Below are 109,750 nucleotides of genomic sequence, written 5' to 3' on the forward strand. Positions count from 1 at the left end.
GGTCTCAGCTTAATGACTCTAAAGCGAGAGGAGAGCTAACAACGCCCTCGCTCAGGATGTCTTGTAAGGAGGCTCACAGAGAACCTACAACTCACAAATTGTTATCCTAGCAGAGCTCTGGGGAACGGAGTGCTCGATAAGATAACACTAGTGAGAGGAGGCCCAATAATGCTCCTTAGTACAGGCAGTAACCAAGGAGGCTCAGAGGGAGCCTACCAACTCAGCGCTGCTGCCTGGTCGAGACCCAAAGATGGAGTCCTCAGCATAACAACTCTCCAAAGTGAGAGGAGGCCTACTACATCCTGCACCCATGACAGCTTACAGGGCGGTTCACAGCAAGCCCAACTACCTGATATTGAGAGGAGGCCTTCTATGTTCCACACTCAGGACAGCTTCCAAGGATGCTCACCTAGAGCCTAACAACTTAGAACTGCCGCCCAGGCGGAGCTCTGGGAGAGGAGGTCTCAGCAGAAAGACTCTCTATAGCTAGAGGAGGCCTAACGCACAAGTTTAGATGCATTGGCGAAGGAGCCAAGCAACTTGGCCCCCTGGCTGAGCTCATGGGACGGAGGCCTGAGTACTAAGTATAAGAATAAGAATAGAATAGCCATGAAGGAGGCACACAGATCATTTAGCAACTTTATACCGCTGCCGATGCGGAGCTCTTAGGAGTTGAGGCCTCAGTCTCACTCCTCTGTAAAGGCAGTAATCAAGGAGGCTCACAGAGAGTCTAATAACTTGACACTACTGCCTGGCCGAGCTCTATGGACGGCAACCTCAATATGGCAACTCTGGAAAGTGAGAGGAGGCCTATCGGTATCCAACGCTCAGAACAATGAGGCCTCGCAAAGCCTAACAACTCAGAACTACTTTTCAGGCGGAGCTCTAGGAAGTGGAGGCCTGAGAAAAGTGACTGGAGGACGAAAGGAGGCCTAAAACGCTCCACTACTGTACAGTCAGTAGTAAAGGAGGCTCACAGACAGCCTAACAACCTAGCATTCTGCCTAGCTGAGCTCTGAGGAAAGAGACCTCAGCATGACGACTCAAACGAGAGGCGGCCTAGCGATGTCCTACGCTCAGAACAGATTACCAAGGAGGCTTCTCAAAGCCTAACAACTCAGACTCACTGTCTGGAGGCACCAGAGGAATGTCCTTCAATAACGAGAAGGGGCCAAACAACACTCCAGTACTGTAAAAGCAGTAGCCAAGGAGGATCACAGAGAGCCTAGCAACCTAGAATGCTGCCTAGCTGAGCTCTGAGGATGGAGAACTCAGCACAACTCTCTAAAGCGAGAGGCGGCCTAACAACGTCCTACGCTCAAGACAGCTTACAGAAAGCCCTTACAGAAGAAGTGGGGCAGTTATGTCCAGATAGAAATGTTTTCCATAAAGTCTGTCTCATGCTGCCAAACCAGATCTAATCTGTCATTTGCGCAGACATAACTTTCAATAGCTCCTAAATGTTATAACAACAACATCATTATTTGAGCCAACAGGAGGAGCCAAAAAAGGAAACTTCCTGTTCAACTCTTCCCTGCTTAGCCTACAACCCTCCGTACTTAAACCCGCCTACCGTAATGGTGGCTGTTGAACTCGCACTGCAGAGTGCAGGTGCTCAACTAACACCCTTCAGGAGAGTCAAGCCTAGGTGGAACCCATACTGCGACCACGTCGCAAAAAGCATGCATTTAACCCCCTTGAGAGTCAAGTGCACAAATTCAAACATCAGATTCTATCATTCTGAAAAGTATCATGAGAACAGACACTGATTCATCGCAATGAGTGCCTAAAATCCCTCGAGAGCTGAACGCGCTCGTGCAAACAGTAAATACTATTCCTCAGGAGAGAGCAGAAAGGAAAAAAGCTCCTAGCCTGTCTCTTGTAGTCAGTGTCGTGAAAGCATATACCAAGCGCATCCAGATTCCTTGAATAGTTGACAGCATTCCACCCGAAAACATGAGAAAACCACACAATGCGTGCATTTAGTTCCCTCAAATGCTAAACGCAAGCTCCTCACTCGTGTACAAACTAACTGTCACTTTGAAGACAAGAAAGAGGATGGTGTTTTGCACAGGTGCCCTTTTATACTCTCGGTCGCTCCAGTGGTGACGTCATAGGCTGCCGCCTGCCAATGTCAAATTCATTGTTGTGTATAGACTCATGCTTCATACACCTGTCATGTCAAGTCATTCCCCATAGCGACCACTAGGGGAGGCAGCGCGAGTTCACTTTTGAACTAAAAATCTAGATATTTGTTATTTTAATTCACCACCTCAAAACTGTTTTTATAAATTCTAAATTCTATGGTACAAGAGCTCACCTGCCCTCAATGATGGTAATGACATCATTCATCTGGATTTGAAGCTTGTCAGGTTCATCAAAGTCCTGCAGGGCCCTCATGTCCGTAGGCATGGTTTCCACTAGAAATTCCCTTAGAGCCACAAAGGTTGGCCTGTCAACTGGTTTTTGAGCCCAACACTGCATCATGACATTATAGATGTCCTGAGGACAGTCCTCTGGTTTAGGCAGCCTTTCACCCTCCTTATCTATTTTGTGGAGGATCTGTCAAAAACACACATTTTAAAAAAGAATTGTGATTGACCCAGTAAATTAATGCAATAATGGCAGAATTACTATTAAGCAGCAAATCCAATATTAGGCTCTAAATATCAGATTTTTGGGGTTAGGGCTATGCGATTAATCGAAATTGATTTTCTGAAAATTCAGAAATGATTATGAAAATACGATAATCGAGATAAAACAATTATTGTGCATAAAACATAAAATTGTTACGTGACTAGGGCTGTAACGATTTCTCGATTAAAATCGAGTAGTCGATTTAAAAAAATCCTTGATTGCAATTTACCCGTGTCGAGTAACTGGCAAAATACCGGAAGTGGCCATTCCACGGACGAGAATCCCTGAACCAGCTGCACAATGTATTAAAACTAGGGCTACCCACGAATAGTCTCAGGGGGAAAAAAAACTCCACAGGAAGTGGCAAAGTCGCACAGTCCGTGAGGACTTTAAAAGGCAGGTCCTTGTGGGCAGGAAATCCAAAACTTTACATGGCCGCTAGCTCAAACGTTTACCTAGATAAATGTGCGCTACTATTAGGCGATCCAAGTGTACGTGTGGAGTATGGAAGGCAACTAAAGTATAGCGCGCTTTACTGCACGACATGGGAAGCTCCGGTGCAATCACTTGCATTTTTTCAACTTAAAACACACCGTCATTTTGGTCATACAGATAAGAGTGATAATTAATTTGAAAAGGGTCTACTTTTATTTGTGAACACATTTAATATGCGCTTTATTACATGCGTGTAGGTTACTTGTGTTTGTCTCAGAGCGGCTCCATTCACAGTAAATGCTGCTCCACACAAACTGTTATCATTTACATGCGTGGAGCTCAAACTCAATCTCTGCATATGCTGTGAGTTTGGTTTGCCTATAACATTAAAGGGTAACTCCCGCCAAAATGCAACCTAGGGTCTTTTTGTTAATCTACCCGAGGCAAACTTTTGTTTAAAAGCATAATTAGAATGGAAACGCCACTTTTAAGTTTGACCGTATTTTCATTTTCGGTCAAATTGCCTTTTGAATGGGAGTGCTTGGGGCACTTCTATGATAGCATCAAAAATCGCTATTTTTAAAACACTAAGAAGGCTCGACACAACATGAAACTTTGCTCGAAGTATCACCAGGGGCTCTACACATGAACTCGAGCATTGAGAACATTGTTTGTGTACACGGAGTTTACTAAAAAGAAAGATTTTAAACAACTCACTGTAGCTGTTTCCACCGGCATTTTGACAGTCAAAAACAGTCGATCTCTGAATGCAACGTAACAGGGAGGAGAGTAAAGATGGAAAGCTCCTAAAGCTTAGTTCCATATAAATTCACAGATCATTTTTTGTCATTAGTGAAAATCGATATAGACCTTGTATTTCAAAAAGGATGCTCATATGAGAAGCAATACCAAAATTCAGAGTCAGTTCATTCACATTCGGAGATCGACTATTTTTGACTGTCGAAATGCCGGCGGACACAGCTACAGTGAGTTGTTCAAAATCGTTCTTTTTAGTAAACTCTGTGTACACAAACAATGTTGTCAATGCTCGAGTCATGTGTAGAGCCCCTGGTGATACTTCGAGCAAAGTTTCATGTTGTGTCGAGCCTTCTTGGTGTTTTAAAAATAGCGATTTTTGATGCTATCATAGAAGTGCCCCAAGCACTCCCATTCAAAAGGCAATTTGACCGAAAACGAAAATACGGTCAAACTTAAGTGGCGTTTCCATTCTAATTATGCTTTTAGACGAAAGTTCGCCTCGGGTAGATTAACAAAAAGACCCTAGGTTGCAATGTGGCGAAAGTTACCCTTTAATCTGGGAACGCATTGTGCACCATTTCATCAGATTTGTATTTTGTACGACTGTACGAATTCTGAAGCCATTCGATGGCTTAATGTGAGTGTACAAATGAATATTTAAGTCGTCAAGTTAAAGTTAATGCAAACTCATCTCTCCCTCAGTCATTCTCCATTCAGAATTCAAACAGCAATTTGGTTACTACAGTAAGACAATGAAACTCACTCCAAGATCAATGTTCCCATTATTATTCTTTAATTGTAGATAAAGGTCAATGGTTTTGCATAAAAGGACTATCTTGCTAGAGTTTATTCCGGTTTCTAAACCATGTCATCTTTCTACCGCGTGTCTGTTAGATCCCAACACTGGAGTAGTGAGCACTATGAATTGTTCTTCACACGCACAGTAACTAAAATTTAAAACTGTTAAAAGAAAAGGCTCAATAAAATATTGCATAGATATAATACACTAAGCATCACCATCTCTTCCCTTTGTGCTTTGAACTTTTCTATGCAAAGCGCTGCAAGCTGTTACTCCATGTTGCTTCAAGCGCATCATTCTGTGCACGAAATGTACATAAGCACTTTGTGCTGCTCTGTATTAGAGCCTTTCATGTTATAATACTTTTGTGCAATGAAATATTATTCTGTCCTATCTATCATATGTTGTTGCCTTATTAAAAAGTTGTGCTATAACTTTCAAATAAATGCCTTTTCATTTTATGGTATATACTGTATAAATGTATTTACTTGTTTTTCATCAATGTCTTTTATAACAATACAAAGAGCAATGTGGAACATTTTACCTTTTATTCCCCACTAAAAAAAAAAAAAAAAAAAAAATCACTAAATGTTCAGATTTAATAAAATGATTGTGCCCTCATGATTTTTCAAGAATAACTTTTGCTGCGGAATTATCCTCTAACCTAATTTATAATAGTATTTTTGCTATATATTATGAATTTAGCCTTTTCTTACTGCAGCAGTTTAAATCTTTGCAAATAAATATAAAATTTGTTTTGACAATGGTTGTTTTCATTTTTCAATTCCTCAGAAAGTGGCCTGTGTGTGAGTGCACATGATTCTTGGGTGTGGAGGTTTAACCACCAGGGGGAAATAGGCCTGCCACCACAGCTGGAAAAAAATCCTAGAGGAAACACTGATCATGATCGCAATATTGGCCAAAATAATTGTGATTATGATTTTTTTGCCATAATCGAGCAGCCCAATTTAGGTCATTGGAACATATCAGTATGAAAGCTGGTCATTTATTAGGTAGATGTTTATGACTAACTGAAAGTACAGATTGTATGTGGTGGGGTTACCTGACTACCATTTAGTCCGAGCCAGGGCTCCTGACCGTAGGTAAACATTTCCCATAGTGTCACACCAAACATCCATGTGTCTGTGGCATGAGAAAATGTGCGTGTCTTCAGGCTCTCTGGGGCACACCTATGTGAAACAAAAACACCATGCATAGACATTACGTCAGTAAAATAAAATGCCCGTAAATGAACAATCCACCAGGGGAAAAATGAAATGAGGATCATGCACAGTTCATTTAATCAAAACAAGGGCCACAAACAATGGCCTCATTCAAATTCAATCTTAATCCTGAGCTCTGGCCTGTCACTGCATATAAACAAAATCAACCAAATCATTTTAAGCTCTCCATATCCCTTCTCTATAGATTCAAACCACATGCAAACACAAACTCTTCCTTTGTGAATATATCCAGCCCTCCAAACCTCCCTCACCAGGCGAAAGGGACTTTGCGATGCTCTTGCATGACGTAATGGTCATCGTTCTTAGGCAGTGCCCTCATCAGTCCAAAGTCTCCGATTTTGATCTGCTCACTGGAAGCCAGCAGGATGTTTCTGGCAGCCAGGTCTCTGTGGATGAAGCGTTTGGACTCTAGGTAACCCATGCCATTGGAAATCTGAATGGTGTACTGACACAAGGTGGAAATGAGGAAATGGCCCAGGGTCTTTCTCAAACGATCCAGCATGGAGCCGAGAGGCGCAAGCTCAGTCACCTTAGAGAAAGAAAGGTGATAAAGTGGGGCCATTCAGGGAAGACAGGCATGGGGAGAAAAGGGGACAATATTAAGTTTCATTTCATAACGACTGAAAAAGTGATATATCGCCACCGGAGACAATGAACACTGCCAATCAGGAATAACTCCAGAAGTCAGTGTCAGCAAATAATGAGTCAGAGAGCATGCAAATGTCAGGCCTTATTTTAGCCCACCCCTCCCTTCTCAAGGCCTTGATACTTTAGCACCCTGTCTTTGCCACCAATTTGTTTTAGATGAGAACACGCACACTCACTCACCATCTTCATGGGGTGTGTGAGGACGACTCCGTAGAGACGGATGAGGTTCTGGTGGTCAAGAGAGTGCATGGCATTGACCTCACAGATGAAGTCGTCCAGAGCATCTGGCTGGTTGAGCACGTCTGTCTTCAGACACTTCACTGCCACATTGAGCTGAGGGGGACATGTTGAAAGAGAACTTTAAGAGCCAACACATCTGTTTTTGCTGGGTAGAGCTCAAAGCAGCTGGACTGTTGCTAGCCTGTACACATAATCCCACAAAAATATGACTAATGACTGCGTCTACACTGTTACTGGTCATCACAGAGCAACATTATTCCCTGTGCACCTGCTTAAACTCTGGTGGAAAGAAATCATGTAACATCTGACATTATTCAGACTGCCTAGGCCCATCTGCATTGCTTCATGAATTCATGATAAATAGATCTTTGCATTATTAGAAGGAATTGTAGGTGGTGCACATAAATTGAGTCTTTGTACACCTGAAGTTCAAAGTAGGTGTCAGTCCAAAACAGTGTCTAATCACTGAAAATGTATATCTCTCTCATTTCAGTTTGTGCAATTTCTCTATAGGCTACAGGTTTTCCTTAACCAAAACCAACTGTCAAACAAAAAAAGACAACTAAACTTACCTAAACTGTCTATAGACCAGTGGTTCTTAAGACCCGAAGGCCTTGTCCTACTAGTTCACCTGCACCCGAAAGGTATATTTTTTTAACCTAGTTTTTTTTTATCCTTAAGGTGTCTAGTAAAGGAATTTTGATGTTCCCCACGCAAATTATTGTCCCATATGTGATTTTTTGTGTCATCTTTTGTGTCCGTGCTTGATTTTCGGCTGTGAAAAATGAAAACTTTAAATCTACATAGAATCTGAACAAGACATCCTACAGACACAATCCACCCATTTTCTCTTCGTCTTTGCATGAGGAATTGATAGATATGAGGATTGTCATGATTAGATGATGTATGGTGCATTAAAACTCAAATAAACGCAAAAAAATGTAACAAATCTGTGACATTGGATCACTGGAACTCCTCCCCTATAGACCCTATTGATATATGTTTTCTAACTTTTGTATTTTTATAGTCTTTATGATGTCTAATAAGCAAATGTTGATGATCCCTACTTGAAATATTGTCACATGTTGGTCCAAATGAACATCTCCCATAATAAGGAGTTACTATTCAAACCGTTATATTGGTATTATATTTATTGAAACAAAACAGAAAACCACTCATATAGTCAAATATGTGTATATATAGGGTGTATAACAAATCCCCATTAGAATAAACTGAAATAGAAAAAAGTGATTCTAATCAAAGGTCAAAAGGTCAAGGGCAATGATGTCTATTCATCATACAGCAGGTCTTCATTATCGATCTCTTGCTCCTCGTCTACTTCACCATCTCCATCCATCTCCTCGACTGTTTCCTCTAGCAAGTCAGTGAGTAAAGTGGGGAGGATAGGTCCACAAGACCACACTGGTTCCAGGGTACCCTCTTCAGTCTTTTCCCAGCCTTGGCCAGGATCATGGGGCTTGGGACACCAAAATATCGGTGTGGCTGCTCTCTTTGGTGTGGCTGCTAGTTGGCCAGACGATGGTTGACACGGTTGATGTGTGGGACCAGGTTGTCTCTGCAGGGCGGGAGCCGGGACAAATCCACCTTGAATCTGGTGGTAAGCATCTCTGTTATGTCTGCTCAGGACGAATTAATCTGTGTTCGTTTGGTAACGCCTCGCTGCATGTTTATGTTGCAGCTGTTTTGGTCTGAAATGTTTGGTTCCGGTTTGTCCGAAAAGTAAAGAGAGTTGCATGCATAAATCTCTCGTCCAGCGTCCTTTTTTATACACAACAATTGGCGACGAGGATGGCTGAATTTTCTCTTCCTCCTCCACCTCCTTTCCTCGCACTTCCCGGTGAGCCTACAATACCGTGGAATCGCTGGCATCAGTCTTTTGAAACATACCTACAAGCTACGGGACTAGCCGACGTGAGTGCAGTTCAGAAAACAGCATTGCTGAGGCACTGTTTAGGAGTCACAAAAGACACTTCTGGACACAAAAGATGATACAAAAAATCACATATGGGACAATAATTTGCGTGGGGAACATCAAAATTCCTTTTCTAGACACCTTAAGGATTACAAAAAACTAGGTTAAAAAAATATACCTTTCGGGTGCAGGTGAACCCCCCCTTCCTACCCTACTATACGCAATATTATATATTAAGGATGTGAGGAAATTTTCCCATCAGTTAATTGACTTGTGACAACACCGGTTTTACCGGTATCACCAGGGGTGGGAGGAATGGGAGGACATTGGAGTTTTTTTCCTCTTTTCCACCTTGCTTTTAAATCGCTTATGAATGCCTGTGCGGCTGTGCACATTTTAATTTCTATTAGCGGCAATTTGGGGACAGCAATAGCTTGAAAGGTGAGTTCATTATTAATGAAAAACATAACAAAATAGTACAATGACAAATAAAAAATAGAACTTTTATTATCAAAATGATAAAGACAGCTTTAACAAAACGAATAAGCATGGCAGCCTCATTCTTGTGGTGCGCTTGAAGGTGTGTGATTGTGTGTGTGTTACCTCCAGATGCTGCCACCTTCATCAGGCAAAGTTTACAGATTGCCTCAATGTTTGCAGGTTCCCTATTAACATTGGGTTTAAATCCAAAATATTGCCAAAAGCGGCTTTTACATTTCGCTTTGAAACCAAATGGGCACTGACTAACACTGACTATCGCAGCTAGCCGAAGATATTTTTTGGCATACTTTTGATAGTTTCTTCTGTAATTATGACTGTTCAGCTGTTCATTTTCAAACCTTTTTATTAACATAACTGGGAATATTGATAAATGAATCATGATGCATTTTGTGATTCCAGAAGTTTCAAGAACTGTATGTATTATCATGAATGTGTGGAAACAATGTGAATGTACTAAAATGTGTCTGTGCATAAATACAATGTACGATCAGTGCATCGAGAGCGCACACACATCGTTTGTGTGCGCATCAATATAATGGACTCGCGCATGCTTGCTGTACGACTCCTGTACGTCAGCGCAATCGTCTTTAATTTGATTGCAGTCCTCATCCATCAAAAGTTTACTAGCGAGATGCTGGTTTGCTTTTTCACTTACTGGATCATTAGACTGAAAACATTCCAGGATTTTGAAGGCTTAAAATGATCTGATCACAAACAGAGAAGCAAAATCGGGTTAAAGGGTTAGAATAGAAATGTCCGCCTACCAGGATTACAGGTGCTTGTGCCAATGTAGATTCTCAGTGTGATAAACTCCCGACTTATAAGATCATCTAACTGCGTGACAATTTACGTTAATGATGCAATTTCACGCGCTTCAGTAATTTATTTGCGTTAAATTATTTTAACGCGTTAAGGATTTTGATTTAACCACATGCGTTAATGTGTTAATATTAAAATATTTAAAGTAGGGGTGTACTTTAATATAAAAGTGTTTTAATATAGCAGTTGATATAAATCTCAGCTCTGCCCTGTCATTTCTCTGTATAGTGTAAAGGAGCAGTATTTGATCAGCACAGATGGCTACAGGAAAGATGTTCCCACTCGAGTCCCATGTGGAAAGAACCCTTTGGTGTGCAACACACACTATCACTACAGCCTCCGGCTCAGTTCACACGACATCTGACCCCTCATCAGCTCATTAGAGGCCCATCTCTCCCACAAGCCTCCTCTAGAGAACACAGCTGCAACAATGACACACAGAGATCAGCCATGAAACAGGATGTTCACATGGAGTCTTGAAGGGAAAGGTGGGACCACAAGTGTCTGAAAGCTAATCTTGTGTTGATCTCCGTTTCTGATTGCGACAAACAACGTTCCTGCCAAAAACTGTACTAGTCATTAGTTTGTGATGTGTCACTTGTGATGGAGATTTAAAAAAAAAAAAAAGATACTCAAGTATCAACCGCATAACCTGAATCCTTGAGTCGTGTTAATTTCGTTAACGAAAACTATGATGAAAAATGTTTGTCAACGAGCTTTTTTCCCATGACTAAGACAAGACAATGACAAGACGACACAAAGGCCATTAAACGATAACTGTGACTATCAATATATAATATCATTGACAAAAAAATATGAGACTAAAATGAAATTAAAAAACAAAAACGTTACAAAAATCTCTATTTTTTTTCGAGAAAAAAAGAGGAGACAAAATATTACATGCTGCTTAACATGAGCGTTCATTTGTGATTGTCAAATGTCAAGAGTTTAAATCCCCCAAACAGAGCTTTTCTGTTACATTTTCTCCCAGCATTTTACTTAATCTTTGCAATCTGGCAACCATGTGCATGTGCTCTCTCTGCACTGCGGAATAAGAGCAGATGAAATTTCAAACAAATTAAATTGTCATTCAATCAGTCTGTACTTCTTCACGAGCAGTTTGTGCTGTTTGCTGCGACTAAATATGCGATCAAACCTTTTCCGTGATAAACTGTAATAAATCCAAACATAGATCTCGACTATATTGTTTACGATTGTGATGGAATTTGCCGTTGTTTTAATAGTGAAATTCCTAATAGTAATTACAAACTACATTAATGTCTTTCTGTTTTCATTTTTAAGAGAAGTTTCTTGTTTTACCAGTTTTCATAATGTAGACAGAGAGTGTTAATTTATATGATAAATAGCCTATCCGTACAGTAGATGAGGTAAACAATCATGTGTATGAATTTACATTCTCCTGATTTGTAATTCTAGATGAAAGTGCAAAAATTCTGATGAAATGTAAAAAATAAATTTCTCAAAATGACAACAATCATTGTGATTATAATTTTGAGTTGTTAATATTATTGATACTGATAAAGTTATCAGTTTAACCATTATGCAGCATTATTGAAAACATGACAAAGTTTTCATTGACTAGACTAAAATGCCCAGACATTTACTCCTGGTTTCACAGAAAATGCTTAAACCTAGTCTCAGACTAAAATGCATGTTTGTGCTGTTTTAACTAAAAAAAAAAAAAAAAAAAAAAACCTTAAAACTAAATATCTTAAAATATGTCAGTGCCATTGTTTTGTCTCAAGAAGCAAATCAGATTTATTTATTTTTTTTCCTAAGGCATGTTTGTAGAATCTACTTAAATGTCCTAATTGAACTAAGGTCTAATCCTGGCTTAATCTAAGCCCTGTCTTTGAAACCAGGCTTTTGTCAGCTAAAGTTGACTAAATAAAAACAGGACAAGGTTGCCTGAATAAAACAAAAAAAAACTATGTACATTTGACACAGGACTAATACTAAGACTAAACTCAAAAATAGCTGACAAAATTAACCCTAATCTTGAGTACACCCCAGTGCATGACTGAGCTGGTGCCTGAATTCTGCATCTGGTGTTTTCAACAAAGCCCCCTCTGTTTTTTTCAAACACTTTCATCCTTTCTCCCCTCTTCCACTCACCACTTTTCCATTTGGCGTGAACCACTCTCCACGTTTTACCACGCCGAAGGAGCCGTCACCCAGTTTCTCAAAGAGGGCAAGGTCTTTTTCGCTGATGAGACAGGTGAGGGTCTGCTGCTGGCCGTCCAGCGGTGGAGATGTGGGGGAGGGTTTTCGGAAAGTACTGGCTGGCTGGGGATTAAAGTCTCCTTCTGGTCTCTTCCCACTGAAAACCTGAGGGATAACAACAACAAAGTCAAGATCTAGAGGTGACAAATAAAAGCCCTTATCAACACACATAACAAATCTTCTTTTAATTGTGCACAGCTGGAACTGCATCGAATGTGTACCAGAAACTTGAGGACTCCCTGGCTAGTCTCTATATGGAACATCCCAAAACCAAAATGAAGGACAGCAGTAGAAATCACAACAAGAGAGAGAGATGGCGATTCTAGACAGAGCTACTCTTTCCAACTGCTTATCAGCTCGAGGCACTTTGTATGAGGAGCCTGTGGGTCGGCCGAGGAGAGCTGAGCTATCAAGAACCAGGGTGTGGGCTGAGGTAAGCCAGGGGCTGTAACTTAAGGGACAAGGAGGATTGGCAGCAACGGAAGGTGAAGGAGTGAGAGATAACCCTAACCTTAACCCAGTGTTACTCACTGCGCGGCTCGCGAGCCAGCTGCGGCTTGACAAGCTTTAATTTGTGGCTTGCATGGTGGTAAATAATACGGTGATGTGATAATGCAGTCAATACATATATTTCATAAAAACATTAAAAACAAGTAGGGCTATAACATAACCCATTAAAACACTCTAAGTCTCTGCTATATTACAAATAATTTATATTTTAAAAAAAATACCCAAAACAGCGGCATTACAAGATGGAAATATAGACTATAAAAGATATTTAAACTTGCTCTGCCTTTACGTCCATGACACTTGCTACGTTTACATGCAACCAAATAATTCATTAGTAATCGGACTGACGGCTCAATTGGACTGAAAAGCCTTCATGTAAACACCTTATGCCGAGTTCAGACTGCACGATTTTCAAAGTAGTCGGGTCACTGTTCTTTTCACACTGCATGACTATCCAGGGTAACATTCAGTTGCTGGTGTGTTCACACTGCACGATGCATCAGCGACAGGTGGTTTCACACTGCATGACTTTCAGGAGGAAGAATCGCCGACAACTCCTGTCTGATCCACAAACTACGTTTCGCAACCAAACACACGCGAGAAGTGATAAGGAAATAATGCAAAATCCCGCATGCGTAAGACCGCAGTTCTCGCGCGAGTTTGAAATTGTTATTAAAAATGATAGCCTGCAAGAAGCTTGCGATCCAAATTGTCTGTGCACTGATTTGCAGCGAAAAGGAGAAAAAGAAAAACATTATGCGTGAGGAAATGGCTGGGAAGACAAGGGGAGCAAGGACTGTGTGTTCTGCAAACACACAGAGTTTGGGGTAAATAAATAATGTTGAAATGTGCTGCTGTTGCTGCTGGTCAAGCAAATGTTTGTGCTTTGTTTCTGTTTGATATAATTGTAAATATATCTATTAAAATACTGATATTGTGGTCTATAACTCCTCCCCGAACTCCCCGCTGCTCTGTATCTTGCCCTCTCATTGGCTGTCGGTCATCGCCGATGTAGTTTTCAGTCAGAACACTTTTCACACAGCAGAATTTTGAATCGCCGTCAGGTCCAGATATTTAGCATGCAAAATATCTCACGGGCGTCGGCGATTCTCTCAGATCACGTCTTTGCTCATTCACACTGCGTGATTGTCACTCGCGTGAACAAGCACCGATTTGCCTGTGATTACGGGCATTTGTCAGAGATTTCTCAAAACCTGTCGGCGAGCCAAAATCGGGGATAAAATCATGCAGTCTGAACTAGGCATTAATCGATCCGATTGAGCTCGATCCGAATGAAATTTCGATCGGATTGAAAGGGGTTTATTCCTTTTCTAATCAGATTGAGAGAACATGTAAACACTTAATCGGATTGAAAACCAAAACTTTAAGGACTGCGCATGTGCAATGACGTAGAAATAGTATAATGAAGTGTGACGCACGGAACGACCTGTTCTTCCTGTTGAATAAAGTGTCATATTAAATTACTGTACCGTCATTCTAAAATTCTCCTTTCACTCAGCGTCTGTGAAGTGGAGCAGGACAACGTCCCACCAGTCTTTGTTTTGGATTCTCATCCACAGACGACTGGTTTTGGGCGTGGGGAGGGGCATTTTTACTGCGTGATAAATATAAGCAGCACAGCACAACAGTTCATCTGCTCATTGTCTCCAAATTATGACCAGGATAAATGGATATGACCAATGGATAAATATTAAGTCTGCTGTTTAAAACAAATAAAGAACCAATGTAGAAGAATGGTTATTAAGCGCAAACAGCAGGAACCTTTGTATATTTGTGCAGTGTGTGTATGTAAAATGTAGTCCGATTTGAAGCTTTTGACATATAAACACGCACATCAACTCGGATCACTTGTTTAGCCTTCATTGTAAACACTACATTCAGATTCATCAATCGGAATGAATTCAGTCAGATTGAAACAAATGTTGTGCATGTAAACATAGCCGTGACTCACTGCGGAGTTGGCAGTTTTGGCGGCCTTTCCAGCTCTTAATGCCGAATGTGCTCTTGGATGGTGAGATACATGATGGGCTACTGTAGAAAAAAAAAAAAACCTTAAGGTCATTCAAAATATATTTTGAGATGAATATATTCTGGGATGAGCTTTAAGGAAATCCTGCTTTTTTGTCATTAAGGGAAATCATCTAGTCTCAGTTACAAATTTGACTGGTAAATGATAAAGAATGATTGTATGTTCGGGGATGGTAGATTGATAAGCAGACATGGTATTTATGACTGGATGTAACTTAATACTTCGTGGTAAAAAGTGATTCTCCTATTGACTAATGTCCTATCAGTGTGGCTCTCATGAAAAAAATTGTGAAGACCACTGCCTTAACCCATTAAAAACAGACACAGATCAGACAAAAAGAGATGATGCTGAAAAAAAAAAAAAGAGAAAACAGAAATAGAGAAGGATGGAACGCAATGTCTAGCCTTGAGAGTGAGAGCCTGGATTTGACGGACAGGCTGAAAATAGAAAAATTGAACTGGGACCAGAGTGAATATAGAGGATCCAGACAGAGCCTTGAACCCCAGACTACCGCGTGATAACCGTACACATAGCAAAGATACATTACACACTGACAAAGGCCTCAACGAGTAACAAATCCAAACACATCTTTCTATCATGGTTTGGGACTTTCCAATGACTTCTATTGTTTTAATACTGAACCAATGATATCTTCAGTCCCCTTAACCCAAAAACTACCCCTCACAAAATCTTTCTGTCATTTTTACATTTTCATTAAGCGAATATTACTACGTTTATTAAGCCGTTCCAAAAGTGGGAATTGTTGGCTGCTCTCCACAATATAGATGATTCAGGTTTTACTGTCAATGTAGTAATGCCACCAAAACTCAGTGACAAACACATAAATAAATAATAAAAAACAATATAGAAGTGGTTGGGAACCTGTCGCTCTTCGGCAAAAATCATCTCAGAGCGGCTCTGTTCACAGAACTGTTATCATTTACATGTGTGAAGCGTGTCTCAAACTCCATCTCTGCATATATGCTGAGAGTTTTGGTTGCTTACAAATCAGATTTGTAATGTAAAACATTTATAAACCTACACCAACACAGGATAATGTTTCTAAATATGCACACTGTTCACTGCGATTTCAAAATAGAAGTTTAAACCCTTGCTCTAAGTTTGCATATTTTGAGTTCCAGTGTCCACATATTCTTGTTTAAGAAATTACAGTGGCTGAAGCATTTCTATTGTGAAGAAGTGGCCAAATATTAAAGACTAAGAAAATATTTGGGTAACACTTTACAATAAGGTCTCATTTGTTAAAGGGTTACTTCAGGATTTAGCATTAAGCTTTGTATTAGTAGAAAACCTGTAGTATTTTCGAATTACCGTGCTTTCCACCCTCATATCCCCCTGAGAGAAGAGATTTATGTATTTTTTGTCTGGAAAAAATCCTCCGATGACGCAAAAATCGTCATTTTGCGTCATCGGAGGATTTTCTGGCCAGAGGCTAAAGACTACAGCCAGTAGATGGCGTTGTTCCGCATGTTTTCAGCTCGCCCATAGAGGGTGGGATCTCACTCACAGAATGTACACAGTGTCAGCCGTCTTTCTTTGGAAGCTAAGCTAGCAGGCTCTTGTTCTGTGGAGAAAGCTGAATAGTAGGAGAAAGCTGAGTAAGTAACCATCCTCCTTTTCCCGGACTTGTCCGGCGGGCGAGATCGTTCAAAATGTACGGGATTCAGCTTTTGCTTTCTGCGGTCGCCATTCATTGTTTAACGTTACATGCACACCTTTCAATCTAACTGAATTCATTCCGATTGGTGAATTTGAATGTAGAGTTTACATGAACGCTAAACAAGTGATCGGTTGATGTGCGTTTTACCATTGCTAAGAAAAATTCCCGCTCCTCCGTGAGAGATGCGAGACCCGGCGCGTCTCAGTAATCATGCCACCGGCCTCGCGCTGTTCTCCCGCGGCCGTCAGCCTCGTCCTGCTCGCCACAGTAAACATGATGAATGGCAACTGTAGAACGCAAAAGCCGAATCCCGGACATTTTGGACGATCTCTAATCCCTCGCAAACTCATCACGTAGGCTAGCTTTGTTGTTTTAAACTGCGCTCTCTTACCGGTAGGCGTGGCCTCCTAAGGCAGCGAAGCAAGTGCATTCTGGGAGTTGTTGTCTTTCATTCACATAAGCCAAAAATACATTTTCTGGCTTTTCTCAGTCTAGAAAGCTCCAAATTCAAAAATTTCTTCACATTTCTTCTACTTAAATGACCTATTTTAAATACACATTCATCTTCCCAGAGGTGAAGTATCCCTTTAATATTAGTTTCAGTGTTTTCTAATCCCGACCATTTTGCAAATGCACTGCACAACACCAATCAATGGCAAACCACATGTTTCTAAGCTATGCTCACACTGTTTGGAAATGACAAAACCGTATTTACTTACAGATCTAGTTCTCACAATGTTCTGTTCAGCAGCTTACTTAGCGGCTCAAATCTGAAAACTTCACATGACACACAGCTCATATCTCCGTCTCTGTAAGTTAATGTGACACTCCTATGTGCAGCGCAGAGTTGTTCTTTTGCACAGTATGACGAGAGAGACAACAAGTTGTCCAGTCCGGATCACACAGCAGGGGTTTGAGGAGAATGCAGTTGTGACTCCCAAAACTTTACAGGTGAGTTACAGGTGTGATATAATGCGGTTGTCACTCCTGTAAATAAGTCCTTCAAAATGTGTGTGAAACCAGTCAAATACAGGACTCCATCTAACGAGTCCAGGACATATTCTAATGCTGTGTGAACAGTCATGGCAACCTCTGGTGCTCAGATATAAGGAACTGCCCAGCTAGTTTGTGGAGATAGTGAAAAGAAAGAATGCAGAGGAGAATTGAAAGTTTTAAAGGGACTGGACTGACACACACACACACACACACACACACACACACACACACACACACACACACACACACACACACACATCTGGCTTACAATCTTTGTGGGGACTATCCATAGCTGTTATGGTTTTATACTGTACAAACTGTACATTAAACCCCTTACACTAACCCTACCTTTAAATCTACCCATCACAGAACACATTTAGCATTTTTACATAAAAAAAAAAAAAAAAAAAAAAAAATTCTCATTCTATGTGATTTATAAGCTTGTTTGAAGTCCCCACCAGGATAGAAAAACAAGCACACACACACACATACACGGTTTTATGCTGCTCAGGTGGGAACTTGAAAAGCCCTGCACAATTATTTCCATAATAAACCATGTTATCTATTGTTTGTTGCATTTTTTGTTTTGTTTTTTGTTTATGAAGCTAAATTAAGCTATTGTTATCGAAATATAATTGTAAGAAAAAAAACGAGTTTTTCGTAAATAAATAATAGTAAAATATTAGTTTTTGCATTGGCTCTTTCAAAAATCCATAATAAAAAAATAAAAAAAATAAATATATATAAATATATATATATATATATATATATATATATATATATATATATATATATATATATATATATATATATATATATATATATATTTTTTTTTTTTTTTTTTTTTTTTTTTCACCTCTTTGGTGAAAAGGGTTCCCGACCCCTCCTATATAGATATACATACATATTTAAATGAAAGCAACATTTGAAACAGGAGAACACTTACTGAGGGTACGTGTCAACTGAAAGCATGCCCACACACACTAACAGTAGAGTGAGGAGGCAGATTACTCAGTCTGCTCTTGGTGCCAGGAACGGAAACAAACAGGTGTAATTTTAGAAAGCTCTCATCCAGGCCACTTCCTGTCGACCCAGGCCAATGCTGCAACTAAAGCCTCCACACAAGGGAGGAAATCGGTGTGTGTTTTTGTTTCATTATTTGACATGTATGAAAGAGCTGAGTGGGGGTTAAGTAGGCATAGTAGGTATCGTATTATCGTATATTAATGCTAGCCACCGCGGCAAAAATAAACCAGTCCCATTTCAAAGTCATGCAATTGCTGCGTTTTGAAACGTAAGTGTGGCTAATGTCAATTAACAGCAAGGATGAAATACTACAACTATTCCAATTTTCAAATAAGCCTACAACAAACATGAAAAAAAAAGAGCTATTGACATTTGCTGTACGATAACGCAACAACCTAATCTTTGGTGTAGTTGAAACTGCATGTTATAAAGTAATCATTTTATTATTAAATAAATAAATACAATTTGGTTAATGTTGTTTAAGCAAACGATAAATACATATAGACTTTTTTGAACGAACAGTGAACTTATATATCTCTATTTGTAGGTTATCTGTTTTTTTTTTTAAACAGCACAACTTATTGTACAAATTATTAATTATTTCAACAAGAATGAGAGTTGATTAAATATATATAAAAATAAACAAAACAATAGAACAAACCTTAAAAAAAGTAAACAGCCTATGCCTATTAGGCTACAAAAGAATTGGTTAAATTTAACGAAAGCAAACATTAAATATGTAATATAAATTTTAAACAGAATGGAACAAACTTTCAGAACAGAAAAATATAAACAAAAGTTAAAAATACAGACGACAACGATATAGCCTATATTTCATATTGTAGACATCGGTGGGCAACAGAAGCCTATTCCTCGGGAGAGCAGCGCGATAAACAAACAAACAAAATATACACCAAAAGACCATTATAGGCATATCTCGCAGTCAGTGAAAATAAATTAGGTGCAATGACGCTGATCATTTTTACTATTCTATTAAGGAATGAGACTAATGAAGAACGCTTCTCTCTCGTGTGTGCGAACACACTGACTGCTGGACAACTGAACTTCTGGGCTTTCAAGTAAATTCGTGGTCGAGTGGTAGAACTTAGTTTTCAATGATTTAGATGACACACGTTCAAATCCCGAACAATCGTGGACTACTGCATTCCTGATTTCCTTCTGGCCTAAATCCCTGCTTCTGCTGAACATTATTTATACTCCGCCATTTTTTGGTCGTACAGATAAGAGTACATCATTCAAAACTGTAAACTTTTATTCATGTACACTCACAATAGGCTAACGACAAAACTTTTTTTGTGGTCTCAGTCTCCGGGAACTGCGCGTCACAAAAATGAACTGAAAGCCACTTGCCTCAGCTCAGTCACAATAAGAAATATGTCTAAAGCTTTAAATGTAAAAATATTTAAAGAATGTTTTCTGATTACAGTATGTAATCCATATGAAACTGAGAGGCACAGAGGATCTGCTCAAATATGTTTGTCATGTGTATGAGCCCAATGAGGAAAGGACAAGGCAAGAGTGAAAATCTGGCTCTAATTAAATGTAAATCGCCCTGAATTAAAATGTAAAAACAGATAAAATATTTTTTGTCGAAATGTTGCGATATTGTTATTGTTGTAATTTAAAATCATAAATATTCTATAAATGTTATTTAGTTTAACAGCAGCATGAAATACCCACTGTGGTTCGAGATTTATTTATGAAAGCAATACAATTTAGTTAGGCTGTTATTTTTGCAGAAGTCAACAAAGATTTTTTTCTAATTTGTTCAATGTATGGATCTGTTATGAAAATTTTCTTTCGTTGCTATGGCTGGGTATCACTGTCAGTCATCACAATTTCGTGAATGATTCACAAAACAATAATTTATCAGATTAAAGAAGAGCTTCATCATCTTCATTTTCTGGTGCGATCGGCTGATAATCTGCCTTCAACAGCACCTTCGGGTTTTGTCGTCTGTACGGCTCAACTGGAATGTAGCAAATTTATGTTGCCATTATTAATTAAACAAAACGCCTGACTTTAATAATCTGTTACCTATTTAAGCATCAAGAACGGTAAAAACAAACGTGTAGGCTATGTTATTATCTAAACGCCTATTAATAAAAATTACAGACAATCAATAACAAGCTCCGAAAATTGTTTCAAATCAATAAATTAACATTTCAGAAGTTTTTATTTTTGACAAATAGCCTATTAAACTACAAACAAAATTATGAAGATGGTTGAGCTGAGATTCGAACTCAAACGCTTGAAGCACCGCCACGCACGAGCGTTGACCACACAGCTATCGCCTGAACTCTGTTTTATGTGCATGAGCTTATCGTCTTATGCTTACGCAAAGCCTCATTGATGTGACATTTTTCTCTTGCAACGTTTTATGTTGAAATGTTTTCATTATTTATTAAAGAAAATTATGCTAATCATAACATACTGTACGCCTATCTAATTCTTAAACACATGCATTAAACAAAAATGCTGCTGACTAACATCGGTTAGAAAGTCCTGACAAAGTTTTAGGCTAATTTTACGATCATTTACTTTAATTTATTTCACTGTTATGTTTCAGTTCATAAATCTAGGCCAACTAACAAATTAAAATAACATGAATAAGACGCATAACCTTGACATGCAGTAAAAGTATTATTCTGGTTGAGCTACTTTCTGTCTGACTATATTCAGGTAGTAAAAGTAATGATATACAGTACACTCAGATGTGCAAAAATTTCACCTTTAGGGGTACTACTACACCTTTTCACTGGGGCAGTACCATCAAAGGGACAACTTTTGTATTTTATCAACCCTTAAAATGTTCATAGTAGTAACTTAAGGGGACATAGTACTACCTACTCTAATATGCACTACTTAGGGTCAAATAAGGTACAAAGTTGTCCCTTTAAGGGCACTGCCCCAGTGATATGTTGTTGTACCCCTAAAGGTATATGACTTTCACTTGAAAAAGTAAAGATCTAGAAAATATCTGTGTGTGTGCTTCAGTTAGCACAAGTGTGCAGTTTCTGGTGCCAAAGGTCAAGATGTCCTCTCATCCCACAGACAGAGGAATTTGCCCAGCAAATGATTTAGACAAGCAATCATTCCTCCGACCCTGCATGTATATCCCTCCCACATACACACTTCCTTCAAAAAGACCGTAAACGAGCGCACACAGTCTATCATCCTTAAATGTATTTGGGAATAGGAGATTAATGATGTGGCAAGTCAAACAGAGAAGAAAGAGACAGATTCATTCTGCGGTCTCTCTAATTCTAGTCCTGGCTCTTTGTACACTGTTACAAATGGGATAACACTGAAGCACAAATACACACTTAATACATAATACAAACACAGAAAAAGAAACATTGTAGTTGTATTAAATGAAGCAGAGCAGGGCAGACCAACATAAATAAACAGAAATTAATAAATGTGTGTTATAACTACAAATGCATTAACTGCTGTTACTATTTACTCAGGTTAAAACTGACTCTGGCTCCAGTGAGGTCTTCGGTCAGCACTAACCAGACATCTAGCCCAATGAAAACAAGTCTCACTCACACAGAGGTGGCGCTATAACCGGCCACACGAAAACAGCTCAGAGCAAATAATACATTTATTCTGGTCAGTTTATGGTTTGTTATAAAAATATTTTGGGCATAACAAGCCACTGCTTTTACACAGTCTGATTTAGTTCCTAGCTTATTTTTCACAGCAAACCAGCATTAAAGGGTCTGCCGACCCTATAACAGACCAAAAACCGACGCACCAAATTTGGCGCACCAAATCCTCCTCCTCTGTCCTGTCAGTCATCTCTCCTTACTCTCGTCACGTGATGAGTGAAATCTGACTCTTGCTGCACTGTGCAGCTCATGCTGTATGGAGCAGAGCAAACAATTTCATTTTATTATTGTAGTTGTCCAACTGAACCAAACTTTTTTTCTTTTTTTTTCCTACAAAAAAAGCAAAACGACAGCGGGGCGGTGCCGTGTAACACCAACAACACATACTACCACAGCAAGCCTACTGCCAAGTAGATTCAAAATGGTTAAAGCAAAAAAATAAATAACAGAAATATTTTAAAGCATGTACAAGGACATGCAGGGGTTTTCATGAACATTTAATTGATGAAACAAAGAAGTGATTCCCAGAATCAAACTTTCCTAACATATTGACCAAATAAAAAGGTCTTGAAATAAAAATAAAAAGCTTGAGATGGGCAATAATCGGGCCGGCTTAATGGAAATTTTATCAGTTCAGTATTAATGATATAGGGTTCACTTTATACAATTAAAATATTTTTAAATTATCAATGTATCATCCATAATTTATTTTGGCAGAATGCAGTAAACTATGCTTTATAAATTTTAGTCTGACCTACAGAATCAAGCACTAACTTAATTTCCTCTGAATTCTGAATCTATCGTCAAACACGCGCACATGCTTAAAATGCACACACAAACCCCAGAGAAAGGCCCACATTGTGCCGATTTATTGCTTGTGTCTAAGGTCAATTTGAGGCTCTTCCTGCAGCATTTGATGGACCATTAACCTGGTTAGTGCTTTAGTGAGTGAGCGGCAGGCCTGAGTGGACATTTCCTGCTTCAGCACTTCAGTGACCAACTACATAAGATTAAAAACACACGCACACACACATAACACAGAAATTGTTTAGACAGAGAGGGCTCAATTTCTGAACTGCCCAGCTCCATGAACAGCGAGTTATCTTTTAAGAAGCATTATGACTGACCTCAGCTTGACAAAAGCAATCGCATAAGTTATGTTGTGCAAAAGATGAAAGGCTGCTGAAATAGTCTAGGTCAAGTGCTTTAAATGTTTATTCCTTTCAGGTTCAATAAGACAAGTGAGAGACTGTAAAGCGCTTGAGGGACAATGTGAGCTGAATGACCAATGACTGAAGTGAAGTTCTTGTCCGGATGTGTGTTTGTGTGTGGGACCTGACCTTGGACTGGAAGTCTCATTAATCTGTCAGTACGTGAGAGGAAGGCTGATGACATACCTTGCTCATCCAAGACTTGCGCTTGCACATGGTTTTTCTCCTCTTCACCACCTCCCACAGCCGTCTTTGCCCTATCAAAGAAAGCAAATGAGAGAATGTTATTTTATGAATATTGCGGTTTCAGAACAAGTTCAGCTTTATCAACAGTGACATTGTGACATGCTGACAATTACCACAGATAAAAAAAATGACTTACTGTATTCTTCAATCAAGCAAACATTGTGGTTACAGTAAAAGACTTACAATGTGTATGAAGCAAACCAATGAACTTGAATAAAAATTCAAATGGACAATGTTACTTACAACCTGTGCAAAGTTGTGAAGCTGATAAACCTTGTAATTGTCACATGATATGTGCAAGGACACTAGAAAGGGTTTTCGGTTTATCCACCCTAAGGAATTACTTCTGTAATAAATTAACATAAATGTATCCACATAGAACAGAGGTGTCTCAAGGGTAATTTAGATAAATTACAGCTCAAATAAAATTTTTGTACAGGTTTAAACCCTCCAGAATGCTTTGTCCAATGGAACAACATTACAATAAGTGATTTTGCTTGATTTTACAAACTGAAGAATGAGTCAAATCACCCTCTGTAATCAATCCTGTCAATGCAGCTTAATCCAAAAAATAATTGAATCACTTGACTTCTAATTTCAAATCTATTTCTACAAACAGTTCCTGTTTAGATAAAAAAGTTGAATCAGGGAAAGAGAAACCAAAAGAAACTGAAAAAGAGTGAGAAAAAGATGAAGAGAGGGTAAAATAGGACACGTGCCAAAAGGAGATAAAAGTGAGAGTAGTAGAAGAGCCGTGTAATGAGCTTGAGATGGGCAATAATCGGGCCGGCTTAAGGGAAATTTCAAAATTCACTTCAGGTATCACAAAGGCTTAATGTGCGTGACTGATCTGACAGACTTTTAAAACTACTGCTGGGTTTACCACTGTAAAAAAAAAAAAATCTTTACAGATAGGTTTCATCAGTCTATACTGACTGCGTCCTGTTGTATTAAAAAGCTTGTGTACAAACACCGTTTCAGTTTTCAGAAACTTTTCAGAAACTTAACTCTATGGCCGTGCTCCTGGTTTACTCCTGGTATCACAAGTAGATGAGGGAGACACATTCCTGTTTACACCTGGTGTTTTAATCTGTCTCTTTTGTCCACTTTCAACTACTTCTGTCCTAATTTATCCGAAGGGAGGGTCTTTGGCAGAGGTAAATGTAGGGGCTTTGTCAGATCTTTCAATCTAATGGACGAAATAAGCTCACGCATTTTACATATGAACGCGCCCGGAGACGACAGAAAAACATCCGGAGAGTATCAACATTCGTTTCTGCTCTCATAGACGCAAGACGACGGCAAATGCTTCGAGTGCGTGTTAGAAATCAGAAATGGTGAGTGATCATCGTGCTTGGTACGTTTTTCATCTTCAAATCAAACTTGGGTCTACAGCCAACAAAGTATAAATCCCGTCTGGCTAGCGCACTTCCATAATGTTTACTCATTAGGTCAGTAGCAGAGAACAGACGGTCTCTTGTGGCTGTTCGAATGCATTCGAACACGTGAGTGTTTACACAACGAAAGCAATCCGGTCAAATGTGTTTTCGACTATCTCTGGAATTGGTCGAAAGTGAACAAGCTCAAAACGTTTTAGACCCCATTTACACCCGTTTTTAGCGTCGTCCACTTGTGATCCGATCGACCAAAACGCATCTTAATACCAGGTGTAAACAGGGCCTATGAGAAATTATTCAACCAATTTAGACCTGGTGACCTTCGGATTAAGGTGCTGACATCGGTAGACAAACAGAGGCGCTTTGTCATTCTTAGATCAGGCTTCACAAAGCTCTACCTTTAGTGAAAAAAATAAAAATACATTAAAGTGAATCATTAAAGCCAATAATAATTATAATCTATTAAAATACTAGCATGTAGTTGTCAACAAGTTTTAAGTTTAATTTTAAGTTTAAATAAGTCAAGGAAAAAGTCGGTAATACAAGTAAGAAAAAAGAAACATTAAAAGTATAGAATAAAGCTTATTAAAGCTACTAAACGTATTGAGACAACAATGATTTGTTTTTGTTTTTTTTTTCCACTCTTTTCAGTGTTGCTGTGGCAGATCTATAGTCTCCGTTTACATGACTCATGTACAATGCTCAGACCTAAAAGGAAATAAATTTAAAAAAAATCTGTCCATTGCTATAGTTATCACTGTGTCAATCACACTTAAAATCATAAAAAAATTGGTTTGCATCTCTGCATAAGTGTCGATGCCGGATCTCTGTGTGAAGTGCCTTGTGGAAAGTATTATTTGTGATAAAGCTACAAGCAAAACACCTTGGTTGGACTCACCGGGCCGGCCCATACCAATCTTCTCCAGGTCCTCATTCTTCACATAGTCAAAGTGAGAGAGACGTGTAACGTTGAGCTCATCACGGATGCGCAGGAAGTACTGCTGCAGTTGCACTTCCATCAGCAGCTCCAGCAGCCACTCAGTGCCCTCCTCACACTGCATACTGCTGCCCAGCTTCTGCACAGAAAGACACACACCAATGAAGTCAACAGAGCGATTCCCCATAGGCCATGACTCTCCCAAAACACCAGAAGCAAACATGTTCAAGCCATTCCCAACTAAATAAATTCCCTAACCACTAGGCTGGCCAAAAATAAAAAGGTGGTGTCCATCTAGACAGCAACAAGTGACCAAGTCCAAAAGTGTGATTGAGCATTTAACATGCTATTAATGATTCAGCTCAGAGTGTGCGGCAACAACAGCTCATAAAAAAACTATACAGTTGGCTTTCACTGTTCAACCGTGGTGAACATCTGGTAAGCATACACACACACACACACACACACACACACAAACGAACACGCACACCTGAAGTTCATAAAAGACAGATGGCATTGGCCCTGGCCCAGGCCACATGTGCTGAGTCGCTCTCTAAGCTTTTTAATTCCTCCCAAAAGGAGCATCTCCACACCTCCAAAACTAACCCGCTAACACAGGCCTTACCTTTCCACAGCAGCTGCTGCATCTCCAATTCCACTTCTGACCCAATTAAAAACGTTTCCATAAAAATCATAAGCACTCAATTCCCAAGTCCCAAAGTCCTTATCACCTTTCAAAGAATGAACATCCACGCTCCTTTTAAGCTCCTGTTTTGTAACAAGGGGAACAGATGAATGGAACAGCAAACGGATGGAAGAACACTGGCACCGGTGCTTTGAAGCTCTGGGACAACTAAAAGTGTGCTACTGTTTTCCATGGTCTGCTTTTGTGCTTGTTCATGTTTCTGTTGGAGCGTATTGGACATCAGCTGCTTTCAATTTCCAATCTCTCCCTCCCACTGCACTCCTTCACACTGGTGTTCTTTCACTCTGACACACTTTCCTTCTCTGGAGGCCTTGTGGTCAGTCACGTCTTAACAAAATTAAGGCAATAGGGAGGAAGCAGAACAATCTTGCGATCAGAGAGATGCAGAACCTCCTTGCCCTTTTGAATGACATTGTGCGCTTGTGCGATCATGGAACTTTTACGCTTTTGTTCTTGAGACTTTTACATACAATGAAACTGCATATGGTGTGTGTGCAGCTAACTATAACAGACTGTTAAGATTGCATACTGTAAATGACAGAAAGCTTACAATAGCAAAACATTTGTAAACATGGGTCTGTGCTTTGATTGTAATGCTAATCCATGTTGGAAACTGTTTCAGACAGAATCAGTTCACTCAATATGCAATGCCACAAAGTAACGAACAAGCAGCTGTGAGGGATTGTAGGGTAAAAATTCTCTTGATGTGTTGAAATTGAGGCTGTTAAATCAAAGTTTTTAATCAAATTATTTACATGATATGCCAATGAATTGCAATTAATTACAAATAAACAATTTCTGAAAAACCACCTAAATGAAAATAATTCAAAAGACATTGCACAACTGTGAAAGAAACAAACATCTGATCTAACAGGGGGGAACATTTATTTAATAGTCAATATATTGTGTGTTTATTCGGTCACTGGCTTACAGTTCACAACAACCCAGTCAATTGGTTTCAATCAATTGAGTTGTGTCAATTTGTCAAAGTTAGACTAAGAGGCTGTTCACGTCACACAGGATGTGTCATTGTGTTCTGTCAGTGCTCTTTTTAAATAGTTGGTCTATGTGCAGACAGAAGTCTTCAGATGTTGCTGATTTGTGAAAGAGGCGGAAGCTTGCCAAGATGTGTGTGTAAAACAAGGGGTTACAAAGTCGACAGGTTTCTTGAATGAGTGTCAGGAAGGTTAGAGAGCATAAGTCGTCTTCTGTGGCCAAAGTGCTTCCTCTGTTGATGCATGAAAAGCCATGGGTCATGGGGGTCAGGGCCTTTTTGACATTCATTTAACCATCAATAACTTTCAGAATGTAGTCACACACTGAAATATTTGTGAAATTCTCTCCCTTTCATTCTCTCTTTAACTACAAGTATGAGCATTACTAATAGTAGGGCCCTATGATTTCCATGATGCAGAGATAAAAAAAATCCATACAAATGTAATTTACTGTATATTGCTGAATGTCATAGAATTTGACTTAAGAATTTTCAAATTAAAAATCCAGTAAAAATTGAAAACACAGAATTTAGGAACTCATTTCATAGGGCCCCATAATAGTGATGCTTGCCTTAACAAGTGCCACTAAAAATAGCTAAGTAGGAGTTAATATGGACAAAATAGAGTGTCACAAATCCAAATTACTAAACATCTACAAGCACCCACATCCCTCCCCACACACTGAACTTCCCAGCAACATTTAACACTTCACACTGGGAACAATTCCAACGTCATGTCCAAATATGGCAATAGTTTCTGTCTACTTTGCATGTTTGCAAACTTAAAGGTCTTGATGCAAAAGTTCAAATCTCTGAACTAGGCATGTGCGATATACAAGGGTAAACCGATGTTTTGGACCATCTTGCTGCACAGTCACAAACTATTTTCGACTATCTTGCTGTGTGTCTTATCATTTGAATGTGTTTTTAAGCCTACAAGGTATAAGAGTTAAAAAAAAAAAAAGTTTGAAAAGTTATGTTTCATTGAAAGAGAACTCATTTCAGTATATGTGCAACTGAGAGATGATTTCTGTGCGCACACACACCTTGAAACGCGCACACAAAGCCGCAGCTCATAAAGCATGCGAGTACTGAACGGAGTTGTTTTTGGTGCTTTATTGGGCTTGAACGGTCAAATGCACACACTTGTGTGACAAAATGCCCGTTTGCTAGGGCTGGGCAAAACAAATATATTTTTCGATTAATATTTTTTAAAAACTGTGGGCGATTCGATATCAATTCTCAAAAGCCCCTAATACATATTATTTTTCCATATTTATTTCCACAAAAATTGAACAAAATCTGATTGATGTTAATCCTATTACTAGTCTTCTCCACTAGATGTCATCCTATTATTTACCTTGCGAGATTTTACAGCAGGGACCTTGTCATTCACTCTGTGCCTAACATGGTGGATACAGGTTCGCCTTTCAGCATGAAAGACGTCCAAGAGGGTTGAAGGACCTGTCAGTGTCCCGATCGGGCCAGTGCTGCATGGTCACGAAAATGTATCATTTGCATGTGTTTTCAAGCCTTGCCAATTTAAGCATTCAAACGAAAGAGCTCGCTCGAGCTGTGTGCGAAAGTTTGTGAGCGCACACACCCTAAGCAGAGGGCAGGGGTGGAAGTAACGAATTACAACTACTCGTGTTACTGTAATTAAGTAATTTTTTCAGGTACTTGTACTTTGAGTATATTTTTAAATATGTAATTTTACTTGTACTCATGTACATATTAAGCTAAGTAATCTACTTCGCTACTTGTAAAATCACATTTCGTTACTGAGTACAATTTGAATTAATATTCAAATCTTTGACCGGCATTTAGTCTTTACTACCTTTCTGGGCCTTGAAACTGCTAATTACACTGAAGCTTTATGTGGGGTCAGAAAGCTCTCGGATTTCATCAAAAATATCTTCGTTTGTGTTCCAAAGATGAACGGGTTTTACGAGTTTGGAACGACTTGAGGGTGAGTAATTAATGACAGAATTATAATTTTGGGGTGAACTAAGCCTTAAACACACACTGCATATAAAAATGCAGTGCTGTCATATTTTGAATACCTCAAATTTATATAAAAACTTATTTGTTCTTATTTTATTACTGACTGTTTACTTGTCTTTTTTGCAAATTCAATTCAGTTTGAAATCAAGCTTCCTTGTGCTGTGTGTGAGGTATTGCAACAGAGTTTCCCTAATGTAATGTTTAAGTTAGATTATTGTAATGTTTATTGATCAATGTTTAAATATGTAAACAAAAGCCTAAATTAAAATCCGTTCATCGTATAAAGAGGACATGTCTCTTCAGAAGAATTAAACTTTTCCATTCAAATATATTACTGTTACAATGAGTTTTGTGCTTTTTGAAGCTTGAAAATAATGATTGCCTTGACAAAATGGATGGACAATTTTGATATAAAAATATTTAGTATGTGGTGGTTTTCCTGATGGTATTGAAAATTATACCAAATATTGACATTTTTCAAGGTCTCATATTGAAGTTAGAAATTCCAGTATTTTCAGTACTCTTTCTTTCCACCACTGGCGGAGGGTGTATTCTTAATTTTTGCTCTTAATGTTAATCAAACTACAAAAGACAGAAATTGCTCCCTAATCTTCCCTGAATAACGTTTTTGTAACTTTAATGAGGATTTAACTTTAATTTGTACAGTGAAGATTATTTGCAATTTACATTAGTTAGTAGTTTTAGCTATGGTATTGAAATTGGAATCGAGAACTGTTCAATTTTAATGTTATCTAAAATTTGGGGTGTCATAACCTTATTACAATAGAAGATACATGGGTCAAAAACAACAAAAACAATAACTATTTTATTCATTTATTACTTTTTTTGTGGTGGGGCCAGTGAAAATTTAATCATTGAATTCATTGAATCGAATCGAGAATCTAATCGAATTGAGACCTGTGATCACCTGTATCAATACCCATCCCTACTCTTTGCGAGTATCCTCATAAGTTGTCTATGTCTTAAGTAAACGTAAACAGTTTTGTTGTAAAGCAGCCTAACATGGGCTATCTGCTACCATCTGTGACAATAATGTTAAATCTCACATTGATCTTGACTGAATCACTTTTGTAACTTTCATAAGAATTTAAATTAGAAATACATACATTGTGTCAAGTGATACATTTTCTAGTGCTTGAAGTTTTTCAGTTTTTCTATTGTAGTTTGTCCTATTTCTTGTAAATAGTTTTTTTGTTTTATTTTATCATTGATTTTTTTCATATACTTGTGTTAGTTAGACTAGTATTAGTTTTTTTTGTGATATTGAAATTGGTGACAAGAATTATGAAATTTCAATGGTATCAAAAAAATATATATCAAAAACTCTGAACATACAGGAAACATCTCTCCTGTGAAAAAGATTAGGGGGAATGTGTGAAAGAGGAAACCAGGTCTCTTTAGAGACTTCTAGAAAGTGTTCATTGAGATGAGTAGCTGATGATGGAGAGGGAAAACACTTGCCCTGTGGGCAAAGTGGGTCAATGTGTAGTTGCTGCCAGCAACGTGTCTGTCAAAACTACAGAGTGAAATCTGTTACAACCTTGTCTTTAATATGAATGCTCGTAGTCTGACAAATCCATCTGCTAATTCAAGCAAGCAATGAGTCCTCACAGCCACAGTGGCAATGCATCCATAAAATGTCTGGCTCAATTGTGATTTTTTTTTTTTTTTTTTTTTTTTTTTTGGTGTCTGAACCACCTGATCTTGAGATTGATGTGTGGTCATGAAGGCTGCATCCCATAACTTAACTTTTTTTCAATGCATCCTTACAAGTAACATGCTAAATAGGAACTGTGTTTGGTCTTGGTACAATGACCGTTGTGAGTCTCTGTGAGTATAGTTAGAAGCTGGAGTAAATGTCCTTCATGATTCTGAATGGATTATTAGAGTAGATTTTTTACATTTTCTATTTGCTTAAAATGTGCATCAAGTGGCAGTTTGCATTCTTATATTCCATCTGTTAAATATTTAATCACTGCACATGCATGATATGCATATATATGGTCATTGTCACAATGTGCTTTTTCATTTTAAGATGCTGTTACATTAAAAAGAGTTCTTTAAAAAAAAAAATAATAATAAAAAAATTATATATATATATATATATATATATATATATATATATATATATATATATATATATATATCTTGAGATTTCAGTATCGCGTTCAACTTTGTTTTGCTCCTTTTTGTGTCCAGTTCTTTAGTCTGAGCTACAGGCGCCAATCCAAAACTGAATTCAGCCTATAATTATAATTATTATTCATAATAATATGCATCATGGTATTATCATTTTAAAAATACAGTGGTGCCACTAGGATTCAGAAGCTTGGATATTACCCAAGCACAGGTACACTATAATGCTAGTGGCAACAAGTTAAGCTTGTGCAGTGTGAAGTGTTAGAAAGCTGTAGCCTCTAATCCCAAGGGAACTACATCCATGGCCCTTGGGCTAAGGCCACGAGTTACAACCAAGAGTGGTTACACCCTTCACACAAACTTAAGAAAAAACATTACAAGAGTGAATTAATAGATGCAAACTGAATAGTATATGCATGCCAAACAAACAAAACACAAACACCTGACTGTTGAGACTGCATACATAAATAAAGGGTGGACTGTTAGGACAAGTTATGCAATGTGAAGGTCTGATGTATTGTTGGGGATAAGGCTCTGGTATGATCTGATGATATCCATGCACACAGCTAAGCTCTGGCACATGTGTAAAGGCATGGTGTGGTTTCACACCAACACAGATGCTGAACTAACATGTCAGTCCTGAAATTCCCAGATCCATTATTCATACTGAAACCTAGCATGCTCTGCACAAGAGAATAAAAAACAGACTTACTCTGTACACATGGAAATGAGCAAGAAAAGGGAATGATTTTTTGAGCTTGTCAAAACGACGCATCTTGAGTTCTAAGAGACAATCCACAAAAAAGTCAAGCTAAGCGTCCGAGACTCTTTTGTTGGAGAACAAGGTCCGAGATGAAGAGACACCACTCCAAAACTGTGAAGGTCTCCTCAGTTTGAAGGTCTCCTGAAGTTGAACAGCCCACATACTACATTCCATCACGGGCAATCCACATTAAGCTCCTTTAACCGAAGATCACTGCTAGTCTGTAGAACTTGTATGCAGGGGGGACCGTGTGGGGAAAGGCAAGAAAACACCAGAGAGGTTCGCCAAAGGGAACTGTTCACTTGGCAGCCTAGTTAGAACATCTCAAAACCAAGTTTACACTGAGGCTGTGGAGCGAGTCAGAAGTCCAGAGTCAGAGTGCAAGGTGAAGTCCTTATCGCAAAAGTATTTTGCAGAATGTACTGGAGTCAGTTGCCTCAGTTGCCAATTCCTCTATCCATTTGCTCAGTCCACCAACCAGCTATTAATAGGACGGTTTCTTCTATTCCCAAATCCCTCACTCAGATGACAGCCACAGTGAAAGTGATAAGAGAATCAGAAGAGCTGCAAAGCCCAGACAAAGTCGTCCCTAAGTGCTTCTGTGGTCTGCTTGGAAGAGGTACTGACTTTTTTTTTACTTTTTGCATGTTTGTGTCAGAGGGGACGTGTTGTTCTGGAGCAGGAGGAGCGTCTAGGACTTTCTCTTTTTCTCTCCCCCTAGTGCGTGACTGTGGAATTCCTGCAACTCGCAAACAGACGCTGGGGAAGTGCCCCTTCTCTTTCCCTCTCTCTCACTCTCCCTCTCCTCCCTCCATCAGCCTGTGCCCGGGACAGAGAGACTATGGTATTCGGATGGAGGAGCATTTGATCGTGAGCCAAAAGGTCAGATTTAACTGCAGGACGGAGAGCTCATTTCCTGTGTTCCTCCCATATGTTGGGCTTTTAACAAATCCCCCTCCTGAACACCACCATATCCCCTCCTATCTCTGGCTCTCACCACATCTTTCTTTTATATTCACTCTCTCTCCCACTCTGCTCTCAAGTCCCACATGGCCTGACTTTTCTTCTTTATTTGGTTCGCGGCATTCTCCTTCCTCAATCCCTCTAAAAATGTTATCTCAACCTCTAGTAAACAAACATTCAGAATTTTATCTCCTTTCTCTTCCCCCTCCGAATGTAAAGGGGACATTTTGGCTTAAATCACCCCTAGCAGAATAAACCATGTTTTATTTACGTCCTTTCTCCCTCCCTCATTCCCCATTCGTTCATCAAGCCCACAGACTAAACCAGATGTGCAACATTTTAAGGGATAAACAAACTGTACAATGCCGGTTGAACTGTGGTGGTGTTTTTTTTCCAGGAGCAAAAGGGAAGATGAGGTGAGCAAGGACAGATGCAGTAAAGCGGGGCCCTGTGTGTCATAAACAGTCTGCCTCCAATTACTGCCCTGAAACAAAGAATTTCCAGCGCTGCTTCAGACCGAGCGGCTAATGTAGTAGGAATTTTCTGGAGACTTATTGAAGAACGAGCTTTATTTAAGCAAGTGAATGGGGAAAAAAATTGGTAGTGCTAGCACAGCTGTGAAGGAGGGGAAAGTGTGTGTCCCTGTGACTGAGCTCAAACATTTGTTTGAAAATTTAAACCAGCTGTTCACTGTAGACACTGTAGGTGTCGTCGTGTCTGGTCAATTTATCTTACAGAGGTTTTTTTTGTCCCTTGCCAAAGTGACCTATGTCTTACTCATAGGGGGTATTAAGCAGGGGTGTTGAAATTAGTCGTTGTATCGATGCATTGCGATGCGGACGTGGGCTATTCTGCATCAATGCAGTAATAGACAATCGATTACGGCCTACTGATGTTTCTCTGACGTCATTCGTCACATAGGCGCTTCTTGCGCTAGCGTAAAATGGCGGAGGGAGGTGAAACACGAAAGCGAGCAATAAAAAAATGCACCCATTATTTTTTAATTTACAGCGTGTGCGAGTGTGTGCATGTGAGCGTTATTGTAACTTAAGTGCACTTGACAGTTTCATGCGCTTTTAGTATTTACTAGTGTTTGTTGTTTGTGTAAATGGTCCAATTGTCTGCTGTGTGTTCAGACTTAAGTTCAAACTTAAGACTTAAGTTTGATGTTTGCTACATTAAGAAAGTGAACTTTCTTGGAGCAGATACAATAAAAAGGGAGTTCATATATTTGACTGCTTTTATTCATTGACGAAAATGTAGGCATGTGCAGTAATATTAAAAAGTGAGGATGCAACACATCGTGATATTGAATCGAAGACATGATAATTGATGTGATGATTCACATCCGTAGAATTAAGACAATATTTTCTGTAAAGCTGATGTAAACATCACACACTGTGAAAAGTGCCATACAAATAAAACTGATTTGACCTGAGTATAGTTCACCCAAAATTAAACATGTTGTCATGAAATATGGTAAACAGAAGTTTAAGAACAAATCTCACTGGGTCTCATGCATCAAGCAAGTCTGACATTCTGTTTACCCTATTCGAAACGCTTCATGTATGTGCGGCGTTGACCAATGTTTAAATGCAAAAAAGCCTAAATTATTCAATATGTCATATAATGTGACCATATCTTTTCAGTACACTTAGATTAAAGTGCTTTATTAATACACTCAAAAAAAATATTTTTGCCTCTTGTTCAACTTTATGAATAAAATAAGCTAAAGTAACACGATTGTTTAATATTTTGTCACAACTTAATTTAATTGTGTTCAATCAACCTAATATATTTAAAACTGAAGTTTACTTAATTTGTGTGAAAACTACATGAATAATCTTTGTTGACAACTAACTGGGCAGTGGATCTGTAGTCCCCAGCATGCTTTGCAAGGGACTGCATTAGGAGGGTAAATTTAGGGATTTAAGTGTTATTTTATGTGTTTTTCTGTAAATGGAAAGATGTTAGTTAATGTTAGTGTTTAATATTCAGTTTTGTTAGAAACTTAGAGGACTTTCTGTTATGTTTTTGAATTTTGTGGTTACCATTATGCAGAAGAGTGGCGACTGTGTTTAGCTTAAGGCTGTGGGCACTCAGTATTCACTATACATGCAATAAACCTCTTTCGCAAAGTGGTGTTAATTTAAGTGAACAAAATTAATTATTTAATTAATTTTGAACACTCAAAAGCTATTCTTTGAATGAATGTAATTAAATCATGGAAAGGATTTCCATGTGATTGGCTTTCTTACAGCATTAAGCACTTTTGTTAGGCTAACTTAAATTGCATAGATTGGATCAACTTTATTAACTAGTGTAATTGTACTACTGTAAAATAAGTTGGATTCAACTATATTTAATTAAGTTGAATGCAATTTAAGTAAATTAGTTGGTCCAAAACATTGCAAATTAGTTGGGCTGACACTATTAAATTAAGCTGTGCCCAACCATAGTAAATAAGTTGAATCAACCTTAATAAATTAAGTCCCAACGTAAGTACATTAAATTGGAATAACAGAATTGCATAATGCTGAAATAAAGCAAGTTAATCATGTGGAAATCCTTTCCATGATTTTTTTATGTTCATTCAAAGAGTTATTTTGAGTGTATGGATTACTTATACAACGCTTTTATAAACTTTTTGAAGCTTGAAAATTTCAAATGGATGGGGGGGGGGATTAGTATTAAAAATATCTTCATTTGTGTTCTGAAGATGAACAAAAGTCTTATGAACAACAGACAGAATTTTCATTTTTGATATTTTGCATTATACAAATGTAAACACCAAAGAAACAAGGTGATGGTGTCGTCATCAAGGAACACTTTCTTCTATGTGCATTTGTGTATGTGACCTGTAGTTACCACCACTGCTTTGCACATTTGGACCTCACACTTCACCTCTATATGTAGCACATCACAGAGAAGACAAATCCTCCCTCGCTCTAATGTCTGCCTGCAGGATTCTACGATGGTCCATGTCAAACCAGCATCAAACCTGATAAATGGAATCAGAGCCCTACTCTGTTAAACCCATAAGACTACTTAATTGCTTATTCGAGCCAACTCAACGTTTTTTTACAGAAATAGTTTTTGTAGTGGTCAGATGGATCACTTGTTTACAGGCTGCGGAGCTCTAATGAACCACCAGAAGGCAGCAATACACAGAAGTGCTAGTGACCTGTGGCATTTGAATGACACCCAGTAACGTCAACACTTCAGACCTAGAAGATACTTTACATTTACTCATAAATCAGCTATATCAATATGACAGATAATGCTTTACATTTAGCACGACCATCCCAATAGCACACACAGTGTTGAAGGGATCCCAGATTATTTACTCTCCCCCAGAATGCAGATGAAATATCCATAATCTTCTCTAAAGTCCAGTAAGCTCATCTGGAAATGTCATGCAGACAGAAGACAGAAACAAAAAAACATCGAACACAGCTAAAAAGACAACACATTCTTCTGTTTACATACTGAATATGCAGCTCAATTCTTCAGCACACAGCTTTAAAGATGTGAAAATATATTCAGAAATAAATAAACTTCCATACAGTATTTCAGAGAGAAACAATATTCTGAATATTCTGCAATAAATGTAGAGCATGACTTGATTTAATCCACTGGATTTAATCGGATCAAGCTAGAAAATTAAAGTACTGAATTGTAGTTACTTGTTTAATAGCAAGATTAACACTCTTTCTCAGGAGTTGTCCTCACAGACAAACACATGCAATTCCCCTGTAATGATCCCCATATAGTCTCCTTCACACAGAATCCCTCACATATTTTTCCTTCAGAAAAATCTCCAGAAAAATCACGGTAACTTGTCAAGCATTGCATGATTTTGTTCATTACCAGAGCTTTCCCATGTTCCTCTCATCCTCTCATAAACAACTGCACTAATGTATTTGGGTGCTGCACAGAATAATCTCCACAGATGGTGAGCAGTTCCCTGGTCTAGTTATTTTATAGTTAAAGGGGTTGCACAGTTTACAAAGATGCTGGGATTAATCCCAGTAAAGATATTTGGGTCTGATTCAGCAAAAAATTGTTCTGAATATTGGCCTGCATTCACACAGTGCATTCAAATTATTTATTATTTTATTCTTGAATAAACATTTCAAAGAACAGCATTTATTTGAATAAAAAATCTTGGTGCCACTTTTGATCAATTGAATGCATCCTAGCTGAAAAAAATAAATATTTAAAAAAAATTTAAAGGTCTTACTGGCCTCTAACTTCTGACCAGTAGTGCGTGTATGTATATATTGTGTGTGTGTGTGTGTGTGTGTGTGTGTGTGTGTGTGTGTGTGTGTGTGTGTGTGTGTGTGTATCTATGTATAGGCTATATGTATATATATATATATATATATATATATATATATATATATATATATATATATATATATATATATATATATATATATATATATATATATATATATATATATATATATATATGTATATATATATATATGTATATATATATATATGTATATATATATATATATATATATATATATATATATATGTATATATATATATATATATATATATATACACACACACACACGCATGCATACATACATACAGTACTATATATACACACTACACTATACTAGCGTAGCCGAGCACCACCCAGAGCAAACAATGCCATGTAAACACCAGATGCTGTTGTTCTGACTAAAAAAAATGACAACAACAGCAGAACACAGTCTTTCTCATCTCACACGCTCTTTGGCCAAAAACCTGTGTGTGCGTGAGACCAGAAAAGGAAAATTTAGAGCATCCACCACCATGCTAATCAGAATACCACACATCACATGACGAATCATCCACATGTGGGTTACTGTAACATCTTACAGACACACTGACACACATACCAGAAGTGTGAGCGTCTACTTAGTGGTTAGTCAGTGTTTATCCACCTTTGAGCATGCAATTCTGACTGTACACAGATACAATAAGCTTGGATGTGTAATGGACAATAAAACAAATGAAAACACTACAAATAGACATTCAAAATAGGTAACACCAACAAAACTGTTATCAGTTATCTAGGCAGTCTGTAATACCTCGTCTTCATCGCAATCGCTGGGCAGACGCTGGTATTCTGCCACGTCCCCCATGTTAAGGTCAAACGAAGAGTCCAGCTGTGTTGCTCGTCCAGTTCAAATCGACATGGATGTGGCCTGATCTTTCGCCCACAGGTGACACCACTGATTTTTGCTCCTCATAAGAGGCTGCTGCTCCTGGTTCCTTGAAATCTGGTCAGTGTGTATTTGTATGTGATGCCACACTATCAGTTAGAGGAGTCAGTCCATCACATCCATAAGCATTTCCCAACTCTATTGTGTACAAAGCAGAAAGCACATTCTCTCTCACTCCGCTGTTTTTCAATTGGGCTCCTTCATCTGAAACGCTCCATCCCTCCCTCTCCTCCTTTCACAAACAGCTGTGTGCGGTGGCAGGTTTTTTTAATGGAGTCCTGATGCCTGGGCTGATGCCATGGGCTAATCCCTTGTTATTGTTGTTATGTTTTCCTCTCTAATTTCTCCCTCCTTTTCTTTCCTCTCGATCTTTAAGCCCTGGCTGCCGGTCTCCGCTGCTGCAGTAAGTGGTTGCCCCCGACAACAGTGGCTACCTCGTCAAGTGCACTCACCAGTGAGCAGTGGGCTTGAGGCTCTCAGCCAATCAGAATGCACGCAGGCGCTGCTTGATGAAGAGGCTTTAATCCGGCAAGTGAGTGCGTTAGAGAGAGAGTAATAGATGGAGAGGGAGAGATAAAAATCAGGGCCATCTGGGAACCCACAGTCCATGCATTTAGATGGATGAATCCATCCGGAGGTGACGGGTAGTCCGTTTGCTTCCTCCTGTCTCCTAATCTCTCCACATTCTCTCTGAGCAGGCTTAATGTGTGGCCAATCTGCTGTTTTTCAGTCCACCCAACCAGAAGTCTTTCCTCATCTGACCCAGGGAGGCAAAGACTGAACTAGGATACCAAAACAGCTGCTGTGTCAGCTCACAGCGCTCAGTATTAATGCAGATTTGCCCAGCACATCTGGAGAATAGAGTTAGTCTATGTACGTCCAGGCAAGTTTTTCAGTCTAGGGCATTAATGTGATTTTTTCCTCATAACAGAATTGTCGGTGCCACATGCACACTGCAGTCTCAGTGCTGTAAGCTATGACTGAAACATTTTCCACCCAGGTGTGAACAGTACACTCTGTTCCTCTGACAACCATCACAGACACACTGCCAAGCCACTCTCTATTTCTCTCTCATCCATCCAGAAGGTTTCATATGTAAATATCTGGGTCCTTCCTTTCCCGCGAAAGCTCATTTGAAACCACCCCAACTATCTGTTCAACAATAGGTCAACAGGAAGCCAGTAAGCGCTCTTCAACTGGGAGTCCTTCTCATGATTCTTCGGTGCAGTTCTTTTTCTTTTTTATAAAAAAAAAGGTTCACTAAGGGATGGTTGAGACTGTTTGCTGGCCTGCGACTGCACATTATTGGTCCTATATACATGCTAAACTACATATTACACAAAACAACACTATGTTTTAGTATTTTTAAGTAGGAATGCATGCAAAAATAAAAAATAACATGCTACATGTTTGTTATGTATTTGAGTTATCTATTATAACGGAGCTCTGTAATTCTCTCATGATCAAGTTCAGCTGATCTCATTGTAAAATTCATGTTTGTTTGATAAGCACTGAAGAAATCAATGGGCTGAAATGTCTGCTCACTGGTCTGTTTTTAACTTTCTGCACTGTGCACTTTTTCATTATGCTAGTTAAAAATATGAAACATCCAGACCTAAAAACATGTTTTTAGTGTGTGTTTGTTTATTCATTCATTCAGTATGCTGACAACATCTGCTGAGGATTTTATTACTTTACAATAAAAATTTCACATTTAAAATGAAAATATTTTGTCTAAAGACTCAAATCAATTGAGTATTAATAAAGTAGGGCTGCTCAATTATGGAAATAATCATAGTCAAGATAATTTTGGTCTATTGAAATCATGACTTATTGAAATGATAATTGGTGGTTGATATACTCAAAGTCTTATTTCATAATATGAGTAATTTTAAATGTAATTTTAAATTTCACAATTATCGATACTTCAGCAAAAACTAATATTTGGTTAATTAATGTAAGTAAAAAGTCCCAAAAACCATTACCTAAGTAAACAGTCAGCAATACAATAAGAACAAAGAAACTAAGTACAAACAATACTGACAAAAAAATACAACAGAATAAAAATCTGATCACTTGATCACTTTTACTCAGGACATGCTAGCTGGCAACAAAGGATTCCATTCATTAAGATAAGCTAAGCTAGCGCCGACCCTGTCAAACTAAAACAGTGCATGCACTGAGACAAAAATGCATTTGCCCACCTATCTAAATGTAGGAAAGAAGGTGAATAAGCCAAATAAAAAAAAACGGTGGAGTGTTCCTCTAAAGCTTTTTCCAGCACATTAAACCACCTTAAATTACATACAATACATAGTCAAAAATATTATTTAGTGTTTTTATCATATTAAAAGAGATGATGCGATAAACAGGCAAAATTGTTTCATAATAGCAGAAGGATCAGATATTTAAGCAAATCACAAGTTTTATTTTTCAAAATGTATCACTGTCTATGTAGATAATGCCTATGAATAATACTTTTCATAATATTAATGTCCAAATATTGCTAACCAGATAATGTGATTTTCAGTATGATTTTCATAATGTGATGTGAAGTTATTTCAATGGCTTGCGCCGCGCGAGGACATTTTGTTGCTGCGTCGACCAAAGCGTGGCGCAGCATTGGCAAGCTTGCGCCAGGGCTGGACTGGTAATCTGGCATACCGGGCAAATGCTTGAATGCGTGCTTTTGGGCCGATACATCTCATACTTTGACGGCCCATAAAACTCGTACATCGGCGGCCCATTCGTTTTGTTTTGTTTAATTGACAGCGCTGGGTTAGTGCCGGTGTAATGCATTGGTCAAAAAAAAGGTAAGCGTTAGTTTTTTTTTCCACTGACAGACCGGCCCATGAAACGCGTAGATCAGCGGCCCATTGGTTGTTATCTTGATTGACACTGGGCTGGCCCAATCACATCATTAAACACCTCCCCCTATGGGCTCTGAGCGAGCGTGCAGTGTCAAGTGTGTATCTGTCAAAATAGTCTGAGAGATGGAGAGGAAACGCAAGGAATGTGCAGAGAAATAGCGTGAAAAATAGATACAGGCCCTTCAAGCAGACGCTGTAAAATGTGTCAAGATATATATGTTTTCTGCAGCAGCAGGACCTTCATCAGCTCCAGTGGCTGATGATGAGGATAGTGAGGAGGATCAGGAGAGAGAGATGAGAAAGTGTAACGTAGAGTCCGCGGTAAGCAGAACTACTTTCAAAACACTTTGGCTATGAGTGTAGGAACCCATAACCCAGTTACAGATTATTTCCACATCTGCATAGTTGACAATTACAGCAATTTGCTAGAAGTTTAATGAGACACGTTTGTATCCATGTTTTCCGCCAAAATAAAAGCTCGATGCAGTTTCCGTCAAAATAAAAGATCATGTGCTTATCTCTTTCAAGTTTAGAAATTAGTACAAAACTAATTATGAAAGTTTTCTTTATTTTTCGGTGCATTATTTTTTACAATATATAGGCTACTATCATGAGATTAATATTATAACTATTATTATGTAGTAGTGTAATATAGACAGACACTGTTATTAAAAGAGGTTTGATTTGTTTTCTTTGTTATACTTGCACACTGAATATGGGTTGGAGCTTTTAATTTTGAACCCTCAAACTGCACCAGATTGATGAATTTAACATTAAAATGCAAAAAAAATTCTTAGGGGGACCATGCCCCCAAACCCCCCTAGAGGTCCACCCACCACAGTTTTACCAAAATTCCTTTGAGAAACACTGTCAATGCAGCTTATAGCTTGTTTTTTGGATTCATCACTGTGGAGTATAGTTCGACTGTATTAATAAATTACAATTTTGTACTTATTTCATCTGTTAACTCTCACTCGTTTATACTCACTCATTACATGGCATTAGCGGTTTTAATGAACAGGAGTTAAACAAAAACATATTCAAAGGCGTGCAAAGATGGGTGGTGTTTATGATCATATGTAGTGGGCCAGTCTGGGCCAAAATGCCAGGGCCGATTTTCTGTCCCAGTCCAGCCCTGGCTTGCGCGCACGTCGTGGTCAAAGTTAAAAATAGTTCAACTTTTGCCGCTACGCTCTGTGATGATTACCCACGCAACCAATAAAAATGGGGCATCCAAACAAGCGTGGAAATCAAACTGAAAACTCCACCTATTTTTGCTCTGGCCAGCGTAGCGCATTCTATTCAGTCAGATAGGTATTTGTTGTGAAAGAACTACAGTTACAATTTCAAGCATTTTCAAGCATTTTATCCAAAATTTAAGCACTTTTCAAACCTTGAAAACATAACATCAAAATTCAAGCATTTTCAAGGATTTCAAGCAGCCGTACGAATCAAAATTATTCAATCCCCATTGCAAATCAGTTTTTTTGGCAAAATTTACAGACTTTCAGCTGTTTGCAATGAACAAATAAAAAAAGTAACTGAAATGGCTCAACACAAATGTTTCAAGTGGTTTCCCCAACTGAAAATGCAACTTTTAATGACTTTTAAAACCCCCCTGAATGAAATCCCTCACAATAGCACAAATCTGCAAAACAGGTGTTGTCTCAAGCTAACTTGATGTAACTAATCAAACTAGGCTTCGTTAGTTGCACCAGTTGTGCTTGAGCTAGAACACATGAAATATCTGAACTGGTTAGGTTTGTTGAATGTCACGTTTGACTGCATGTTCTAAATATGAGGATAAAAAGAAATATGAAAGGAAGGATTCCATTCATTAAGCTAAGCTAAGCTAGCGCCGACCCTGTCAAACTAAAACAGTGCATGCACTGAGACAAAAATGCATTTGCCCACCTATCTAAATGTAGGAAAGAAGGTGAATAAGCCAAATTAAAAAAAACGGTGGAGTGTTCCTCTAAAGCTTTTGGCTCAACACAACCACAGAAAGTCAAAAGAATGGTCCAAAAAGTTGAGAAGATATCATTGCATCCTTCAAAAAAAGGAACAGGATACAAAAAGAAAGCAAAGGCACTAAATGGTCCTAGACACCGTCTAGTTGGCATAGTTTGTAAGTTCAAAGTAAAAGGAAGAGTGGTTACACTACCTGGGTGGGGCAGAAAAAGGAAGCTATCAACGGCTGCAACCAGATTTATGAGAAGACAGGGAAAAACCCTTTAGTGACTGCAAAAGACCTGCAGCCAGACTTGGTGGCAACAGGCACTGAGGTTTCAGCTGCACAGTAAGGCATGTACTAAACGCATGCGGTTTCCATGCCAGAACTCCAAGACTTACACCATTACTGAACCAAAAGCACAAGAAAAGTCGGCTCCAATTTGCTCAAAATCATATAAATAAGCCACAGAGGTTTTGGGATTCTGTTCTGTGGAGCGATGAAACAAACTTTTCGGCCCTATGGATCAGCGGTATGTCTGGAGGAAGAAGAATAAAGGATATGGTGAAAAGAACACTCTGCTTACAGTTAAGCATGGAGGTGCTTGTGATGCTCTGGGGCTGCTTTATATCCTCTGGGACTGGAAGCCTGCAGCGTGTGGAAGGCGAGATGGATTCATTGAAGTATCAGGAAATCCTAGGAGAAAACGTCATGTGGAAGCTGAAGCTTGGGTGTCATTGGACCTTACAACTGGACAATGATCCCAAGCATACCTCAAATTCCACCAAGGCTTGGTTGCAGAAGAAGTCCTGGAAGATTTTACAGTGGCCATCACAGTCACCTGACTTGAACCCCATAGAGAATCTCTGGTGGGATTTGAAAAAGGTGGTTGCAGAAGACAAACGCAGGAATATTACAGAACTGGAGGCCATTGTTCATGAGGAATGGGCTACGATTCCTAAGAAATCACACTATAAATAGCACTAATTACTAAATACTGTCTTCTCTGTATTGGCCAGATTATTTTTTTATTTTTTTTATCTCTTTAGTGTTTTACATATTTGAATTAGGACTGTCACATTTTTTCACTACACGGTAAAAAAAAAAAAAAAAAAACTATTATATACTGTGATAAAGGCTATGTCGAATGTGTAGGCTATGCGACCATCTGTGAATGGTGAGATATTGTGCTAAATTGTGTGATAACTTGATCATGTCTTGTTCCGGCTGTATCATCTCAGTAATTTATTATGAGGGTTTACACATGCGCAGTAAGGTGAATTTAGCGTTTTCCGACGTTTCAGTGTGGATGAAAGACTTTTGGAAAACGCTTGAAAACGGTAGTATGGACCTAGAGCGTTTTAAAACAGAAAATCCATTTTCAAATCTATCCGGATGAATGCAGACGAATCCCAAGGAACACTAGCTCCACACTGTGGCTGCTTGTGTTTTATGACAAACGGCAAGTTTGGCAACCAGCATTAAGGTGCAATACCGACAACTACTGGACGTTGGGATGTCAACCAGATACCGGCGCTGGATAATTTACGTGTAGCCTACTATTCATTTGAAATATTACGGTTATCGCCAATACCGGTATATTGTGACACCCCTAATTAACATGATAACAATATTTATTTATTTTTAAATAGCATAGTTATCGTCAATACCAGTGTATCGCAAAACCTCTAATTTGAATTAAAATATTAGTACAACAAAACTCTGTGTATCTTTTATCAATTCAATAAAAACACCAAACAAAATTATAAACTCAACACTTTTGTTTTTGCCCCCATTTTTCATGAGCTGAACTCAAAGATCTAAGACTTTTTGTATGTAAAAGGCCTATTTCTCTCAAATATTGTTCACAAATCTGTCTAAATCTGTATTAGTGAGCACTTCTCCTTTGCCGAGATAATCCATCCACCTCACAGGTGTGGCATATCAAGATGCTGATTAGACAGCATGATTATTGCACAGGTGTGCCTTAGGCTGGCCATAATAAAAGGCCACTCTAAAATGTGCAGTTTTACTGTATTGGGGGATGCGGGGTTCGGGGGGGTCCGAAAACCAGTCAGTATCTGGTGTGACCACCATTTGCCTCACGCAGTGCAACACATCTCCTTCGCATAGAGTTGATCAGGTTGTTGATTGTGGCCTGTGGAATGTTGATCCACTCCTCTTCAATGGCTGTGCGAAGTTGCTGGATATTGGCAGGACCTGGAACACGCTGTCGTATACGCCGATCCAGAGCATCCCAAACATGCTCAATGGGTGACATGTCCGGTGAGTATGCTGGCCATGCAAGAACTGGGATGTTTTCAGCTTCCAGGAATTGTGATCCAGATCCTTGCAACATGGGGCCGTGCATTATCATGCTGCAACATGAGGTGATGGTCGTGGATGAATGGCACAACAATGGGCCTCAGGATCTCGTCACGGTATCTCTGTGCATTCAAAATGCCATCAATAAAATGTACCTGTGTTTGTTGTCCATAACATAGGCCTGCCCATACCATAACCCCACTGCCACCATGGGCCACTCCATCCACAACGTTGACATCAGCAAACTGCTCACCCACATGACGCCATACACGTTGTCCGCCATCTGCCCTGTACAGTGAAAACCGGGATTCATCCATGAAGAGAACACCAAACTCCAAAGTGCCAGACGCTATCGAATGTGAGCATTTGCCCACTCAAGTCGGTTACGACGACGAACTGCAGTCAGGTCGAGACCCCGATGAGGACGATTAACATGCAGATGAGCTTCCCTGAGACGGTTTCTGATAGTTTGTGCAGAAATTATTTGGTTATGCAAACCGATTGTTGCAGCAGCTGTCCGGGAGGCTGGTCTCAGACGATCTTGGAGGTGAAGATGCTGGATGTGGAGGTCCTGGGCTGGTGTGGTTACACGTGGTCTGCGGTTGTAAGGCCGGTTGGATGTATTGCCAAGTAGAGAAATGAACATTCAATTCACAGGCAACAGCTCTGGTGGACATTCCTGCAGTCAGCATGCCAATTGCACGCTCCCTCAAAACTTGCGACATCTGTGGCATTGTGCTGTGTGATAAAACTGCACATTTTAGAGTGGCCTTTTATTGTGGTCAGCCTAAGGCACACCTGTACAATAATCATGCTGTCTAATCAGCATCTTGATATGCCACACCTCTGAGGTGGATGGATTATCTCGGCAAAGGAGAAGTGCTCAATAACACAGATTTGTGAACAATATTTGAGAGAAATAGGCCTTTTGTGTATGTAGAAAAAGTCTTAGATCTTTCAGATCTAGAGTTCAGCTCATGAAAAATGGGGGCAAAAACATAAGTGTTGCGTTTATAATTTTGTTCAGTGCATATGGCTCTAGAAAGATGTGTTGTTTTTACCTCATGACGATTCATAAAATTTTGTTAACAAAAATTTCGGAGCAGTTGCTAAAAAAAGGGGAAAATCAGGCAACCAAGTACAATAAATAGACTGAAAAGGAAGTACAGATATTAACATTAAATCAAATCTTCTCTGTTCTTTAATTTGAGTGTAGAGGGGGTAGGCCTGTCGCGATAGTCGATAATTCGATTAATCGCACGATAAAAAAAATGAGCTCGATAATTTTTCCGGCCGCGATAATTCCATTTGCATGCTTGTTTGTTTTCCTCGTCTCTCTCTCTCTCTCTACCAAAGAGACTGGATGACCACTCTCGCTCGGTTCTTTAGCGTATAGGAGGAGTGAACCCTCTTTGTTGTCAGTTGCATGGTCTTTGTGTGGGGAGGCGGCGCCGCGGCGCTTGTCAGTCACATGGTCTTTGTATGGGAAAGCGCCGGCGGGACTGTTTGCGGCTACTGCCGGGAGAGAGAGAAGACGCTAGTTGTGAGTTGCGACAGCGAGCCCGATCACATGAAAATGCGTATCTATACCACGAATGTTATTTCTCGTGCCATTTATACGCCAAAAATAGTTTTTGCATGCATATGATACGCTCTTTATGGCGTGTAATACGCACGCACTCCTCACCCCTAATCCTCCTAACCAAGTATTTTCAGTGCGTAGCATACACGCAATAAAGCGCGTCTCCGTCTTCCCGACAGTACACAATCACTGACAAAGTAACAGGAGGACAAAGTAACTGGAGTAACAGTGCAAAATTGTGTGATATGGCTTGTTGAGGCTTTTTTTTATTTGTTTACAAAGGTCCTAACTGTCAGTTTTGCCTGTTATGGAATGTATCACTATTTAAGCCTAATGTCTAAAGCCTAATGTTTAATATTTTTGAAGTGCAATTTTGTTTACATCCATTTTATTTATTAACAGACATTTATTTTGTTAACAGAGACACTAAAGCGGGTCGCACATCGGACGTGCAGCGCCACGTCTTTTAAATTCGAACACATTATTCTCTATGAGAGTACACACACCGGCGGCGCCTTTCGGCATCTGTCCGCGGCGCCCAGCAACGGCTCAGGACCGTGTTCAAAATCCTGCCGCGCCACAGAGCGCCATTTACATAGTTTTACATAAAATTTACATTTATGTGTCTGAAATCGTAGTTAATGTATATACGGACTTAATCCTGTGCTGCAATATACATTTAGTTTTATATTTATTTACAGAAATCAGAAAATTGCTGATGTTATCGGATTTTCAGGTGACAGTTGTCCTAGACGTGGCGTGGCGCGGCGCTGAGCTGCGCGTCCGGTGTGCGACCCGCTTAAGAGTCCATTACTTTCATTGTTTTTGGTTGTTTTGTTCATTTTTTTGGATATTTAAAATGTTTTCCGTTTTCAATGTTTAAGGCGAGACACGGCAGGCAAAAACATCGATTTTCATGCAGTGGTCAATTTTGAGATTTTGGGCTAGTTTACTCCTTCAATATGTGTTCTTTCAAGCTGCTATAAAGAAAACGTTGAAAATATACATTAAGATGTTATTTTATTACATTTTGTTTACTTGCGGCTGTAAGTTTCTCCCGAATTTACCAGGAAGTTAGCATTACAACGCGACACGCCGAGCTCCGTCTGTTTACTGAAGTCTGTCATGACCGGTATCACTGTGAAGCTCTGAGTCTCCTGCACAACGCTATGTAACCCAAATATGGGCATTTCCTTTCTATCAGTAACCAATCGTGAATGTCCAAAGGGGGATTTAAAGCTACGACGATTTCTCATTTAGAGCTTTTTAAATCTTTAACTGCCGTTTTCTCAAAATGAGTTTTTGTCATTCTCCAGTAGAAATATCTCAGCCTATGTAGCACCTGTGTACACCAAACTTTCCAGTTATATACTTAGCAGTATTCTGAAGATATTTTCAGAGGGATTTGTTAATAAATCATTCCTGGCCTGATTTATGTGACATTTTAATCAAAAAATATGGTGAAAATCTATTTTTTATGGCTATGGACAGTATATTTTTATTCCCTAGGTAATGAAAGCATATATCCTGAAATCCCTCTGAGTTTTTATTTTCATCTTGTGTGTAAACAAAATGAAAAAATAATTTTTCACCTGGCTTTATCATATGTTCAGATCTATCTACCGAAAATATATGCAAAATCGTGCATATTTAATGATAATAATGCCTAATTTGCATAATTAAACATACAAATTTCTAAAACTTGTAATACATTTTTTTTATATACTTGTGAAAGTAATCAACTGAGGAAGTTTCATGGTGATATCTATTATTTAAAAATTGTACCCTATTCACCTGTAGTGTCTCGCCTTAATATTCTTTAGAAATAAAAGTTTATAGATCGTTGAAAAGGTGTACCTGCATTATTATGCCATTATAATTATATTAAATGAAAATAGTCTCAGAACGACAATATTATCGTTTATCGCGATAATTTCTTGGACAATTTATCGTCCAGCAAAATTTGTTATCGTGACAGGCCTAAGAGGGGGGTGACAAGGATGAACAGAGGCTGTATTAGTGCCAGGTCACTATTCTCATCTGTCTCTTTCGGCATGTTTCAAAGCTTTTTTTGCATCAGAACTCTCTCTCTCTCTCTCTCTCTCTCTCTCTCTCTCTCTCTCTCTCAGCAGATGGCTGAAGCATCAACAGCAATGTCATTAAATCCCACTTCACCCACATTCCCTCCTCCCCCACCCACTGTTAGGGGATATTCTCCTGCTGCCAGGCCATAACCGCACACTTCAACGTGACACACAGACCAGCGTTCACCCCTACACGGTCTTCATTCTAAACAAAATCAACACCACACAAGCCCAGTACATTGTTTCACACAGAATCAACAGGTAGTTTAACTGGAATGATTTAGAGTAGGACATGGCCTTACAGAAGAAACAAGTCAATGACACGATTGAAGTCACAATTAGTTAACAAAAAGCCTAGTTACGCAGCTCTTTGTTTAACACCACATGAACTCCTCACCAAACACCAAGATGGTAGCTGCTGAAACAAAGGGAAAAGATGAAAGAAAGTTGAGAGCGATGGGAAAGAGAGAAAGTAGGTGTATGTTACAGTCCATCACCATGGTGCTTCTAAGCATTCTCTCAGATCAAGCTTTAAAACAGGGCTATATGATATCCCACATGACCACTCACACAGGTATGGAAAAGGGATTTAGAGCCTATAGCCTGACCTGCATACTAAACAGGGACTGTTATAGCTATGTGAAGACTAATACATCCACACTCACATGAAATCTGATTTCCAGAGGTTGCATGTTACAGTGGAGATTAATTTTCTAAATGCACGCATGTGTATTATCGGGGCCAAGCCCCGTCCAGTGGAGACTGGAGAGGATGGCTTTTTATTGATCACTCCTCTGCATATGCCACAGAAGAAGCCAGTGGCCAGATTATTTGCTGATGATGCTCAGACGTCTACAGCAGTGGTTCCCAAACCTGTCCTGCCGGCACCCCAACACTGCACATTTTCTTTGTCTCCCTAATCAAACACACCTGATTCAACTCATCAGCTCATTAACCCATGTGATAATGAGCTGATGAGTTGAATCAGGTGTGTTTGATTAGGGAGACAAAGAAAACGTGCAGTGTTGGGGTGCCGGCAGGACAGGTTTGGGAACCACTGGTCTACAGTACAGTATAGTATGTTGGCTGACACAAAGACATGTAAAATTGTGCTGCTATTTCATGCCACTTTGCATCTCTCATGCAGACATGCTTTTCTCAATTCTTCCCACTGACTGTATGCATATGTAACCCTGGTATTATTTTTCCTAGCAAATAAAACAAAAATTGGCCATCAACAATTACTGTACTTAAACAGTTGTTTAGGTCAACAGTCACTAGTGGTGATGAATGGAAGTGAAAATTATTGGCCAAAACAAAAATAATTTTGGACTCAAACATATTTCATAAACATAACCAACAATACTAATACATAATAAAAGACTAAAATTATATTAATATAATATTTTACACACTTTTTCCTTCAGGAATTACTACGGTAACATCTAAGCTACCATATGTTATATTCATATACATATATACACACACACACACACACACACACATTATATATATATACCCATCTAAACAACCCATCATCATTAGAATATCAGAACATCTCTATCAGACCTTCTAAAACTGCTTTTTTTAATAAAAGATGGCTACTGTAGAAACATGACTGAATAATAAGCTTTCACCTAAATTATTCACTGACAGAAATCCAGTCAGAAAGATGGATTATTATATTTGTATTAAATAGGTTAAAGAATATGACAGTGTACAAGCAGTAAATTTATTCTTAACACTTAATGTCATAAGAAACAGAAGAAAAAAAAAAAAGAAAAAAAAAAAAATCACAGAATGTCTTTTAATATTTGGTCTTTGTATGAATTTGTCAGACATATGTTTTTAAATGTGTTTTTTCAGCATCTTGCATCAGGCACTTCATGTTCATTTTTGCAAGCTATGCATCATGGTACTACCGTTTGGAAAATACTGTGGCACCGCCACTATTTGAGGGCCCGTCAAGAAAAGTCCAGACTTCAGAAAAATCATGGATGGATCTGAACAAAGGATGTCCAACCAATGTTATTCTAAGGTTAAGATTAGTGGTTAGTATTTTTTTCAGTTGCTGACCAATTAAATGACCAATTAAATCGGCTGCAGTGCAGGGTTTGCACTTTTTAGTTTTGGGTTATACAGTGAAGCTTTGTATTGATAATTCATGGAATGTTGTAATTAGGGTGGTCACTAGATCATATTTTTCTCACAAGAGTTGTGGGCAAAAGAATTTACGATTATCACCAATACGGGTATATATTGTTGTCAAACCATTAAAGGGGAACTTGGCAACTATTTCAACTTAATAAAACCGTTTAGAAATCATTTGGATGGTTAAATAACCTGTTCTGGTGAAAATGGTGACTTTCCCCGCTCCCCCTAACGTTCCCAGACGTTTGCTCGTTGAGAAAACGTGACAACAAAAGTGAAAATCAGCGAAGAAATGGCTAGAGTTGTCAAGTTCCCCTTTAACTAACACATTATCGATATTTCATGTTTTGAATATCACGGTTATCGTCAATACTGGTCTCTCTCGACACCCCTAGTTGTAATTAAATGTTATAAATTCATTTGACTGAAGATATGGTTAAAATCAATTAATTAATTCATTTGATTAGCCACAATTGTTACAATTTTATTAAAAATAAACAATTTAAAATTTAAACAGAAATTCAGAAACAAAAAACAGGAACAGGAAAAAATAGGTACCTAAAGTAGATGTATAAAAATGCACTATACTATAAATACAGTATATTAATAAACTCACAGCAAGTGATAAAAGTATGCAAAAAAAGATAATCAACCAGGACATAAAACAGGTCACCAAGGTATCAAATCCATTCTTAAAATAAAGAATGACTTTTGAAAAGGGTACCCAGGAGAAGGAAAAAAAAAAACTCAACCAATCATAGCCCTAACATGGCCCATTATCCCTACTTCCCAGAAAGCTTTACAGTTACCTTTATCCACAGACAGGGGTGCATGGGATAGGAATCCAGGATAAACACACATTGTGAGTGTGTGTGCAGGCTGACTAATCTCTGCTTTTGTGGCATCTTTCTAGAAAGCCTTGTGCAGCCATGTGAGCCAAGCTGGCATCAAGGCAGCGTGTCTGTGTGTATTTAACAGGTGTGGTTTAAGAGGGTATGCGAGGCGAGAGGATTACTGATCTCTAGTGAAGAGTGGAGGGGACAGGGTGACCCAGGTGTATCCTGGGGTCATCAAACTAATCCACTGAGCCTGGAGTGATGGCATCCAGCTGCATCACGCTTGAGCGCAGTGAGACCGTTAGAGAGACTGACAGACTATAAGCAATGTGCTATAAATGACAGACAAACAAGTGATCTGTGCAGGGTTACTAATAGATGTTCCTACTGCAAATGAGATTTATGAGCTTAAATAATATTAAACAGCAGCAGGAAAAAAGGGCCTTTAAAAATTATAGTTCATTCTATTGCAAATGTTTAGTTGCACTCCAGTCCAACACCCATTTTCTCTGACCTGAGAAAGGTTGACAGCCCTAATATTAGTGACTGACAGGAATGAAAAACCTGCAAAGCATGCCATGTGTCAACAGAGCTACACACTAACTAGGTATTGACTGTGGTTCTGTGCATACAGTACATAAGCAGACTCACTTTCACTCAAATTCAGTTGTGAGATTGAAAATTTAAGGGAGTCACTTCTTTAAAAACCATGTTTGAACATAAGTATTTTTAGCACTACAAATAGTGGATAATAATGGCTGCTGTACTTCAGACAATTGCCACAGGAGGCAGCAAAACAAAGTGAAACAAGCCTGAAACAAGTCAAGTCACCTTTATATACTACAGATTATTTCAAAGCAGCTTTACAGCGATTACAGGAAAATGAAGCATTTCTACTGTTGTTCAACTGAAGTAAATTCAGTGTTGATTCAGCAAAAAGGTAGCCCCAAAGAGCAGTCAAGTTTTATACAAACAGATTGGAAACGTTCAAGACTTTTTTTTTTTTCATAAAACTTCACAAATGTTAAGATGTAAAAGATCTTTAACAAAATCTATATAGGCTATCTTACACATGATTTGGTGCTTTGTTACTATATGAAAAAAGTTATACATTTATAAGAAGTTACAAAAATGTAACTGTGCTGTGTTTCACACAGGAAATAAATACACATACCTGTATACTTGCACACAGCAATCACACCTGTGAAATGCATTGTGTATCACAGCTAAGCCTGTCCTAAAGTTGGGTGTCAACCAGGCACCGCTGATCACTGGAGACTGTCATTCTAAAAATAGATCATCAGTAAGACATTAGACGTTGTTACACTAAAATCTCAATTCAGGGTTTGTAAACCTCTGGGGGTTTGTGAGTTGATGAAAACCAAATAATTATTTAAATTGAATGAAACATTAAAATTAACAAATGGCTGCACAATAAACCAAAATAAAACATTGATTTTTATTTTAATCAAATTGTAAAATGAAAGTGAATAATTTAAGCAGGGCTTGATGCTTCGTTTTTTCCTCAAGGAGCACATGTGGATGCTTGAACACTGGTGGTGGTTGAGGAGAGATCCCCTGATATGATTGTAAAGCGCTTTGGGTTTACAGTAGTACGATGAATGTACTATAATATGAAAGCACTATATATATATATATATATATATATATATATATATCATTCATTCATTATAAAGGGGATAAGGGTTATATCCGTGATACGTACGGACCAGGCTCCACGGTTCGGCATGCATGTGATTTGCGAATTAACTGCTAAGTTTAACCATCATAGAATGAAAGATCATCATTTGGATGTTTTGTCTTGCCAATTTACACATTCAAACAATTTTAAACGCCTGTTTGTTGTTATCTGTCTTCATGTGCTTCCAAATCCCTACTATTACTAACACTCATGTCCTCTAGTACATTACTTTCTTTTCCTTTTTGTCTTGTTTACTCTGCTGTAAACAAAGCAGACTTTATTACATCTAGTCATTCAGGTCTTAACTTCTTTGTATCACTCCCTCCTCCCTTTCTTCTCTGCAAATATCTCTACTGCTAAGAGTACATACTACCACAACTAAATTAACATTTTCCTAACAATTAAACCTTTTCCTCTCTTCTTAGTTCCTCTCTTCATAAACCCTAACAGCTAACAACTTTGCAACATTCTTCATAAATAAAACAACAACCATTAGCGGCCAATTTTCCACACCACAAACCGACACACATCTTAACAGCAAACACACACATTCTCCCCTATCTCTGTCCGCTTTCGAATGCAGAAGTCTCCAAACTCATCTTTTCCTACTTTCTTTCTGATTTATCCTTTCCCCACTCATCTCCTTCAAGCCACTTCTTTAGTTGTACCTGCACTCACTCACACCATCAACACCTCTCTTCACACTGGTACCTTTCCAACAGCATTTAAGCAGACTCGGATAACTCCAATGCTTATGAAACCTACTCTAAATCCAACACTTTTAGAAAACTACACCCGGTGTCCCTTCTTCCATTCATTGCTAAGACACTTAAACGAATCATGTTCAAACAAGTCTCTACCCTTCTTGCGCAGAACAACCTCCTGGACAACAACAAGTCTTTTTCAAAAGCAGACACTCAGCTGAGACTGCCCTACTCTCGGTTATTGAAGCTCTGAGGCTGGAAAGAGCAGCTTCCAAATCCTCAGTACTCTTTCTGCTGCTTTTGACACAGTTAACCACCAGATCCTAATGACGAAGAGGATCTCAGGAACCGCACTCCAATGGTACAAGTCTTACCTCTCAGGTAGGTTCTTCAGGTGTCTAAAGCCCCTTTCACACAGAGATTCCAGAAAATACGCAGATAACGTGTCCCGGGATTTGTCCCGGGATCGTTTGATTTTGGTTCATTCACACTGCCAGTGATGTTCCAGAATCTGTGAGTGCGTTCACACACATCCTGTAAAGATCCCGTAAAGACACGTGACGTCAGGACATCGAAAACATGTTGTGGTACAACAGCGGAAGTGTTTGCATTGCTTTGAACAACATGGGTACATGGGCTGTAGCATAGGTTGTAGAAAGGCCAGTCTAATCTTCCGCTACCGCTCTTTCCATTGTAGTCATGCACTTGGCCGAATTTTTTACGCAGCGTTTTACTAATGATCTGCGCTTTCGATCTCGAGAAACCACACTTGAGCATTTTTTTACGGATTCGGACGTACACTAATGCATCGCGTACCGTTCCACAAAGCTGGCGAACAATCTCAGCTTCAGGGCTCAGTTCTTGGACAACTTCTCTTCTTCATCTACAGTGAGGAAAATAAGTATTTGAACACCCTGCTATTTTGCAAGTTCTCCCACTTGGAAATCATGGAGGGGTCTGAAATTGTCATCGTAGGTGCATGTCCACTGTGAGAGACATAATCTATAAAAAAAATCCAGAAATCACAATGTATGATTTTTTAACTATTTATTTGTATGATACAGCTGCAAATAAGTATTTGAACACCTGTCTATCAGCTAGAATTCTGACCCTCAAAGACCTGTTAGTCTGCCTTTAAAATGTCCACCTCCACTCCATTTATAATCCTAAATTAGATGCACCTGTTTGAGGTCGTTAGCTGCATAAAGACACCTGTCCACCCCATACAATCAGTAAGAATCCAACTACTAACATGGCCAAGACCAAAGAGCTGTCCAAAGACACTAGAGACAAAATTGTACACCTCCACAAGGCTGGAAAGGGCTACAGGGAAATTGCCAAGCAGCTTGGTGAAAAAAGGTCCACTGTAGGAGCAATCATTAGAAAATGGAAGAAGCTAAACATGACTGTCAATCTCCCTCGGACTGGGGCTCCATGCAAGATCTCACCTCGTGGGGTCTCAATGATCCTAAGAAAGGTGAGAAATCAGCCCAGAACTACACGGGAGGAGCTGGTCAATGACCTGAAAAGAGTTGGGACCACCGTTTCCAAGGTTACTGTTGGTAATACACTAAGACGTCATGGTTTGAAATCATGCATGGCACGGAAGGTTCCCCTGCTTAAACCAGCACGTCAAGGCCCGTCTTAAGTTTGCCAATGACCATTTGGATGATCCAGAGGAGTCATGGGAGAAAGTCATGTGGTCAGATGAGACCAAAATAGAACTTTTTGGTCATAATTCCACTAAACGTGTTTGGAGGAAGAAGAATGATGAGTACCATCCCAAGAACACCATCCCTACTGTGAAGCATGGGGGTGGTAGCATCATGCTTTGGGGGTGTTTTTCTGCACATGGGACAGGGCGACTGCACTGTATTAAGGAGAGGATGACCGGGGCCATGTATTGCGAGATTTTGGGCAACAACCTCCTTCCCTCAGTTAGAGCATTGAAGATGGGTCGAGGCTGGGTCTTCCAACATGACAATGACCCGAAGCACACAGCCAGGATAACCAAGGAGTGGCTCTGTAAGAAGCATATCAAGGTTCTGGCGTGGCCTAGCCAGTCTCCAGACCTAAAACCAATAGAGAATCTTTGGAGGGAGCTCAAACTCCGTGTTTCTCAGCGACAGCCCAGAAACCTGACTGATCTAGAGAAGATCTGTGTGGAGGAGTGGGCCAAAATCCCTCCTGCAGTGTGTGCAAACCTGGTGAAAAACTACAGGAAACGTTTGACCTCTGTAATTGCAAACAAAGGCTACTGTACCAAATATTAACATTGATTTTCTCAGGTGTTCAAATACTTATTTGCAGCTGTATCATACAAATAAATAGTTAAAAAATCATACATTGTGATTTCTGGATTATTATTTTTTTTGATTATGTCTCTCACAGTGGACATGCACCTACGATGACAATTTCAGACCCATCCATGATTTCTAAGTGGGAGAACTTGCAAAATAGCAGGGTGTTCAAATACTTATTTTCCTCACTGTACATGCCATCACTACGATCTGTCATTCAGAAACATGGCTACCTCTCATTCCAGCCAGACGATCCGACGGTAGCTGCTTGCATCTCAGCCTGTCTGACAGACATTTCTTGCTGGATGAAGGACCACCACCTTCAGCTTAACCTTGCGAAGACAGAACTGCTTGTGGTCTCACTTCATTGCAACTTCTCCATTCAGATTGGTTCGTCATCCATAACTCTGTCCAGGACAGCTAGAAACCTTGGAGTTATGATCAATGATCATTTGATCACAGACCACATTGCTAGAACTTCCTGGTCCTGCAGATCTGCCTTATACAACATTAGGAAAATCAGGCCCTTCCAATAAAAGCATGTTACACAACTTACCTGCCCAACTCAACCCCAGTCTTTAGCCATTTTGAAGAAACAGCTATATACATCTGCCAAATTTTCAATCATGATAACATTAAAAATGTACATATATCAGCCGATACGGATATGGTGGCCGATATATTGTGCATCCCTAGTTCACACATACATCTATTTTTTGTCACAAATGCGAGTAAAATGCTTGCACTGTCTAGCCTTGTTAATCCATAAATATTTGTGATATAACTTAAAAAGTGTTTAAGTTCTTGTAAAGAGTGAACACCCTTAAAAAATAACTATATCCACCAGCAGCACGGTAAAAAAAAAAAAACATCAGAAATTTGTACATTTTGAGATTTACATATTGGCTAAATAAATACTTCCAAATAATTATCCTGATGCAAAAATATGTATTGTAGTATTAATGTCATGTGTCTTCAATGTTAACTTCAACACGTTAAAGCTCCAAAATGTAAAAAAATTTGACCACAAGAGGGCGCAGTTTCCAACAATAACAAAGGCGAAGCTTGATGAAGATATGAAGGAGGTGACGATGGGAGATGTCGTTTTTAATGCGTTTTCACCATCTAGCGATGTATCTAAATGGAATTAATGAATCATGATCACGGATGAGGTAATTTATTCGTTTTTGTATTACCTGTATGTCTGATCGTATTATTTTATGTCATCATAATTAATGAACTGCAAGGAACGTGAAATGTTATGCTATATTATCCCGTTACAACTCACAGCTATTTGTCATTAATTCATATCTATTAAAATCATCTTTACTTTAACTATTACGTTACTTGTACAATAAAAAAAAATTGATTTGCTTACCTGTCTATCAATACACTCGCGAGAGCAGAGTCTCTGTCAATTCCAAGATTGTCGCGCAGCTCTCTCCATCTCGAAAACGCCTGGCCGATATTTATCCAGGTTTTATTCCTCCGTTTGTCACACAGTCTGCGTGTATCCGAATATGGACGCTTTCGTTTTGTTGGCACTTCAATACTCGCCAAAGAGTAATCGTGACCCATACAGCTATAACCATCTGCATCAGATCCAGCTATAACCATACAGTCTATGGCAATAACGCTATAACCACCACTTCCGCATTTGACCATGTGATGTTCCGGTGTGGTGGAATATCACATGGTCCACACCGGAAAAAAAGGATAGTGCGGACATTGCGTCACTGAGAGGCGACATTTCTTTTCCGGGACGGACAGTTATTTAAAATCGGAATTTCTCTGAAATAAAAAATCTTTGGAGACTTTTGAGATATTGTAAGTACACAACTGGAGGAAATATATCACACTGTGCAAGTTATTTTCAGAAATTTTATTACAAAATTGTTACATATTGGAGCTTTAAGCTTGTGATTTTCTTATTCATCCATTCATTTTATTTTTTACTTGTGTTAGTAACTTTAAGCAGTCCTGACAGCTGGATATATTTATATACCACAAACTAAACGATAAAGCAAAATCTACGTCAAATCTACTACCTCATTATACATTTACATTTAGTCATTTAGCAGACGCCTTTGTCCAAAGCGACTTACAAATGAGGACTGAATTAAGCGAGTCATCGTCAAGAGGCAAAAGCAACGCAAGAAGTGCTCATAATACAAAGTTTAGGCAATGCTCAGACAAGGGAGGATACAAGGAAAAGGGAAGAATTCTTTTTTAATTTTTATTTTGTTAATTTTTTTTATGAGGCTACGTGCTCACGGAAGAGATGAGTTTTCAGTTGTCTTTTGAATGTTGTCAGGGATTCTGCATTCCGGATGAGGGTGGGGAGATCATTCCACCAGCATGGAACCGTGAATGAGAATATTCTGGAGAGTGATTTTGTGGCTCTCTGTGATGGTACCATGAGCCGTCGCTCATTGACCGATCGTAGGCTTCTGGTAGGGATGTAGACTCGTAGGAGCGACTGAAACAAGGAGGGAGCTGAGCCTGTGGTAGATCTGTAAGAAAGCATCAATGCCTTGAACTTGAGGCGAGCAGCGAGTGGTAGCCAGTGCAGAGAGATGAACAGAGGAGTGACATGGGCCCTCTTGGGCTCATTGAAGACAAGACGGGTTGCAGCATTTTGAATCATTTGTAGAGGTTTAGTTGCACATGATGGAAGTCCAGCCAGAAGAGCATTGCAGTAATCAAGCCTAGAAATTACCAGGGCCTGGACAAGAAGTTGTGTTGCATGCTCAGTTAGGAAAGGCCTGATCTTCCTGATGTTGTGCAGTGCAAACCTGCATGATCGAGCTGTCTTTGTAATTTGGCCTGTGAAGGTCAGGTGGTCATCAAATATTACTCCGTGATTTCTGACCGACCTTGATGGGGTGATTGATGATGAATCTAGCTGATAGTGAAGTCGTGCTGTGGAGACAGATAGGCAGGGAGGCAGAGAAGCTCAGTCTTTGCCAGGTTGAGCTGCAGGTGATGTTCCTTCATCCATGTCGAGATGTCCGCCAGACAGCTTGAGATCAGTGCAACTTCTGTGGGATCATCTGGTTGTAATGAGAGGAAGAGCTGTGTGTCATCAGCATAGCAACGGTAAGATAAACCATGTGCCTGTATGATGTGTGCCAGTGATGTGGTGTAAATGGAGAAGAGGAATGGGGTCCAAGAACCGAACCCTGAGGAACCCCTGTGGTCAGTTGATGTGCTTTGGATACCTTGCCTCTCCATGCGACCCTGAAAAATCTACCTATGAGATAGGATTCAAACCAGTGGAGGGAAGTTCCTGTGATGCCCATTGATGAGAGGGTGGACAGAAGGATCTGATGATTCACAGCGTTGAAGGCAGCAGACAGATCCAGGGGAATAAGAACTGATGATTTTGAAGCAGCTTTTGCGATCTGTAGGGCTTCTGTGACCGACAGTAATGCAGTCTCAGTTGAATGCCCTTTTTTGAAGCCAGATTGGTTGACATCCAGCTGGTTGTTCAGAGGCAGGAAAGATGATACTTGGTTGAAAGCAACTCGTTCAAGTGTATACAATATAATTAAGTCAATTAAGTACAGTATAATAGTCAATTATGTCACTTGCCAGATGGGATGCAGGGGAACTTTGTCATTAATGTTATGGTATTTTTATTTGCAGGTTTTTAACCATGCAGTGCGGCTTTTGAAAGTTTTCTTGACCCCATATCAAGACATCCTGTTATGCAGAGGACTTCAGTATTTCTGTGTTTGTCCTTATTTAAAATTAGTTATTTTTACCAAATATCCTGTGTTGAAATTGATTTGGTAAGTGATGTGATAAAATGTCAACCCTGTTGTCTGTGTTCTGTATTTTGCTTAAATGTACAGTATCTCTGTTTTTCAGAGAGAGAGAGAGAGAGAGAGAGAGATAATGTGTTATTGAAATATTGACAATCTCAGGGGGTACTTCAAGTAAATATTTGACATCTTAAGGGTTTGGTTGACAAAAGTCTAATTTCAAACAAAATACGGTTGTTGACATGCATGTAAGCTCGCATTTGTGACTGTTAAAGTTAACAGGCAAAAGCAGCACTGTAACTATGCATGAGTGTTAAACACACAAGGATGAGCTCATGGGCTTAGTGTTTACTCGACTGAGTTAACCAGGTCCTTAGAGACACACCAAGCCAGGTGAGCAGACAGTCAGCTGACAGGAAGTGAGGGTTAGAGACATAAAAGGAGACACAATGAAAAGGAAAAAACTTTGCATATTATGTTGAAAAGGTGAGTTTTTTTTTATCTGTTACTGTTGCTTTTAGTACTTTAACATATTTAACAGTGATTTTGTCTGTGGTGCATAGGCAGGCATGAGCGCCGTTTTTATGAATGGATTTTTTGACTGTGTGGGTGGCTATCATTGGCATGCCATACTATATACAAAGTGACTGTGCATGTGTGGGTGTGCTAGTTTGAAAACAGAGGTGTTCTCTGTAAGAGACCTGGGCCTATTGCATCATATCCTGCTCTGTTATATGACACACAGCGAATTATCTTATCATTCTGTAACCTGCTCACTCCTTCTGTCTGGTGTCATCGGTCTTCATCCCAAATCCCATCGGTCTTCATCCCAAATCACTGCCAAAGACCACATTAGTAGCACTCCAGGAAGCCTTGTCACCACTGACATATGTCCTTGAGGTGGGGGCACTGTAAGGCAATGCTGGTCCATTTGAATAAGTGGACAGAGAAATGGGGTGGGGGTGGGCATGGGCGAAACACAGGAAGTGACAGATAGAAGGGTTAAAATAACATCATGCTCTGAGCTCCTTCCTCGTACCTCCACGCAGAGCCCCAGAGTTGTCAGTCTTGGCTCTTCAGTCTCTCCAGGCATTCGCAACACCACTCCACAAGAAGCACGCTCGTGGCTATTTCGGCACACACAGACATACACTTCCTATGAGGTAAAAATAAACACACTTCCCCTGATGGGAGCTAAACCCCCCAACCTCTGCGAGCCTCCCTTCTGTTCTAAAAAAAAAAACGCTCAGGGGCATATTCTTATCGAGAAGCAGAGCTGATGTGAATGTCACAGATTGAGTTTATCACCTTGCTACAAAAGAAACCCTAAGATCAACACTGTATATCAGAATCAAAAAAGATTTTCTGGATCCAGAATTCGACAAGCCAGGAGACATGAACTGTGCGACATGCATATGGTCACAAACGCTCACCCATGCACAAAGGCATTTCAGCAGGTGTATGTCAGAACTGCTCCACCTCCAGACAAAAATCTAAAAGTGTCGGTAATGAACTCTTTAAAACCCTGTTCTAATTATAGTGCCGTTTGACTGAGAAGGGAGCCATGCAGAGTAGATAAGCGTACAGTAATTACACTCAGCCAGAGATCATTTCCTCTCAGCAAACAGTGCTGAGAGCACAGACTGATGTTTTTCACTGACTGCAAAACTTTTGCACCATGACGCTATGCCAGGCACTCAGACAGTCGCACACACATGCGCTTTGGGCTTATCTCAGCCCAAAACAGCACAGTGCAGTCTTTGTGGTGTGATCTGAGAGAAAATCTCTCTAAATAGTCAGATATATGGGGCAGACATGTTTGCCTTCTGTTTATAAAGGAAACAAATAACATGACAAGCACACCATTGGGTGTGTTTGCACAGTGGAGGAGTGTAGTACATCCAAATCAGGTAAAAGAGACAGATCTCGAAGCAACTACAGGGGGGCTACATGAGGAGGCAGGTCAAGGCTACGGACCACACGGAGGGTGTTTGATTCTGGATAACATCGGCGAGCAGAGAGTCAAATGACGGAGTTCCAGGCACTTCAGTGCACGGAGTAATAAGATACAGAGACCTCACCTTCGTTGTCCATTTGACCCTCCGCACAGCTAATGATGGATGGGACATGGGTAGAGAGCTGTGTGGCATGTGCGCAGTGCAGTGATATACATATGCAAGAACACACATGCATAGACGCACAATAGTGCCTGCTCCAAATGCCACGTCTCTCATAACTGAAGTCAACACCAGCTTACATTCAAAAACGAAACTGCTACAACAGAAAATACCCCCTGGACAAAAAACACACACTTCAACTTATTTTCAGGTAACACACCTTTATGATGACATGAGCACAATGCATAGTACACTTACCCAGCTGTCCGCTATGTAGGAGAACTGTTGGTTGCTTTAGCTTTATGAGCAGTGTGTGTGTGTGTGTTGCACAGCAATAGGTTCACACACAGCGTGCAGGCAGGCTGTCTGTGCAGTGGCTGACTTCACAGGCTGCTAAGTCCATCACACCATCGTGCACATCTCCGTCCATGTGGATCCACTGCAACTGTAATACAAAAAAAAAATTTGGATTATTACAGGACTCCAGACTAACATTTGAGAGCAGTGGCACCAGTGCCACAAAGTTCTACAGCACTTGACTGAGTTAGGACTCTTAATAAAATTAACCATTGGTTCTTCATAGTATCATACATTTGAAGATCATAAAAAACAGGTAAAACCACGCATGGCACCTCATTACCATGGCTAGCCTCGTAAATTCTATGGTATTGGTTATAAAAAACAATGCACAAAAACTGCTATAGGGCAATTCCACGCAAAACTGTCACATCCATAACGCCAACACAATGCCATGGTATTTAGTTGGCATTATGGATGTGACAGTTTTGCGCGGAATTGCCCTATAGCTTAACAACAGAAAATACCAATATTATATTTCATTGCTCCTTTAATACATGTCTATATGGCTCGACATTAACACCCGCCAACCCGCCACATGTGCATGTGGGTGGATTTCAGCAGTGCCGTGTAATGCCGTGTAAAGTCACTCCTACTAGCCACTTTGGCAGGTTGAATTTGATATAATATCTTTTTTTTTCAATTGTAGTCTTTTAAAAAGACATCTGAAATAATAAACTAAGTGCAATCTAGTGTTGTCAAAAACATATATTTTGATATACATATCAATATTGAAATATCTAAAACTCTTCCGCATGATAAAAATACCAGCTGCGTGTTCTCGCTCTCTAGTTTCTACAACAGCGAGTTGACACACAAACCCGCGTCCCTTTACTCACTTGTTTTATTTGCTCTGGATGATTGTTGGTGTTACAGGGCTTGAATTTTGGTGAGGGATTGCATGTATTGAGCATAACTCGTTGGCGACTCGCCCCCCTCCCATCTTCTCCCGCTCGTCATGTGCATTTGTTTTCAAAGAACCTAGCGAACGCACGAAGCCATGTCCACTGAGGTATGTATGATACACAGAAGGCTAGCATATAAATGTTTAGATAGTGTATGTGTGCAGTGCTGTAAAGCAATTTGTTACATCGTGAGACCTGATATCACGCGATACTTTCTGACGCTGGGGCCGGCGGCACGCCGGCCCAAAGTTGCAAGTGTGGTTTTTTGTCTCACAGGCGCTCGAGGGGTGCGAGAAGACAACCACTCAACCCGAAAACAGTCATATAGCCATTCCAATTACTCTGAAGCTGTTCGGTTAAGATAAAAAAGTTACTTACTTCACCTTTAAGAATCGATAATGGTTCATCAAAATGAGAATCAATTTAAATCGAAAAAACAATGTTTTATTTTATTTTTCCCCAGCCCTAGTAAACTATACAGGGAACCCTGTCAGTTGGTGCATTACTATAATATTGAAGGTTCAACTTAATTTTGTAATTATCTTGACAATTTGAAAGCTTAACTTTGTTTCATATCAAAAGCAAAACACAAAACTTATTGTGATTCACTGAATGGGAGGAGCGCTTTTGTTCACGCATCAGTTGAAAACAATACAGACTAAAATATCAATTCTTAGGATTTGAACTGAAAATCAAGTAAAATTGAGAAATCAATGTTTTCAACCCAGCCCTAGTCACCACCCATGTTTTCTTCATTGCTGCATTTATTTCAAATATTTATAATGTACTCCCTGTCAACTCTTATGAAAAAGCCTGAGCTGATAGTATCACTCCTGCACACTGCTGATTGTACTCTTGACGCCAATCTGTATGAATACACTTACACACCCACAGCTCAGGCCTGCTGGGAATGAGCACAGCATTAAATGGCTCACAGCATTTAAAGTTCATTTGAATGTACTGTAATTATCCCACAGAGACACCCTACAGCTGTGTTTACCATAGCCTGGAAATATGTTCTTCGGGACAACAAGCAAAAGCACCTTTGAAAAAAATAAATAAATGAATAGAGCTGATAACTTTTACAATTTTGTTGTATATTGCTTGATTAAAAATGGTATGAGACAAAAACAGAGAAAATAATCCACACGTGATTTTTAAACAAAGTCAAACCAGGAACATTTGCTAATATTATTTTAACTCTTTCAAAGACAGACTCTTGGACTGTTTTCAGAAGGCATCTGGTCTCTGATTAGGACCAGACAGAAGCCATACATGCAGGTTTAGGTAGGTAATTTACAGATAAATTAACTACTTTGGATGAAAAGTAAGGAGGGAATTTGCTGGCGAGACTATTATCACTGAAAATGTATGAGTGAGAACTAGACTGGGTTACACAGAAACTGCAGAAACTGAAAGAGAGATCTCTCCTTGGGCATTGTACGCCATTCTCAATATCACTCGTTATCTAGCACTGACACAAAGACCCCAAGCAGTGTCTTTCAACAAATAATTCACACCATTACCCTACACCACTCAGCACCCATTATTTTACTTTTTGTGATGCACCAAACACACATGGCTGAAAACTTCATATACTTTTAAAAATGATGTGTGAGACTAGCTGACTAAATACTGCTGCTGTTAGTCGACAATGGAAATACTAGTAGTTTACTTTTTTTCACATTTATGTTTTGCTTTGTTTTTACAAAATGCTACATTCAAATTACTGTTCTGTTAATGTTATGATTTAAAATAGATAAATTATTATTAAGTGTATATCTAGAGCAGAAAACCATTTCATTTCACCGACCTCAGACCTTGCATGCATTCGTTTTCTCTGTCACTCGCAGCGGGATCAGAGAAATATCCACTGTGAGGACAAGCAAGATAAAATATCCATTTTGAAGACGAGAAATGTTTCTATGCACAGCTAAAATTACTTCACTACATTCACAGGTCTGGTAGTTCTACTGGGTGTCAGAAAAATAAATTAATTTGCAACATCATTGTGGAGATATTGCAAAGACAGCAACTCTTCAGCAATGACAGCAAATAACTAGGTCTGTGGCATTTCTCTCCTTCACAGCGGTGCGCTTTTGTTCCTCCCTAAAAGCCAAAACTTAATGTCCAAATCAACTAAATCAGTGACAGTCGTAAAATGCTGTCTACAGTTGCTAAACTGCAGAACTGGCTCAGTAAGAAGAGTTATTAATACTGCATTAAGACGCGAAAGACTCTGTGGAACAGGGACAAGTAAAATATACTTTTCTTGCATTTAAACGGTCAAACACAGAAATGTCAAAATGCCCAGCTTGGTGAGTATTCGATTAAACAGTCGGTTATGACTTCAGTGAACATAAACGGTTGGGAAATAAGTTGCATGCGTTTCAGCGTTTCATATTGGATCCGTGCATTTGGTCTTAAAGTGACACCAGCCTAATATTCCTGCTGCTGTCTGTGTCCTTAATGTTAGCCAAACAACAAAAGACAGAGAAAATCACTCACTGCTCTTTAGTATATTTAGTAGGATTATTAAGATTTAATTTATACAGTGTAGAATATGCAATGTTGTTTTACATTTGATTATTTTATGTCGATAAAAACTCTAGTTTTCTCATTATTTCACAGGAAAGCTATATTTATTAAGCTCTAAGTTGTTCCAACGGAACAGAATGGAATTTGTTCCATGTTCCTTACCAATAAATAAAGAGTTGTTGTTAACAATAGCTAAATAAATAATACTACTACTACATGATAAACAGAAGGATTCAAATAGACCCACAGGGTTTACAATGTTTAACACTTACTATTCTATACCTATAAAAAATATATTAAAATATAAAAACTTTGCTACATTTACTGTGCTGGACTAACAGGGACTGGTCATGGAGCTTGCACATTGTTCCCCTACTGAAAGTGGTAGTCAGCTGTCAATGGAGGAACTGCAATCTCTTCGATTTCATAAAAAATATCACCCTTTGTGTTCCGGAAATGAACGAAAGTATTATGGCTTTGGAACGACATGAAGGTGAGTAAATGACAGAATTTTCATTTTTGGGTGAATTAAGACACTATAGACATCACAGTATGACTTTCTGTAAAGCTGCTTTGAAACAAATATAGCCATCTACGACCTGTCAAAGAGGAATGTAGTATTGTATTAAGCGCAGTATAGTATTGTAAATGCATGTATTAAAGGCACACTATGTAAGATTTTTGGGTCAAAATATCCAAAAAATACTAGAACAATGTTATATATTTTGTTGATTTGTGTACTTACATTATCCCAAATGTTTCTAAGAATGTTTAAACCCAGAGAAATAAGCAGTTTTAACCAGGAACCGTGCGTTACCTATCAATGACATCATACTCACGTTACCATCGGTTTTATTTTGTAGAAACCATGGAAACACCAAAGACGCTTTAATACATTTCATGTTTTATTAGACAGGTGAGCAACTGTTTGGATACATTCATCAACAGTTATTGTTCTCATTGTTATACAGCTCAACACAAATATCGTTTTCTTGATTTACAGCAAGTACCATACCAATATTTACCATGCCTAATATCGATCTATAGCTCACTGCAATGTGCAACAAGTGTCTCATATAGTAGCCGCAGAGCGAACGCACAGAGTAGCATTATAACAACTTTCATCACACTCTAATATGTATTTAATATGATAAAACAGCGCTGCGTTATCCCACATACGCATGACCGGAAGAAACGGAAGCGGCGCGTCTGTGGCGTAATAAAAGCTTAACTGTTCTCGATCCGTGTCGCGCTCATCTCTCATTAGCAATCTCTCCAGCGGTCTCGTTCCGCTCCAGCGACTTTTGTAACGTTAATAAATCTTTCATACATTACTGGTCATCCATGAATAAGATTTCTGCCTGAGTCCGGTCTTATTCTCCACCAGCTGTAGAGGTGAAGACAACTCCCATTATCCCACCAAATCAAGGCGTCATCAAGCTAAGCCTTTGTTTTGAATAAACAACCTCTAGTGGTGAAAAATTACATAGTGTGCCTTTAAAGGGAGGCACTCCATATAGGGAGGCACGTCATAACGGTGTACTGTATGTGTATGTGTCAGACATGACGCAGCAGGCGGGCGGTGGCCTGGTTAGGAGGGATCCTAAAAAACAAAAACTAACTTTTGCTGGACAATAACTGTTACTTTAATTTCCTATTAGCACTGTAAAGCTGCTTTGAAACAATCTATATTGTTAAAAGCGCTATATAAATGAAGGTGACTTGGCTTGATAGTGGTCAATGGGCGGAGTCTGTGCCCAGTCACCAGTCAGTGGGAAGCTTAGGAATGCCACCATGCGCCTTGACCTGAATCATTCTGATTCACATGGCCACCAAACCTCCACCTACAGCGAGGAACAGGCAGTTCAGCGTCAGACACACCAGCCCATTCTACTCTCCTGCACACAAAGAACACTTTTGTCCACACACAGACATACACAGTGGACCATTTCCTCTGCAGTCTTGGGTAACTTGTTGTGGGGACTGACGGCAGATGACTGACTTTTTCAGCCGAAAGACAAACATTATGTAATTAGAGTTCAGGGAAAGGGCTGTGTTTGGGGCGTTGTGGGAGGAAACTGCTTTACCAAACTATCACTAATCATCTCATTACTGTAGGCGAACACTGTTGGTTCCAAATAATGACAGAGCACAACTTTTAGACAAAATGACAACACACAGACATTGCGTGCTTGAGCACATTTCAAAGCACTGAGTGTCACTGACATCATGGCACCACGATGAGGGAACAGTGCCATGGCGCTCTGCGCTCACTGTGCCACAATAACAGCAGTCATTCACTGTACCATAGAGAGATTTAAGCTCTCCATAACAGTAAATAGCCATGTCACCTTACCTTTACTACATATTAAACATATTAAAGTATTCATGCAAACAGTGGTTTTCTTTTCTTTCTTTTTTTGCAAGCCGTTTGAATCTAGAAACACTTTGTTTGCTTTCTTAACCAAAAAATGTTCATCTATCAGAATTAAAAAATAAAATATATATGTATTATATATATATTAGTACTATCAAACAATTAAATATTTTAACTAATTAATTGCCAAATTAATGTAGAAACAACAAAGACAGAAGCAGTATATTAATACCGGTATCACCGGCAGGGTTTTTTAAATCGCTAATTTAAAGGCAAACATAAAATGCACGCATCCGCACGGTCATTCATATTGGTGCAGAACTAAAATGCGCACAGCCCCATGTGCCCACGGGCGCGGAGCAGAGCAAGCATTTTCAGTTCACTCCTATGGAAAAATACTCGCTCTGTTCTGCTCGCCTCGCGCGCCCATGGACATGGATGGTCGTGCGTATTTTAGTTTCACTTTCAAACTAGCACCAATTTGGGGTGGATTGCTTGAATGGTGAGTTCATTAGCCTATATTCTTAATGAAAAACATAACAACAAAACAGTGCTATAACAAATTCGCGTGCTATTCAACAAATTTAGTGCTATAGGTGTTTTTACATTTTGCTTTGATACCAAATATTCCGCAGTCACCTTTGTCAGTCAGCTCCTCACTCATGCGAAATGAAATCTGACTCCTGCTGCTGATCTGTGCTGCGATTCTCGTTTGGCTCACGATGTATTAAGCAGACACGTTCAGTTGAATAGTGTCTGTTCTCTAACCGAACCAAATGATTTTAGTAAAAAATAATAATAATCAAATCGACGGTGGGTGGTGGTGAAAACGCGAATTTGTGAAAAATCTGTCTTTCTTTACAAATTGATTTCACCAAATTACTTGTCTGGCCTTAAAAATTCATAATACAGATTTTTTTGTCGCTTCCGCGTATCCATGTGACCTGGAATTATTTTGACAACGTTTAATCTGTACAGAGGTAAACGGAAGGGAAGGAGGCCTTCTCAGGGGAGAGACTAGTTAACACTTCAGGAATGCGTGTCCAGGCGCAGGTCCTTCATCAGATCTGGATACGGCTCGGATTCGGCGGACTACGGTAAACCTCGGGATAAAGAGAGAGACTAATATTAGCGTAGACGCTATTCTTCTTATGATGTAACAAGAACATCACGATTTATGGGAAGTGTTCCCGGTTCCGGCTGACCTAATCTATGCAGCCTAACATTGAACTATAGAAGTCTAAAATGTGTTAGGCTATGTGTATGCTTGGTGAAAGAGATGTGTTTTTAGTCTAGATTTGAATTGACAGGGTGTGTCTGCTTCCCAGACAATGTTAGGAAGACTGTTCCAGAGTTTTGGTGCTAAATAGGAGAAGGATCTACCGCCAGCAGTCGATTTTGATATTCTAGGTATTATCAACTAGCCGGAATTTTGAGATCGCAATAGACGTGACGGACTATAATGTGTTAAGAGCTCACTCATTTTAAGTTCTTTTAAGTGAACTTAAAAAAATCTTCATATAAACCTGTTATAATAAATGACACATTTGCCTGTGCCCTTCAATTTTTTCTATTGGCCCAGTCAGACCAGTTTTTACTTGCCCTGTAAAATTTTTTATTGTTTTTGACCCATGCAACCTTGTACTGTAACTATATAACCACTGTAAACAGTGCTTTAAGATTTTCAGGTAGGATATATACCGAAATTGAATAAAGTTAATTCATAGTCTTCCCTGCATAAATTGTAAATTAAATATAGATTAATCGCAACTCTTTGCGTTCATTTAAGACTTCATTTAACAAATTTAAGACTGTGCTTGCAAGGATAGCCTACTCGACAAAACAGCCATTTTGGTATAGCCTAATTTTGTGTGTTTTTGTCCGTTCAAACAATGTCATTCTGTGCGCACGAGTGTGTGTGTGTCACACAGATAAGAAGTTCACTGACTCCACTCCGTTCTCTTTTGTCTTATCGCGCTTGAATGGTTTAAAAGCATTTGCATGAGTAAGTATGTGATCAAATAATGTAACACCAAAGGATGGTGGGGAAAACAGATGCTGCGTTGTCAATGGTACAACGCTCATTGTTTTTGTTTGGAACTATTAACTTATTAAATAAAATATGTTCATCAAAATGGTACAAAAATGCTTCATGTCACACTGCCTGATTTGCCGAACTGTGTTGAACTGTACTACATTTTCGTCCAGATTAGGTACTGAAATTATATTATACCACTGTACTGTGCTGGTACAGCATGGCGTATAACACGTGGCCCTATAAATTAACACTTTCAAAACCATAAAATTTAGCCAAAATTTTGCAAAAAAAGAGCCACACTAAACAGAAAGGATTATAGCAAGTCACTGTTGTTTGAATTTGGTCCATTATGTCACAATTGACAAGCACAAACCATAGAACGAACCTTATGAATCATAAGTAATCATGAACAACAGCTTCACTCATAAGTTAGACACAGTGCTTAAAACTATTGATAGGCAAATAAGAAGAAACAGAGCCACAGGCTCATTGGTTGACAGGTTGCTCATGTATCTGAAAAATGAACGTGAGGCTCTTAAATAAACACAGAGTGAATGCAGGAATATCATGAACTGTAACTGTAACTGTCTCATGAACAATGGAGGGTAAAGAAACAGCCTGACTACTCAGACTGTGTGGGACAACAAGAAATTCATCCACTTCTTTTAGAGGGTGATATACAAACATTACACATCTGCCATCAATGCTGAATCATAGGAAGCTGTGTTGAGTAATTGCCATCATTACATCTGTGATGAGCTGCATAACGTCATCTTCACAAGGGAGGAGGACCACTCTTGGCTCCTATGTCAGTAAATGGAAAACTACTGTAACAGACTAATAACAAATTTAAAAAATAAAATTTATAAGTACATAATACATTTAAACAGCATGTAGCCTTCAAATTAGTGTTGTCACGATACCAAAATTATGACTTTACTACGATACCAGACTAAAATACCTTGATACCGATACCATGGGACAAAAACTAAAACAGTAAAAGTAGGCCTAACTGAAAAATATGACAGAACTTAAAACTGTTCCTGCCCTGCTTTTTGACCAGTCCCTCCCCTTTATTAAATAAAACAATAATAATAATAATAATAATTACATACCAGTGTGTACGTCCTTACAAAGATGTTTGCAACATTGACATTATTATCAATCATGTTAAAGGTTGTATCAACGATTTCAGGCCCAAAATTTTTTTTATCACATTCATCTAATCTTTCCTAACGATCCGCTAGCTGCCCGCCCCATAAGCATGCCGTCAAAAAAACGCGTCTCTGTAGGCAGCCTAGGCTCTAAGATCTGCACACAAAAACAGCTGGTTTCACCACCACTCAAAACCAAAAGAAATAGTGTTCCAACCAATCACCGACAGGGGTGGGTGTTGTGAGGTTTTCGTCTTCAGCCGTCATAGGCAGCCGTGCACGAGCGCAAAACCTCACAACTTTGTGTGCAGATCTCAGAGCCTAGGCTGCCTACAGAGACGCGTTTTTTTGACGGCATGCTTATGGGGCGGGTAGCTAGCGGATCGTTAGGAAAGATTAGATGAATGTGATCATTTATGTTTGGGCCTGAAATCGCTGATACAACCTTTAACATTTGCTAACCTTTCACAATTCTGAACAGGTTGGGATGACCAAAATCTTATTTCAAGGAAACGAGTTATTTAATATTTTTTTAAATGTAATTTTATAATTACAATATAGACATTTAATTTAATTTTATCTTTATTAAAAAATAAGCAAAAAAGCAAATTACAAACAATATGACAAATACTATAAGAGACAAATAAAATAAACAGTGCTTAATTTCTTTTTTGAATGCTACTGTTAAATAGACCAAGTACTGTAGCTGAAAAAATCAAGTCTTCACCCTATAAATTAACTATAAATAGCCTCGATCAAATTTATTCACTCAAGCATTGGGTGATTGTCTATTTTCTGTTGTTGTTTCATTAACATTAATAACACAGAAAATTAGGCCCTTTAAGACCTGCACATAGGCTACCCAATGAAACACATACGATTTATTTTTACAAAAGGTTCACTAAAGACATACCTTGAAAGGCGAGCGCGTGCCTTAGGTCTGAGCGCTTTAGTTTCTCATGCATGCATGTTTCTTTGTCAAGCGTCGAGCGTGAGTATTTTACTGTTCTGCTTCTGTTGTTTAGTGAATGTAAAACAGTGGAAGCAGAGCTCTGCACAATTTCACAAAATAAAGAAATACTGCTCTTATTATTTAGAGTGCTGTTACTCTTAAAGTACCAGTACTAATAAAATTTCATATCGTACCGATTTTTATTGCTGGGTATTGCTATCTAGTACCAGTATATCGTGCAACACTACACTACTTCAAATGTTTAAACCAAGCGTGCCACACAAGTGCTCAAAAGTGAAGCCAAAGCGCCTCGATCGCTTTTTTTCTGTCAGTTTAGGTAGTTTTTAAATCACGCTGATTTAAGTTTAAGTGTTCGTTTTTTTAAATAAGTTTGATCTTAGTTCGTTATTTGACTTCCGGCTCAGAACTGCACAGACTCAGGTCCCACGTTCATTACCGCGCAGAAGCAGGTCCCAAATCTGTGCAAGGTGTCAGCGCTATATTTGGACTTTGGCGGCTTCACTTTTCACCAATGGAAGAGAGTGAAGGGGTGTCGTCCATCTTTTTTTACAGTCTGTGGTTTAAGCATTGTTTATAAAAAGATCAAGCAAAAAAAAATAGTAATAAAATGAGGAACAATGAAACAAATACATATTACATAGAACAAGTTCTATTTTGATATACAGTAACAAATTGTTTAGTTCCGTCTTTACATTAAAATGACAGCTATGGTTATATCACTGTCATTTTCGGATTCAATTGTGCATTTAAATACAGATTTTGCAGTGTCCAGAGCTGCATGAAAAAAAAAATTCTAATTGCATACAAGCAAGCAAAGAGAGCTCCTTTTATAATCACTGAAGCTGTCACGTATCACGTATCTCTTAGGTTACGTTAAGCACCTGCTCACTGGATCTACACTGTCTACAATGCACAATTGAATCTCTTAATTACATTGCATTTCCAAGGATTTGCAAGCATGCAGAACTCTAAAGCATGCAGTGAGCGAAAGCTCTGGTCTTTTGAGCAGTGTTCAGCAGATTCTGACTAACTTAAATGCTTCTGATTGGCCACTGCGTTCATGCGCTCAACAGATATGTCTGTGATTGGCTGCAATGATCAACTTTTCAAAAACACGTAGTAAATAGAAACCTTTGACGCGCTTCACTGAGCGCTTACACAGGCGTCTGTCAGGGAGTATCGAATATACCTGTACTCCGTTATACCGGTACTGCAGAAATGCTGGCATTGTCACATTTTTTTTATTTCAGTAGCGAGACTTGTTACCAAAGATCTGGTACTCTTGACAACACAGTTTTAATACACAACAGAGAAACAGTTAACGTGTTCTGAGTATCGTGTTTCAACATGATACACAAGACTACTGGTTAAACCTGGATGCTACATCTACAAGCAAAAAAACGACCTGAAAAGAGTCAAATGGTATAATTTGTCAACATGCTTGATGAGGCAGAGCACGGGGATTTCAATGCAAATGTGTCCAGTGTCTGCCGCCCACTAACAAGTGAAGACGCAACTTGGTGTTATAAAGTGACTCAAATTTAAAAAATGGTCTTACAATCTAGGAGGCGACGCTAATAATGTTGTACTGCAGAATAACACCCATTTTATTTATTTTTTTATTTTATTTTTAAAGACCAAACTCTAACTAAGTGAAGAGATATTACACCCTTAAAGGATCATGGGGTGCATATACACCAGAAACTTTACATTATTGCTAAGGATAGGCATGAGTACCCGAGTACTCAAACATGACAGCGATGATTAATCATAAAAATGTGTGGGCTTAAAAAAAATCTGATTGGATATGGCAGCAACTTGTTGTCTGATGTGACAACTGACAGAAAAATGTCTTCAAAAATACGCAGTGATGTCAAAGATAGTTTCTGTGTGTCTCTAATACTGTGCTGTGAATTTCCCATTCAGTGATGTGATAGCAAGTTAGTGTTAGGATTCAGTGGTTAGCAAGGTCCACAAGTCCATAGTGAATGGCTTCGACACGCTGTCTTTAATCAAGAGGCAATCCTTTCATGGAGAGCATCTATTTTTGCAGTGATTGTTTTGTGCGTCGGGACGTTATACTGGGGCTCAACAGAATGTAGAACATTTTTACATTACATTAGAACAAAATTAATAAGGCAGCAAGCCTTTCGCACTCAGCTCTTACCTGAACATGTAGATCAACTCATCTTTTTGAATAAAAATATGGAAGCTATATATGTTTATGTTTTATATGTCATGGTTAAAAATTTGGTTTGCGTTTTAGCAGTCAGTTAAATAATCCCAGCTCTGTTTTATTTACCATTCGCAGGTGTTTGATTGAACCAGTCAAATGTTTTTTTACTGAAAACCCTTTTATTTAAAAATTCATTTTTGTTGTTGTTTCAAATTCACCGTTGAAAAAAAATGATGCGGCTAAAGTTATATTGAATACAATGTTTTGTTAAACATTACAGTTGAATAAAGTAGCCAAAAAGCATATATCCATTTCATCATCAAAACAGAGACATACAATAATATAAAAAATAAAATAAAATAAAAAATACATTGTCTCTACTTGTTACAAACATAAAATAAAGGCTTCAAAGTTCAGAAATATATTTCGGAAGACAGCGATCAAACTTTTATGTTTGTTGTTTGTCAGTTTTTATCTTTTGAGGAAGATACATTCATCAATAACCATCATGTGTTGTTGTTCAATAATTTATTGAATCTCAATTTTAAAATATATTTAATTTATGTCAATTGACATTTAAATTTGTCATTTTGGTGATCAAAGATGAGTTTTAAGGGATAAAATTATTGAGTACAGGCCGGGGACTTTAAGACTTTAAGGACCCGCAGGAACCCTGGTATGGTGATGGCTGACTAGCCAGTCAACAGACTGACAGTGTCTCTCCTGAACCTACTCATGCCGTGATCATGGCAACTGGATACTAATCTGAATCTGATCAAATAAGAAAAAGCTTATTCAACATCCTGGTTTCACTGCTAATGATACAAAGAGGTATTATACTGAATGCTTGGGGGGAAAAACACTTCTATCCACAATACAGATGTGTCCCATGGTCAATCAGTCAGAAAGTGACATGACAACCCATTCAAGTGTAAAATGAAAGAAATCAATACGTTGCCTCATAGTGCAACTGGATACTCATCTCTATTTGGTGACACAACACAACACATTTTCTGAAGGCTAAACTCACCCCATAGTTGTGGTTAGTAATACATTCCAAGGTTAACTTATGCTAATGGACAGATAATTACAAAGAACAAATTGTCAGAGGTGAATGATGTAAGGGGCTTTTTCTCCAAAAGGAACTTTTCATAGTTCCTATGTTCCACAGTTTATAGTCTATATATTTACTCCACGAACTAACTCTACGAACATGCAAACAGTGATAGATGAGCCTCTCAACCTTTACGCTGAGGAGAAAATCCTTACTTTGAGCGGACCAAGCCAAACATGACTATGTATTTCTTCTCAGCTAGCGACATTGGGCATCAACCATACGGCATACGCTAATACATTTTCATATACTGTCTACTTTCTTTGTATAACAGTTCTACCGAATAATGTATTAGACAGGACAGTTAGACAGATCGTAAACTAATGAAGAATGGGAGCGCACAACAAAATAAACATAAAAGTCACAACAAGCACGGCTTACGTCACTTCAGAGTTTGTACTGGCGGTGCGAATGCAACCAGGAAAATGGCCTCGGGGAACATTCCACCCTGGAGGCTAGTTCAAATATCTAGATATCTATATAAGTTTATAATATATAATATCTATATAATATCTATATAAGTTTCTAGAACTACCCAGTGCGAATGGGGTCAGTAAACACGCAGCAAAAGTTCTTCTTCCTACCAGACAATTGCTACATCTGCACTGCACAGATTGCAATTACAGGTTTTGTCGAACTAATTACACCGTAAAGACATAATTTCAGCTTTATGGTTGTAATAAACATTTACAACATGAGATAATCTATGTGAATTAGTCTAAATTATGTAAAACAAGTAAACGCAACTTAGTGCTGCCGAGCTATGATAATAACTGAATATTCCCAACCAGCCAAAACAAACTTTTGTAGAGTAGCCTAACCTTTCAAATTAAAATGGGATGTGGGAGAAAATTGCCTTGATGTGAAATATGGACCACTCTCCGTCATCTCTCGTGTCCTGCCATTAACGGCCAGCATCTGTCATGCCCAGCGGCCGAGTTCATATGAGCTATGATAGTAAAGATCGAGTCAAAGCTGGACTAGAAATGTTCTTGGCATTGGTATTACTTCGCACAAGAGAACATTAATGAAAGCACTTATTAACACTCAAGCAGACGACTGATGTAAAGTGCACCACCATCATGGGCAAAGCTTCAAATTAAACATGATATATGAAAAAGGTTATGAATAAAACACAGAGGTAGAAAAACACAACAAGCTAATAAATCCAGTGAAGACATTGATCTGTACTCAGTCAATGAGCAGTTAGAGTCCGAACTGCTGTGAAATTGACTGGTCTAAATGCTTCACTATAATAACGAACCGCATACAAAAAATAAATTGGCTGAAGGGCTCGATGTGGTTTTTGAACCGAGCCAACAACTCACGCAAGCCGTTTATTCTGTGATCTCTCATCAGAAGCTGTTACCAGTTTGGACTCGGCCTGCCATAGAGAAGACTGGCATGTGGCCACATTCATAAGTGGTGAAGGGATGCTGCTGTTAGCTTCGGGCACACAGCCAGTGGAGGTAATCCAGGGCTCACTGAGCCTGTGTCAAAATGAAAGCCGTCACCTGAGTCCGCGATCTGCTGACTACACAAGCATGGTGTTGCTTATCAGCTTGCATCCTGAATTTCTCAGAATTTCAATCCTCTTTTAAAGGCTGATCTCCGTGTGATTTTCTTTTTAAATTATGATGCCGTCACTGTGAGGCTGAAACTGATCTTTAACATCTGGTGCTACTCAGTGAGGTCAAGGGTACAACACACACAGTTTGTCAAAAGCATAATTCACAATAATGATGACACAGAGGGAACAGTGTAGTTCTAGTGAAATGTAGGCCTGGTCTACACTAATACTGTACGTTTCCATTTGAAAACGCATCTTTTTCTCTACGTTTTGGCCTTCCGTCTAGCCTGGGAAAACCCAGACAACTTCCGGCAAATTTAGATTTGCTCTACAAGTAGTCTGGCAAAGAGCTCATTCAAGCCCATTTCTAATCCGTCGAAATTGCGGCACCAATCAGAAACGTTGAGCTTTACACAATGACGATCGCTCTGATTGGTTTTAGGTCTATCCAATTGCGCCCAGAGGCATTTGAGCGACGTCTGTTGGTGAAGCGCATCAACTTTTAAATGCATTATTATATTCAAATTGCAAACACATGAGGACAGTCTCCATGAAAGACCCACTGGCAGATGAACGTGCTACTACATTTCTCTCCGAAACGGTAGGAATTATTAGAAAATAATTAGATTTAATAGAGGATTTTAACTGTGACAAGATGATTGACAGGGCAGTTTACGCGACAGGAAGCACGCGACAGATCCATTCAGAGTGGAAGTTTTTTGAAAGTGGTCACCATGTAAACGACAAAAACGAATCTCTGAATATGATGATGTTGTGCACATGCGTATTACGTGTTCAGTCTATGGTGTTTCATTGCCATCTACTGGCCTGGCAGCAGAATACATCGTTTTTGTGGATCCGTGTGAATTGGGATCGTTCTGACAATGGTGTCGTCTGTACGCGGAAAACTCTAAGAAAAAACTTCTCCGTTTTCGTTGTCGTGTAAACGTACCGAAAGGCTACGTCCACATTAATCCGGATACATTTGAAAACGCGTGGTCAGACCACACTAGCGTTTTCAAGTATTTTCCAAAAGTTTCTCATCCACACTGAAACGTTGGAAAACGCTAAATCCACCTTACTGCGCATGCATACATCCTCATAAAAGCTCACTGAGATGAGAGAAACGGAAAAATAAAGTTATCGCGCAATTCTTCTGGCAAGATAATTTTATTTAGCAAAATCTCTCACCGTTCACTGACGCGTGCAGGTCGCACTCAGTCACTATTATACGTCTGGTCTAAAAACGCAACTGCTCTCATGTTTTGCCGCAAGACATTAAATGCAATTTTCTGTCGTCTTTGCAGAACTGTGACATGAAGAGTGTGCAAAGTAACATATTTTAGCACTGTGTGAAAGTGAATATCACATGACAGGCACAATAGCGCTATAAACATGAATATCTATTGGTACAATATGAGTCACGTGACTAAACTTGAGTCATAATTTTTAAATACCTCCAGTTTCACAATCCACACTACAACGCGAAAAATGTGTTTTCTAATTTATCCACTTTGGAGAGCGTTTTCAAAAAACGTCGTTTTCCCGTCTCAGTGTGGACGGAAGGTAGCCTGGTTAAAACCAGACCATTCTCAGTAGTAACTGAGTTATGGTCTGGCAAAGCTGCATTAAAGGGTTAGTTCACCCAAAAATAAAAATTATGTCATTAATGACTCACCCTCATGTCGTTTCAAGCCCGTAAGACCACCGTTCATCTTTGGAACACAGTTTAAGATATTTTAGATCACACGCATCACACATGACCAGCGTCGGCCAATAGAGAGCCTACGCGTGACGTACAACACAGACGCGCTGCGCAAAAACACTACGTGAAATAGCTCGAGGTCCAGAGAGAAGGAAATGAATAGTGGAATAAAGTCGTTATTTTTGTTTACTTTTTGCGCACAAAAAGTATTCTCGCCGCGTGATAAACTTAAGATTGAGCCACTGATGTCACATGGACTACTTTGATGATGTCTGTATTGCCTTTCTGGACATGGACAGTATGCTGTCCATTGACTTTCAATGGAGGAACAGAAAGCTCTCGGACTAAATCTAAAATATCTTAAACTGTGTTCCGAAGATGAACGGAGGTCTTACGGGCTTGGAACGACACGAGGGTGAGTCATTAATGACATAATTTTCATTTTTGGGTGAACTAACTCTTTAATAACTCATTTCCAAAGGGGCGTCACCAACGGACGTCGCTAAAATGCCTCTGGGCACAATTGGATAGACCTAAACCAATCAGAGCGATCGTCATCGTGTAAAGCCATATGCTGCGTCCTAAGTTACTCTACGCCATAAAAGTATGTACTCTTTTTTTTTAAGAAAAGGCATTTACTTTTGAACGTGTAGCAAAAAAGTAGACAAGCTTTGGGACATACTACTTCGTCATCTTTATTGGATCTGAAACCAGTTTTCAAAAGTTTGCGTTTTCAGCCACCTAAAACGCTGTTGCAGTGTAAACGAACGGCCAAAACGCATAAAAAGTTTTACGTTTTTAGTTAAAAAAAATGGTGTCGTGTTAACAGCCCCTTAGATGTTAAATCAGACCATTGATCCCCAGGTACCATAGAACGAATCTTCCTTGGGGCGAGAGGATCTGTGCGTGACTTCAGTCAGCTCTTTACTCCACGTACATAAAAGAAGAGCCGGGCGGCAGCGGGTTTTGCGGCCTGGCTTGCCTTTACATGCAGGGACGCTTATCACACCTAGACCGAGATACAGGGCCTAGGGGCAGCGTTTATTGAACAACAGTGCTTATCTCCTACACACTGAGCTCTAGAAGGAAAGGCAGAACCTACAATACAAACACACGAGCGAGAACCTACTAAATAGGAGGCCCTCAAACCATTCATCACCTCGCAAACACACCGAAGGTCTGCTCTCAGAAACACACACACACACCCAGGCCCTGGATGAGTCACGCAGTGCTGCCTGCCATAATACAAATAATGACACTTTTTATGCCAGTCATTACGCAACTAGCTCACACTTAAGTTACATTCTGCTACAATGTAGGTTAAGAGCAACAGCTGCAGTTTTGTGACCCTGAGCTGCCATACATTCTCCATCTGAATCAACCTTTTGTCCTGTGTGACTGTAATGCAGCATTGATCACACACAAGTGAGTCTTTCTTTGTTCATAGAAATGCAATAACAATGCAGAGATGAGGCTGCTGTTGCTTCTAATATCACAAATTAATGAAGATGCAACAAGAACGACGATTATCTGAAAGAGAGGAATGATGAAAGGTCTCTGACATATGAAGAGGAGACTGTTTCATCCAGCTCTGCTTGCTGAAGCAGGGAAAGAGACACCAGCAAAAGCCATACGGTTTAATGTAAAACAGATCAACTTTGATTTCAGACATTTGAGCCCTCAACACATAGAAATTATACACTTTTAGATAAAAAGAGATGGGATTGTTTCTTGAAAACCACAAGAAGTGTTCAGACAGTTGCATGCATGATGAGTTACACTGTTATTGGTAAACCGAACACCTCGTACTAGACTACAATTGGACGCGGTTTTTGTGAAATCTCAATCATATTAACACAAATTAATACTTACTCCGAGACTGCGGGTGAATCTTTAAGCCTTTAGGAGCCAAATTCCCGCCACTCACTTTCCTCACGCGCAGGTGAGACCTTGAGATCAGCGCGAGCACTAAGAAATGAGGAAACGTTCAAACAATTTCCTCTCTTTTTCCACGCCGTCTCATCCGTTAAAACTGATTTTTACAACAGTGATAGGTTAAATGTTTCGATTATCTGTGTGATGATGATACACGCGCTGTCTTTGAGTCCTACCTGTCAGACTCGGTGTTCACTCGATAACGCCAGGTGTGACTGAACAAAACTTCACTCGAAGTTGGTCCTGTGAGTGTATACCTAAAGTTCAACGGAATTCTTGCGTTTTATTAATTTATTTCAGTGTGTAATATATACTGTGCTGCTCTACAATCGCTGTCGCATTCTCACTCATTTCTGCCTCGCGTTTCTGTCGCTTTGATTACTCAATCTCACTCGTGCTATACATATGCATCTATTGACAACCCACTCTTAAAGGGACACGACACTTTTATTATGACAGCACTCCACATGGCAATGGACGACACTCAACTTCATTTTAAACTCAAGTCCACCGTTTTACCACCAAATAACTGGTACATTCTGAGTCTATTCAATATGTCATAGTTGTACATTGTTAGGGGAAGATGTATTGCTTTTTGAAAAGCACCTTCATTATAAAACCTATAAAGCTTCAGTATAAAACACGAGGCTGCGTTAATAAGAAATAGTATCTATTGACGGCTGTTAAGGCGAGTTAAATTGACAAAACCTCTGTTTAATAAATGATGGCAGTGGCAGTGCCACAGTCATAAGAGCTTCAAAGATAATTCTACTCTAGTACTCTGGTTCTACCATCTGGTCATTTGAAGAATTGCAGACAGGTCCCTACACAAATACTGGTGATTGTATAAAACATTGAAACGTCAGTTCAGTGTGTGAAATTTATTTAACAAATTTAAAGTAATAGACGTAATCTACTACTTTTACTGGTGTCTACTATTTGTAAATTTAGCTGAAATGTAGAAGCCAATTTCTCTGATGAAAAGCGCAATATCAGATTTGTTTTATTTTGGTGTACCGTGGCACATGCAAACTATGATTATGAATAATATTTCTTTAAAAAAAAAATACTAATTGAGTCATAGATGTCCTGGTTAAAAACGTTATATTAAAAGTGATGAAAGAACCTAAATTTAGTTCCAATGTAGTAATTTTAGATGAGAGTCACTCCACAGTTAGCTTGACACAAAGAGCTTCAATGGATCCAAAAGAGTCTTCGGTTTAAATTAGTTTGTTCAAACTTTTTATTAATCACTTGCAGACTTAACATAAAACTGAGAATCAGCGCATGTGTAATGCTATAAACCAATTATGTCCACAACAAAACTACTACTGCCATTACATGGCATTCTTCAGAAACTTTTTAAAAGATATGGATATATAGACAATCATGAAACTGCAAGCGATAACTAAAAGACATAGTTGTTAGAATAATCTTTAATCTCCATTTTCATCTCTTCCATGTTATATGTTCGGACACATTTCAAAGTTGTACATGAGTGTCTTTCTCTTTATCAGTGCATAAACATTATTTTCTAATTGCAACTCGATTCATATTAACAGCCATGATATGATGATAAACAGATGATACTGGTAACCAATAAAACCAATTAGCTGAAGTTTCAATTAAATCGGTTTGAAGAAGTTGAATACAATTTGATTGAAGTTAAATACACACAAAGAAAAAAAAGAAAACAAAAAAAGGAAAAGTATTTCAATCTTTTAAGCTTCATCATAATCTACAAGGCACAAACAAGTAATTGATACACTAGAAACAGAAGAAATATGAAAACCGAATAAGAGAACAGGACAGAATCTTATGACAGGATCTTACAGAGGTTTCTATAGTTTTCGATCTCTGCTGTGATCCTCACCCACTCCACATTTGATTCATCCAAGGCAGAAGAAGGTAACAGCACTTGATTGTTCAACAGATTACATGACTCACAACAGATAACTAGTGTGGTAGGAGTGTGTGAACATAGACGATTTGTACATCATCATGGGAAACACTGTTCCCGATAATTACATCCACACCACAGTGAAATATGAGGGGCACTGCCCTCGATATCAACACATCGGTAGGCAAAATCTACCATCATCTTCTTCGCATTATGGAAGGCACTGCTCCCGATAATTATTCTGGATCAGGTAATAACATTGATTCAAAAGGAGGATGCCAGAGACTAATAGACACCAGTAATTTTCTGAAAATAGTATGTTTTTTTTGTTGTTTTTTGTTTTTAAGAAATGCACTGTGGTAGTTTCTGGTCATAGCTTTTGAAAACAAGGTTATCTCCGTAGCAGATGCTGCTTTCACATTTCGACAGTATAACTGTCATAATTATGGAAGGCACTGCTTCCGATAATTATACATTTGTTAAAAAAGGCGTTACAAAATGCTATTTATAGTGATCCCTGTCACTGATAAATAAAAACAAACTAATAAATAGATATTTCAGAGCCACAAAGGAAAGCCTCTTTCTACTATTTGACAGAATTGATCTGAAATGCCCCTGAAAAGCGTATCCAACCTAAAAACTGGAAAAATACTGTGCTTTAGGATGCATGTTATCACAGGTGAGTTAGGTTCCAACTGTAGCCTGTATAATAAACAACCTCTAAATCCAGACTGTTCAGGTATTACGCAAGATGTTCCTAAAATGAGTCTGAAAATTATGAAAATAAACCAATAACACATTCCAAATTTGTGTAATCTAAACTAGATCTTAAAGAAACAATTCACCCAAGAATAAAAATGTTGGATTATTGACCCTGATGTCATTCTAACCTCTTATACATTTTGTTCTGTTCTTCACACATACATTTTGGATGGATTCAAAAAGTTGAATTATAGCACACTTTTATGATATTTTATGGTGCTTTTGTGTCCTGTATTGAAGTTTGAAATCTCCAGTAATTTCATGTAAAAGCAACCAGTACATTTTTCAAAATATCTCCATGTGTGTTTCACAGAAGAGGTTTGGAAGGACATGAGGGTGAGTAAAGGATGACAGAATTGCTATTCTTGGGTCAACTTACTGCTTTAAATACTGAGGTAAACCTCTAATCATAAATTTACGTTAACAGAGCACCAATATCGTTTTCTCCTTTTTTGTCTTGAGTGATGGTTCAGAGTTATCAAATAGTTAAATAGGTGAGCTGAATCTGCTTGTCTAAATTTCATTATCCATATTCCAAACTTCCCCAGCCAATGCATTGGCACAGCCCTGGATGGTCCAGGTAGCGAGAGCAAACTGATTCCTGAATTGGTCGACGTCAGCAGATTTGAGATTTCCTCTAATGGCTTCGAGGTGATCCACGAGGTAAGCCAGTGTGTGCGAGCCAGAGCCCAGCACGATGTGCCGGAACGGACTCTCCCGTGGAGACACGTAAGGAGAGAGGAGACTGCCTTCCACCTTCACACAAGACACATAGTGTTAACATCCACATGATAGTAACTTTTAAAAAAATCTGTCTTTTTCATGTCGAGGCTGCAGTTTCAGGACTGCATTTATATGACCCTCTTTTTTTCCATATGTATAAATAGTTTATACTATTTCAGAGCACTTACTGTTCAATTCTGTATTCGTATTAATACAGGAATGATTTAGTAGTTTATTATGTAAATTGAATTGATATATTGTCCTAACCAACCTCTAAACACAACCATTGGTAAATCTCTTGAAATATTTAACCTAATTTGTTTCAATATATGAGGCCATATATTCTGGTTTAAATTAAGTTTTGATGGAAAGAAAGACAGGAGACTTCCTTTTCGTCACAGTTCGGTGTGGCGCTTCTCGTCTGGTGTGTGACCGACTTAAAGTGCAGTTAACCGTAAAAACTGTTTTCCCTAGAAACTAGTGTGTAATTTAGTATGTTAATAGAGTAAAACAATATGAAAACAAATACCGGTTTACAGTGTCAATTATAATGAACTGTTTTTGCACAGCTAAAATAACTGGAGAAGTCTGACACAGAAATCCTTCTAGGTCTAGTCTGTTTGTTTTAGGTTTATTTCAGGTCTCTTCTGTTGGAGTAGGATTGGCTAGGTGGCGTTGTCACAAAAAACTAGGGTCCTAGAAATGTAGTCCTGAAACTGCAACCTCCGGTATTTCAGGAATATAGCATTGAAAAATGAGTTTAAAATTAATATTTCATCTTCTGAGAAAGCAAAACTTGAAATATTTATGACTTATCTTATCATCATATCCAACTTTGTCCAATGATCGCGAGTATGACCCTCTTCCTAATACCACTATCAATAGCAGATAAGCAGCAGCCCTTTGATATATACCATCCAAACTTTCTTTTACAATAGGAAATATGTCAACTAGGGCTGTCAAATAATTTTTTTAATTTTGAATATTCAAAAAAAAAAAAAAAAAGAACATTCGTAAAAAAAAACTGTGCACTCGAATTTTTGGTGTGTCAAGAGGCGCGCGAGACATGATGATGGCCGCGTAACTGACGCGGTTTGTTTTTGTAAGCTTATCCAGCTGATAATTTGAAAAATGATGGAGAAAGGCTACTTGCTGACGAAAACCCTCTCAGTTGGTGGCAAAAATCGTGTGGTATATATGAACATATTGCGCAGCTGGCAAAGACATACTTGACCACACCTGGCACTCACTGCAGATCAAGTTGACCGTCTGGTGTTTTTGATGAACAATATGTGTAATGAGTAGAAGTGGATTGTTTCTGATTGGCAGTTTGCCATTTTGTGTTCATGTAGTACATTACGCTGTCTGTTGAAGCGCGTTTTCTCAGGTTACTGATGCACTTACACAGTTTTATGCACTATTGTAACCTAATTTTCCTTGCATGGACATTAAGGAAATTATGTTTTATTTAAGAACAACTGTTTCAAAAGTTAATGCACTTTAAAAAGTGAATGTCATTTAATTTCAATAAAAGTTGAATGCTAGCCTGGCTAACGTCAGACCTCTTTCTCATTGAGACTTGGTCTGGGAACCATATGTTCATTTTCTCGTATCTGAGGCGTGGTTTACGAATGCCCAGAGCCGTTTATTGGGCGCTACGAATGTCTATCAAATGCGCCTGCATGTAGCCAATCGTTTCAATTATACCAGATGACGTATGTAGAGAGGCAGAAATTCGACGAGGAAGAAGACGAAATAAACTTGCGTTCTAAACTACTTAGAACACTATCTAAGGCTGCATCGAAAGGTAACTTCGCGTCTGATGCCATGTTGGATCCATAAGATATAAACAAACTGCTTCGGTGTGTCGCATAGACGTCATCATCGTCTTGCTGCTCCCTCCCCGTTCTGTGATTGGTTCCTTTTTGAGGGGAAAATCTGGTCCATGGTGTCCAGGCTGACTAACAGCGTGAATAAAATTGCGCTGCGTGCAAGGCAGCATGGGGAAACCCAGGCTAGATGGATGCTTGATTTGGTTTGTATTTGCTTATTGTGCTCGCTTGTGCCCTCTTGTGGGAATAGGAGGCAATACAGACTAACATTAAGTATTGCCTATTAGCATTTTGCTAACATTTAAGAAATAAATAAAAATTTTGACAGCCCTAATTTCAACACAGGAAAGAATGAAATGGCTGGACGAATGTCATGTTATTTACCCTCATAATGCGATCGTTGATGATGCGACACTGCTCCATGTCGTCAAGATCGCTGTTGCGGATGACAGAAACAAGGTTGCTGGCGGCACGATCGTACGACCCCTGAGCTGACAGAAGCCACTGCATCGACAAAGTGGAAGGAAGGCGGCGAACCTTGACAAGTAAAATGCAAAAAGTGAATTAAAGCTGCTTTCGGTACTTTACAGATATTTACAGAGCCCTAAAGGGACAAGGTGAAGGAAAAAAAAATAAGATGCGAGTAAATGCTTTTGAATGCAAAGTTTCACTTTTTACACTTTTACGAGCAAATGCAAAAGCATTGGAATACATTTTTTCCTCCCATCTCATATTTTTTCCATCACCATGTCCCTTTAGGTGCTCTGTAGATATTCAAAAGACACTAAGCCCAAATTCTTTTGGAGTAAACACATGCAACCCCGTAGACTCACCATTTGGCGTGATTCGACTTTAGCCCTGATCTGGGACACATAGTTGCGGATCACGTTGGTATACTTTGCCACGTTCAGCTTGAGCAGGTGGTCGTGTACCAGCCGAAGAGTAACCAGCCCAGCCACCTCCCCTGCTGTCTTGGCCAGTTTCAGAGTAGAAGAGGAAGTGTACCGGACCAGACTTAGTTCGGTATCCTCAAAAGTGCCAAACGGGTATGACTTTGAACTCTGAAAAACATCAGGCAGATGTTTACTTTCTATCATCCATCAAGAAACTAACTGAACCGTACTTTATTTTGACATCTTCAGCAAAACCTGAATATTTACCGAAGTAAATCGAAAGGAAAGTGACGGGATGCCCGAGAAGCTCTGGAATGGATAAGCAGAGTGAGACAAACCCATAGGCTCCATTCTGTGAAGAAAGAAAAAGGTAGATAGTTTTTAACATTGTTGGTACTGGACTAGAACTATTAAAAAAATTATGTAATTCACTGAAATAAAGCTGAATACAATCAAATGAAATGTTCATTTCAGTAAAAAGTTACAAACTGCAGCTTTAAAACATGTATTTTATTCCAGTTAGTTTTGTTGTTAGATAAGTGAGTACATCATGAATCAATTTTCCAAACCGTGTTTTTGTCTAATCCTGAATCACCACAGTACACCTATAATAAGTGTTTATATTGGGACTATTTTAGACTGGTTCGGGTCGTACCGTTGTGGAGTATCCCAGTCCCTGTGTGACTCGTTACAGACATAAACGTAGAGAAGTAGATCCGGTTACAATGTTCTTCCGCAAGACGCACAAGCAGTTCTGTTTATTAACCGCTAGAATGCCAAAAGTTACGGACTGCAGCTTTAAGGTGAAGTACTTAATTTTTTTTTTTTTTTTTTTTTTTTTAAGTTAAATAAAAATATTTTTAAGATTTTTATTTTATTCTGAAAAAAAAAAAGACAAGAGCACATTACAAGATTACTACAACAAACTAAAAAATGGTTTAATTGAAAATTAATTTCAAAATAAATTGAAAAAAAGATAAAAGCTAATTTAAAATATTAAAGGGGTTGTATAATGCCCCTTTTTACAATATGTAAAATAAGCCTCTGTTGTCCGTCCCCAAAAGACAGATGCGACAGCTTGAGAAGACTCACAAATGTGCTCTACTACAACAACTCTTCCTCTCCTCAACATGGACTGCTTGTTCCCAGGGGCGGGTTTATGTAAATTTTAGGGTTTGTGATGTCATGTAGTCCCTACCAGCCGTTTGTTGTAGTCTTTAAAAAACTATTTCTTTAAAAGCAAATATCTTCTTTTGCTTTGAACTTTGAGCGTTGTTTATGCTCAAACAGCAATATTACACACTAACTAAAGTTAGAAAAGTAAAATCATAATCAACCACCCCTTTAATAATACTATAAAATAGCATATAAATGATAGTCAAACTGCCGAGCATAAGCAGGGCGGGACCAACTTACACAGATTTCTCCCAGTTGGATCCAGCAAACTGTTCATGCAAGGATTTGGTTGCATCAGCTGTAGAGGAGACCTGCATGGGGAAGAAGTTATTTTTCTTTACAAGACAGATAAAACAGCTCAGGACAGGTTATAAGAAGATTAATGGCAAAGATTCAGCATTTGTGATACTAGGGGTGTGCGATATATATTGTCTACGGTAATATCGTAATTGTTGTTTTAATGATATGTGATCTGAAATTATCGAGTATGTTCTTCAAAACACACTCAGAGAGCGCACGCATACGCTACGTGATCAGTCTAGTAGTTAAGGCTAGTGCGCTTGTGCATTTAGAGCTTTTCATGCATTCACTGCGTGATTTACTCTATTAAAATGCATTTAGAATCCCACCAAAAGTCAAGATAAGGTGCAAAAATGCCCCTGTATATCTTTTATATTTATATAATTTAATATAGTTAATATCACACGAAGAGTGCCACTTTTTCTCCAAATATCAACACGATTACAAATGTGATATTGCTTTTATACAACATTTCAATAAACAAAAATTACTATGTGACTTACATTTTAGACACAATATTTTATCCATTTCTCCAACAAAAATAGTTTAAAACAAAGTCTAATAAACATTCTTTATGCACTTTTAACTGCAGGTTAAATGCATTTACGTCACCTCTGAGCAACATTAAACAGTCTGTGTATATCGTTAAAATCCCAGAAAATATTGAGATATTTTTTGTCAATATCGCACACACCCCTATGTGATACATTACCTGCTTCATAGTGCTCTCTAGTAAGTCATACAGCAGTGGACTGGCAGATGCTTTGAAAGAGTCAATACCTAAAGAGAATATCAGATGATCAGCATCAACTCAAGAACAAAGTTCAACTTCAACTCTTCAAGAAATAACCCTTTACAAACCTGAAATAACTTCATCAAGGCTGATGTAAGAAAAAGTTTTCAAATTCAAGGAGGTCAGGTAGCCCTATGGGTACAAAAGCCACAATATATAAATTCACACTGTAAATTCAAAGTCTATGTTTGGAGTTGCATCCTAACATACTACAGTAGCAGGGCCGGCACCACTCAGTCAAGATCAATGTGAAAATAGATTTTAATGATGAAATGGAATATAACAGACTATACAAACAGTCGATGGGCCCCATTAGGGGATTTCCCACCTGGTGGTTCTAGGAACTTCGTTATTTGAACTCTTCACCAGTGTGGTTCCCCAAGAACTAAATGTTCCCCAAGGCCATTTTTCTGGTTGAATACGCACCGCCAGTACGAACTCTGAAGTGGCATAAGTCGCGCTTGTTTAGTTAAAAAGTTCAAATGTTTAGTTTAGTTAAAAGTTAAAAACACGCCAAAAAGCGGGTACTTCCGCCATTAGTTCTAGGAACTATGAAAAGGTTCCTCTGGAGCGAAAGCCCCAATTTTTTTAAACCTTTTTTTTATGGCTTAAAATTATCTGCTTCTATCTGGGTATTATACTAGTAATTGGTTGTAGTAATTCTAAAAACTTTAAGTCTGATTTAAGTTTGAAGAAATTAAATGTAAATATGTATGCTTACTGGTTTGATATTATTTGGTCACACAAACTCACTCCCATATTTAACAACGCCATTTTTGCATACCTCTAACCACTCAGTGGCCCCGACACTACCAAATTCACCAGCACTCCAGCTGCCAAACACTATGCTCCTCTTTGGCTTGAATTCATCTTGAAAGAAAAGAAAGTTGCACTTATAATCAACAAGAATTATTGCTAATTAATAATTATCATTTTTACTTAATTATTGTGATGTGAAATAAATATATGTCTTTAAAAAGAAATCGCTACTTATTTGCAATGTACCATTCTTGATCATGTCTGTGATAGTTCTGGCCAGCTCCACCAGTAAACTAGTGCCAACTGTGCTTCTGGCAAATCCAGGGCCCCATGCATCTCGCTGAGCTCCGATCACCATATAACGATCTAAAGCAAAGGATGAAGACAAAAACCAAGTGATTAGGGACTGGGAGCAATTATTTGTTTGATGTGCTGTTTAAAGCCCAGTGTAACAGTATACAGTACCTGCATCCATATAACCTTTAATGACTCCAAACACGTTGTGGATTTTTCTCTGAACAAGGACATTGTTCACTTCCACGGTAATATTGTCGTTTTCATCGCCGAGCCTGGTATCCCAGAGCATCCCATCACTCCAGCCATCAGGTAAAGTCCGACCGCCTAACTTACTGTGAACAAATGTGACAAATACGTAAATAAAGGGAATCATAACAAACCACATTGACAGAAAACTGATGAGAATGTGAGTGGTTCTTGCAGCCAGGATACTAGAGTGATCAAGTGAGCGTGGCGTTTTTTGGTGCATTGTCATGGGGTTGATAGATGGTTGCTAGGGTGTTCTGCGTGGTTGCTATTGTAGGTTGTTGCTATTTAATGCATTTTTAGGGTTGTTTAAGCATTAAGCATTACAATAAAACACTAGCTACATATAATACTGTACATATTATTATTACAAAGGATGAGCACGAGTACACAAAAGTGACACCATTGACTGATAATGTAATCAAACATCATTAAATATGATGTAACTGATTTACGAATTCAGAAAAATTTCACAACTCAAAAACAAGTCAAATAGGGAACTCGTTTTTAGTTTTATAATTCTGATATCATTTTTGGCAACATTCAGCACAAATGAAAGTGCCTATACCTTGGACGCGTTCACTCTCAGCACGCGCGCACACACACACAAATACGAGACTCTAACGAGAGAGCGAATGAATGCAACAGACTGCTTCAGACAAGCTCTTCATGAAATATATACACATACATTTACATATACATGTATATAAGATTCTTAAGAATAAAATATGTAAACATACAAATTTGAACATTAATAACTTTTCTTAAAGAAATCCTATTATGCCCTTTTACAAAGTCTTGATTTTGTTTTTGAAGCCTAATAGAATAGGTATTCATTCTTGAATGTTCAAAAAACTAAATATTTTTTTACATATTTGACATTGTTGCAGCATCTCTCCTCCCAGTCTTTCAGTAATGCGCCGTTTAGTTCCTGTCTCTATGAAGCACCTCCTTCTGAAAAGCACATGTGCTCTGATTGGTCAGCTGGATCAGTGTGTTGTGATTGGTCAACCGCTTCGAGGGTGTTTCGGAAATGTCATGCCCCTTACCATAACCGTGTTAGATCCGGGATGGAAAAAAAAGCTTTTATTTTGCATTCCTTGGGCGGGAATTATTTAAACAAAGAATACTGTGACGTGTTTGTTCCCGGAAGAAAACTCAAAACTACAATCAAAGCATATCCCAGGGCAGGCCCGGAGTGGCCAGTGGGAGGATCGGGCCGCTCATAAAAACTTTTTCATCTGCATGTGCAGAATGTTAGGGAGTAGGGAGTTCAGAAACGGTGTTTACTGATATAGAAAATAACTCCCTTTGGAGTGACTTTGTGCTTTGTAACTTTGCAGACCCTTTTTATGCTCAAGCAGCAACAGTTCATCCTTGTTGAAAATGTAAAAACGCATAATAGGTATAAAAGATTTTAAAAGATAGGTATAAAGTATATAAGATTTGCCTGCTTTTTCATCCAACAGAAAAAAATTATACAACATCTTTCCTCAACACGCCGCTCAATTTTCAATTCAAACACTAAACTATTAATGATAGTAATCAGTATATCAGTAACAGCGACAGCGACAGACAGTGATAGTAAATAGCAAGAGAAATGTCACTTGTGGTCACAACTGCACCTCATGATCTCAGTAGCTTGCTTTATGGTGATAGTTTGGGCCGGAATGAGGGGCAAGCCAGAAGACACAGCCGGGGGAAACTGGGTATGATTGAAGGAAGGGAATCCTGGAGTGTAGGGATCACCAGTGCCAAGATGGACCTTTGAAAAGAGCGTTTTAAAAGATCATGAATCGACTGTACATAAACTTTGCATAAAACAAATGATCTGATAAGAGAAAGGTTCCACAACTTACATGGCCAAAAAGAGCAGTTTCGTCATTAATTTCGTAGTTAAGAGGATCTGGGTAAATTAGCACCGCACTAGCATTCAAGCTAGCAGCATTAGCCACCTGTAATAAGCAAATGAAAACCAGAGGATTAATAAGTAAATATTAACAGTCTTAAAATATGAGTGAGTGAGTGAGTGAGTGAGTGAGTGAGTGAACCAACCTTTTCAGCGAAACTTAATTGTCCAGCTCTGATCAAGACAACCTTTCCATTCACATCAACATTCAGCTCTCGCAGGCGTCTGAAGTCCTCTGCTCGTCCATAATGGGCATACAGAGCGGTTCCCTACACAACAGAATCAGTAATAAACGGAGCAATTCCAAGAGGGTCCTCACACCATCGGTGCTCGGGCCCTAATAAGTAATAAGAAATCTAATCACTAGACATACCCTAATGTCACGATTCGATACACATCACGATACGATATTATTGCGATACTATAAGACATCGATTAAAATGTTAAATTTGATATTACATTGTGGGTGTAAATGAATAGGCTTGGACTTGGTGCTGGTAACCCAATGCACAGGACAATGGTGACACCACCAGAATAAAAATATTGATGATTCTGAAGCTGAAAATACAGAATTATTTTAGACAAAAATGCTTGCACTCCGTCACCGACTACGACGATATTTAAAATATAGTAGGCCACTTTTTTCACAAATATTCCCCCATTGCATTATTATACATTATATATAGTAGTTTAATGTAGTACTGCTGACACTAAAACTCTCAAAACTTCTCACATTTTTTTCCTCACACAGTAATTTTTATTTTGGGTGAACCATCCACGATAAATATTGATGCATTTTTGTATCGTGATATATTGTGACACGATATATTGTTACACCTCTACTAGGTATTGTGTCGTATTATTGCTTTTGCCATTTTTTGTGTTTTAAAACATGTTTTAACGGTTTAGAATCTTATAGAAGAGTGTATGCTAGACATACTCAAGAAAATTAACACTTCTCTAATTTTATTCTCTACTAATTTTTAACATTTTTGAACTTTTTAAGCCCTATTCGACGAAACTAGTTTTCCAGGGGGACGTTAAAGAAATTCGTGTTTCACAGACATACTTTGCGATTTTAATCCTGTCCGAATCTGGCAAGTCTGTATTTTCCTCAAACAACCTCAAGATCATCAAATTACCTAATGTTTTTCAGCAAACTCAACGGTCCTAATCTAGTCCCATCCGAATGCGAATGTCTGCGATTGCTAATATTGTAAGATACTAGCACTTCTCCTCATGTGTTTTGACCTACATGAACTACCGTTGCACACCAATCTTCAGCATGCTTTCATTTTTATTTCAATATGGATGGTATCCTATGAAATAATTAAATTATAAAATTAATTAATAGAGTCAAATGGCGGAAACTGCCCATTTTAATGTAAGGTAAGAGTGTCAGGTAAGAGTAAGATACTTGTCTAGATTTCGCTGCTCACTTATGTGGGTTTAAGTATAAACAGACACTTCTATGAACTTGAAACTTTTAAACTTTAAAAATTACATTCATAAATGGCCTTACAGTCGTTAAGTGTGTCCCCAGCTTTAAAAGGACATGTGTGTCATATATTGCCACAGCCATATCACCCACACACTCCCACAGGGAGTAATTGGAATTGTAACTCAAACGTCATTTAGAAAGCAATTCCAGTCCGAACAGAGCTTTAGTGTTGTTTTAGCAAAAACAATTTGCATACGCTCAGATGTAATCCAGCATGGCTTCAAGAGACTTGGAATATTGCACAAGTTGTATGAACTACTTTTACGATAGTTTTATGGTGCTCTTTTGGCAGTTGGTTGTCAACATAAATGAACATTCAAAACTAACCTCCACTGTACCAACTGCACTGTATGCCAAATACCCCTCGGTTGTTCCCACAGCGTTACCACGAAACAGCACTTTATTTGAGGTACCACGATCTTGGAGTTTCACATAGTGCTCGTCGGTCCAGGGGGTCATTTTAAATGTTCGGAATTTGTCCATGATTTTATTAGCAAGCGCCTCATCGCCTGAGCTTCCCGCCTGGTGACTGACACTAGAGAATTCCCTGCAAGAGGGAGAAAGAGAAACAGAAAGACCAAACAAAACATGTTTAACTTGAGCACCTGCTCATCTTACCGTATGGAAAAAGCAAAAGAGCAGTTGTGTGTATTTACTTGAGGCTGTTCTTGATGTTGTCGATTGTCAGTTTCTTTTTCAGCAATGTCCTGATATCACTCCAGTCCAACGAAAAAACTGGTTGTGGTCTCTCTGGGGTTGGCTCACTAAAAACCGGACAGTCTGACTTGATTTCATTTTTGACTGTGCTTTTATTAGACAGGTAACCAATGAGATATCCTGAAAGACAAAAACATGAACATTATTTTTATGCTCAAAAATGGTTACAGTTTAGCAGTCATACACAAAAACATCTGACCACAGAATTCTACGACTGACCAATCAGAATGAAGTATTCAAGAGAGCCATGATATAAGCTTGAAACTACACCGGCACATCGGCTCACCAATAATGAAGAGGAACAGAATGGCAACGACAAATCCACAGATGGTTTTGGGAGAACGCTGGTTAAGCTTGCTTGGGTAATATGGACGATTATGTTGGTTTATGCTTTCCCCAACGCCGTTAGCCTCCACTTCATCATCCATGTCAGATGAGAGCTTCATCTCCACATGGCTGTTGTCACCCTCCATGTTCTGGGTCAGGTTAAAGCGAGTATAGGAGCGCGGCTCCCCATTGAACTGGGAAAATACAGTTGCAAGACACCAAGATGAAACACTGCCCTGGGTTCTCGTAGATATTTTCAAGAATATCAGTAACCAAACAGTTGATGGACACCATTGACTTCCATAGTATTTTTTTTCCTACTATGAAAGTCATTGGGGTCCATCAACTGTCTGGTTACCGCCATTCTTCAAAATATCTTAAATTCTAAAGTTTTCAATTATGTAAATGATGACAGAATTTTAATAATTTTTAAGTAAACTATATTCCTTTAAGGGCAAGTCATGAAGTTTGAGCGTTTCTCTTCAATATAGAAGATTTTTCAGCACAAGAAGTAAAAGTAATATCAGCGATATTTTGTCTACGACAACATTAAGGAGGTTTCAGCTGAAGTTCCTAAAATCTGCTTGATTAAAGAGAAACATTTAAATATGAGTGACCACAGACCTCAAGCTTTATTATAATGAAACTGATTTCTTTATTCTCTTTCTGAAATGGTAAATGATTGGTTCAGATAACTCAGTTATAATGTTATGGCAAAATATATTTGTATGAGGAGATTGTCTTACGATTTTTGAAATTGTTGTCCTGGCTTGATCCATGGTCTCAAATAACTTCTGCAAGAGAATAAGAAATGTTCAGTGGAACACAGAAAAATCACACAGGAGATAAAGATAAACCTATCATAGGAGATAAACCTATCATAAAACAAAGATAGATTCATTGTGTCAACAAAAAAGGGCCGTTTAATGATCTGCAATAACAGATATTATATCGTAATGTTGGTGAAGGTGCACTACACAATGTTTTGTTTATGTTTCTCTAGCTGATATGACAGTGGTCATGAACTTTGACCTTAGCTTGACACCTCTCTCTGTGTGTACATGTTTTTCTATGTGGGGACCTAAATTGAGGTTCCCATGAGGAAACGAGCTTATAAATCATACAACTTTTTTTGAAAATGTAAAAATGCAGAATGTGTTCTGTGATGGGTTTAGAGGTGGGGTTAGTGTAAGGGGATTTAATATAGGCCTACAGTTTGGACAGTATAAAAAACATTACAGCTATGGAGAGTCCCCACTAAGATAGTAAACCAGACACTCTCTCTCTCTCTGTGTGTGTGTGTGTGTGTGTGTGTGTGTGTGTGTGTGTGTGTGTGTGTGTGTGTGTGTGTGTGTGTGTGTGTGTGTGTGTGTGTGTGTGTGTGTGTGTGTGTGTGTGTGTGTGTGTGTGTGTGTGTTGCATCACACTTTTCTGTTACATGTGTCATTATGAAGATGCTCTATTCACCACTGATTAATACATCAGTTTGTTATCAGTCTGAGCTAGGACTTAAATTAGCCTATAGCTCATTAGTCACATTGATCATATATTTTGGGTGCGTGACAGATGCGGTCACTGTGAACGGTCATTAAATAAAAATAAAAAAAATGCATGAAGATTCTTAAAAATGTTCTTTTGTTAATGGAAAAATTAACATCATACGGATTTAGAACTAAATCTTGATAGTTGCTGATACAGCACACATACAATGTTCTAAAATTACATAAAATAAAATAAAAGACGAGTTGATTTTATTTCTATAGAGTGCAACAGTCAGGTTCTGAAAGTAAAAACTTTAAAGATGACCCTGCTGTGAACTACAAGGTTGTTATAATCAATGCTATTTGCTTCTGTTGAAGCCGTAATCCTGCATTATTTCCACTTATAGTGTTCAACAGCAGGATTCATGGTGGAAAACTACATTTCTCATGATGCTGTACAAAAAATAACACCAATCACTAATAATTTGATTATGCTGTTCGCAATGCTTCATGCGAAAAGTGATTTAGAACAGTGGTTCCCAACCTTTTATTGTCTGAGACCCCCTTTTTCCCAAGAAAATATTTTAGGGCCCCCCCCCCCCCACCATTTAATGATATTATCGCTCTTGTTGGCTAGCAGCAAGGATGACAAAATATGTTGTTTTCAAGCAAACGGTAGGCTATGTTTATTATAACCAGATATGTTTATGCACAAATAATAGCCTATAGCCTAATATTGAAAATACAATAACAAAAACATCAGTGGGCCATTTGTAATTTAAAAACGTAAGCCTAAGAGTAGCCTATAAATTGGCCCTATTTGAATCGCAATAAAAAAATATCAGTATTCACACTGGTGTGTAGGTAAAAAAAAAAAAGATTGAATAGCCTATATAGGCTATTACAAAATTACTGCTGTCTGGGACCCCAATACTTGCATGTTATTTGTGAGGCTTTATCAATAAGTGTGAGGATCTGCTGGTCGTGAGTAATTTGGTCAATGGTGAAGAGATCTTTACAGGGTAAGACATCTTTATCATCCTCAAGGGTCAGTCTGGCCCATTTGTATTTGTTTTTTAAGGCTGTCATGGTTAAAATCCCATTTTTGGTCAGCCAGGCCAGGGAATGGATCAAATTAGCTAATGTAATATGATCGTTCTCCTTAAAGCATGCATTCCTTTTTTTTTTTGCGCTATAGCGATCGTTAATAAACATGCGTTTGTTAACAGAATAATGCGTCTTTTGGAGCCGGAATTACTTCTCTGTGTTTGGCTATGACGAGTCACGCAGGTCAAGTACCACTACTCTTCAGCGGCGGCGATCCGAACCAGTGTTAAATAGTCCCAATATAAACACTTATTATAGGTGTACCATAGTGATTCAGAATAAGACAAAAACACGGTTTGGAAGATGGATTCATAATAAACTCGCTCATTATATACATTTTGTAAATTTTTAACATAGAAGAAGTTACGGACGACTTGAATGCTCATTACTCAAAACTTTTCAAAATATGACGCGACCCCCCAGAGAGCTCGCCGAGACCCCCTTGTGGGCCGCGACCCCCCTGTTGGGAACCACTGATTCAGAAGATGTTTTTTTTTTTTTTTTTACAACTTTTTTGCTTTATTTCAAAGTTTGTAGTGTTGTGATTCACCTCATAGTGGATTGGCTTGTTTAATGGATTATAACGCTTTAACAAAGACTTTTCTTAAATCTCTGAGAGAAATTAATGGAAAATAAATACTTCCGGAACCGGTTAGTTTGCTGAAAAAGGGGGCGGACACACTTTGCTTTTTCTCTCTTTATTTCTTGTAGCCTACATGATTCATAAATTTCATTTGGCAATAAAATAAAAATAATTGCAATTATATGTGCATCAGTAGTGAAGCATAGCTATTTTTATTTTTATTGCTAATATTGTGATAAAGTTTCTCTCTATTTTACATCGAGTGGAAAGTTTTCATATGTATTAATGATTTTTTTAAAAACTCAAATGACAGAATTGTTATTTTTCATTGAACTATCCCTTCAAAATAGTCTGGTGGAGTGAAACATATACACACACATACATTATATATATTATTATTATTATTATTATATATTTTATATATATATATATATATATATATATATATATATATATATATATATATATATATATATATATATATATATATATATATATACACATACATATACACATACATATATACATACATATATACATACATATATACATACATATATATATATATATATAATTATTATTATTACAAATATACTATATAGGCTAGTGCAAAGTACAAGAACTAGGAAAGTGTTGTTTAAAACAGCTTTAGATTAAATATAGCTAGACAAACTGCTAGAAATTTCACATCAACCCTTAGGCTAATCTTTTTATAAAGATTATATAATATATAAATATCATGGCATGTTTATAAAATTTATTCATTATAAAATTTTACAAGCAGGACTATGGAATAAGAGACATCTAAAGGACCAGATCTGTTTTTTCAGTGGTTGAAGGTTACAAGAAATATGATAACCCAAAGCACAAAAGACAGACACTGCAAGCAGTTTCATTCAGCAAACAGAGAAGATAAGTCTAACAATGAATTTGTTCTGAAATAACTAAAGACAGAGAAAAAAAGTCACACTGAAGAATTGCGCCAAATGCCCTGTGTGAGCTTGCTTGGACACATGCATGCTAGAGATAGGGAAAAGCATTCGGGCTACACCCTACCAGGAAAGAACTTGTCGTGACCACAATCAGATCAAACCAATCCTCATGTCCGTTGGGGCCTGCCTGACTTTTAACCTCGTACTGTCTTTTCCTCAGAAACTACACAGAAGTCTGGTGAGCTCTCTCATGACGGCCCACTAATCCTCGTGTTTAACTATACTGACTTACTGTGGGAACAACGAGAGCCCAATAAACGATAAAGGAAACTTTTATCAATCAAGGCTAAAACAATTGAAAACAGAACAATAACAACCACACTAGCAGAGAAACTAAACCAAAGTTCAGAGACTGTCTGTTACAGCCAGTCATGTTCAAGGACAAGCCAGTCAAATGTTCTTTTATGGAAAAAAAAAATAATAACTCTCCATGAGCGGCTTCTCTGGCCAAAAATCCTCAATGGTTTTGTAAAGGGTGCTGTTGATTCAATCCATTCATGCAATATACCAAGCTACTGTTTCATGTGACTCTGTGACACCGCCACTTGAATCATATTTTCTAAGACATAAATGGACGAATTAGTCTAAACTTGTGTAGTTTACTCACATTTTAAAATAACCTCTCTAGACGCATACGTCAATAATACATAACTGTACTTTTCTGGCCCTACAGATTAACTTCAAACTATTTTGGATCACGATCTAAGTTTTCCAAGAATGTGCAGACATTGTTGATTAATCTTTCCAGAACTGGCAGAGAGGATTAAACTGTAGCGAATCATGTGATGGTCACACTGTGTAAAATCACTGTACAGTCTAATTTTGTTGGGTAACCTAAAAATGTGCTTCATGTGGTAATATCTAAATGAACTAAAAGTTAATATTTGTGCACCAACTCAGTCATTTTTTAGGTTCAGATTAGCTCAATGAGGTAACAACTGCACATTTTATAAAATTGTATTACTACCTAACTCTATTTGCATGCAAGTAAGACTCCCTGCAATGTAAATATTGTGCCTTTCAAGCGATTTAGATGAAGAGACACACAGGGAAGGACAAATGCTCAGAGCTGACCCTGAAGAAAATGTCACATCAACCTGCCACAAAATCACAATGGAAAAATACAAATTAGTTAAACTCCTAAAAAAAAAACTGGAAATTGAACTTGCAAGCATTACAACGTTAGTAAAATTATTTAATATTACAATTATTTATATTAAAACTAAATACATATTCATGAGGCCATTTAAAAATATCACCAAAATGTCAGTTGTGTCGTTAAACTAATTTTCCACGTAAAACAATAACCGTGTCCTATGATTTGCCACGATCTGTGTGAAGGTCAGAAGGTTTTGCAGAGCACGTGCGTGAACTCTCTCTCTGTTATGTAGGAAAAGTCTAAGTTATTCCGCACCTGCTCTGTATACAAGCATTTACAGTAGCCTCCACATGAATTAAAAGCGATTAGTTACATTATAATTCTAATCATTTCACTTCTTAATTCAATATTATGCGAAATAATAGTTAACTTCAATGGTTCAGAAAGCTATGCACCCCTATTTCTGCACCATTAAAGTAGAAATGATCGATAGCATTCAGCAGACAACGCATTTCTATTAGAAGACCATAAGTCTTACCAATGCTCTCGAGCTCCTGTCTTACTGAAAGTAAAGTCACGACCACCACCACCACCGCGGGCAAGCGACACACATGCACTTAATAACCTTGGAGGCGTTGGAGACCCCGCAGGACGTTCATATTGCGGGAGGCGGGGTGCTTTTGCTTTGGTGTCACTTCCGGATTTCTATATTAGGGAATAATTATTTATTCAGTAGGTTCAAGACTAAGATTTAGGGTCTTTTTTGTTTTAATTAACTATATCTTCAAATTCAGCCTAATCTCCAATTGTCATTTATATTCTAAGACTATCCAGTAGGCTATAAAATATGGTCATATGCTACTGAATTTTTAGCTACATAAGATCTGGGTAGCTAATACTAATTAGCATATATTTAATATTAACAGATAAGTGTAATCATTTGATGTATCTTCTCCCCCAATAAGGAAGGTCTTGCATGTTTATTTTTGTTTTTGTAAGCAGGCTAATGAAAAGATTGCTTTATTTTTCAAAGTGCCTGCTCAGCAGACTCACACGCCAACATCTGTAACTTTGCAGGAAGAAGAAGAAGAAGATTTGGGCCAAAGTAATCTAACCTGTGAGACATTTTCCAGGAGGAGCTCAGGAAAAGTAAAGGACACAACCAATGTGGGTTTTCGTCAAAATTCAGCAGCACCTGTGAAAATACTGTGCGTAATACGGTAAAAACTCAGATTTAGTTTTAACTGTGCATGTGTGCAAATGTTGGAGACGCTTCATTCTCTGAACACTGAAGCACATTTAAGCAACTGTACGTTTCTTTGATTACATGAAGTGTGTGTTCAGGAACACAGCAGAAAACATGGCTGATGTTGTCATGTTTATCCAAATATGTCCAATATCCAAGTCAACTTCATTTATATAGCTAGCGTTTTATGCAGATTGTTTCAAAGCAGCTTTACAGCAATAAACAGGAAAGATCAATAAACAGGAGAGGTTCTGATCAATGATGCAAACATAATTCAATTCTGCTGTAATGCAGCTCTAAAAAGAAAATAGTGTCATTATTCAGCTAAAATCAGTTCAGTGTTCATTCAGTTCTGTTCAATAACTGTGTGAAGGTCATCAATTATGGAATACGTTCAATTCATCTAAAAAGCAGAGAAAACAGTGATGTCATCGTCCAGCTCAGACTCAGTTCTCATGCGATAGCGTCAGTGCAGTCAAAATCAAATCAATAATATTGCTGAGTATTAAAGGGGCAGTTCACCCAAAAATGAAAGAGATTCATACAGGTTTGAAACAACTTGAGGGTCAGTAAATGAGGACAGTAGTTTCATTTTTGGGTGAACTGCCCCTTTAAGTGTCCCCAACTAAGCAAGCCAGAGGCGACAGTGGCAAGGAGCTCAAACTCCATCAGGTGACAGAATGGAGAAGAAAACCGTGGGAGAAACCAGGCTCAGATGGGGACGAGTTCAACATAATGTGATTATAATTCCATCACAGGTAGATTGATATCATCCAGTTCCTTCTGCTTGATGATCGGGGTTCATTACGCCAGAATTTGGTGGGAGGGGAGTTGAAGCTGGTCTGTACAAAGAACCTGATTTCACCAAGTGCAACATGTTTCTGGATCAGCATCTTTGTTGATCCTGGAACAACATTCCAATCAATCAATCAATCAATCAGATCTGAGGGACAAGTTTACAGTTTAAGTCAGGTTTAGGCTTTAAACCAGGGTTAGGTGTTTCTACATCAGTGTTATTCACCCATTATTTTCCTCTGATTTTAGGGATAACTTATGGGTAGGGTTAGGTTTAGGGGTAGTTAGGACTACATTTTTGTGGTTGTGTGTAGGTACAGGTCTACCATCTGGTCTGGATACGGACTCACCCTTTTCAAGTTCATACTGCTCATGAAAACAAATCACCTTTTAGCCAAAACAACTTACGACTTGGAGAGTCACCATGATGTTATTAGGTTTTACTCAAGGACACAATGATAAAATGAGATCTTTGTGTGTGTGTGTGTGTGTGTGTGTGTGTGTGTGTGTGTGTGTGTGTGTGTGTGTGTGTGTGTGTGTGTGTGTGTGTGTGTGTGTGTGTGTGTGCGTGCATGCGCGCGTGTGTGTAGCAATAATTATACTGTTTCTTGATTATTGTTTAGTGTGACTTATGTTTCATAAGCATCTTTTACCCACTATTATGTTGCTAGTATTAAGGAAACCCCATTTTTCCAAGACACCAAAACAGTTTTCTTCACGATTTCTGACACAATGGGTGGTCTCTGATTTATGCCTCTATAATGAACTATTACTGAGGCTCAGAGCGAATCCTGCACCTCTGCTGCTGGGCTGAGCCGTTTCTTACAACCATTATAAACATCCCAAGTATGATAACTTTTTCTTTATGATGATCATCACTGTAAAGACATTTTGTAATGTACTTTTTCTGTGCAAGGGGGTAACAAATGTTCTGTGAGTAGACGTATTTTGCTTTATTTCTAAGTCTCCACAGAACAAAAAGACAATGAAGTGTTATTTATGTCTTCACTAAAGCTTCATTAACATGGTCTTTTTCTTGTGCCCAGACTGAATTAGTTTCAGTAAATCAGACTTCATGACCTGTCCTGCTGTTCAACTGCAAGCTGATTTGCTCTTCTCGTTTCTTTCCCTTTTCCCATGAAATCAAATTCATGTCCACACAAGTACTTCTGACATTCTCATGGTTGCACTGTAATTCTTCATTCTAGCGAGAACAGTTCCATGTTTGCTGTTAGACAAACAGATTCATAGATAAATAATTATAAACAAATAAACCCCCCCTGCAGCCATCTCTGTTTGATAGTAAATATTGCTGCATAGTATGTGCGAGTCCTGAGACGGATATCATGAACCAGCCAGAGAAAATCATAACAGTGTCTCGCCCTCACACACCTGTGCAACGTTCACACACTAATCACATAAACATCTGTCCACAAACGGCTTTCATTCTCACCCTGAGAACATCTGCGTGTCCTGACAACAAACAGTAATTATGAGGAAGTATCCATTTTCAATGCTTCGCCATTTAAACCCAGCATTTGATCCAATATCCTGTCAGATAATAGGGAAATCAATATATAATACACAAGATCTTGACTTAAAAAATGGATGCACCTCTTGATGGAAATAAAATCACAACATTTATTTCCATCAAGAGGTGCATACATTTTTGGTCCAGATCTTGTACTGCCAACGCAAGAGTCCAGCACTCTGTAAAGTCTCCTCCAGCACATCCCAAAGACTTTCAGTGAATTTAAGCTCTGGTGCCAGTTCATGTGTGAAAATGATTTTTCATACTCCTCCCAATTACTCTTTCACAATTCGAGCCTGATGAATCTTGTCATTGTCATCCTGGAATATGGCCATGATGTGTCTTTCTACATGGTTGTTTAAGAAATGAAAAGCTACACATTCTATCAGTTAGGGTTAGAAGAACTGATGCCAATCAAATAACATGATATAAACATAATCACTGAAATAATGGTCCAAATCATAGACTCTCAAGCATTTGCCTATTTAAACCATTTTCTTTGGTAATGGTAACTGACTATCAAATATATACAGTTGCAATCGAAATTATTCAACCCCCATTGCAAACAGCTGAAAGTCTGTATATTTTGCCAATAAACCTGATTTGCAATGGGGGTTGAATAATTTTGATTGCAACTGTATGATATGATATGATATTATATGATATATGATTACATTTATTATTATAAAATATATTATTAGTAATATTATTTTTTGTTTGCATAAAACTCAAATGAAGGGAAATGATGGTGCAGGTTACAATATATACTGTTACTTCCCAGGAAGTATGTCATTTAATGTTGTTAATTTTGTGAATATATGTGTGTGTGTGATTGTGTTTCCCTGCTGTAGTTTTTGCCTGTTCTCCTCTGTTCCTCCCTGTCCTCTGGCGGGAGCATAACTGATGCCGCCCGTTCCTCATCAGAGTTTGTGGAGAGGAGTTTGCATTTAAACAGAGGGAACTGGTCGTTGACCAGAGAGAACATGGCCTGCCCGCTTTCCCAGACTTTGCTGAATGAAGTAGTAGCCTATGCTTTGAGCTGTAATGCTTCATTAAGAAAGCCTGTTGTATCGGCTGTAGTGACAGAAAGCTTGGTGTGCCCCATTATTGTTGCTAGTTGAAGCAGTAGGGAGGTGCGTGCCACTTTTGTTGTTACTAAGCCCTGCTTTTCTCCTGTTTTTGGGATAGTAAGTCAGGGAAGAGATTTGTTGTTTATTCAATTATTTTTTGTTCGATAGGTTATTTAGATTCCCTTATTTCCAGGTAACTCACCCTTTTGTTTGGTATTTTGGCTTTGACCCCGTCCTGAAGCATGAAGCATCTTATAATAATTTATATTTGAGTTATTTTTTACTGTTATCAACCTTATTTTTAACTACTGTATAAAGTACAAACTTGAAGGGTTACCCTGTGTGCGTGTGCATGTGTGTGTGGTGAGTACTGGAATTGCAGACAGAACCAACTCTCTCTTGTTTTTTTACTTTATTTCGTGGGGATATGCAATACCCCTGTGGTGAAAATCCAGCTTTTAATGTTGTTTATATGTCTATGTGGTGTTTTTAATATGCTTTAAGACAAATGTGCAAATTCATAAGTCAACACTACTTAGTATTTTTTCCTTAAAACTGCAGTGAACCAAAGACGGTCTCAAAAACGTGGTTTGAAATCGCTGGTGTTTCTGACGTCACAAACTACCTTGTAACCAATCAGGTCAACGTGTGATCGGCAACGAGTGGATCTCAGAGCTGGTGTGAGTGAGTGGAGGAATATTTACATATACATAGAACCACGTATACTAAATGAGGCAAGTGTGTAGAGTTACATTCAAGCTATTTTAAGGCATGAATAAGGCATAAAACGTTTAAATATGTAATTTTGGTGATCAAAGATGAGTTTTAACGGATAACAGTATTGACTACAGGGGGACTTTAACATCTGGCTACGCTTGGTTTACTCACTGTGTTCTGAAATGTTATCTTTGTTTGTTTTTTTGGGGCATTTGGTCTACTGAGAAACCAATCTTTCTTAACTAAACCATGAATAAGACTCTTTGTGTCTTACTGTATGACTAGTTGAAGGCTAGCAATCGGACAGTTGTCTCCACATCTGCAACAGGCTCTTTTCAAGGTGTTTGTGTGCTGGATATGGGCAGCAGAATCTGCTGACAGCGCACAGAACACCACGACCTTCAACAAGAAGCTTCAGATACGCGCCACGGCCACAAGCTTTTCCTACAGCTGCTGCGCACATACACACGTTTCTGCACACAATCCTTTGGCACATCTCTCTTTCTGGTGAGGCACACACCCAAGGCCTGAAAGGACTTCCTCACTTTCTCAGAAGATCCTGTTATCAGGGTCCCACACGCAGGGGGAGAGGTCTGGCACGCACAACGAGAGAGAGGGGGAATAGTGGAAGATACGCAGGTTTGCCCTTCTCTGACCCCTTGATTTCATCTAAACTGCAGTTTTCTCAGATTACAATCTAATCTATTATTTAAACAGCATTAGCAGGAGCTTCAGCAATATCAAGCAGAAAACAATGCAGGACTGACCAAAGACTATCCTTATACAGTATAGCATAAAAGAACAGTTCAAGCAAAAAAAAAAATAATTCTGTCATTTACTCACCCTAATATCATACAAACCTGCATGACTCTATGAATTATAGCACACAAGTGATATGGGCTATTTTATTGTGTCCTTTTTTGAAGTCTGAAAGCTCCAGTATTTTCATGAAAAACGGTGACTTTCTTGAAAACATGTCCATCTGGCGTGTGTTTACATTAAAAAACAATGCAAAGGTAAGGCAGTGGAATGGTAAAACGCATTCTGTGTGAACGGCCCCTTAAGTGACAAAAGTGTGGCAGGTTCAAGCATATTGTTCTTTGAGAATATTGTAACCTAAACATTTTATGCTGGGAAAACTGTGCTGCTAAGTCAGTGTGTTATATGAGAGGAGTGATTTTTATTAAGCGATATTGTGTTAAGAACATTTCAACATTTCTTTATGTTTGGTTTGGTCAGAGGTGAATCTGTGAGTGTTTTACTCACAGCAGAAAGTGTTGTTGTTACAGTAAATGTGAGGCCTCAATGCCATGCTGAAACTTCACATGGAGTTCACAGAGTTGAATGGAAAGTGCGTGTGAATTCAGACGCTCAGTGGTAAAATTATTCTTATTTAAAGGTTTTCCTGTTTGGCTGTGGCAGCTGAAGTAGGCAGAAATCCACCATAAGCATTCAAACACACTCTGCCTTTGTCTTCCTAACACATACACACTTGTTTATTTAACTTTTTATCTTTCCACTCCATCTGTTCATTTAATTATTGTGGCTTATTAGTGTTAGCATTGCTGTTGCGCATATCTTAAAGTTATTCACCCAAAAAAGAAAATTCTGACATCATTTAGCCTACTCACCCTCAAGTTGTTCCAAACCTGTGTGAGTTTCTTTCCTCTGCTGAACACAAAGGAAGATATTTTGAAGAATGTGGGTAACCAACAGTTGATGGACCCCATTGACTTCTTTAGTATTTTTTATCCCCATACTATGGAAGTCAATGGGGCCCATCAACTGTTGGTTACCCATATTCTTCAAAATATATTTTGTGTTCCGCAGGAAAAAGAAACTCATACAGGTTTGGAACAACTTGAGAGAGTAAATGATGTCAGAATTTTCATTTTTGAGTGAACTGCCCCTTTAATGCACCGTTGAGGAGAGGTGTGTTATTACTTTTCTAAGTGATCAGGCTTAAAGGGACAGTTCATCCAAAATCTCAATCATTTAATAATGTATTTTCTTGTGAAAATGAAGTGTGCTTAATTGTATTGAACATACACTTGTATTTAAATACATGAAACGTTTCAATAGAAATGACATTAAAGTATATTTTAGTTTACCATAAATGCTTGTCAGTACAGTACATTCGACATTACACCTTCAAAGACAACAGAAGTAATTATGAAATAACATATAAAGATGTACTTTAAACATGTTGGTCAAAAAATACTTGCATTTAATATAAATTCAAACTAATGCATTTTCATTCACTTGAAAATGACATGCAGTTAAGTGTTCAAAAACATAACATTCAGTTCACACAGTATATTCACTTAAATTGAATTATGTCTGTATAAGAAGAAAACAGAGAGAGGAATGACTTTTACATAAACAGGTTACTATTATGAGGGAAAAACTAAAAATAAAGATGGAAGATAAACGTAGCTTCCGTCAATGCTGAAGACCAAGTACGTTGATTAATTCGGCCCACCTCAACGTAAAAAGATGCCCGCCCCCCCACAGATGATGCAATCCCACTGAAAGTGAAGCAAGCTTGGACGTGTGTGTGCGTCGCGCTGAGGACTGTTTCCAGCAGATACACTATCACCTCTTTACAGAACGGCCTCACAAAGACAGCTTTTTATCAATTAAAGTGTGGTCCTAATGCTAAATTAACAGCTACCGCACAAAGGCCATCTTACAAGAATGTTCAGAGCATAATATAACTATTTTTTACAGCTTCTGATGGGTAGGAAATGCAAAGGCACACAATGTCTACAACAAATGTTCAAAGAGAAATCTAAAATAGTAGCCTACCACAGTGGATAATAATTCCAAACTATATGGACCATTATCAGGATAAAGTATTCATATTATTTACAGATGGATCAAAACAGTCAGAGACAAGCTGTACTGGCACAGCTTTATTTATTCCTCATTATCATAAAAGAGCAGCAGATCACTTTATCAGTGTATATACTGTAGATCTATTAGGAAGTTGATTGGCAT

At 38.6% G+C, this 109,750-nt stretch overlaps 2 protein-coding genes across 6 annotated transcripts; both read right to left on the reverse strand.

Annotated features, from left to right (window-relative positions):
- Window positions 1–2,316: 2,316 nt before the first annotated feature.
- tnk2b (tyrosine kinase, non-receptor, 2b) lies at window positions 2,317–82,395 on the reverse strand (the record flags this gene model as incomplete). 5 transcript variants are annotated; one of them, XM_081375032.1, is made up of 10 exons in its annotated part: window positions 82,171–82,395; window positions 81,932–82,027; window positions 63,411–63,597; window positions 25,910–26,087; window positions 23,555–23,625; window positions 12,152–12,364; window positions 6,703–6,855; window positions 6,126–6,403; window positions 5,694–5,820; window positions 2,317–2,562 (listed from the first exon to the last, which is right to left on the reverse strand). In XM_081375032.1, the coding sequence occupies exons 4-10, from the start codon at window positions 26,070–26,072 to the stop codon at window positions 2,317–2,319; spliced, it is 1,251 nt and encodes a 416-aa protein (XP_081231158.1). In that variant the 5' UTR covers window positions 26,073–26,087; window positions 63,411–63,597; window positions 81,932–82,027; window positions 82,171–82,395. The 5 variants fall into 5 exon arrangements, with proteins under 5 accessions (XP_081231158.1, XP_081231157.1, XP_081231156.1 ...); XM_081375031.1 differs by having other exon boundaries at window positions 25,895–26,087; window positions 82,171–82,378; XM_081375030.1 differs by having other exon boundaries at window positions 25,895–26,087; window positions 81,932–82,384.
- Window positions 82,396–83,223: 828 nt separating this feature from the next.
- On the reverse strand, window positions 83,224–102,090 carry tfr1a (transferrin receptor 1a). The gene is made up of 18 exons (XM_081374972.1): window positions 101,930–102,090; window positions 96,876–96,923; window positions 96,089–96,323; window positions 95,742–95,922; window positions 95,413–95,632; window positions 93,731–93,853; window positions 93,535–93,630; window positions 93,301–93,440; window positions 91,598–91,761; window positions 91,379–91,498; window positions 91,158–91,243; window positions 90,442–90,505; window positions 90,293–90,360; window positions 89,521–89,591; window positions 88,372–88,456; window positions 88,045–88,272; window positions 87,596–87,748; window positions 83,224–85,412 (listed from the first exon to the last, which is right to left on the reverse strand). The coding sequence occupies exons 2-18, from the start codon at window positions 96,906–96,908 to the stop codon at window positions 85,170–85,172; spliced, it is 2,310 nt and encodes a 769-aa protein (XP_081231098.1). The 5' UTR covers window positions 96,909–96,923; window positions 101,930–102,090; the 3' UTR covers window positions 83,224–85,169.
- Window positions 102,091–109,750: the final 7,660 nt, after the last annotated feature.

This window comes from Scardinius erythrophthalmus, assembly GCF_964197995.2.
Source record: "Scardinius erythrophthalmus genome assembly, chromosome: 9".
NCBI lineage: Eukaryota > Metazoa > Chordata > Actinopteri > Cypriniformes > Leuciscidae > Scardinius > Scardinius erythrophthalmus.

What these genes read in the sequence shown, in the direction of transcription:
- tfr1a (XM_081374972.1), bottom strand. Translation starts at nt 96,908, where the DNA reads ATGGATCAAGCCAGGACAACAATTTCAAAAATC. An exon ending in AACATCAAGAACAGCCTCAA is followed by an intron (nt 95,633 to 95,741) that starts GTAAATACACAC and finishes TCCCTCTTGCAG; the next exon opens with GGAATTCTCTAGTGTCAGTC. An exon ending in TAAAGGTTATATGGATGCAG is followed by an intron (nt 91,499 to 91,597) that starts GTACTGTATACT and finishes CCTTTGCTTTAG; the next exon opens with ATCGTTATATGGTGATCGGA.